Genomic DNA, 141,329 nt, shown 5'->3' on the forward strand with positions numbered 1-141,329 from the left:
AATTAGAAATTACCCGTCCTTAGGATTAGGTCATTTTGGTTAATTTAGATCGCATATTTAATTATAGCATTACCTTACTCATGTCATATATAGTTTAGGTGATCACTTCATGTTAAATTAGTAGCATGCATTGCATGATCCTCATTAAATAAAGTGAAAACAAAAATTGAATGATTGCGTGTTAACTAGAAATCATATCTAGGATTGTCGATGTGAATTCTAATTTAACATTGTAGATGCTTCCATTACTATGAAGTAAGTTTTGCAATTTATTCATCAATTGGTGGTTTGTGCACCCGCATGATCGCATCACATATTAGGAAAATAGATTTAAAATTAATTCAAGTCGCCGCAAAACATTTTTCGAAATAAAAGAAAATGTACCGAAGGGCGTTAGAGAAATCTAGCGTAACCAAGTCCCCAAACTCATAAATCTCTAGTTCGTAGGAGTAAAGTATTACTTTACTTAGGTTTTTAATCGACCCACCAAAAATAAATTAGTGACGACTCCTAGTTAAAAAATCCATTTGCATGTTAAAAAACTTGAACCTAAGTCGTGAATTGGTATGGGCTCGGGAGAGCTCGAGTTAAATTTAGACTTAACAATCTATGAGCCAAACCTTAGGTGGTGCACCCGAAAAATTTGGTCGCGACACACAAGATAAAAAGTTCTAATCAAACACATGAACCTAGAAGAGGCAGAGGGGCTGAACAAATTCAAAAACAAACCGATCATGATAGTAAATAAGAATTATTAGATCTAGTGAAAAGAAGTCATTAAGGATGTAATCAAACGCATGAAATCTAGACATTGGGTCATGTCTTTTTAGACAAGGGGGTCCAAGTCCTTGTCCCAGTCCATGTAATCAAACCTTTTTGAGTCCCTTTTTCATGCATTTGCAAACCCACGCTTTCCACGAAGGTTCTTCGGTGGTGCCGACGTTGACCACCGGAGGTTGAAGAATAGGTAGGGCCAAAGTCTACGAATAGATCCAAACTTGGTTGGGCCTTTACAAAAGCCTGTTGGACCTTTCTCATCCATATTTTGGAAAATCTTACCTTTCGTACACTGAGATGACATCACAAGGGCTTTCAATAAAAATAAGGAAAGTAAAGAGCGTGAGTCACGAGATTTTTCATCTAAGAACTGTTTGGATCGAGGGTTCACCCCGTAAGTCTTATCTATTGTTAGAATATTTTTTATCCTCGCATAAAAAAGACGGTATTGAATATCAGATTGAAAACTTCCAGTAACTTGCCAGCTAAAAACTAAAAGAAAAAAGAACAGGTGTATCACTATCATAAAAATCTTTGGTCGAATTCAAAAGAGCATAAGCCTTAGGCAATTTGGCGGCTCCAGACCACCCTCCTGAAAATCTTATTATATTCGTTGAGGAAGGTTCTACCCCATGAAAACAATCTTTAATGGAACTTTAACTTTAACTAGTATGGATCAAGAAACCACTGGCTTCGCTTGGTGGGTTGGTGAATGGAGAATGCATGTCTCATAAATTATTGGAGGCATATGTAGCCCACGTTGATTAATTGTATTCTTTGCTAGAGCAATAAACCTATTTAAAGTAGCTCATTTTGTACCAAAAAAGTATATTTGTTAACGAGGATTAATATTACTTCTCCACCTAGCTACTGTAGGTTGGGAGTAGGTTCGGGAGGGAGTGTCATAAATACCTTCGCATATTTTGTATTTGGACCACTTCACTTAATTTCCTCTACATATTAGGTTTTGGTAGTACTTATCATGCACCTTTGGGCCTTTTGACTCTTAAGTATTTTTTTGATTCTTTGGTTACGTATTAAAATGCAAAAATAATATGACTATAATTTTAATTATTCACTTAATCTTGTTGGGAATGAATACTTCTCTTCTAGTATTTAAGGCTCTTTATTTTGGAGGCATACATGATACCTAAGCTTTGGAAGATGTAAGAAAAATTACCCCAAAAGAATTAGAGCTCCTTATTTTTCTTTTAAGTTTTCTTTGCTGTATGTATATATGTGTATCTTCAAAAATTCGTTTAAATGAATGGATTTGGGATGGGTCAGTGCCATCACCATGCTTTCTTAGCTGTCGCTTTGGTAATTAAATTAGCGTCACCCTAACTAAATAGTCAAGATGTGGGTGAAATCTAGGCAGAACTCAAAGTAAAGACACAAAATGTTATGTCCTCATTATATTGTAAAATTAAATTAGATGTTAGATATTTTGAGTATCATCACTACATACGTCAATTGTCACACAAGCTACGTATGTGCTTCGTCATTTAACACTAAGAGAATGGTTAAAAAGTTTATAAACTTTTTAATTTGGCTAATTTAATTCTAAGTTTTTTGACAATAAGTGGTATATGAGTTAGAAGTAAATTGATTGCGTCCACCACTTTTATCAGCAAAAAGAAAATAAATAAAAATACTAAAGCCAATCTTCTCGTCTAACCAATGGCCCATTGCAGTAAGGATACGAATTTAGTAGTTGCTAAGGCCCAGGTTATCTAGCCATCAAGCCCTTGGATCCCCCTCTTGCTCTTTTTGTTTGCTCTGAGGCTAGGGACTTTTACTCACTAAACTCTTCTATCAACCCCCCACTTCGTTCACGTCTCGAGTCGAGCCTGAGGAAATCTCTCAATCTAATCCGCCAATGCCAATCAGATTCGTTCGATTCATGGGCCTTATAAAGACTCGATAGTAATGCTCACGTTTTTCATGCGTGAGTTGGAAATATATGATCGAGATTTTGTGTTTCAAGAAGCGTGAAGTCTCTATCTTTAATTTTAATTTCCTTGTGCAAGTGGCTCTCTTTTTTCTACTTTTTTTCGGAAGAAAAACATCATTCACTTAGAAGAGTTATAGTGAGTACAAGTCCCTAGCCTCATAGCAAACAAAAAGAGCAAGAGGGGGATACAAGACTTTGTTTGCTAGATAACCTGGGCCTTAGCAACAAGTAAATCCGCACCCTTGCTGCAATGGGCCATTGATTGGACTAAAAGATTGGCTTTAGTATTTTTTTTTTCTTTTTTTTTGCCGGAAAAAAAAGTTGAATGCAATTGATTTACTTCTAACCCATACACCACTTATCATCAAAAAGCTTAGAATTAAACTAGCAAAATTGAAAAGTTTATGAATTTGTTAACCGTTCTCTCACTGATAAATGAAGAAGCGCATATGTAAATTGTATGACTATTGACATTTGCAGTGGTGATACTCGAGATATCTAATATCTAATTTAATTTTAGAATATAATGATGAGATAACATTTTGCATCTATACTTTGAGTTTTGCCTAGGTTTCACCCACGTCTTGACTATTTAATTAGGGTGACACTAATTTAATTACTGAAGCGACAGCTAGGAAAGCATGGCGATGACTCCAACCCATCCCAAATCCATTCATTTAAACGAACTTTAAAAGATATACATATACACATACAGCAAAGAAAACTTAAATAAGGATCTCTAATTCTTTTGGGGAAATTTTTCTTACATCTCCCCATCCCAGAGCTCAGGTATAGTATATGCCTCCAATATAAAGAGTCTTAAATACTAGAAGAGAAGCATCCATTCCTACTCAAAATTATAGTCATACTATTTTTGCATTTTAAAGCATAACCAAAGAATTGAAAAAATACTTTAAGAGTCGAAGGGCCCAAATATGCACAATAACTACTGCCAAAGCCTAATCCGCAAAGAAAGTTAAGTGAAGCGGTCCAATACAAAATATGCAAAGGTATCTATGACTTCCCCACCTGGAACTACCCCCAACCTAGAGTAGCTAGGTGGGGAAGTAATATTAACCCTCGTTCATAAATATGTTTTTTTGCTATAGAATGAGTTACTTCAAAATAGGTTCATTCCTCTGGCAAAGAATACAATTAACGAAAGTGGGCTACATATGCCCCTAATAGTTTATTAGACATCAATTCTCCATTCACCAACCCATCAAGCGAAACTAGTGGTTTCTTGATGTGGACTAGCTAAAGTTAAAGTTCCATTAAAGACTGTCGGTAGAACCTTTCTCAACCAATATAACAAGGTTTTCAGGAGGCTGGTCTTAAGCCATCAAATTGCCCAATGCGTATGCTCTTTTGAATTCAATCTAAGATTCTAATAGTAGTAATACTCCTGTTCTTTTTAATTTTAGTTTTTAATTGGCAAGTTGCTGGAAGTTTTCAATATGATTTTAAATACCATCCTTTTATTCAGAAATAAAAAGTATTCTAACGATGGATAAGACTTATAGCGTGAATCCTCGATCCAAATAATTCTTAGACAACCACGAGAAATCCGATGACTCGCCCTCTCTACTTTCCTTATTTTGATTGAAAGCCCCTATTCATGTCATCTCAGTCTACGGACAGTAAGATTTTTCCAAAATATGGACAAGAAAGGTCCAACGGGCTTTTGTAAAGGCCCAACTAAGTTTGGACCCATTGGTAGACTTTGGTCCTACCTATTCTTCACCTTCGGTGGTCAACGTCGGCACCGCCTAAGAACCTTCATGGAAAGTGTCCGTTTGCGAATGCATGAAAAAGGGCCTTAAAAGGGTTCATTTCATGGGGACTAGGACTAGGACTCAGACCCCCTTGTCTAAAAAGACATGACCCAATGTCTAGATTTCATGCATTTGATTACACCTTTATGACTTCTTTTCACTAGATTTAATCATTCTTATTTACTATCATGATCGGCTTGTTTTTGAATTTGTTCACCGCCCTTTGCCTTTTCTAGATTCATGTGTTTCTTTAGAGCTTTTTATCTCATGCTTGTGACGTCTTGCATGATTGCTAAGGAAGCCGTAACAAATGAATTAATATTTAATGATGGTATGTATGTGTGTAGTGCATTGTAAGGCACGAGCTACACACAGTCAAAATTTAACCATAATAAGCTACGGTATAGTTGGAATGGAAGTAAGATTCAAGTGCGTAAAGCTAGAGCTAATATCAAAAGCTATAACTTGCATAAATTTGGTTTCCACCAAAAAACTAAAAACACAAGTACCTACTTAATCAAGACTAAGCTGGATTTTGCACTCGATTTGTATTCAACATTCGTCTATCCTTCTATTGTTAGAGCTAGAATAATGTGATGTCTCCATCTCTACATGTCTTTTAGTGCTTGGAGATGGCTATTAAAATACTGACATGGTATCTGTCGCTTTTGGCTTGGGATTGGCAAAATCATTCTTAGTTGGCATTAAACAACAACTCTTTTTCTACAACTTGCAGGTTGATTCGACCCTTTATTAAAGATTGAGGGTAAGTGGGGTCTGATTGACGTGAACACTTTTGTTCTCCCTGGCCATCGGACTGATGTTTACACTTTGACTCTAGCAAAGGGGAATGAAACGACCGGACGTGAAGCGCACTGAGTATTTTCACGTTTTTACGTTTTTCTTGCTATGCTGTCATCCTAGCTGGGGTTTGAAAAGGTTTTGGGTACTTAAACTTTCAATGATTATGACTGTTTTAATCAGCTATGAGAGTTGAATTCTAACCCCAGCCTCCCGTGAATATGATTCGGTTACCTTCACATTAATTATTTCCATCATAAAATTTACTAATTCAATGTATCATTACTTTGATGCTGCAGTATTTCCCACTATGCTGAATTTTCTAAGAGCTGATAGAGTAAAAAACAAACTCGCAACGAATTTTTCATTACTTCCTATGTATGCAAAATCGTCATTTTAATCAACGTGAAAGCTTCAAAGAAAGAGGCCAAATTCAATTCTCAAATAAAATGAGTTGATTGCACATAAATTTTGAAAGAAAATCCTTTGGAAAAATGTAAGGATGTGAATGTTTAGTTGTTTGCACTAATATACGTATATATATTTATGCTTGTCTTAACATGATCTACCTCATCATTGAACTTTCTATGGAATTTATAGATCTTTTTTTTATTATTATTTTCATTTTGATATCTTCAACGCACGTCCTTTGAAAAAACCTAGATCTTAGTTTATTTATATATGGATGACAATTTGAGAGCAAAAAGGTCGAAGGTTAGAGTTAATTGATTGGACTAAAGTGAGACTCGTGGCAATAATTAGGACTAAAAAATTAGTGGAGCTTTTCTATGGTTATAGCAATGAAAATGGTCGGCGGTTGGTTGTTTCATAGTCCCATTCTTCTCTTTCTGGCCCATCATCGATGATCGGCTGCACAGCAGAGGCAGATGCGGCTCCGTCCTCTCCGATTGAGCTGCAATGTGGTTCGATCGAGGGAGGAAAAGGGAGCAAAGCGGACAGACAACATGCGAAGAAGAAGATGACGAAGAAGAAAGAGGAGGAGGTGGGAGAGAGATGACGCTACTGTTGTGTGAGAAGGGGCCATAACGGTTATATATAGTGTTCTGAATTTGCCCCTCGCAGAAAAGGAAAGTGGGTTAAGCGTGCGAGGTCAAAACGATAAATTGGTGATCGCTTATTTCCGCAAGTAATCAATGTGGCGGATTTGTTTAAATTTATTTGATTTGATTTTATTTGTATGCAGTGGTAATTGTATCAACGGCTACAGTAACTTACTTTGGAGGAAATAATTCGAAGAAATAGAAGTAATAATTTTCCTTGTAATTGGGAAAATGAGCGAGCCTTGATCCTTGACATTCTTTTTAATTATACTTATTCTTTTGACCAGAAAATTTTTTATACTTAATAAATAGCTGATAAAGTCTCATGGTAGTAATATAACTTATTGTATCACAGATACAAACTGATGTTTTTAATTTGTATTTTGTGTACGTAAAATTAGCTTCAACTTCCTCGAATTACATTTGCGTTTGTAAGCATTTATAAATGCAAAAAAATTATCTTGCAGCTCATAAATTAACTTTTGACTCCATAAATGGCCCACAAAAATAATGAACTACAAATAAATGTCTGTAATCAGTCAATTTTGCACAAAAATAAACTCCAATAAGGATGTGTTTCTTTCACAAACGTTTTGAAAAACATTTTTCAAAAATTGATCACTTTCTTATAAAAATGATAAATGAAATTTTTTTCCAATATCTACAAATATATTTTGAAATAAAGTATTATCACTAATAAAAAAATTCTTTATTAACTAATGATTTTAAATGATACAAGTAATTATTTTAAAAAAATATTTTTCAAATCATTCATTTTTTTGTGAAACAAACAGATCATAAATATCTATAAATATTTAATCGGTAAATAGTCATAGTTGAAAGGCGCTTTGAAAGCATAATCTAGTGAGAATAGCAAGAACCACATCTCCACCTAAACTAGAGTTATCTTAGATGGCAATATGAAGATGTAAAACGAGATTTCTTTCACCCAACAACAATGGTGACATCAGGGCAAGGTATGTTTTTAAATTGTATATTTAGGTGCGTTTGGTAACTATTCTATTTTTGAAAATAATTTATGCTCAAAAGTAATTTTTTTATTCTCTTCCTGGATGGATGAGTTTTTGAATATTGAAGGCGTTTGATAATCGTCCAAATTTTCTATTTCCAAAGTAGAAATGCGTTTGATAGTTATCTTAAATTCTTTTGCAATTTAAAATTCTTTAAATTTTGTTAATAATCTTATTACATTTTTCTTTTTTTTTATTTTCTTTTTTTCCTCTTCTTCTTCTCTTTTCTCTAGCCGCCGCCGACCTCGATGATGGCTGGTGACTTAGCAATGTCACGATCAATTTTTCAGGTGTGAACCACCTAGGGTTTGGCTAATGGATTGTTAATCCTAAACTTAACTCGGGCTCTCCCAAGCCCATACCAATTCGCGACTTTCGGTTCAAGTTCTTAACATGCAAATTTTTTTAATTAGGAGTCGCCACTAATCTATTTTTGGTGGGTTGATTAGAAACCCAAGTAAAGTAACGAGGGATTTACTTTACTCCTACGAACCAGAGATTTATGAATTCGGGGACTTGGTTACGCTAGAATTCTTTAACGCCCTTTCGGTACCATTTCTTTTTATTTTAAAAAATGTTTGGCAAGCAGTTTGGATTGATTTTAAATCCATTTCCTAACATGTGAGGTGATCATACGGTAGAGCCGTTAAACGGGTGGGTTGGGTCGGGTTTGGGTCGGGTCATTAATGGTCCGACCCAAATTGACCCATTAACCTATTTATGACCCATTTATGTTTAATGTAAATTTTTCGACCCAAACCCGACCCGACCCATACCCAACCCATACCCGACCCGACTCAACTCATATTAATAAAATATTTTCATATTTAACAAATTTAGAAAAACTTATTCCTATGTTTTTTTTAAAGATTATATTATTAAAATACTTCCAAGCTTTTATATATATTACTTTTTTAAAAATTGTATTGCTAAAATAGTTTTATACAATATAAATTTAATGGACAATTTTTATAAATTTTAAAATAATTATTTAAAAAATTGAAATTTAATTTTTTTAAATTAAATTTTTAATTATTTTTATTTTATTTTTAAAATATAATTTTCTTTTTCTTTTTCTCTTTCTTTTTCTTTTTCTTTTCTTTTTTCTTCTCCTTCTTCTTCTTCTTTGGCCGGCCGCCGGCCACGACGACGACCGGCGACCGGCCACAGGCGAGCCTCGAGCTCACCGGCCAGGCGTCGGCAAGCTCGAGTCTCGCCCAGATTTAGCGAGCCTCGAGCTCACCGATGCCGGCGAGGCCTCTCCGCTCGCTAGATTCGGCGAGCTTGAGGCTCGCCGTGAGCGAGCTCGAGCTCGCCCCTCATCGAAACTAGCGAGGCTCGAGCCTCGCTCGACGCCGTGAGCTCGCCCCGCCGACGCCGGCGGCTCGAGGCTCGCCGACGGGCGAGGCTCGAGCCTCGCCGAGCGCCGACGAGGCCTCCACCTCGCCGGATCCGGCGAGCTCAAGGCTCGCCCGGTTGGTCGCCGGCCGCGCCGTGCCGGCGACCGGAAGGAGGAAAAGGAGAAAGAAAAAAAAAAAAAAGATAAAAAAGGAAGAAAATAAAAGAGAAAATAAAAATAAAAAAATTATAATTTCGATTTTTATAAAGTTAAAGAGAGAAGGGAGGAATTATAATGTTTTTGTAAAGATGAGTTTTCAACCCAACCCATTTAAAAACCCACTTAAGACCCACCTATCTTAAACCTTTAATTGTGAAACCCATTTAACTATCTTTTGTTATAAACAAGTGACCCATTTATGACCCATTTAAGATTTAAATGGGTCATAAATGGGTTTATGACCCATTTTAACACCTCTATATACGGGTACACAAACCACCAATTTAACACCCAAATAAACAATAAATAAATTGCAAAAACTTACCTCCAAGCAACGAAAGCATATGCAATGTTAAATTAAAATCCACATCAACAATCCTAGATATGATTTCTAATTAACACGCAATTTATTTTTATTTTTCTTTTTTTGTTTTCACTTAATTAATAAAAATCATGCAATATGCAATGCAATGTTAACTAAATGACCTAATTCCAATGACATGTAATTTATAATTAAATGCGCCTAGTAAAAATACTAAATGACATGCATCTCAATGAATCTAATCCTAATGATGTGCATATGACATTTTTTGTATTTTTCATGAAATTCGAAATTTGGTGAAATGTGAAAATTACCTAACTAGATTAAGATCCTATTTAATTTATATTAGGAATTATGTTGAGCCATATCCTAATTTAAACTAAAATATTATCTTAACCTAAATAATCCTAAAATGCAATATATCTAAAAATGCCTAAACCTATAATAAATTAAAAAAATTATCTAAATTAACTAAGTGCAATTTAACCCTAATATGCAATGACATGCAAAATATGCCATAATTCTACATGACAAGTGTATGGTGATTTTTTTTTATTGTTTTATTAATTTTCAAAATTTATAATTGCAAATGATTAAACATGCAACTCAATTTAAAATCTAGCAACCTAAATTGATTTTTTTGATTTTTTTTTAAATTTGAAATAAAATTCCTATTCTAAAGATGTAAACCCTAAAACATGCAATATTCTAACTCAAATATATCTCAAGATAAACAAATCGATTAAGACAAGACAACTCATTCAAAATCATCAAAATATCACACATCATTCAAATCGAGGGATAATATTTCACTAGTAAAATCGATAAATTAATCTTAAGCCTTAAAGATCAAAATATCAATTTTATTCCCACTTGATTAATTATTTCATCTAAAGCCTTATAGATGAAATAAAAATTACTACGCGGTTGCAAATCAAGTGATATATTGAGATTTCCAATTATACATGAGAAATAGGGAAAATTCCAAAATGGGACCCGGTGTCATATTTTTCTCAAATAAGGACCAAGTGGATATTGTTTCAAATAGGGACCTAAAGTGCCATCACTTTCAAATAAAAGATAGAGTTGATGTTGTTTCAAATGATGACATAAAGTGGTTATGTTTGTTTCAAATAAAGACTGACTTTTCGACGATCAAGGTATTCTCGTCATTTGCCATTTTTCGACTATTTTTCCTTCCCTTTTTCTTTCCTCTTTTTTTTTTGGTTCTTCTTCTTCCTCTTCGCAAGTGGCCTACCGACCATCTAGTGCCCACAGAGGGCTTGGCGAGGGCCACCCACGTCGGCCACAGGCGAGGGATGGCCTCGTCAGCCCTTTATAGTATCTAGCAAGGGCCGACCTCATAGATGGCACCTGGGTGAGGGTCACCATGCCCAAGCAACGCCATCCCTCACTTGTGGCTGGTGTGGGTGGCCCTCGCTGGCGAAGGCGACCCTTGCCCAGCCTTTTGTGGGCATCACTGATGGCCAACAGCCATCGACAAAGAGGAAGAAGAAGAACTAGAAAAAAAAAAAAAATGCTAAATGACAAAAATACCCTTGACTGGTCGAAAAACTTAGTTGGTTGGCAACCGGCAAGGTCGGGTCATTATTCTGAAACAACCAAAGCCACTTGAGGCCCTTATTTAAAACAATCAAAACCACTTTAGGTCCTTATTTGAAATAAAGTTCACTTCTGATCCTTATTTGAGAAAATAAAGCGCACTTGAGTCCTTTTTTGAAATTTTTCCTAGAGAAATATTTCAAACAAAGAAACCAAGATATAAAAATAAAATAAGATAAAATAAACTAGCCTAATAAAATAAAGCAAATCTACCTAATTCGATTTTTTTTCTTTTTTTAATAAAAGAAAATCTTGACCACCGGTTTGGGGCTCCGACGAAGGGTTCCGGCAAGGGCACGACGAGCAGCACGTCCGACGCGGGGCAGCGAGGGTTGACGGAGCTGGAGCGCGGATCGTGGATCGCGGGTCGTCGGGTCACAGGCTTCGAACGGTGGGGCGCTGCAGGGACGGCAGGAGGCCTCGGGCGGTTGCGGCGCGGCGTCGGGTGCTGGCAGAAGGAGGCGGAAGCGCGGGCGAGCGTCACAGCGGCGGCTATCGTCGGGAGTTTGCTGTCAGACGGACTGAGGGCTTTGCAGCAGGCGCCAAAAAGCGGTGGGGGCGCGGTGGCCTGCGGCTTCGCGGCTTCTGGGAACGGTCCGGCGTTGGGTTGCAGATCTGGCTCGGGTCCGCTGCAGAGGGCTGCGGCGAAGGCGCGGCGAGATCGGGCGGCGGCAGAAGTTCAGCGAGGGGGTCGCGGGCATCGTGGACGATGGAGGTGCGGTGGAGCGACAGCTCGAGCAGCAGGGGCGGCGTCAGGTCGTCGGAGCAGAGGCGGTGTCGCGCAGGCTTGGCCGCAGGACGCGGCGGTGGTCGTCGGGCAGGAGTGTCGCCGGCAGAAGGTTGAAGAAGAAGAACAGTAATTCTTCTTTTTTTCTCTCCCTGTTGCACGTCACTTCTTCCCCTTTTACTGTTGCTGCAGTATCTTTTCTGCTTTCTGCACTGCACCCCCACCTTTTCGTCCCATCTTTCTCTTTCGCTTGAATTTTCTCACGAAAAGTTCTCTCTCAATTTTGCTCTCAATTTTTTCGACAAAATCTCCCCTACGTACAGCCGTGTGTATCGATGTGTGGCCTCCCCCACAATTTACCGTACGTGACCCTTTTTATAAGCCCAAAAATTGTATCTTGGGGTATATTTTATTTCTAATTTTGCTTGAGCACAATACCCTAAATATATCGATAAAATATTTTTCGCATATTCCATCAAGAAAATTCCCCCTTTGTGCAAAAGTGCATCTCCCAGTGTATATTATCTATATATGTGAAAAATCTTAACAAAATATAACAAAAAATAAAATTTTCCTAAACTATATGCCATGTAATTATGATTTTTTTTATTTTTTATTTAGCAAAAATTAACCCCAAAAATTTAGGTGTCAACAAGCAAATAAGGGCCAGCAACCTCATCGGAGCGTTGCTAAGCCCCGGTGAGGTCGAGCCTCGTCAGTCGAGCTCATTGGTGACTATGTGAAGCTCAGCTCGACTTGGCTAGGCAAGGTTAGCTGCCCGAGCCTCACCCAGCCACCGGTGAGGCTTGCCCTCATTAGGCCACTACGAGGGCATCATCACCTAGCCATGACGAGGCCGAGGTCATTGGCCATCATCGAGACTAGTGATCGGCCTAAGGAAGAGGGAGAAGAAAATAAGGAAAAGAAGAAAAGAAAAGAGGAAAGGAAAAAAAAAAAAAAGAAGAGAAAATGGGCTTGATTTAAGATTGTTCTCTGGAATAAAGAAGTAATTTTTTTTATATCTTGGGGTGCATTTATTTTGCGGAATACATTTTCGGGAAAAACATTTTCCTCATTTTCTAGCATTTGGGTTACTTAGGAAAATGAGTCAACGGAAAACGTTTTCCTAGTCAACAAATGTTTTCCTAATAGAGCTTAAATTCAGGAAAATAATTTCCCCTTTGAAAGGACCAAAAATGTTTTCGTAATCTACCAAAACTTAGATTTGATGCTTTGATTACAAACAATTATTCTTATAAAAATATATTTTTTAAAAGTTTGAATTTGAATTTTTTATTTATTTAAAAAAATTAAAATTTGGAAAACATTTTTAAAATAAAAATTAAAAATTAGAATTTGCTTCCTTTTCTTTTTCTTTTCTTCCTTTTTCTTTTTGCTTCTTCTTTTCACTCGTCACCTGGTCACAAGGATGACCAGTGAGTTTTTGCTTCTTCATTTTTTTTTTTTTTTTCCTGTGATGAAGTATGATTATTTTTTAATGGGATCCAAACGGCAGAAAACATTTTCAATTATACATCGCCAAACAAAGGAAAACAAACCGTATTCTTGGAAAATGCTTTCTCGGAAAGCATTTTCCTTTATTATTGAGTTTTTCGCGAAACAAACGCACCCTTGATTCTGTTTCAAATCTATTTCTGATTATACTCAATTTTTTTCATTGGATTTGGGTTCTTTCCTTGCTTGAGTAAGAACGAAGGTTGCTAAAAATAAAAATTTGCAAGAGAGGCTACTTGAATCAGAGAGGAACTAGTACACATAACGAGAAAACGATTCAGATTCAACATCTTTATAAGTTATCGACTCATCACTAACGGTTCCCTAAAACATGCACCGGTTTTCTTTCTTTTCAAAGTCAATCCGTCCATGAGCAAACCCCATCACGGGAGACGTCGTCGATGATGCATGAAACTAGGTGGGCCCCTCCTCTTCCACTAGTCCCTGGAATCAACCGACGTTCCATTGTGGCACGCCCAATTGGTCCATTCCTATGAAGCAGGAGCAGCACTAGCACGACAAACCTTTTCCATGGAACTAAGATTGAAGCGTGTCTTGAAAAATCACCCGCAAATCATGTCACCACTGTTTCTTCAAGATCCCATTGCACAACCGCATATTGAAGTCGAAGGGCATATTCCAGTTTCCAAAGCACATCTCCCAAAATCAGATTTAACTCCCTCGGTCGGCCAAGCATTTCTGAGCTACCCTAAAAAAGATTAATCAGGACTTGATTTTCCACATGGAACTAAGATTGAACCGTGTCTTGAGGAATCACCCACCAATCATGTTTCCACTATTTCTTCAGGGTCCCATTGCACAACCGCATATTAAAGTTGAAGGGCATATTCTAGTCTCCAAAACACATCTCCCATAGAAATCCATTCAACCCCACCGTCGGCCAAACATTTCTCAACCGTTGCCCCCAAACTCCCAAAGAGAATCGGGTCTGATTTTACCCACAAGAGTAGGGTCTATGTCTTGAGGAATCACCCACCAATGATGTTACCATTGTTTCTTCAGGGTCCCATTGCACAACCGCATATTGAAGTCAAAGGGTATATTCCAGTCTCCAAAGCACATCTCCCATAGAAATCCAATCAACCCCAGGTCGGCCAACCATTTCTTAGCCATGCCCCAAACTCCCGAAGAGAATCGGGTATGATTTTACCCACAAGAGTAGGGTTTATGTGTTGATGAATCACCCACCAATCATGTTACCACTATTTCTTCAGGGTCCCATTGCACAACCGCATATTGAAGTCGAAGGGCATATTCCAGTCTCCAAAGCACATCTCCCATAGAAATCCGATCAACCCCACGGTCGGCCAAGCATTTCTCAGCCGTTGCCACAAACTCCCGAAGAGAATCGAGGTCTGATTTTACCCACAAGAGTAGGGTCTATGATCTGATCCAACTGCCCTTTCTTTTGCATCTTCATTGCCCATGCCGCCAGGTTCTTCTTCTCCTCGGGGAGTGACGGATCAACAGGGGGTCTTGCGCAAAGGACTTCAAGTAAAACCACCCCAAATGCATACACATCAGATTTTTGTGTTACTTGAGACGTAAGGAAGTAATTCGGATCGAGGTATCCAAAAGTCCCTCTCACTGATGTAGTGAAATGGGTCTGATCAATTCCCGGCCCTCCCTTGCAAATCCCTAAATCAGCAATCTTTGCCATGAGGTTCTCATCAAGCAAAATATTTGTAGACTTCACATCGCGATGGATGACAGTTATTTCATTGCCAGCGTGAAGGCATTGGAGCCCTCTAGCAGCACCAATGCATATCTCAAGCCTCTGCTTCCAGCTCAGGCTCCGACGGCGAGAGCCATAAAGATGGCTACTAAGCGTGCCATTCGCCATGTAGTCATAAATCAAAATCATCTCACCCTTTTCATCACAATACCCGATCAAAGAAACCAGATGGCGGTGACGGAACAGTGAAAGGATCTGGATTTCAGTTTGGAACTCTGCAAATCCCTGTTGGGACTGAGGACTACCCCTCTTAACAGCTACTCTTGTTCCATCATTTAATTCTCCCCAGTACACTTTTCCAAAACCACCTGTACCAATGACCTGGCTCTCATCAAAGTCGTTCGTGGCCTTCCGAACAGCCACCAACGGAAAGCGGTATTGATCACCACCACCGTTCCTGCTTACTGGGATTTCTCTTTTTCCATTTTGTAAGGGCTTAACAGAAGTCTTTTGATCCTTCCTACTCTTCTTAAATGAAGCGGCGGGGCCCTTGGGGAGAGACTCCGTCCATGCTCTGTCTAAGATCAGGCGTGGCGTACCTTTAGTTCTCTTACCTTTTGCTGTCATTCCTACATCGGCCAAGCCTTTGCCCTTCTGCTCAGATGACTCCCCGAGCTTTATAATTCCATGCCTCACCCCTTGCGGGTTATCAATTTCGGTGGGAGCCAAGTCCTCCAAAATGCCGGCCTGTGCTGGTGTCTCGGGAATAAGTACTTCCTCCTCTGGCATCGGACATTCCTTCCCATAAAAAAGTTTCCAAAAGGGGCTTGTCTTGTGCTCTTCGGCTTTCAACCAATCGCCAAAATTTCCATCACCAATCTCCTCCAACCCGGCTTCTTTGTAGGGCACTTCCTCACAGCTAGTCATGTAGTGGCCAATCTCCCACATGAGTAGCAATAATGAGGAGTCGTTCATACTTAAAATCGACCCAAAATTGATCATCTTCGAAGTTCACCACAGCCCCTGATTTTAAAGGGCATGATAATTCCATAAGCACTCGAGCCCTTCCAACTTTGCACACGCTGCCCCCTTTCGGTTCTATCTTCACCTCCAGAATTTTACCCATTATTGATGCCACTTCAAGCAGCGCGTTCTCAGTAATTCGAATTAGAGGCAAGCCAAGCACTTGCATCCAAAAGGCACAATGAGTGAATTCATGACAGTGGATTGGCAGCTTAGGGTTTAGTTGTTGGAGGATAAGCAAGTTATTTGAAAAAGACCACGGGCTAGCTTCCAGTACTTTTCTCTTCTCCAAATCCGAGCTAAATGTGAACGAGAATAAGCCTGGTTCCATTTGGTCACAAACCACGTTCTCTGTTTTCCATTCCCTTTTCATGGTCAGTAGGAATGCTTGGAAGTTAACATTAGGTCTTGAGTGTAGTTTCCCCAACGAGGTAAGGTTGAATTCTCGCAATTTCTCCTCAGGAATTTTCTCGTGCACTCTGACTATAACATCTTCAGACCACATTCTTCCCATTCTTCTACGAAGTGCAGCAAGCCTAAGTTCCTTTTCCGACTCTCTGTCCATGGTTGACTCTGTCTTACCACTATAGGACACGCCCGAGCAATGAATCAGAATTGGAAGGCTGAGCAAGAAATAGACATGAAGAACAGCGTGAGAGAAGCTAACCAACAAGTCAAGACACCACGGAGCTTGCAGAATTGCAGAACAGTAGGAAAAAAAAGGACGACGAGAACTTTATTTTCAGCTTGCAAAGGACACGTAAGGGTTATGGCTCGTGCATTAAGGGAGCTCCATGAACGGCTTCAGCGACCAGAAGAGGTAGGGTCCGTAACATTAGGTTTAGTTTGGAATTTTGGGGCTAGGGATTAAACTGTGTCGGGTATTAGGCATGAATTATGGTGCGACTGAGCATAAATGAATTTCTTCATGGTACAGGATTGGAGGAGAAAGGAGGATGTCGGAACATGAATGATATACGGATATGGTGTTCCAAGATGAAACAGAATGATAAGGGGGATTGATTTTGGAAGAGGCTCCATGAGTAGGGTGTCAAGGAAGAACTATCACCATGGATAGGGAATACTCCACCAAGGGAGAGACGAAACTCTTATCGAAGAAGAGAGAAACCCGACCTCCATATTCACACTCAGTTTGAATGGAGTAATTAGGGGGGTAAAGAAGAGATTTAATTAATTATGAGTAAAAAGGAAGAAATGATTTGAAATGATTGAGTTATAATTTTGTTTGCATGCTAGGAGGGAAAAGAAATGAAAAAGAACGTATTATGATATATATAGGATTTCTAGATGGATGTAAAATAAAAGAACTAGTGAGATTGAATAATAAATTTATCAATTTATATACAAATACCTCAAATATTTAAAATGAACATAGAATTTACTAGACCACTTCCTTCTAGTCTCTCTTAGGACCATTTCCCTCCCTTCATAATCCCTCCTAATCCTGTAGTGTTAGAGCATATATTGAAGACCAAAGGACCACACATGAGACATAGATACTGAGCTCCCTCCTTTCTTGCTTCACTTAGCAAGATAATTGCAGCTTAGTTGACCATATAAACGTTCACATGTAGCCATGAGCAGGATCCAAAACACCATGTAAAAGGCAAAGCGACATGGTTTTAATCACTTTATGGGAGTACAAAGAAAATGGCAAGTGCATTTGAGGTCATCATATAGAGTGGTTATACTGCATATGCATACACGGCAAAACAGAACTTTGCTCAAAATTCTTGAGCAGTGGAGAGAAACAATAAAGGCCACAAACCCCATATTTATCGTCATGATCATTGATAAGAACAAATTAACAAGAGTGAGCACTAGTTAGATATGACACTTACCTTGACAACTTGCAACCTTTCCCTCAATCAAAGGCAATCAAAGAGGAAGAAAAAGAATGTCGCACAGAGTGGGATCTATCATAAAAGGAAGAAAACAAAGATGGGTTCCGAAAAGCAACGGCAGCAACTCTCCATGCTAGGAACCTTCAAGCTGATATATAGAGGAGAAAAGAGTAAACCACCAGTGTAGAATTCTTGTCGTTTTCATACTAATTGCCGCGTGCAAGAAACTTCCCCGATGTTAACAAGAGTCAACGCTGGTCTTCGTCCGCGTTTGTCGTTGCTTTTGATGGCATTGTCAAAGCAGGTGCAAACTATTAAAGTATTTGCGATCCGACCTTATTTCCTATTATCATTATTTTTCCTTTTATTTTGTATTCTATTTTTTGAAACTTTGACAGTTTGTTGAGGAAGATATAATGTGCGACTTATGATACTGTCATATTAGTTAAAGACTCGATGCTACAAACCGCGTCTCTAAGTCAAGACGCAACATCATCCATTGCATATAGATGCTAAAATAACATCCTACGGTTAGTAAGCTAATGAGAACTCTGTGCCTCAAGAACCTAAGGTCTCTTGATGTTGGATGCAGATTTAGAATTGTATGCGGAAAACTACAATACTTCATTACCACAGTCAGAAATTTCAAAAGGAATGATAACATTTGTACACATCAGAGAAAAATTATATCCTTTCGGACTGGACAGTCATCCTAAAAAATTGAATTGGCATAATTTTCTGACTAAGCTAAACATGAAATACATGTACAATACTCTTCGTGCCTTGTCTCCATAGATTGTGGGGTTTTGACCCTATTTGTAGTTTCCAATAGTTCCCAAAAAATGTTGCTGAACACGCGGGCCAAGGGGACCGACACTCATATTCCTTGACTCCTAAAACTGCGTCCTGTATAAGAATCCGGCCTTGAATGCATAAGCTAGAACTGTGCGTCCTACGACTAAACTTGCCCAAAACCCTTGGTCTTACGTTGCTAGAAAACATGTGGGCTTCAGAATCTACAAAGAGCCTAAAATGGGGAAACAGATTAATCATTTATAACGTTAGATAGCATGCATGCAACCATATATTGAGATTCAGTTCAAGTATATGGAAAAGACTACATGAATGGTGGGGGCTGTCAAACTGCTAACTGTTTGACAGAACACCTACACCAAATCAAGTTCCTTTTTTAACTGCTAGCATTCATTGGACAGCCTTTTCAAGTCCATATCACAAGTCCTAGTTTGGTTGTGCTATCAAGACTGACGTTTGGGGTCTGCTGGCAATGGCATGGTGAGTTCAAGATCACATTTCAAAACCTTTTTAGGCCAGGAATAAACCATCAGTCACTGGTGGATACCTATGGAGAAGATGCATTCAGGTAAGTAAACTCAGGGAAGGTTATCTTTTATGGTAAAATATGTCTAACTTGTTTCCAGTATCTTTAACTATTCTGCATTTATGAATTAAGAGTTTGCTGCCTGTAAGAGAACTCCATGCACAAGATATTAGTTCAATGTTCTATGGTTCTTACATCATGTAATGCTTGAGGTTAAAATAAGCGAAGTATTCACTAGGGCCTTTACCAGGAAAACATGGAAAAGATCCAAAGTGGCTCACACAAAATGGTCATAATTTTGGGGTAATATAACATTTTAACGATATCAAGCGTGCATTTCTTGCAAGTCCTTTCCAGTTCATATGTCTGTTTGTAATGTCGTATCTGTTTCAAGTCTAGAACATCTTGAAAAGTTTTAAAAGGTTTGTTGAATGGTATAATTATGCAGGAATGCTGAATTATGCCATATACAGAGTTCCTCTGAAACTTTAAAAATGAGTTAATCACTTATTTGTACAACCTTGGCCAGAGGAAAGGTTGCTCATGATGTACAATGATGCCTGAAATTGGAAAAATCACTATGCTGCACAAAATTGGTCCAGAGAGCACCTTGTAGGTGCTCATGCAAATCAACTTCTAATCAGTCGATGAAATTATCAACAAAGGGAAGGATAAGCACAATCAAGGTCGATACAATGAGGTCTCTATAAATGCTGTAGTGCTCAAATTACTTCTCAGTACTGAAGGTTACAATCTTTGATTGTCCAACAAATTCAACAGTTGAATGTTCCTCCTCATAACCTATTTGATGTATCTCTTCCTATTGAGTTGGCTGCTGATGCATTTCTTTCTGGAAAGAACCTTTTCATACTAATGAAAAGCTTTTCAATATACTAAAAATTATTTACCCACATCTGTATTCGATCTCCTCATCTCATGAAGGAAGACGGAAGTGTGAAGCGGTGTCGTTTAAGGTAGAGACAGATAAGGTGCATAAGGATACATGAAGGGGGTCACCACCAACTTCCTCTAGCAGAACTAGTAGGTTACCAGAGGCTTGTAGAAAGGATCGAGGCACATGATACCTAAAAGAAGAGGAAAAAAAGTAAAACGAAATCAATGCTTGAGAGTGACATATAATTCAAATCTATATAAACAGGAGAGAAGTATGCAACTTTTTGATGCCTAGCTACTTGCTCATCAAAAACTTTTGCGTTGACTTATCTATGATGGACTCTAAATTATCTTGTGTTTGTGTTCTGCCTGAAGAAGATGATGTGAAAGTTGCATAAAGATTTTATCAGGCTTTGGATAAGGGATGTTAATCCTCTCTATGCATGTATACTATCGTATTATTTTGGCGATTAAATGTTTCTGGAATTCCAGTTGCTTCTGTACTCATCCATGTAGTTAATAGACTAGCTTTGACTTTTAGGGTTCATTCCATCTAATATTGGCTGAACGATAGTTGTGTTGCATTGTGCTTTAGTTGTGATATGAAGTGCTCTAACTTGTGTTTTTGCTACTAAAAATTTTAAATTCCTAAAAGCAATTGTAAGTATTTGCAGTTGTGAGGATGCTGCAATTGTGAAGTTTAGAAAAGCTGCAACATCTCTTTTCACTGATTTAGCTGTTGGCAAGAAGCTATACCAAATGCCCTCTCTAACTTTTTTTCCTGCTTCACATTTGATTTTGATCTTATAGATAAAGTAAATGGCAGGATTGGTGTAACATGAATATGTTTCTTTGTGCTCCCAATGCACGTATAAAGATAAAGGTGAGAAATGTGTCCAGACTGTGCAATAGACTGAGAGTGGTGTATTAGTAAACAAGGGGCCTCAAGCATGGACAAATTTGAAGGTATGTCTCTTGTTTCCAAGGTGTCTAATGTTCAGCCTACTGTTTCACTATCCTTCTATGCTTTCATTGGGTAAATCCTTTCAGTTAATCTTCTTCTGTCCTCTCCTGGCAATAAGAGAATAATGCAGAAATTGAAAGTAATGTAACTTCGTGATTAAGTGGATTACTCTAACGTACAAAGTTTGCGATGGATTTCCATTAGCTGTAAGAAATGAAACCCAGTATCGACCAATACTTTGTCCATTCACCCAAGCTTCTCCTTTAGACATGGTTGTAAGATTAAATGCAAGCGGTTCACTGCCCTCTGGTGCATCAAAATAAGTCTGCAAAGCAGTATGATATTAGCTTATAATGATGAACAAACAACTTCATATGGTTTAAGCATTGTTTTGCTCACTTGTTTATTGATTAGATCTCAGTTTTCATGCCAACTGCAGATTTTTATTACAAAAACTTACAGGATTTATAACCAAAGTTTGAATTAGTTTTCTCCACCATCAATGATAGTACCTCATTTTCTTTTTTAGTGAAGGAAAATTAATCAAGTTGTAGGAGAAAATGTCAGAGCAAGTTAATCCCTGCCCCATTATTTTGTGATTACATTACTTGACCTCTCTTATTGATGATTCAAATATATTGCTACCTCTTGCTTGACACAGGCATCAATAGACCTGCAAGATATTATCCCATTTATTGGCATTGCTTTGACCTTCATATAAGAAGGGATCACGTAATTTACCTTGTACCAAGTAAGTGGCTGGTTCACCGTTGTTACATTGCTCCACTCAACATTGCCCAGGTTTTGTTCATTGTATATTTCTAACTCCTGACCAAGTAGTCCCACCTTACATAAGCAATAATAACATTATTAGCTATCAGTTGTTACCTTTTACATTATAAGAAGAGATACATTACTTTCCCCTTTTGCTCTGCTGTTGTATACTTGCTTATATAAGAGCTTACCTGGTATCCCCATGAATAGTGTGTGAAATTGTATGACTCATCTTGAGTGCACCGGATCTCCACCTCAGCCAATCCAGCATATCTTTTCTCTAGAAATGCTCCTGAGTCCTTGGTGATGGATCGTGTCAGTTGCCACATAAATTTTGCAAAATGACTGGATCTGAAAAGTTTAAGCAAATACTCACTGGTAGTCCAACCATTACGCTGAGTAAGGAAATGTTATTCATCTGATTATCCAACACAATTTTGGTCTCCATGGTGAAGTTTTTGACATCATGGCTTCCATGGGCCGATCCTAAATCAGCAATAGCAAGCTTAGTCATTTCATTTCGCAAATCTAGACTGCAAATTCTTTTTATTAACTATTCGAACTCTGTATTGGAATTTTTTATAGGTCTCAATATGACTATAATTTGGTCAAATGGTCTCAGTATGTCTACTTGCAAATTTTGGACCTACAGGTTGCGAATGAGTCATTTCTCTGTAAGATCACACTCCAGCAACTCATTAAGCGGTTCTTGGAACTTACCCATGTACTCATTATTGACAAAAGCATGTGTAACATGTCCAAGAGACTTGAGGTGAAGCACTGGTTCAGCACAAGTTGAGTCTGGCTGAAAACTGACATTTTAAGAAGTATGAAAATGGATGAGCTAAAGCATATTATCTACAAGATAAATGTTGCAATCACTTTTTGAGCGAGATGATCCTACCTGAATGCATACCAAAGGTAGTCGGATTCATCTTTTGTTGTATTCATGTGTTCTAGCAATGTATCTGCTCTTAATGATGTATCTAAGTAGCTGGGAATTACATCAAGAAATTCTTCCCACTTATCTGCACCTTCAAATGTCTGGCTGGATGTTGTGACTCTCGTACTGCTCTCACTTGTTACCTGTAAATAAAAGGTGAGAGAAAAATGACTGTCTTCCTGAAGGATGGCATTACATGCTCATTGCTGCTACTCATTCATCAAACATGGAAGGATTTACTGTGGATCATGTTTGTTAAGCAGATCAATATACTGGGGATCATGTTTGTTCTACAGTGACTTTTCTGTTGGTCAAAACTGGTTTATTTTCAAGGATTAACCTTCTTGTTCTTCTCATGCTTTAACAGTATACCTATGACAATCAATGGAACAATAATTTACAATAGCAATTGCCCTTCCATCTTAAGAATTCTAGACAAAGGAAACAAAGGAATATCAGAGAGTTCAATCACAAAGAAATAAAGAATGAAAGGTTGATGTGATATATTAGCACACTCCGTAGATTCCGTAGTAGCTTGATTTCTGTAAAGATGGCATATAAATACTGCATCCTTAGTGATAACAAATGTTCGAAGCTTAATTTGACTTTGCATGTCTTACCCTAAATACCAATGTGAGTGGTTGTGACTTTTGAGTATACATTACGACGATCTAAATTTTTGTCTGACTTACCTTTGCTGTGTTGAAAATCATGTTTTCACAATCTTGAAGAATACTAATGGACTTCGGCAGCAATTCAAATGATTTATTGCCAAACTGTACAGTAGCACTACTTTTTGCATCATTGTTTACAAGGAAAGCAACACATCCTCCCGTTTCTTCCTGGAAAACATAAGCCTACATCAAGAGAAAAACAGACCATAAGTCCATAACCATAATTGTGCATCTAGTTGCTCTTAATAAATTGAATGTTGATGAAGAATGGTGACCACCTCTTGGTACTGGCCTAAAGAAAAATTAGATTTGACTCCCTCCAGCAAAGTACTAGAGGAATTCTTGATTGCCCCATGCAATTCTTTAAGATGACCCCATTTTGGCTGCCTGAGGAGACCTGGATCGGTAAATTCATTAAAACGGTTTGCCTATCCATGAACTACATCGAATCAGATCATCTGCTGCTCACCGTATTCGTCGAGCGGAGCTTGATCATAATAACCTGTTATGAAATATGCAGCAGCTGTTCTGCCAAAATTCGTTCCACCATGGTACTGCATCGGAAAAGCAATACACATGTCATCTTTAGTTTTAGCACACACACAGACACACAGAGAGGCAGTGTCAAAACAAATCAGATGATAAGAATACATTAGTATAATAGGTGTACCATATAGTAATTGATATAACATCCATTCAGTTTTGCAATGAAGAGGGTGGCATGGAACGCAATGTCTTCAGCTGACCTTAAGTATGGTTCACCACCGTAGACTTGATAGCTTCACAAAAAAAAGAAGAAGAAGAAGAAGAAGATATAAATAAAAGCTGGTCTAAACTATAAAATCAACTTTTCTCTTCATTAATATTTCTGGGACTTTTGTCATTCTGTTGTTTCTCTTTGCTAAATCTGCTCAATAATCTTCTGAAAATAATGTAGATTGCTGAGGGGAAGACGTACAAGGACGTCCAGTCCTCTGTCCAGATAGCTGGCTTGTTTGGTGAGTTTGGCCCTGGAAAAGTTTCTCCGCATCTCATGCCATTGCACACATTTATCTGCCAGTCAAAGCAATGGTTGATGATTGATGGTTGTTCACTGAAAGTGCATAATTCTCGGTTTAAACCTAATAAGGTTCACTTACCACTGGATCCGGGGCATCATTCTGCTTACACATCACCCAGGGCACTCCTGTCTCAAGTGCAACGGCCATATTTGCTGCCCATTGGACATACAAGGGTCCTTGCTCGCCAAAAGCCGCTTCGATGTTCTGATACTCATTTTCTATCTGCACAAAAGGGTGCTTTGAGTTTACTATATTGGATTCTTGCAAGTTTTTCAATAATATAAGCAAAACCGCCTTTCGGGCTTTTTTCTACCTGGGACAGTATAATCGGGCCTCCCTGGGAAGCATATAGACCCTCTGATTTCATCAAGTTGACGACCTTCGTTGCGAAGTTTTGCATGTAGAACTACAACTCAAGATTCAGGACAGGAATAATGTCAATGACAGCTTAGTTTTTCTTATCTAGAAATTAACAGATTAGGGGTCAATGTTTTGGAATTTCTTTTATTTTATTTTTTTCCCGGAAGTTGAAGGCAAGAAAGAAGCACAGAGATCTTGGACATGACCACTATATCAATTCAGCTGCTTAAGCAAGTGGATTTTCACTTTTTGTTCACATACAACAGCAATAGTTGTTATATTGATTTGGGTCATCGTTTTACAATCGCAGGACACCATACCTTGAAGTTCAAAAGGTAGTCATATGCAGAACATCCTGACTCTTGTTAAAATTAAACATTTTACTTTCTACAGAACAGACTAATCATCAACTGTTTTGGCCTAACAAGGGCCTTGTAAATCAACAAAATAAAAATCAGAGTTGTTTTTAGTGTGAGCAGTGAATGCTTGGACAGCTAGTCATTGACTATTCAATTGTTGTCTTCCAATGAGTGGTCTCCCCCCTTGGTCGGAGTCACATGCACTAAAACGAAAGGAGGTACTGTTATGAACAGCGCACACCTAAAATCTAGAAAAATGGAAGACAACCAACTGATATTTTCACTTAGAATAAGAAAAAACCGAAATTTCATGGTGTCATATTGACTTTACACCATAATCCTACAAATTTAAAGTGGGGCACCAAGGATGTGGCATCTACAGAGAGATTCGAAGATTAAAAGTTTGCTGAACATTCCATGAAGAAACGAACAAAATGAAATTATGAGTTTGATGAGCATAGCCAACCATTTCCAATTTCGATTTTTTCTGTTGCGGAATACACTGTAATTTAGACAAATATAATTGATTTCACAACACATTTTTCTTTTTTATTATGACTATCTTTGTTGCGGAATACACTGTAGTGGCTAGAGAGCGAGAGAATTATAAGCGAAAGAGATTTTTTCAATGTCTTTTCTCCAGTGTTAATATTTAATTCTTTTTCCACTATTTTGTGGGGTCAAAGTTATAAGAAAAATGGCATACCTTGAAAGGTTCATTATTTGTTCGAAATGTGATTCCCGGAACATCATGTAACCAAAAGGGGAAACCCCTGCAACCCAGATAACACTAGTGATTTCGTTGATTATTGACAAATTTCTGCCGGAAATGACTTTTTTTGGTATAAAAAAAGGTTTTGTCTGGTTTGTAAAATGGCCGGAAATATGAATTGGCATATTACAGCACATACCCGTAGGTCCACTCTGCCTCAACGAAGGGTCCAATCCTGAGGCAAGCATAGAGCCCCTGTGCTTGGATTTCCTTGATGAATCTCACAAGATCATACCTTCCACTGAAGTCATACTGTGCAAAACGCAATTAAAAAAAAAAAAAAACGCTTAGAATAAATGAATCATGTGTTTCGACTAATTATGAATTAAACCATACTCTAACAGTGTGGTGTTAATGTGCTTTTAGTACCTGGCCTGGTCGCGGTTCATGCAAGTTCCAGAACACGTAGGTTTGGATCACATCAACTCCTCCTTCTTTGGCTTTAGCTATCAGGTCGGGCCACATCTGCACCATGGGTGAATGCATTGTAAAGCTCACAGAACGCCATGAACTCGTGGTGTGTATTAAATTGTGATTGGCCGAGTCTATCATGGTAGACTACAAAATTAGTCTGTCTGGTCCAGTGCTAAAGTGCTGTGCATGTGGCGCTTCTTCTGATATCAACGTGAAAAGAAAACAACAAGTCGATGCACGAGTCTCTTTCATTACTCCTTCTTGACAACCTGGGATTAAGTACTTCTTCAAGCATAACTTTTTTCTGTCAATCACTTGGTTCACATGCTTTTGTTCTGTTTCTGCAGTAGATAGATTACATGTGCACCGCCCTTTTATTTTCTTCCTGAGCAAGACGAAAGACAACATAAGGGGCATCAAATGCCGACCAACCTTTGAATTCTAGGCTCTCTTAGAGGGACAGGTGTCGAACTTCTATTGGCTAAGCTGAGCTGCAACATTTGTCACCCGTGATTCATTCATTCTCAACTAATTCCAGCTACAGCAACGGACGTTCTCCTTTTTCCTTCTTTCACTCTGAGATTAAAATATATTTTGTTCTCATCTCATTACAGATTACACCTGATGAGTAAATACTATGTTTGATTGAAAAATGATGGATACTTTACTAATGAGTGAGAAAAAATCACTTGCATTGGCTGCATTATCTATTGGAAGTTCTCAACTCAAAAGAGAAGGAAATCAACTGAGGCAGCGGAGTGTGAAAGCAGCACTGATTAGTAATGATTTGCTGCTACCAAAGCAGCTGTAACACAAAGTTGGCAGGATTTAATGGAAATAAACGTGCAAACAGGTCAAGAGTTGGTTGTTGTTGCTCTCTTGACGAAGGCCATGGCAGTCGAGTTCGAATAAAGAGTCGTTTCATCAACAATAAGATAGACAAGATCAACCGATTTCTTTCGAGTGTGGTTGGACGTGAGCAGTGGCAGAACTAAGGGCCGGTGGTGGCCCACATCTCCTACGTCCAATGTCCTTCATTATTATACAAGGACTATTTAGCCAGATGTGTCGGTCCCAATCTCAACCTAACATTTCCGGTCCACCATTAATATTGAGTTAAGCAGGAATGAGAAAATCATTAAGTGGACCTGATACGAAAAACCCAGATAAGAGCAGCAAGACATGGAGTGCCCAGGCGAAAAGGAATGCAGGACTACACAAGAATTTGGTGGTGCATAGAAGATTGTTTCAGCAACATTCATGGGTATCAGTTGCACAGAGAGAGAGAGAGAGAGAGAGAGAGAGAGAGACCTGAGGAGTGCTTCTAGGATAGTGGATAGAACCAGAGAAAAGGAGCTTCCTCTGGCCATCAATAAGGAGTGATCTTCCATCATATGTCACCTCTCCTCCTCTCACCCCTTCCCTCCACAATCTCGTCACCACCAACATCACCGCAACCAAATGCACCTTCCACCCCACCATCCTCTCTCTGCTCTCTCTCTCTCTCTCTCTCTCTCTCTCTCTCTCTCTCTCTGTGACTGACACAAATGGTTCTTGAGACTCGGTTGGAATAGAGGCCATTCCTTTCAAGTCTTTATAGTGTTTTATATGGGAAGTAGCTCTCTTTTTGTCCTGGCGTGTTGTGGGCTTCACATGTGACGAAGAGGTTGCTCAAGCCATAAAAAGAAGCCAGAAGTGATTATAGGTGGCGAATCCCTAATTTACAAGCAAGAACTTCCCAAATTTAGATTCTAAAGATAAAGCTGACCCAGAGCACCATCCCATCTTAGTTTTTCCCATGGACCTTCCAATTAAAGCCCTTGTCACTATTATAAGACTATTGATAACAATATAGGACTAAACTATGAACAAAAAAGTAGTTTTAAACTTAGTCTACTTTACTCTATGTACCATCCCTTAAATCTCTCATAATTTCTAGATTAACAATAAATAAACTTTATCCGACATAGTTCCAATTCTTTTCCAAAAATTGCACTAACTACACACAAAAATTTCCTCTTTATATCCATGTATAAATATTCTCTATGTTGGAAATATAGCTATTTGATTCTTGCCTAGATGAGGATGATTACCAAAAAAAGCCCTAAACCTATACGGGTGCCAATTCAATTCCAAAATTTTTTAGTTTTGCTAATTAATTCATAAAATTTATGATATTTTGTCAATGCAATCATCCCGATTACTTTTTAAAAAAAGGAAAAAAATCAAAAATAAAATATAAAATAAAAAAAATTGTAAATTTAAAAGGAATGCACAAATTATCTATATCAACATCGACAGCACCACGAAGGACAACTGATGTCTATGTCAATAATTGTAGGATAAAATTTCACCTGAAAGACTACATTAATAAATCGTCAAAAGGTAGTTCAAAGCCCCTGCAACCACAAATTACAGGAAACTGGCAGGCCATTAGGAGATTTATGCGTGGCGCTCTGGTGGTGGGTCCTGGGCTAGCATCACTTTTGGGGTTTATGTGGCGGCTATCGGCCAAAGCAGTTCCTCCAAAGACCGAAAAAAAATTTAAATAAATAAATAAATCGTCAAAAGGCTTGGACTAAGTTGGCCAAATAAGAAGGTTTATAATTAACTCGTTATCCATACAATATGTTTATAACTTTTTTGGTAATTCTCTTGCCCAGACACCTAAGAGAGGCACTGCAAGGAAACTTAGTACCTGCATTTGCTAAGTTCTTGTTCCAAACATAGCCTCTTTTAGGTGTGACTATCAAGGTTTGGTGGTCTGCTCCATGCAGAATATCATCTATGCTTCTTAGGATTATCTTGCACGGCTTCGTGGCTTGCCTGGAATTCTAAGCTATGTAATGCTCATGCGTGACCAAATTACCAATATCTTACACATGTCACATTGCGACGTCTTTTTCTTCCTTTTTTTCACGTAGACGTTAAGTCAACCCCCCACTTCGTTCACTTGTCTCGAGTCGAGCCTTGGGAAATCTCTCGATCCAATCCGCCAATGCCAGTCAGATCCGTTCGATTCATGGGCCTTAGAGACTAGATAGTAATGCTCACGTTCTTTATGCATGAGTTGGAAAAATATGATAGATACTTTATGCCAAACGGCTCTCTCTCTTTTTTTCTTTTTCTTTTTCTTTTTTTGGCTCGGAAGAAAAACATCATTCACTTCGAAGAGTTTTTTTTTTTTTTTTTCTTTTGTCGAATCACTTAGAAGAGTTTAGTGAGTAAAAAGTCCCTAGCCTCAGAGCAAACAAAAAGAGCAAGAGGGGGATCCAAGGCCTTGATTGCCAGATAACCTGGGCCTTAGCAACAACTAAATTCGTATCCTTACTGCAATGGGCCATTGGTTAGACTAGAAGATTGACTTTAGTATTTTTATTTTTTCTTTTTGCCGATAAAAATGGTGGATGCAATTGATATATTTCTAACTCATCTACCACTTATCGTCAAAAAAACGTAGAATTAAACTAGCCAAATTAAAAAGTTTATAAACTTTTTAACCATTCTCTTTGTGATAAATGACGAAGCACATACATAGCTTGTGTGACAATTGACGTATGTAGTGATGATACTTGAGATATCTAACATCTAATTTAATTTTAGAATATAATGAGGACATAACATTTTGCGTCTTTACTTTGAGTTCTGCCTAGATTTCACCCACATCTTAATTATTTAGTTAGGGTGACACTAATTTAATTAGTGAAGCGACAACTAAGAAAGCATGATGATGGCACCGACCCATCCCAAATCCATTCATTAAATGAATTCTTGAAGATATACATATATACATACAGCAAAGAAAACTAAAAAGAAAAATAAGGACCTCTAATTCTTTTGGGGTAATTTTTCTTACATCTTCCAAAGCTGAGGTATCATGTATGCCTCCAAGATAAAGAGCCTTAAATACTAGAAGAGAAGCATTCATTCCTAACAAGATTAAGTGAATAATCAAAATTATAGTCATATTACTTTTGCATTTTAATACATAACCAAAGAATTGAAAAAATACTTAAGAGTCCAAGGGCCCAAAAGTGCATGATAAGTACTACCAAAGCTAATTTGCAGAGGAAATTAAGTGAAGTGGTCCAAATACAAAATATGCGAAGGTATTTATGACTTCCCCTCCTGAACGTCCCAACCTACAGTAGCTAAGTGGAGAAGTAATATTAATCCTCATTAACAAATATACTTTTTTGGTACAAAATGAGCTACTTCAAATAGGTTCATTGCTCTAGCAAAGAACACAATTAACCAACGTGGGCTACGTATGCCCCCAATAATTTATGAGACATGCATTCTCCATTCACCAACCCACCAAGCGAAGCTAGTGGTTTCTTGATCCAGGCTAGTTAAAGTTAAAGTTCCAGTAAAGACCGTTTTCATGGGGGTAGAACCTTCCTCAACGAATATAATAAGATTTTCAGGAGGGTGGTCTTGAGCCGCCAAATTGCCTGAGGCTTATACTCTTTTGAATTCGATCAAAGATATTTATGATAGTGATACTCCTGTTCTTTTTTCTTTTAGTTTTTAGCTGGCAAGTTACTGGAAGTTTTCAATCTGATATTCAATATCGTCCTTTTTATGCAAGAATACAAATATTCTAACAATGGATAAGACTTACGGTGTGAACCCTCGATCCAAACAGTTCTTAGATAACTACGAAGAATCTCGTGACTCACCCTCTTTGCTTTCCTTATTTTTAGTGAAAGCCTTTTTGATGTCATCTCAGTGTACGAAAGGTAAGATTTTCCAAAATATGGACGAGAAAGGTCCAACAGGCTTTTGTAAAGGCCCAACCAAGTTTGGATCTATTCGTAGACTTTGGCCCTACCTATTCTTCAACCTCCGGTGGTCAACGTCGGCACCGCCGAAGAACCTTCGTGGAAAGCGTGCGTTTGCAAATGCATGAAAAAGGGACTCAAAAATGTTCATTTCACGGGGACTAGGACAAGGACTTGGACCCCCTTGTCTAAAAAGACATGACCCAATGTCTAGATTTCATGCGTTTGATTACATCCTTTCTGACTTCTTTTCACCAGATGTAATAATTCTTATTTTCTATCATGATAGGTTCATGTGTTTGATTAGAACTTTTTATCTCGTGCCCATGACGTCTTGCGTGAGGGCCAAGGAAGCCATAACAAATGAATGTAACAAATGAATTGATATTTAATGATGGTATGCATGTGTACAGGGCGTTGTAGGGCACGAGCTGCACAAAGTCAAAATTAACTCATAATAAGCTACGGTGTAGTTGGAATGGAAGTAGGATTCAAGTGCCTAAAGCTAGAGCTAATATTCAAAGCTAAAGTCAAGATTATGTGAAATTGACAAAACTTGCATGAATTTGGTTTGCACAAAAAAAAATAAACCTACTTAATCAAGACAAAGCTCAATTTTACACTCGATTTGTATTCGAATATGTCTATCCTTCTATTATTAGAGTTAGAATAAGGTGATGGCACTTGAGAAATGATTGTACGCAAGTTCTAGAGACGAAAACTAAATGATTATAACCTAAATACATCAACATAAAATGTTATGTAGGTTCTCTTGTGGCCATAGCCACTTGAAATTTACGAAAGCTTTTTGACAAAATGGTGGGAATATATGGAAATATTCATACCATGCTAAGCTAAAAATGACAAAACAGATGGTCTTTTTTATTTTGGCGAAAGCAATAGCTAGGCAGCTTAGAAAAATGCTTAATAAATCATTCCGGACGAGAAAGTTTCAAGAACAAGATGGCCATGCTTCCACGTCGGTATTGATATGACATAGTCACATGAATCCAAGTTGCCACATTTCACGGCCATAAACTTCGTGGCCGCGAGCGAAAGTTCAATTTGCAGAGAAAAATATACGAAGCGAAAGCTACTTTTCAAGGGAGAGAAAGCTCCCAGTAGCTTCCAGTTCCACGTCCATCACGTACGTGCGTTTTTAAGTCATGCGACACGTCACACATCTCCATCTCCACATGTCTTTTAGTGCGTGGAGCTGGCCATTAAAATACTGACATGGTATCTGTCGTTTTCGGCTCGGGGATTGGCAAAATCTTTCTTAAATGGCATTAGACGACAACCCTTTTTCTACAACTTGCAGGTTGATTCGACCCACTATTAAAGATTGGAGGGCAAGTGGGGTCTGATTGAACACTTCGGTCCTCTCTGGCCATCGGATTGAAGTTTACACTTTGACTCTAGCAAAGGGGAATGAAACGACCAGGCGTGAAGCCCCCCCGAGTGTTTTCACGTTTTTCTTGCTACGCTGTCCTACTAGCTAGGGTTTGAAAAGGTTTTGGGTATTTGAATTTTCAATAATTATGACTGACTTAAATCAGCTATAGGGGTTGAATTCTAATTCCGCCCTTCAATGAATATGTTTCAATTACATTCACATCAATCATTTTCGTTATCGAATTCACTAATTTAATATATCATACTTTGATACTATCATATTCCTCATTATGCTGAATTTTCCAAGAGCCCATTGATTAAAAAAAAAAATCACTATGAATTTTTCATTACTTCCTATATACCTCTCAGAAAAGGTAAGGACGTGAATATTTAGTTATTTGTGCTAATACAAATATAAATATACATATGAATTTATACTTGTCTTAGCATAATCTACCTCATAATTGAACTTTCTATGGAATTTATAGACCTTTTTATTACTATTATTTTAATTTTGATGTCTTCAACCCACGTCCTGTGAAAAACCTAGATCTTAGTTTATTTATATATGGATGACAATTTGAGAGTAAAAACGTCGAAGGTTAGAGTTAATTGATTGGACCAAAGTGAGAGTCATGTCAATACTTAGGAATAAAAAATTAGTGGAGCCTTTTCTGTGGTTATAGTAATGAAAATGGTCGGCGGTTGGTTGTTTCAAGTCCCTGTCTAAGCAGACAGTAGCCGTAAAGAAAAAATCATTTATTCGCTTTTAATTAAGTTAATCATGATTTCTATATTTAGTGATGGTAGTGACATTCTAATGACTTGTATGGTCCAAATGCGTTGGATTCGAACGCGCATGCGCATGCGCATTAATTAATCAGATAACACAAAAAGTTCTCAAAAGGAAAAGGCCAATATGATCTATTATTTCTTAAAGCCATTCGGTCATAACATCATTCCGTCCTATTAATTTCGGTATTAATATCTGTCATAGACTGATAGATACCTATACCTTATTTACTCACACCATTTATGGTGATTGAATTTTATATTTTTCAATGGATTCATTTATGTACATTTTCTTCTGGGGGAGAAGAAAAGGATGGAAGGAAAAATGGGTTTGTCAAACTTAGACAGTCGATGCATTTAATTGTGATTTCACTGTTATCTGATATGGTGCAATGAACAATTTGTTCCTAAAGGTACAATGTTTAAAACATTGTGTTCCAAAAGGAGTGGTGCACCAAGGATGCACGACTTGCGACCTTTTGGGGAGATGTGACATTTGAAGTTATGTTTGAAGAGCTACAAAAAAGGCCAAAGGATGGCTAAAAAAATGATCGATTCAATTTGTGACTTTATTCTTCTTCTTCTTCTCACCTTACTATCTTTCTTGTATCGAATTCAAGTTCGAGTTCATAATTGAAAGAACACTTTAAAGTATATCCGTATATTCCAAAGCAACATTCTAAAGTTAGTATTCCCATCAAAATCTTTTGCACCATAAAAGCAAAATAACTATCTTAAAAAAAATTTACTAAAAGTGCTTGTCTCATGATATCTCAATATTTTATTCAATTGATCAAGGAGTTTCAAGTGTTATTAATATAATTTTTCCAGAAAAAAAAAAAGAAAGTTAATAACAATTGATGAAAATACTCTTGATTCAATAATTTTCATGAGGATGTTTTTCGTTTTCATCTCCAATCATATATTTTTGTTGGGTGGATTCTAAGTTAGGCACAGCATCTATATTGTTCACCTCATAGTTAGTTAGCCTTAATGATACCCAGGACAATAAATTGCCAAATGCAATTTAAGTAGTCCTTATCGGAGAGATTGAACCTCTAAATCAATGCCAATTTGAGTCGCCTAAGGTAAGTTGTTGCGTCCATTCGCTTTCAAGAATCCTTCCAGTGCATCTTCATCGTCTTATCATAAAACTAAGCCACTCATCAGTCGAGTCAACCGATTCAGGATCGATCTTAAAGCATCTCTAATTTCTTACAAGATTGAACTTCTAAATCCATGCTCTACTCCTAATGTGCTCTCAACTTGGAGAAGTATTTGCATGGCCCAAGAAATAATGCCTGAGGTACGTCTCAACATAGACAGCATTTAAGCCAACGTCGTACCTCGGGCCTTCGGCATCATCTGACGGCCATGTCAGTTAGACTTTGACGGGGCTTTTGTACTGGGACTTAATTTGATAATTTGTATAAGTAGAAGGACTTAATTAATATTGAAGTACAAGGATTCGATCAGAAAAGTAGGAAGTACAGAGATGGAAAGTAGAAATTTCCCAAATACTTCCCTCTCACTTCCTCTTAACTAAAACACTTTGTAAAACAACAATGGCACTTTTTATATTTGGGGTTAAGTATAGATTTAGCACTCTAAATTTTAGCGTTTGTGCAATTCGGCCATCTAATTTTTAATTTTGCAAGAAGTTCGAATTGCAATCGAAGAAGTCACTTAACAAACATATCATGATACATCAAACGTCTAGACAATTTTCCCATGATGACGTTCGGTCAAATATTAAACTCGTCAAGCTTGATCTCATGATTGTTAAATATTAAACTCGTCAAGCTTGATCTCATGATTGTTCATCATTTCTACGAGCTGAATCAGGAAGTCCATATAATAATTCGCCAATGTCATGTATTTTTGGGTTTGTAAAATCAGTGCGCATGCAGACTCGAAGTTCGTTAACATAAAACAGCAAATTCTGTGACTTTTCCTTGTCCCATCTCCAAACATCATACTGCCACTTCCTTATTATTTAGTTAACCTTCTCAACTTGGCGCAGCATTAGCCGTTTTCATCATTACTCTAAGTTCCCTCGACTCGAGCGATGCTTCATTTTCTCAACTCGAATGAGCATTTTCTCTCCTGATTTAATTTGAAAGTATTTTACAATTTTTATCTATTTTTTTTTCCTTTGCCTGTTGCTCATGCTCTTCTCTGCTTGTTGGGTTGTTAGGAATCAACTCACTACTTCAAATCTTACAAACCAAGAAGTCCAACTGGATCGATGAGTAATACAATGAGTTCATACTATATTGAAACTGGTTATACAACTTTCCCAAGTTTTAAGAGCTCTCATCTCCCAATCTAGATCTATATTTGGGAGCTCTTCTCTCTTGATTTAGATTTAAAGCCAAGAGTTCCTTAGAGGCATTCCAATACATATTTAATTGCTCCCAATCTAGATTTAAATTTGGAAGCCTCTTCAGTCTATTTTTGGTATCTCTATATGGTACTGGTATTGAAAACACTAAATCTAAGCATGCACCCCGCACTAAGAAAGTCGTAGCCATTGAAGAAGGAGATTATGGTATGTGCTCATGACTTGTGATAATGTGAGATTCTATGATCACCTGTTTGATTTGGTGTTAAGATTGATCTGTTCTTTTGGGATGAGAGTATTTATCAAGGCAATTTGTGTTTTATTGTTCTGTTTTGTTGTTTGGAATTTGTTTTTTTTAAAAGAACCTCTCATATATCATCTTGAGATCTTGAGATATGAAAGAAATATTTACTTTCGACCAAAAAAAAAAAAAAAAAAATCTTGGTGTGACATTTACAAGCAGCTTTTAGCCAAAATTTTAGTATCTGATGACACAATCTCAAAAATCTTTGGTGCAAAGCTAAGCTTTGGAAATGCTCAAATCTCAAGATAAGTTTCCAATATCTTTGGGCTATAACTTTTTCTTAATGCCACTTCAGGGCTTAATGAATTTTCTTCCTTTCAATATCGCCCTCACTAATGTATTGGAATTGCATTTTTACTCCTGCTGCTTCGACACACACAAAGTAGATTACAGTTGGGAAAGTCTACGGAGGAGGTTGAGGGATTGTACGCCGGCAACGCTTCGCTAAAGGTCACCAGCGCGATGCCCACCATTTTCGCCTAGGGTCACTCAACATCGGCAAGCTTGCCTAAGCAAGAGTTGTCTCATCTTGGGTCAAGCGACCTCGTTGCCACCTTGGCTAGGGTCATGCAATTGCAACCCTGATGAGCCATGACAAGTATCGCGGCCTATAGTCGATGCTCACTGAGGGTCACACGACAGCGGCGAGCTTCATCCAGGCGAGATCTGTCTCACACTGTGTCGAGCGACCTCGGCGCCGCCTTGACTGGGATTACAACCACCACGACAAGCCTTGCTGAGGTTTCATGGCCTCACGCTCATCGGGCTCCAGCTTGTTGAAGGTCGCTTGACGCTACCAAGCTTCGCTCGGGCGAGATCCGTCTTACTTTGGGTCAAGCAACCTCAGCGATGACTTGGCTGGGTTCGCCGGGCTCCAATTATTCAACATAGAACATTTTGTCAACGTAGATCATTTTTTTTTTAACTTCACTAATCGGCACATTGGACGGGGCAGGCCGAGCTCCCCACCAGGACGATTAAACAAATCTGGGTGACGCCAAATGAAATCAAACCCAAGTGTGAACATGTTCTGTTTTTCCAATTCAATATTGATATTGTTGAAAGATATGGTGGAGGTTCAGTATATAAAAATGGAACCACTTTATGTCATTCATTTGGATATGTATGAAACAAAATTAAAAAGTATTCTCTGGTGTAACTAGCTCTTTAGGCTGCAAAAATTAAAAAGAGTGTCCTCAGAGCGAGCATTGGTTAAGCCATATTAAATAGTATTTTGGAAATGTAAATTTTTCCATTTGGATTAAGTAACGTTTATTTTGCAAAGTCTCCCAAGAAATGTCATTAAAATTATTCAATTAGTCCTAAACTCATTGTATCGATATCAATTTAGTACTTAACTTTTCAATTTTGTTAATCTAGTCATAGAAATTTTGCATAAAATTCCAATGTTGTCTTTCCAATTAATTTTCATTGAAAAATTACTAACGTGGTGGCCTAGACATCATTAGTCCTTCTACCTAACACACCGCCACATTACTCATTCCTGATGAAAAATTGGCCGAAAGGACTACAACGGAATTTCAGGCAGAAGTCTAAGCCTAAATTGACAAAATAGACATCCGCATAATAAGTTTAGGATTAAACAGATAATTTCTCCTGTATTTTTAGTTAATGTAACCAGTACCTTCGGGGGTATTTGTTAATGCATGAGTGGAGCTTATAATGCCAAGCAACAATCTCTTGCAATCGAAAATCCCAAGAAATTGCACGCACGCGTGATTCACCCCTCGGCAACATGCACGAATTTCTAGGAAAAATCATGCCGTGTGGTCCTCCCTCCAAAAATGCATATATCCCTAATGGAATGCACGAGAGGTCACGAAGCATTTTTTTTTTTTTTTGTGGGTAAAATAGAGATAATTGAGGTGGGATAACTAGTCAATTGAGTGTCATGCCGATCAATTTAGGGCTTGTTAGGGGAAAACATGTAGGTAAATTAGAGCTTGTTTGACCGATGCGAGGGGACCAAATTTGATAGATGAAAAATGGAGTTGGTCAAGGCCGCCGATGAGTCATTAGACTTAGCTAATCGATCAATTCAGGTTGTCATTTAATTCATTGTAAGCCAACCCATCAATTGATGGCGATGTTTTCGCATTCACATGTTAAAATTTGGAAAAGGGAAAACTCACAATCCACACATGGTTCGCGTCCTAATCTTCCATCCGTATTCCGCGTGGAGTTTCCATCCTGTCTTGTCTAAAGTGGGGAAAAATTTCCCTTTTTTGAGAGTTGTTATTATCCACACATCCCTCTTCGCAAAAAGCATGTCCAGATCTTTCGATTTGTGAAATCTCGATTTTGGTTTCTTTAATTTTCTTTAATCACAACTTCTGCCACTCATACTAATCTTCAAGGATTAGTACCTCAGACGGAATTTGCAATGGATAGTTTATATAGAGTTTTTTTATTTGGTATAACATTCGAATAATTTTTTTGCACGTCTAAAATATTCATACCGTCTCTCAATTGAAAAGCCATCTCCTTATAAAATATAGTTGTCGGGACAAGGACTGTTACATGTAGTTGTTGTTATCATGATATTTTAGACTAAATAGACGTCCTCAATTGATCGAAATATATTTACAAATTATTTATAAATAAATAAAAAAAGAAGAAAAAGATCGGCTGCACGTGATATCTCAGCGGCCATAACAGTAGCCGATGAAGATTCGACGCAGACATTTTTTAATGGAAGCTAATGATGCGACGATGTTATTCAATGTCTTTAGGTTTGCGCTATTTTCTATGTTCCCATCTTCGTGGCCCCACGCGCAAGTGGGACAAGACAATCTGGTCGCACCCCACTTTTTTTCTCCTAACTTTTTCGGGAAATTAAGATTTTTCTTTTATTTTTGTCCCGCCAAACACGACTTGCAAATACATATAAATAAATAAATAAATAATTAATTAATTAATTATGAAATATATACTTACATAATCTTATGCACCGTCGAGCTTAAGATAATTTTTTAATAAAGTGCCACTTTTGAAGTCTCTTAACGAAGAAAGAGAAAAAGTATTATTAAAATGATGTAATATGTTGGGATTGAAATGTTATTTAATTTGTCATTAAAAAAAGAGATGATTTTGATTGGACCCTTTTAGGGACCATTTCTGACACGACGATTTTAGGACCAAGATCTGTCCCCACCCGGATGTTGAATTTGTCCTCGTTAGATGATTCTTGAATTTGGGCGGAGGAAGGAAGGAACCATCTAAGTAGCTTCCTCGCCCCGATCTTGAGCTTATCCATGCACGATGCGCGATTTAGGTCATGCAACACGTCACGCAACCAATGGCAACAGCGTCTTTTCTCTATTTTTTTTTTCTTCCAGTGCTAAAAAACAATTATTATTAATATATGGAATCTCGAATTAGCCAAAAAAGTCCAAAAAATATGAGTAGAGTTTTCCACAATGGTTATCGTGGTCAAATGCGCGGGATCTACAGCCATGCGGCAACAGTGACAATTCATTGACCATTGACACTAGAAAAGAAAATTGCCAAAATCTTCCATTTATATGAATAATCTCAAACGCTTTGGGGGGGGGGTTTCTTCTTTTTCTTCTTTATTTTTTAGAAAATTTAATTATGAAATTTTCCCGAAGATCAAGTTGCTGGAATACCTAAGTAGACCAGATGCACCACCTAATTGAATTAATTAATGATAATTTCGTGAAAAGTGGAGCTGACTGTATTTTGAACAAAGGAAAAAAAGGTCAAAATCCGCTGAATTCAAGCTAATGGGAAAAATCACGTGTTGTTTGCATCAATTAAAGTGGTCATGGGAAATCTTGAGCCTCTTTGATAAGCCTGCTCTTGAAGCCTCCCGTTTCCTAAAATTATTGGTTCAGCTTTTTCTTTCTTCTTTTCGGCAAGAAAACATACTTTGGATAGGTGAATCTTGGACCTGTAAAACACTCCGGACAAACCAAGGTGTTAAGCAAGCTAAAGTGCAGACGAGTGCTAGATATGAAACGATTTATGCTCGATGGTGTCGGGATTTGGGAATTAAACATGTGTCGATTTTCGACCACATCCTCCATAGCGCTTTCTATCCCGAATCCACACTGAGATATTGACGGTGCTTATGTCTATCCAAGGAATTTGTGTCGAACAATACTTCTATTCCTTTAGCTATTTTGGGCAGTGACACTTAACAAGACAATACTAGAAGTGGAAAAGATGCTATAGTCACAACCAGCTAGTTTAATCAGGTATAAGCCATCCTCATATAGAGCTTCCACCGGATATCCCTCCCATATTCTTTTGTATATCCATCTTAAGGTAGTTCATAGAACATTCTCAAAATATTTTAAGCTTCTTATAGTGCTTCCCGGTATGCACATATTTGGTGAGGTAAATATCATAATGTTTCAAATGAGACGTTTACAGACTGCATACACTGTATGATGTTGAGTTGGGTTACCTATCATTTCAAATAATCGAAACAACTTTATCGCTTTCATTATGAGTAGAGTCGTTTTAAAGTTGAACTATGCACATCATGTTACATTAATTTAATATTGCGTCGTCTCGAATAAGATTTCCGTGGTCCAATCACCAGGCTCGATGGATTTATTCATGGCTTTTGAGACATTTATCACTCTCGTTCAAATGTTCTAACTAGATAGGAAATTATAAATGTTAATTAAAAGAAAAGGGTGACAATATAAGAAAAAGAAAAGGGGAAAAGAGAGCGGGCAAGGAGGCGACAAAATGGTCAATGTGGGGTCCACATTTGTCAACGTAGAGAGAGAGAGAGAGAGAGAGAGAGGGAGGGGGTTGGTTGGAGAGGAAAACGGTGAACGAGGACAATGTCAAAACCCGAGCAAAGCGCGAGCGATGACGTTCGTGGGTTTTGCCTGCGTATGCAGACATCGCTGACGTGGGCTTCCCCCGAACATGGGTTGCCGCGGGATTTCAGCCATGACGCTCATGTGCACGATTGGTCCACGTCAGAATTGAGAAGCTGTAAAGGGGCGCTTTCCCAACTCCATAAGTGATCAGTTCCAAAGTGAGTCGATTTCTAATCTTGAATCAGGACCGAATCAGAAGAGTCGATTCCCAATTTATGGAATCGGATCGGAATTGAATTGGAATCGACTGTTCGACTCTCGAGCCGATCCTGAAACTAGCATGATTTATTTCCCTTTTAATTTTTTCCTATTCCCCTTTAGGGAATGGAACACTTTAATAAAAACAAGGGATTGGAAAGAATGTTGTTTTTAAACTCTTGTGGGTAATGGAGTGCCTTTGTAGAGTGCAAGTGCGTCTATAAAGTTGTTTTTGTTCTCATCTTCAGCCTTTTGGCAATTAAAAATAATATATTAATTTGATTCAAGTGGTCGAGTGGTTCAGTCCACCCTTGAACTGAAAACCTAATCGATTATCATCGATTTCAAATCTTAGGGATTGGGATTCGGCCAATATCACCCAATTTTGGTCCTATTTCCATGCACACCCTTACCTAGCTCACATATGAGATAGGTCCCACATGGGGACACACGTAATCAAATGATAGCATGTGAGTTGGACCCTCTCATACATCGAGTGTAGGCAATGATTACTCTTCGTTTAATGTTTATGCGATCTTACTCGATAGGTTTGGGAAAGTCGTAACAATTAAAAATATTTGATTGAACACAACACCCATGCTAATTATTCTTGCCATACAATTATCATACAAAAACACTTTAGTAAGTGGTTATGCATAAAAATTAAATAGCTGATAAAAATTCTATTACCTTCATGCCGAATTTAAGCTTCAATAAGATCAATTAGTGATTGCAATTTGCAACCCGATGATATAAGAAGATATTTTACCTTCACGGGAGGGGCAAGGCAGCCCTTGCCCAAATCAAATAAGGACCTGGGTGAGGGGCATGACACTTGCCCACTCAAAAAACAAAAAAAGGAAAAAAATTAATTTTTTTTAAAAAATTTGTAATGAATAATGTCAACATTAATTGCGTTATGTAAAATAGCCAACGTTCACATTAACAATTTAGATTTAGAAGATTCAAATGATTAATTGTAAATATATCATTGAATTAACACCATTATAATAGACATACTTTTTCCATCAAATTAAGAAATAGTGCATCAAATAATTAAAAGATTCATAACTTGTCATGGAATCATTCTTTGAATTTAAATAGGATCGACGGCAGAAGTCATTTTATAATATAGCATGCACTTGTAAATTACAATCCATGAAACTACTCAAATACAAATGCGTCGTGATCAACAGATGGATCAATAGAAACCATTTTAACATTTGGTCGATGCTACCTTATATTGTATCATCGCATGATATTTTCTAGGAGCATCTACAAAGGTTGCGCAGGAAGAGCAGAGAAAGAGAACGAAAAAGAAGGGGGGTGAACAGACCAGATCATCGGAAACCAGTCAATGATGTCCAAGGGGCAAGTTGAGCCGACTTTGAGAACTGGCCAGTTTAGCTGATGTATGCAATGACGTAACCGTCCTCCCAGAAACCCCGCCCCACTCTCACACGTGCTGGCGCTCGCACGACCGCTCAACGTCGGACACGTGTCGGCCGTCAAAAGGCTGCGCCCGGTTTCTCTCTCTCTCTCTCCTTCCTTCCTTGGATACCGCCTTCAACGCTGCTCGCATACGGTCCTTCCCCCCGTGTGACAAACGAGCCCGCCCCGGTTGGCTCGATATATAAAGGCCCCCTCGCCCCCGTCTTTCATCTCGCTTCATTCATTCGTTCGTTCGAAGGCTTCAGAGGCTTCAGGGTTGGGAGAGCTCTTCTGGGTTTTGGCTCTTTTCCACTCAAGAGCTGCAAGAAAGGGAGGTCGCAGAGGAGATAGAGAGAGAGAGAGAAGGTGAATGAAGGCTGAGTTGAACTTACCAGCTGGGTTCAGGTTCCACCCAACTGACGACGAGCTGGTGAACCACTACCTTCTCCCGAAATGCGCTTCTCAGGCCATCGGCGTCCCCATCATCGCCGAGATTGATCTCTACAAGTTCGATCCATGGCAGCTCCCAGGTGCTTACAAAGTTCCGAGCTTTTCTTGTTCGAAAGTCGTGATTTTTTTTCTTGGTGCATGATCGTTAAGAGCTGGTTGTTTGGATGGTTCGTTTCTTTTTTACAAGTGATTGATTCTTGATGTTGGGTCGGTGCTGTTATGAATGTTTTGTGGGTCTTTATGCAAATCGAAGCATTTTCTCTGTTTATGTTTCCTCTGCTTTATTTGGGTTTTCTGTCATGTGCCGAGCAGTCGCAGATACGAGATTTTGGTCCGTTCTTTGGATCGGTTTCGTTGCTGTTCGCCTGGACTGTGTTTAATTGATAGAATGTAAAAAGAAGAATGGATTTTTTTTTTTCCAAAGATTTATTTTTGTGAGATCTAGGCAAATAAAAAAAAGAAAGAGAGGAAGAGAATATGAGTTCGTGCTGAAGCAAACTCCTCTGAACCACTCATTCCCATGCTTATCTGATATAATTTCCGTGTTGAATGGTTGATGTGAATTTTTTTTTTCCAGAAAAAACGTGAGTCATAAGAAAAATGTGAATTTTTCGACACTTTTGGTTGGAATCTGAGACGATTTTTCCCCAGTCACTCGCCTAATTCCACTGCTGATATGTTTTCGACTTTTTCTTTTTGTGTGCAGACATGGCTTTGTATGGTGAAAAGGAGTGGTACTTCTTTTCTCCGAGGGACCGGAAATATCCTAACGGTTCACGGCCCAACAGGGCTGCTGGAACCGGGTACTGGAAAGCTACCGGAGCTGACAAGCCGATCGGACGGCCCAAGCCGCTCGGCATCAAGAAGGCATTGGTGTTTTATGCTGGAAAAGCTCCTAAGGGAGTGAAAACCAATTGGATCATGCATGAGTACCGTCTGGCAAATGTTGACCGATCAGCCAGCAAGAAGAACAAGAACTTGAGGGTAATTGTTTCTTCCCCTGTGTTATTGCTAAGTTTTTGGTTGTAGGTTGAAGGAAAATTAAATTTTTGGATTGAATTTGAGCGGATCTTAACAACTATCACCGGCCAAAAGACCGTAACAGCTGACGATGTACAGTGATCTGGCAATGATTTCTTTAATTTTAAGGAAAACAGTTACCATAATTGAAACAATAAATTTAGGCAAGTTAGCCAATTTTGGATTACAGAAAAGATTTTGCTGTGGATTGTGTTTATGACCATTAAATAGACAACAGAAATTAGTCCTGAAAATCTTGGTTAATAACAGCTTGAATATGCCATTTTTGCAGCTTGATGATTGGGTCTTATGTCGAATATACAACAAGAAAGGTCAGATAGAGAAACACTACGTGTCGGACCAAAAGCCTGTGCCGTTCCCAGAAATGGAAGATAAGAAGCCAGAGCCGTGGATGCTCAACCAGAGTGCATGCTCGCCACTGTCACAACTCGTGCAGTCACCAATGACCAACGATCTTCTACACATGGACACCTCGGAGTCAGTTCCAAGGTTGCACACAGAGTCGAGCTGCTCAGAGCATACTTTGTCACCTGATTTCATGTACGAGAAGGAGGTCCAGAGCAGTCCTAGATGGAATGAGCTCGACAAGTCGTTCGAGTTCATCAATAGCTACTTCTTAGACGAACCCTTTGCAGCTCAAGTGCAGTATCAGCCAGTTCAGGTCTCGCCATTGCAGGACATGTTCATGAAACCATTCTGATCCAAAACCCAAAACAAAAAAAAAGGATAGAAGGAAGGCCAGAAATATATTAGGTTCTTGGATGCATCTCGCCCCATTCTTGTTAGGCTAGTATTAGATTCTTGTTAGGTCAGCAGTCGAAACTTGTTATCATTACAGTCTTCAAATTCAATGGGTTGGGTTGGCTATGATGGATGTGCTGGACTTCGAACAAAAGATGGTAACTATTCAAGAGGCACGGATGGGTGTCGTTGCAGCAGCCTTGATTCGTTGAACTTTGCTCAATCCCGTGGCCGATGTTCCATCGGGTTGTTGGCTCGTCGTGGAGGCCTAGGATCATGTTTGATCTAGTTCATGTAGAGAACATTCTTCTATATGTCCTAGGATTGTATTAAATTCTTTCATATATCTCCTATTTTGGACTTGTTCCAGTTCATTATAGCTGTCAGAAATCAGAATGGTATAAAGACTGTTCATTTATTAAGGGATGGGGTTGGGGTTTGGCTTAGGTTTGGTGTAATTAATGTCCATTGGCTTGGACAAAACTGATGATATGTATATACAGATGATTCAACGGTGTATCCCTTATCAAGTTTTGACCATTCGTTTTGAGTTTTAAAGCTTGTCAGGTGAAGGATAAAGATCGACATTTTTCCCCGTGATTTGGGGTTGGGTTGAAAGGGAAAAGTGTGACATCCCGTGGAATAAGATGGGCTCTGACTTGAAATTTTTCGGTGGGTTGGCGTAGAATTTTTCACATGGGCTGCCGGATCACTATCACAATATTAGTAGTCAACTACGAGAAGAATGTGAAATCGACTTAACAAGAAAACGTTGCGGCAAGAAGTGCAGATTTTCCAATTTAGTACGCCTATGCCTTTTTTATAGGGGCCCTTAGAAGTGGAGATCCTCAAGTAACAGGACCGTAGTAAATATTGCAACAGCAAGCCCAGCTGCAGTTTTCGAGTTTATCAGCGTGAATTAGCTATTAAGGAAGACGAGAGCAATCTTAACTCCGATTTCTACCAAAGAACAATTCATCTTCTTGTCGTGGAACATGCCTTGAGTTTTGCTTAACTGCAAGTAAATAAAATCTGGAATAGTGGGCTGAACAAGAAGGTGAGGTATGAACAAGGATCAGTTTCTACTGATCCTCAACATGGCAATACTTATTAAGCATGGCTGTAATTGAGTTCACTTGGGGTAATACCCGTAAGCAATTTTGTAACATCCAGTACAGTAAGACAAAGGAAAACATTAATCAGGGCTTATTTACAAGTGACTTGGCAATGATAAGCTTCCTAGGTGAAGGCTTGGTTTGAAGCACGGCGCATTCATGATTCTGATCTGGAAGTACAGAGACATGGCAAGGAGCTTCCTGTCAATTAGGCTGCAAATGCTCTGGACTTTGGAGGTCTACTGCAATCTTTAGATTCCCATCCCAGCAATTGCCTCTCGTTGTCGTAGATCACCATCTTGTCCTGCATCGATATGTCTGCAAAACCAACAAACGAGGGTAGATATGAAATTTAAATGAAATAAATCTGCTTTGCGCAATAGTGCAGTACATCTGAATGGATATGTTCTCTGAGGACATTTTATGTTGTCTAATCATATATCTTTGATGATTTCCTTCCTCTTCAAATTTTTCATGACAATGTCTCGGTTGCAAAACTAACTCCGCAATAAAAATGCCACCATATGGAATACTCTTACCTCCAATCACATTCATATTTTGGAGCCCTGCTTGAGTTCCATTTAAAACTCCCATGCAGACATTTCCCTTGGACTGTCAAAACAATTACGGTTATCAAAAAACGTAACATATCTAGTTTGCCAGAGTTTCAATGGATGAAGGGATTCACTCACCGATATAATCAAATATGATTCGGGGAGAACTTCAAATTGGGTTTTGGTTCTTCCGCCGCTATTAAAGCTGAGTGCAAAGGGTTTGAAGTGCTTCGTGACATCGCGGATGTTTTTGAAAGGCTTCTTGCCTCTCCAGCAGAGTGGGAGCGTGGGGTCGTCTAATGCTTCAGTGAAGGGCTTTCTGCTTAGTTCTTTCTTGACCTGAAAGAAGAAAGAAGTTTTTACGGTGTTATCTCTCAATTTTAATTTTAATTTTTATTTTTTATGAAAGGTGTTACTTCTCAAACTTAACAGGGGTTAGTACTCAAGAAAACTCGAGCACAACTGAAAATCCTGAAAAGATGGTTATATGTTTGGACGTAAATAGTGACACACTAAGTGTGATGTTGCATTTTGTCCCTCATTTTCGCATACTAGTTCACAATTGCCTTTTTACTCACATCAGAAGATAAGGCTTGATATGCCTGAGAACTGAAGTAAGTATAAGAGCTCCCACTGTCAAAAACTAGGAACATATTTTTCTGTCCAGTAGGTTTCCCTGCATAAAGGAGCTCTGCGGTCCCAGGAGAATAGTGCTTTCTGAGATACATATAACAAAATTCAATTTTAGTAAATGAGAGATGAGAGATATCTAGATGGTGAGAAAATGGAGGAACAGAGAATTTACGAGTAATCACGAGACATAGGCGTCCATGTGATGCGGGAGGAGTCATAAAGATCATCACCGAAGAAAAGAAATCCACCACCATGCGTACTCAAGCAGTGGCCTAGTACGTTCGCCACCAAACCTTGACTACTTAGCTGTGATACAATGCTGGACCTTCCCTTACCGAGCCCGAGCACTCCGTCTAAGAAAGGATTGGACGGACCGGGTATCTGGTCATATCCACATCTGTAAAGGAACTATCACCACATAAGAAATGGTTACAAAGGTAAAATTCTGTGACATTAATGAAGAATTTCCAGTCTGGAAAGTATGGTATCATGAAATGCTGAGTTGGTATAGTCAGTAAGCCTGGCCAAACATAATTGGGAGAGCATGTGAATATACCCACCCAAGGGCGACACGAGGACTCAGAACCCTGCCCTTGCGGTAGGACTTGAAAGAAACGACATCCTTTACGAGTACACCAAGAGAAGAGCCGCCATCTGCATACTCCACCTCGTAGTCACATTGCTCTGGGTGGTCACATCTGTAGTCGCCTGAATGCAGGGACGCGCAAATTGGGTCCCTACAGATTACTAGGTCGGTGGTGGGTCGATAAAGCGGATGTGGCGTCTGCAATAAGAAAATGATGGGAAGTTATTAGCACTTATCACCCTGCATAACATCACGAGACCATTCGAAACAAACATCTGAGCAAAGTTTTAGGATTATCAACAAGAATTCTAGATTTGAGAAACAAATCACATGACAAAACTATTACAATCTACCTGGGTGCATTGTACACAAGGGGCATCACATTGGAGCCATGTGAGGTCACTACCAGTGTCAGGATCAAGAAAGTAAGGCTTTGGTGGCTGCCCAATGAAGAGAGTTGTGTTATATGACCTGAAATAGGCAGTTCACTTGATCATCAGTCCTGGTAAATCCACAAGCTTTTATAATATTCAGATCTGATTATTGGATCAAGGGAGGAGCATTATGCTTCAAAAGATTGAACAGTCAATTAGCGATGTGTGACAGAAAAGGGACACAAAATGAATGACAAGCAAAGTGAGAATGAAGGTAACAATTGAGAAACACCCAGCGATCAAGAAAGAGTAGAAAAGCACTGCATCGTTATGACATATAGAATAAAAATGTATGGAAACTGAAGAAACACAACTTTCTCTTGAGAAAGATAAGCTTTAATGTCATGAAAACCGTATAGAATCTTCCCAGCAATTTTCCCTTGGCATGAAAGATTTAATCTGATGATCAACATACTGAAACTTCAGGAATTCCTAAATGGGGTGATAATAGTATCTATGGTTACCACTTAGGGAGACATAAGTCACTATGACATTGGATTGGATGAATCTTCAGGTCATCAAACAGCAATCCAACGATGTAACTAGTCAAACTGTAGAACTTTTTGAACTTTTGGAGGAAAAAAGACCTTTTCATATCACCAAAGACAGTTAGACGTGAGAGATGACCCATGCTTTCTAAACGCGAACGGCACAGAAGAGAGTCACCCAGGCATTCAAGAATTCATTGAGGAGCAAAAATGCAGGTGCATCACCTCTCTCTCTCTCTCTCTCTCTCTCTCTCTCTCTGACTAATAAATGATTCGCCGAACTGAACTGAAGACAGGTCAAGAAGTGTACCCAGTTGGGAAAACATTGCCGTGGAGTGGAAAGACAACGGATGACCCGACCCGATTGAGAACTAGCGACGAGGACGCCGACCCGAAAGTCAAAGGGCGCCTTGCCTCTGCTCAGATCACCTCCGAAAGAAGAAGAAGAAGAGTGGTAGGAGGACGACGATACACACCAGCTCGACACAATTATCAGCAACGCGACCAAACCCACTTTCTCTTTCCCCATTCTTCCTGCCTCTCTCTCCCTCTCTTTGTGTTACAACTGACAAATGGACAAGAACGATATGTCCTTGGCGAAACTCGAACCCGTCCCTGTTCTTGTCCGATTGTTCAGACACGGCAGCAGAAAGACCAGGTCGAGGGCAATTATAGGGCCGGTTTCTTGCATGATGGAGCGAATGATTGGCGAGGATTTATGCTGATGTCTAGCTTGGGAGCCACGGATTTCGAATTGGAATAGCTTGGGAGATGGGGGTCTGCAGGTCGGGGGAGGAATTTAAATGACGTCTCTTGTGTTCCCTGTCGTTTTGGTAATTCGAAGGGGTTAGAAATGGTATTCCTTCTAATGGGTGGAAATCTTCGAGCAGGTTCTTTTCTTTAATTTCTGGGTTATGCTTATTCCTTGCGTTGGCAAACTGGGGTCGTTAGTCTCGTTATCTGCCCCAGAAAGGATTCTTGTCTTCTTGGTGATCGAGGTACGATGATGATCAAAAAGATGAGGAAGGTTTTGCCCCTTTTTTCTTTTTTCCTTTTTCGTTTTATTTATTTTTGTCAAGGTGGACGAAAGAAATCTGAAGTGGGACCCCGCAATGAGTCAATCTGGGAATTTCCAGGAACTTTCCTCAAAAAGGACAACCCATTTTTTGGGTTGGAAAAAGGGCAAAAGCGAAAACTTATGAGGAAATAAAGGTTCATATTTTATGAGCCTGATAAAATTTAGTTTAGTGATGTGAATAGCTCTACATAGGCATCGATTCAGAATAATGAGAGATTTGCTGTAAAATCTGGACAGCTATCGTACATAAATACAAATATTTCAAATATTTGATGCATGCGAACACTAATTCTAATTGACTATTTCTATCACTCATAAGGTGTAGAAGGTGTGTTGAGACTATCTTCCGAGATTTACTAGACCTTCAAAACAGCGCGCATCTTGTTATTTAGGTAGAGTAGGAATAGCATGAAATTTGATATCAATAATTGATGAAAGATAGGTTGTGTGATGCTCAGAATAAAATTCAGGATATGATAAAATTTATTATATTTTGCATATGATGTCTCCTAAAGATAGAATAAAATCAGATATAAAAAAATATAGATCAGATAAAATTATCTTATGAGGAAAGTGAGATAAAGGCGAATAGAATTTTTAATATTCATAATAGGAGAGTTTTTTTTTTTTTTTCTCAAATAACAAATTTCTTAAATTAACAAATTAAATTATATTTCAATGTAAATACTATTTGAATTCTAATATAAGAAATTCAAAATAACAAAAAATAAAACTCTAGTTTTAAATTTAATCTTATTTGTATTTATATATTCGGATTTAATTATGTCTTATTATATACATTTAATATATAAATATATATTTATTACATATTTTACGTATTTCATTATTTTAGGTATATTAGTACAATTTTCTATTTAATAAAATTTTATTAGAGAATGAAAGAAATAGAAGAAATAAATTAAAATAAATTAATTAAAAATAGAGGAAAATAAAATAAAAAAGGAAATAAAAATAAATTAGACAAGAGTGTCCCGAAATATTTTTACCATATTTTTTGTAAAATTTGTGATTCATATAGACGTTTATACCAAACGATATATATAATATGATGTAAATATATCCAACTTTATTATTACAATCACCAAACAGTGAATAAAATATAGCAAAATTCTCTAGATTTCATATCATATCATACTTAGTTATGTTCTAGTTAGAAATCTAAACAACCAAACGTAACGATAGTGTTTTTGCGTGAAGATATTGAAGTGCATAGAATTGAACACATCAAAGAAGGAACAAAGTGTTCAATATTTATAAAAGAATGAGTAAGCATAGACAACAATTGGTGCATTAAGAAACAACTGCTAGTAAAAAGCGAAGAATGTATCTCATTTCCTATGACGAATATCCAACTCGTCTCTTGTTTTTGACAAGCGTTGGTGTCCTTTCCAATTTTTCGATTCAACTTGAAAACTCTTCGGCTCTTGTGGTGGAATATGCCTCTAGGCTTGAGTTTCACTCAACTAAACGTATGTCGCGACCTACCCTTGGGGGGAGGGAATAGGCTTTGGGCTATTGCCTAAAGAACGGGCCTAAAGTTCTATAATTAGACGCGAGCTCTCCCAAATCCATACTCCGTGTGATATTGGGATATTTTTAAAGATTTTCACAAAAATGATTCTATTAACCTATTAGGGTCGGTTAAAAAACCAAGTGAGGCATTGGAGTATATCTCACTTCCTACGCAATCAAAAAATTTAGGGTCGGGGACTTAGTTACACTAATTGACCAATTAGTGCCCTTTCAGTACATAATTTTGTTCATTTTAACAAAATGATTTTTGCAAGCAGTTTATATTGATTTTATAACTGTCCACTAACATGTGAGTTAATTATGCATGTGCGCAATCATTAAACCCAATAATCATAGCTAACAATGACCTAATTACCATAAGACTACACACATACCATTAAACATAACAAGATATGCAATTTAAATATGCGATATAATCAAAATAAATGCATAATTACGCTTAAAATGGAAATACAAAGCAATTTCCAACCAACCCAAACAATTTTGTATTTTTCGAAATTTTTTTTTTTTTTTTAATTTTTAATATTTAAAAAAATTTAAAATTTTTAAAAAAAATAAAAAATTTAATTTGTTTAACATTATTTTTTGGATTTTCGAAATTTTTTTAATAATAAATTTTTGGGATCGAACCGGGTCGGACCCGGTCTAATCCGACCCGGTTCAGCCCGGTCAGCAGAGTCCGGACCCGGGTTTGGTCCGGCTGGGGGACGGGCTGATTGGCCCGCTCGGAAAAGAGCAAGGCTCAATCAGGCCTTCAATTAAATTCTAATTGGGCCTAACCAGCAGGCCCAACCTAGTCTAAGTTTTTTTTTTGTTTAAAAACGAAGCCCACAAGCCCTATGCACTAAAACGGCCCAAAACGAAGCCCATTCCTCTTTTCCTGTTTTTTAATCTTTTTGTGTTTTTTTTTTTAACTCCCTTTTCATCGTCTTCTTCGGGGTCTCCCCTCTCGCAGCCGCGACACGCCGAAGCTTCTGCAGCTCCTCCGCCGGTCCGACGTCGACAACACCATGAGTTCTGACCTCCCTAAGGAAGTCGCCGGACCACTGCCGCTCACCGGTCGTCCCCCTCGACCGGCGACGATTACCTATTACGGCAACCCCTAATCTATTTCCGACGAAACGAGTCCTCGGTCCAACTACATGCCAATATCTCGCGCAAACCGTCCGAAAACACAACAAATCAGGGCAAAGCAACAAGGATTCAGTAAGCATGAGGGGGAAAATGAATGGGTCCGGCGTTAAAACACGAGCTACTCCTCGGTTTTCTTTGAGGAATTTTGTCGAACACATGGTTTGCACTACCGAACTCGAAGGATTTCGGCTCAACCGAACGCCGAACACGCTTTAGGGGTCTCAAAATATAACGTAGGAGGACATGGGAGCAAAGTGCAAAGGCGACGTGGACTGGAGCTCACGCGAACCGGTCGACCGTGAGCTCCGGCCCAGCGTTTTCCGGGAACGAGACCGCGGGGTTCAGGAGACCTACCTCGTCCGGTGATGGGCTACGGCGGATAACGGCTGGCGAACGAACTTCTGGCGACGACGGGCTGCTCCCTCGAGCTTCCTGCCTCTGGTTCAGCCTCTCTTTCCCTCCGTGTTCCTCTCTCGCTCGCTCTCAGCCTCCTCCCTTTTTTTTTGGTTCCGATCCCCTCCGGTTTTTATACTCGGCCAGCAAGCGCGCATGGCCTCTGCAAATGCCAGCTTGCCGGCCGGACTGCACCCCCCGACCCGCGGATCACGCCGCTCGCCTGCCACCGATCCTCTGCTGCCCCTGTTTTCACTGCTCTCCTGCTGCTCGGTCTCCTGCAAGTCTTCGAGCGAAGAGTCGAAGACCAGCAGAAGGGAAGGAGGGGCTGGGCCGAGGTCGAAAGAGAAAGGAGATTGGGCCAGGCCCAGTGCGAGGGGAAGAAAAGAGAGGGGCGGGTCGGGCCAAGGTCGAATCCGGCCCGACCCGACCATTTTCGTTTGTTTTTTTTTTTTTTTTCGAAATTTTTTAACTCTTTTTTTTTTTTTTTTAATAATAACCCTTTTTATGACTAATTCCTAACCTTTAACACTACTTTAAATTAACTAATTTATGTGAAATTTAGATGTCAACAAGGTAAATAAAATCTGGAATACTGAAAACAAGATCTTTGGAGTGTGTGGTTTCTACTGATCCTCAACATGGCAATACTTATTAAGCGTGGCTGTAATTGAATTGGCTTCGGGTGTACCCGTAAGCAATTTTATTGTACACATAACATCCAGTCCAGTAAGACAAAGGAAAAAACATTAGTCATGGCTTATTTTACAAGTGACTTGGCTATGATAAGCTTCTTAGGAGAAGGCTTGATTTGAAGCCCAGCATTTCCATGATTCTAGTCTGGAAGTACAGAGATACGATGAGGAGCTTCTTGTCAATTAGGCTGCAAATGCTCTGGACTTTGGAAGCTGACTGCAATCTTCAGAAGCCCATCCCAGAAAATGGTTAGCGTTGTCGTAGATCACCATCTTGTCCTGCATCGATATGTCTGCAAAACCGACAAACAAGGGCAGATACAAAATTAAATTAAATAAATCTGCTTCGCCGCAATAGTGCAGTACATCTGAATGGATATGATCTCCAAGGACATTTTATTGTTGTCTAATCATATCTTTGATGATTTCCTTCCTTTTCAAATTTTCAATGACAATGTCTCAGGTGCGAAACTAATTCCGTGATAAAAATGCCACCATATGGAAGACTCTTACCTCCAATCAAATTCCTATCTTTGAGCCCTTCATGAGTTCCATTTAAAACTCCCATGCAGACATTTCCCCTTTTCTGTCAAAACCATTGCAGTTAACAAAAAAGTACATATCTAACTTGCCAGAGTTTCGATAGAAGAAGGCATTCACTCACCGATTTAATCAGATATGATTCGGGGGGAACTTCAAATTGGCTTTCAGTACTTTCACCTCTATTAAAGGTGAGCGCAAAGGGTTTGAAGTACTTCGTGACATCGCGAATGTTTTGAAAGACATCAGGCATTTCCAGCAGAGTGGGAGCGTGCGGTCGTCTAATGCTCTGGTGAAGGGCTTTCCGATTAGTTCTTCTTCACCTGAAAGAAGAGAGTAGTTTTGATGGTGACATCTCTCAATTTTTTTTTTGTTTTTTTTTTTTTCGACGAAAGGTGTTACTCCTCAAACTTAATAGGCATTAGTACTCAAGAAAACTCGAGCACAACTAAAAATCCTGGAAAGATGGTGATATGTTCGGATGTAAATTGTGACACACTAAGTGTGATGTTGCTTTTTGTCCCAGATTTTCACATACTAGTTCACAATTGCCTCTAACTCACCCTTGAAGATAAGGCTTGATATGCCTTAGAACTGAAGTAAGTATAAGTGCTCCCGCTATCGAAAAGAAGCTTCAGATTTTTCTGTCCAGTAGGTTTCCCCGCAAAAAAGAGCTCCGCGGTCCCAACAGGAGAATAGCGCTTTCTGAGACAAATATAACAAAGTTCAATTTTAGTAAATGAGAGATGAGAGATATTGAGATGGTGAAAAAGTGGAAGAACAGAGAATTTACGATTTATAAGACAGAGGCCTCCACGTGATGCGGGAGAAGTTATAAAGACCATCACCGAAGAAGAGAAATCCACCACCACGCGTACTCAAGCAGTGGCCTACTACGTTCGCCACCAAACCTTGACTACTTAGCTGTGATACGATGCTAGACCTTCCCTTACCGAGCCCGAGCACGCCGTCTAAGAAAGGAATGTACCGACCGGGTATCTGATGACATCCACATCTGTAGAGGAACTATCAGCACATGATAAATGGTTAAATAAGCAAAATTGATATGAGTGGGCTCTGACGTAAATGAAGAATTTCCTGTTCGGCCAAAGAAAGTATGGTATCATAAAATGCTGAGTTGGTAAAATCAGCAGGCGTGGCCAAACATAATTGGGAGAGCATGTGAAATCACCTACCCGAGGGCAACACGAGGACTAAGAACCCCACCGCGGTTGGACTTGAAATCGAAATCAATGACATCCTTTACAAGGAAACCACGAGTAGAGCCACCATCTGCATACTGAATCCCATAGCTACATCGCTTGAGGCGGTCACTTTTGTTATTGCTCGGTTGCAGGGACCTACAAATTTGGTCACTGCTATCTACTAGGTCGTCGCTGGGTGGATAAAGCGGATGCGGCGTCTGCAATTAAGAAAATGGTGGAAAGTTATCAAGACTTATCATCCCGCATAACATCATGAGACCGTTCAAAACAAACATCCGAGTAAAGTTTTAGGATTATCAACTAGAATTCATAGGTTTGAGAAACAAGTCAATATGACACCTAAAAGCTATTAAAATTTACCGGGGTACATTGGGCACAAGGGACATCACATTGGAGCCAGGTTAGTTCACTACCAGTGTCAGGATCAAGAAAGTAAGGCTTTGGTGGTTGCCCAATGTAGACAGTTACATTATATGACCTGAAATGGGCAGTTCACTTGATAATCTTGCTAATGTACAAGCTTTTATAATCTTCAGATCTAATTATTGCATAAAGCGAAGAGCATTGTGCATTGAAAGATTGAACAGCCGATTAGCAAAGTGTGACAGAAAAGGGAAACAAGAAAACGAATGACAGGCAAAGTGAGAATAAAGTTAACAATTGAGAAACACTGGGGATTGAGAAAGTTAAGAAAAGCACTGTATCTCTATGACATATAGAAAGGAAATGTATGGAAACTGAAAAGATAAAAAACAACTTTGCCTTGCGAAAGATCCGCTTCAATGTGATGAACCATATAGAATCTCCCGGGCAATTATCCTTGGCATAAAAGATTTAGTTTGATGATCAACATATTGAAACTTCAGGAATTCCTAAATGGGGTGATAATAGTATCTATGGTTACCACTTAGGGAGACATAAGTCACCATGACATTGGATTGGATGAATCTTCAGGTCATCATACCAACGAAATAGCAATCCAACACAGTAACTAGCCGAACTGTAGGAATTTTTTAACTTTAGAGGAAAAAAGACATTTTCATATCACCAAAGACATTTAGATAGTGAGAGATGACCCACGCTTTCCAAACGTCAACAGCACAAGAGAATCACACGGTTATTCAAGAATTCATTGAAGAAGCCAAAATGCAGGTCCATCACCACTCTCTCTCTCTCTCTCTCTCTCTCTTTCTCTCTGACTGATAAATGAAACGCTGAACTGAAGTGAAGACAGGTCAAGAAGTGTACCCAGTTGGGTAAACATTGCCGTGGAGTGGAAGGACAACGGATGACCCGACCCAATTGAGAACCAGCGACGACGATACCGACCCGAAAGTTGAAGGCGCTTTGCCTCTGCTCAGATCACCTCTGAAAGAAGAAGAAGAGGAGTAGGAGGAGGAGGTAACACACCAGCTCGATACAATTATCACTAACGCCACCAGACCCACTTTCTCTTTCCCCATTCTCCCCGCCTCTCTCTTTGAATTAGGACTGACGAATGAGCAAGAATGATATGTTCTTGGCGAAACTCAAACCCGTCCTTGTTCTTGTCCGATTATTCAGACCCAGCAGCAGGGAGACCAGGTCGAGGGCAATTAAAGGGCGGGTTTGTTGCATGATGGAGCGAATGATCAGCGAGGATTTATGCTGATGTCTAGCTTGGGAGCCACGGATTTCGAATTGGAATAGCTTGCGAGATGGGGGTCTGCACACCGGGGGGAGGAATTTTAATGACGTTTCTTGTTTTCCCTGTCGTTCGGTAATTCGAAGGAGTTAGAAATGGCATTCCTTCTGATGGGTGGAAATCTGTCCGAGCAGGTTCTTTACTTTAATTTCTGCGTTATGCTTATTCCTTGCGTTGGCTGTGGTTTACAAGTGCACATTTTGATGATTTGTTAGACCGTCTCTGTACTTGATAGTTATAGTTTGTTCACATACGAAAGTACATGCATATGCAATATAGAATCTATCCTTTTGTTATATATAGATATATAAGATTGATGTCTTATGTGATCTAATCATAACATTACATTAAAATCTTCGGTTGGGGTTATAACTGAGAAAATGGTTCATGTTGAATGGTTCATGTTTCGAAGAAATACATGTTAATTAGATTAGTGCATATGATTGAATTGGTGGTTTGATTAATAATTCTATGGCCTTTGTTCAATTTGAAAACTCTTCAGCTCTTGTGGTGGAATATGCCTCTAGGCTTGAGTTTCACTCAATGGAAGGTAAATAAATCTGGAATATTGGGCTGAACAATAAGCTGGAGTGTGAATAAGGATCGGTTTCTACTAATTCTCAACATGGTAGTACTTATTATGCGTGGCTGTAATTGAATTGGCTTGGGATATACCCGTAAGCAATTTTGTTGTACACATAACATCCAGTACAGTAAGACGAAGGAAAGCATTATTCATGGCTTATTTTCAAGTGACTTGGCAATAATAAGCTTCTTAGGCGAAGGCTTAGTTTGAAGCGCAGGGCTTCCATGATTCTGATTTGGAAGTACAAAGACACGATGAGGAGCTTCTTGTCAATTAGGCTGCGAATGCTCTGGACTTTGGAAATCGACTGCAACCTTTAGAATCCCATCCCAGCGATTGCCTCTCGTTGTCGTAGATCACCATCTTGTCCTGCATCGATGTGTCTGCAAAACCGACAAACAAGGGTAGAGAAAAAATTAAATGAAATAAATCTGCTTCGCCTCGATGGTGCAGTGCATCTGAATGGATATGATCTCCGACGACATTTTATTGTTGTCTAATCATATATTTGATGATTTCCTTCCTTTTCAAATTTTCCATGACAATGTCTCAGGTGCAAAACTAATTCCGTGATAAAAATGCCACCATATGGAAGATTCTTACTTCCAATCACATTCACATTTTCGAACCCTACTTCAGTTCCGTTTAAAACTCCCATGCAGACATTTCCCTTGTCCTGTCAAAACCATTGCAGTTAGCAAAAAACGTACATATCTAACTTGCCAGAGTTTTGATGGATGACGACATTGACGCACCGATATAATCAAATATGATTCGGGGGGAACTTCAAATTGGTTTTGGGCTTTTCCACCGCTATTAAAGCTGAGTGCAAAGCTGAGTGCAAAGGGTTTGAAGTACTTCGTGACGTCGCCGATGTTTTTGAAAGGCTTCCGGCCTTTCCAGCAAAGTGGGAGCGTGCGGTCGTCTACTGCTTCGGTGAAGTGCTTTCTGCATAGTTCTTCGTCCACCTGAAAGAAGAGAGTTAAGTTTTTTACGGTTTTATCTCTCAATTTTTATTTTTATTTTTAATGAAAGGTGTTACTTCTCAAACTTAATAGGCATTAGTACTCAAGAAAACTTAAGCACAACTGAAAATACTGGAAAGATGGTGATTTGTTTGGATGTGAATAGTGGCGCGCTAAGTGTGATGTTGCATTTTTCCCAGATTTTCACATACTAGTTCACAATTGCCTCTAACTCACACTCAAAGATAAGGCTTGATATGCCTCAGAACTGAAGTAAGTATAAGTGCTCCCGCTATCGAAAACAAGCAACAGATTTTTCTGTCCAGTAGGTTTCCTCGCAAAAAGGAGGTCCGCGGTCCCGGGAGAATAGTGCTTTCTGAGATAAATATAACAAAGTTCAATTTTAGTAAATGAGAGATGAGAGATATTGAGATGGTGAAAAAGTGGAAGAACAGAGAATTTATGGGTCACGAGACATAGGCGTCCACGAGATGCGAGAGGAGTCATAAAGATCATCACCGAAGAAGAGAAATCCACCACCACGAGTACTCAAGTAGTGACCTAGTACGTTCGCCACCAAATCTTGACTACTTAGCTGTGAAACGAGGCTGGACCTTCCCTTACCGAACCCGAGCACTCCGTCTAAGTAAGTAAGGTACTGACCGGGTATCTGATTATATCCACTTCTGTAGAGGAACTATCAACACATGATAAATGGTTAAATAGGCAAAATTGATATGAGCAGGCTCTTGACATAGATGAAGAATTTCCTGTCTGGCCAAAAGAAAGTATGGTATCATAAAATGCTGAGTTGGTAAAATCAGTAGGCGTGGCCAAGCATAATTGGGAGAGCATGTGAAGTCACCTACCCGAGGGCGACATGAGGACTAAGAACCCTGTCGCGGTTGGACTCGAAATGAACGTCATCCTTTACAAGGAAACCATGAGAAGAGCCACCATCTGCATACTGAACCCCGTAGCCACATCGCTCCAGGCGGTCTTTTTTGTAGTCGTCGGATTGTAGGGACGTGCAAATTGGGTCACTGCTATCTACTAGGTCACCGCTGGGTGGATAAAGCGGATTTGGTGTCTGCAATAATAAAATGGTGGAAAGTCATAAGGACTTATCACCCCACATAACATCATGAGACCATTCAAAACAAACATAGCAAAGTCTTAGGATTACCATCCAGAATTCATAGGTTTGAGAAACAAGTCAATACGACACCTACAAACTATTAAAATTTACCCGGGTACATTGTACACAAGGGGCATCACATTGGAGTCAAGTGAGGTCACTACCAGTGTCGAGATCAAGAAAGTAAGGCTTTGACGGCTGCCCGATGTAGACAGTTGCATTATATGACCTGAAATGGGCAATTCACTTGATAATCAATCTTGGAAATACACAAACTTTTATAATCTTCAGATCTAATTATTGCATGAAGAGAGGAGCATTGTGCTCCGAAAGTTTGAACAACCAATTAGCAAAGTGTGATAGAAAAGGGAAACAAAACAAATGACAGGCAAAATGAGAATAAAGTTAACAATTGGAAAACACCGGGGATCGAGAAAGTTAAGAAAAGAACTGCATCTTTATGACATTTAGAAAGGAAATGTACAGAAACTGAAAAAAAAAAAAAAAAACACATCTTTCCCTTGCTAAAGATCCCCTTCAATGTGATGATAACCATATAGAATCTCCCGAGCAATTATCCCTTGCCATGAAAGATTTAGTTTGATGATCAACATATTGAAACTTCGGGAATTCCTAGATGGGAGTCATAATAGTATCTATGGTTACCACTTAGGGAGACATAAGTCACCATAACATTGGATTGGATGAATCTTCATGTCATCATACCAACGAAACAGCAATTCAAGGCAGTAACTAGCCGAACTGTAGGAACTTTTTTTAACTTTTAAAGGAAAAAAGACCTTTTTATATCATCAAAGACATTTAGGCCCTGTTTCATAACATTTATGTTTCTCCAAATTTCTATTCTTTTATTCATTGAAACAAAAGAAAAATAGAAATCTATTTGGTAACGTTAATTAATTTTTTTATTTGTTGGAATAAAAGTGGACGAGGAATAGATTTAGAACAGAAACAATAAGTAGGAAAAAAGTATCTTGTTCCTGAAAACAATTTTCATAAATAATTTTTTTTCTTTTTCCTTTTTTTCTTCTTCTTTGCTGGCTACCACCCCAATCTACCACTTGCCCTTGACCACCAATCGTTGCCGTTGCCCACTATTGTGGCCGCCGTCGACCGCCACCTTTGGTTGTCGCCGCCCGCCGCTCGCTGACTATGTTGCCTATTGCTCATCGCCATTGATCACCACAGCTCGCCGCTCATCGTTGTTGCCCACCGCCATCACCGAGTGCCACCGCCGCCACCATCAACCCCAGGCGTCATTGGCAATCATCCGTGGCGGGGATTGGCGGTGGCTGGTGACGGTAGACAATGGTGATGGTAAGGAAGAATAAGAAAAAAAAATTAAAAGAAATTCTACATTATATAAAATTTCGTGAATTATATCAAAAGCATTTCTATTCTTTTTTTTTTGAAAATAAATTTTTTTATGTAATTACTGAACGCGTTTCAGTTAGAAATTGTTTCCAGGAAATATAAATAAAAAAAATTATCTCTGAAAAAAATTATTTTTTGAAATAGAAGCGTTATTAAATAGATCCTTAAATAGTGAGAGATGACCCACGCTTTCTAAACGTCAACAGCACAACGGTGTCACATAGGTAGGTATTCACGAATTCATTGAACAAGCCAAACTGCAGGTACATCACCTCTCTCTCTCTGACTAATAAATGAAACGCTGAACTGAAGTGAAGACAGGTCAAGAAGTGTACCCAATTGGGAAAACATTCCCGTGGAGTGGCAGGACAACGGATGACCTGACCCGATTGAGAACCAGCGACGACGCCGACGCCGACCCAAAAGTCAAAGGTGCTTTGCGTCTGCTCAGATCACCTCTGAAAGAAGAAGAAGAGGAATAGGAGGACGACGATACACACCAGCTCGACACAATTATCAGCAACGCCACCCAACCCACTTTCTCTTTCCACATCCTCTCTCTCTCTCTCTCTCTGTATTACAACGGACGAATGAGCAAGAACGATACGTTCTTGGTGAAACTCAAACCCCTCCCAGTTCTTGTCCGATTATTCAGACACAGCCGCAGAAAGACCAGGTCAAGGGCAATAATAGGGCGGGTTTCTTGCATGTGGAGCCAAAGATTGGCGAGGATTTATGCTGATGTCTAGCTTGTGAGCCACGGATTTCGAATTGGAATAGCTTGGGAGATGGGGTCTCCCTGTCGTTTTGGGGGGGGGGTGGGTGGAAATCTTCGGGGGATTCCTTGGAATTTTAATGACGTCTCGCGTTCCCTGTCGTTTTGGTAATTCGAAGGGGTTAGAAATGGTATTCCTTCTAATTGGTAGAAATCTTCGAGCAGGTTCTTTACTTTAATTTCTGGGTTATGCTTATTCCTTGCGTTGGCAAATTGGGGTCGTTAGTCTCGTTATCTGCCCCAGAAAGGATTCTGTCTTCTTGATGATTGAGGTACGATGATGATAAAAAAGATGAGGAAGGTTTACCCTTTTTTCTTTTTTCCTTTTTCGTTTTATTTATTTTTGTCAAGGTGGACGAAAGAAATCTGAAGTGGGACCCAGCAATGAGTCAATCTGGGAATTTCGAGGAACTTTCCTAAAAAGGACAACCCATGTTATGGGGTTGGAAAAAGGGGAAAAGCGAAAACTTATGTGGGAATAAATGTTCATTTTTTATGAGCCTGATAAAATTTAGTTTAGTGACGTAAATAGCTCTAAATAGAAACGCTGAAAGAGAAAGGAGATTGGGCCAGGCCCAGTGCGAGGGGAAGAAAAAGAGAGGGGCGGGTCGGGCCAAGGTCGAATCCGGCCCAACCCGACCATTTTCGTTTGGTTTTTTTTTTTCGAAATTTTTTTAACTCTTTTTTTTTAATAATAATCCTTTTTTTGTGACTAGTTCCTAACCTTTAACACTACTTTAAATTAATTAATTTATGTGAAATTTAGGTGTCAATAAAGTAAATAAAATCTGAAATACTAGGCTGAACAAGAAGCTGGAGTGTGAATAAGGATCGGTTTCTACTGATCTCAGCATTGCAATACTTATTAAGCGTGGCTGTAATTGAATTGGCTTTGGGTGTACCCGTAAGCAATTTTATTGTACACATAACATCCAGTCCAGTAAGACAAAGGAAAAAACATTAGTCATGGCTTATTTTACAAGTGACTTGGCTATGATAAGCTTGTTAGGAGAAGGCTTGATTTGAAGCCCAGCATTTCCATGATTCTAATCTGGAAGTACAGAGATACGATGAGGAGCTTCTTGTCAATTAGGCTGCAAATGCTCTGGACTTTGGAAGCTGACTGCAATCTTCAGAAGCCCATCCCAGACAATGGTTAGCATTGTCGTAGATCACCATCTTGTCCTGCATCGATATGTCTGCAAACCGACAAACAAGGGCAGATACAAAATTAAATTAAATAAATCTGCTTCACCGCAATAGTGCAGTACATTTGAATGGATATCTCCAAGGACATTTTATTGTTGTCTAACCATATTTTTGATGATTTCCTTCCTTTTCAAATTTTCAATGACAATGTCTCAGGCACGAAACTAATTCCGTGATGAAAATGCCACCATATGGAAGACTCTTACCTCCAATCACATTCGTATCTCCGAGTTTTTCTTGAGTTCCATTTAAAACTCCCATGCAGACATTTCCCATTTTCTGTCAAAACCATTGCAGTTAACAAAAAACGTACATATCTAACTTGCCAGAGTTTCGATAGATGAAGGCATTCACTCACCGATATAATCAAATATGATTCAGGGGGAACTTCAAATTGGGTTTTGGTTCTTTTACCGCTATTAAAGGTGAGTGCAAAGGGTTTGAAGTACTTCCTGACTTCACGGATGTTTTTGAAAGACTGCCAGCCTTTCCAGCAGAGTGGGAGCTCGGGGTCGCGTATTTCGGTGAAGGGCTTTCCACTTAGTTTTTCCAGTTCATTTGTCACCTGAAAGGAGAGAAGTTTTTATGCTGTCATCTCTCAATTTTCCTTTTTTTTTTTTTTTTTTATGAAAGGTGTTACTTCTCAAACTTAATAGGCATTAGAACTCAAGAAAACTCGGGCACAACTGAAAATACTGGAAAGTTGGTAAATATGTTTGGATGTAAATAGTGACACAGTAAGTGTGATGTTGCTTTTTGTCCCAAATTTTCACATACTAGTTCACAATCGCCTCTAACTCACCCTCAAAGATAAGGCTCGATATGCCTCAGAACTGAAGTAAGTATAAGTGCTCGCGCTATCAAAAACTAGCAACAAATTTTTCTGTCCAGTAGGTTTCCCCGCAAAAAGGAGCTCCGCGGTCTCAGGAGAATAGTGCTTTCTGAGATAAATATAACAAAGTTCAATTTTAGTAGATGAGAGATGAGAGACATTGAGATGGTGAAAAAGTGGAAGAACAGAGAACATACGGGTAATCACGAGACATAGGCGTCCACGAGATGCGGGAGGAGTCATAAAGATCATCACCGAAGAAGAGAAATCCACCACCACGCGTACTCAAGCAGTGGCCTAGTACGTTCGCCACCAAACCTCGACTACTTAGCTGTGATACAATGCTGGACCTTCCCTTACCGAGCCCGAGCACTCCGTCTAAGAAAGGAACGTTGTACGGACTTGGTTTCTGATCATATCCACATCTGTAGAGGAACCATCAGCACATGATAAATGGTTAAATAGGCAAAATTGATCTGAGCAGGCTCTTGACATAAATGAAGAATTTCCTGTCTGGCCAAAAGAAAGTATGGTATCATAAAATGCTGAGTTGGTATAGTCAGTAAGCTTGGCCAAACATAATTGGGAGAGCATGTGAATTCACCTACCCAAGGGCGACACGAGCACTAAGAACCCTGCCGCTGCTGTAGGACCTGAAAGAAACGACATCCTTTACAAGTGCACCAAGAGAAGAGCCGCCATCTGCATACTCCACCTCGTAGTCACATTGCTCTGGGTGGTCACATCTGTAGTCGCCTGAATGCAGGGACGCGCAAATTGGGTCACTGCAATCTACTATGTCACGGGCTGGGTGGATAACGCGGATGTGGTGTCTGCAATAAGAAAATGGTGGAAAGTTATCAGGACTTATCGCCCCGCATAACATCACGAGACCGTCCAAAACAAACATCCGAGCGAAGTTTTAGGATTACCGTCCAAAATTCATAGGTTTGAGAAACAAGTCAATACGACACCTAAAAAGTATTAAAATTTACCGGGGTACAATGTGCACCAGGGACATCACATTGGAGCCAAGTCAGGTCACTACCAGTGTCGGGATCAAGAAAGTAAGGCTTTGGCGGCTGCCCGACGTAGACAGTTGCGTTATATGACCTAAAATGGGCAGTTTACTTGATCATCAATCTTGGAAATACACAAGCTTTTATAATCTTCAGATCTAATTATTGCATGAAGAGAGGAGCATCATGCTTCGAAAGATTGAATAGCCAATTAGCAAAGTGTGACAGAAAAGGGAAACAAAACGAATGAGAGGCAAGGTGAGAATAAAGTTAACAATTAAGAAACACCGGGGGATCGAGAAAGTCAAGAAAAGCACTGCATCTCTATGACATATAGAAAGGAATTGTATGGAAACATATTAAAAAAACAAAAAACAACTTTCCCTTGCGAAAGGTCCGCTTCAATGTGATGGTAACCATATGGAATCTCCCGACAATTATCCCTTGGCATGAAATATTTAGTTTGATGATCAACATATCGAAACTTCAAGAATTCCTAAATGGGGGTGATAATAGCATCTACGGTTACCACTTAGGGAGACATAAGTCACCATTACATTGGATTGGATGAATCTTCAGGTCATCATACCAATGAAATAGCAATCCAACACAGTAAAAAAATAATAAAAATCCATTTGGTAAATGTTTGTTCTCAAAAACAAAAATTCATTTTTTTTGTTCCTAAGAATAGATTTGGAACATAATTAAGAAGTAGAAAAAAGTTGCTACGGTTCTTAGGAACAATTCCTAGAATCAAGTCTAATTTTCAGTCTTTTCTCTTCTCCTCTCGGTCCTTTTCTCTTTCTTCTTCCTTTTGGCTAGTCGCCGGCCCTCTTATGACACCAAGCCATGGCGAGGCTCAGCCTCACTTAGCCATCAGCAAGGTTGACCTCGCCCAGCCATGGCTAGGCTTAGCCTTGCTAGCTAACGCGAGGTTGGGCCGATCTTGTGTTGCATGGGCAAGGTTGAGCCTTGCCCAGATTTGTGAGTTCGAGGCTCGCGGTGGCCAAATGAGCCTCCGACAAGCTCACTAAATCTCGCCCTGGTCTATTGAGGCTCTAGCAAGCTCGCCAAACCGGTCGCTAGCCACGGAGGATAGATGTATTAAAAAATTAAAAGAAATAAAAAAAAAATTAAGAGTCATATTAAACGCATGTTCATTACGGAAATAAAAATTGTGGGTATTTACCAAGGGCCTTTAAAAATTCAAAAATTATTCTCAGGAGTAAAGATAAAAAAAAATTATTTCTAACCCACCCCGTGGTGGATGTATTGGTTTGCGCCCTACCCTCTCATCCGGGAGAGGAGGGGTTCAAAACTCCGCGCCCCCATTTGCGTGACTAAAGTGGAGTGCCATGGGAGGTGGACCCCGCGCTAGTGCTCCCCTGGTTTGTGCCGCCGGCTGTACGTAGTTCTAAGGTCATAAAAAATTATTTGTAAACAAAAATTATTTTTAAAAATAAAATGATTACTAAATGCCCACTTGGATAGTGAGAGATGACCCATACTTTCTAGACGTCAACAGCACTACAGAGCGTTACATAGGTATTAAAGAATTCATTGAAGGAGCAAAAGTGTAGGTGCATCACCTATCTCTCTCTCTCTCCGACTAATAAATGAAACGCTGAACTGAAGTGAAGACAAATCAAGAAGTGTACCCAATTGGATGAACATTGCCGTCGAGTGGAAGGACAACGGATGACCCGACCCGATTGAGAACCAGCGACGACGACGCCGACCCGAAAGTCAAAGACGCTTTCCCTCTGCTCAGATCACCTCTGAAAGAAGGAGAAGAGGGGGCGGATGAAACAGCCCAGCTCGACACAATTAACACCAACGCCACCAAACCCACTTTCTCTTTCCCCATTCTCTCTGCGTTTCTCTTTCTCTCTCTATATTATAACTGACGAATGAGTAAGAACGATATGTTCTTGGCGAAACTCAAACCCGTCCTGTTCTTGTCCGATTATTTAGACCCAGCAGCAGAAAGACCAGGTCGAGGGCAATTATAGGGCGGGTTTCTTGCATGATGGAGCGAATGATTGGCGAGGATTTATGCTGATGTCTAGCTTGGGAGCCACGGATTTCGAATTAGAATAGCTTGGGTGATGGGGGTCTGCAGATCGGGGGAGGAATTTTACTGACATTCTCTTGTGTTCCCTGTCGTTAGGTAATTCGAAGGAGTTAGAAATGGTATTCCTTCTAATGGGTGGAAATCTCGGAGCAGGTTCTTTACTTTAATTTCTGGGTTATTCTTATTCCTTGCGTTGGCAAATTGGGTTCGTTAATCTTGTTATCTGCTCCAGAAAGGATTCTGTCTTCTTGATGATTGAGGTACGATGATGATGAAAAAGATGAGGAAGGTTTACCCCTTTTTTTCTTTTTTCCTTTTTCCTTTTATTTACTTTGGCTATTGAATGTGGAAAATTGCCAAGGTAGACGAAAGAAATCTGAAGTGGGACCCAGCAATGAGTCCATCTGGGAATTTCGAGGAACTTTCCTCAAAAAGGACAACCCATGTTTTATGGGGTTGGAAAAAGGGGAAAAGCGAAAACTTATGTGGAAATAAATGTTCATTTTTTATGAGCCTGATAAAATTTAGTTTAGTGACGTGAATAGCTCTACATAGGCGTCAAATCATAATAATGAGGGATTTGCTGTAAAATCTGGACGACTATCGTATATAAATGCGAAATTTTCAAATATCTAATGCTTACGAATACTAATTCTAATTGACAGTTTCCATCATTCATAAGGTTTAGAAGACATGTCGAGGTTATCTTCCAGGATTTACTAAACCTTCAAAACAATGTGCATCTCGTTATTTAGATAGAGTAGGAATATCATGAAATGTGATACAATAGTTTGTAGACATTTAGTGCATGAAGATATTGGAGTCCATAAAATTGAACACATCAAAGAATGAACAAAATGTTAACCATATGCCCTAAAGTAATTATGTAATAGTTACACGTTAGGGATTATTTAATGATAAATAAATATTCATTCATCGTATTATTTATATGAATGAATCCATAAAATCGATTACAACTGAACCTATTCTTAATGTGTTAAGAATATGTGTGATTAGTTTACAGTCATGATGAATCTTTAAACAATTCATGATCGATAAATCATTGGAGATTGTGGTATCTAAGCTAGAATAAAGGTGTTTGTCTTGAACAAGTTCACTGAACGTGATATGTATATAATGATTGGTAATATTGAAGTTTTTAGTGATGTCAATGTTTGATTATTCACGCTTTGGTAGGATGTAAGATCCTTAGACCTAATGTTGACTTACATATTTGATGGCTGTGGTTTACAAGTACACATATTGATGCTGCGTTAGACCATCTCTATGCTTGATAGTCATAGTTTGTTCACATACGAAGGCATATGCATATGCATATGCAATATAGAATCTATCCTTTTGTTATATGTAGATATATAAGATTGATATCTTATGTGATCTAATTGTGACATTACATTGAAATCCTCAGTTGGGGTTATAACCAAGAATGAATGGTTCATGTTTCGAATAAATACATGTTAATTAGATTTGTGCATATGATTGAATTGGTGACTTGATTAATAATTCTATGGCCTTTTTTCAATTGGGACATGGTAAAATAGAATGATCGAATTACACGATCGCCAAAGCCGACAATTTCATTATATTCTTGAAACATTTCATATTGTCTAGATAGCCATGATATATTACTAGATGTCACTTATGATTTGTAGAAATAAGAGACTAATCTAGACAATTAGTTCTCCTGATTGTACTAATGTGTTAGTACAAGTCTTACTGTTGACGTAGTGATGAATCTAGGAATATCACATACCCTAACCAATCAGAATGGCATTTGAATAAGAGAGACAATATTGCAAATGTATTTGCAGTTGATGAGTCTAGCTTTTCGATTCAACTTGGAAACTCTTCGGCTCTTGTGGTGGAATATGCCTCTAGGCTTGAGTTTCACTCAATGGAAGGTAAATAAAATCTGGAATAATGGGATGAACAAGAAGCTGGAGTGTGAATAAGGATCGGTTTCTACTGATTCTCAACATGGCAGTACTTATTAAGCGTGGCTGTAATTGAATTGGCTTGGGACATACCCGTAAGCAATTTTGCTGTACACATAACATCCAGTACAGTAGGACGAAGGAAAGCATGAGTCATGGCTTATTTACAAGTGATTTGGCAATAATAAGCTTCTTAGGCGAAGGCTTAGTTTGAAGCGCAGGGCTTCCATGATTCTGATATGGAAGTACAGAGATACGGTGACGAGCTTCTTGTCAATTAGGCTGCGAATGCTCTGGAATTTGGAAGTTGACTGCAATCTTTAGATTCCCATCCCAGCAATTGTCTCCCGTTGTCGTAGATCACCATCTTGTCCTGCATCGATGTGTCTGCAAAACCGACAAACGAGGGTAGATACAAAATTAAATGAAATAAATCTGCTTCGCCGCAATAGTGCAGCACATCTGAATGGATATGATCTCCGAGGACATTTTATTGTTGTCTAATCATATATTTAATGATTTCCTTCCTCTTCAAATTTTCCATGAGAATGTCTCAGGTGCGAAACTAATTCCGCGATAAAAATGCCACCATATGGAAGATTCTTACCTCCAATCACATTCACATTTTGGAACCCTACTTCAGTTCCGTTTAAAACTCCCATGCAGACATTTCCCTTGTCCTATCAAAACCATTGCAGTTATCAAAAAACGTACATATCTAACTTGCCAGAGTTTTGATGGATGAAGGTATTGACGCACCGATATAATAAAATATGATTCGGGGGGAACTTCAAATTGGTTTTTGGCTCTTCCACCACTATTAAAGCTAAGTGCAAAGCTGAGGGCAAAGGGTTTGAAGTACTTCGTGACGTCGCCGATGTTTTTGAAAGGCTTCTGGCCTTTCCAGCAGAGTGGGAGCGTGTCGTCGTCTACTGCTTCGGTGAAGTCCTTTCTGCGTAGTTCTTCCTTTACCTGAAAGAAGAGAGTAAGTTTTTTACGGTTTTATCTCTCAAATTTTTTATTTTTTTTATGAAAGGTATTACTTCTCAAACTTAATAGGCATTAGTATTCAAGAAAACTCGAGCACAACTGAAAATCCTGGAAAGATGCTGATATGTTTGGATGTGAATAGTGTGACACGCTAAGTGTGATGTTGCATATTGTCCCAGATTTTCACATACTAGTTCACAGTTGCCTCTAACTCACCCTAGAAGATAAGGCTTGATATGCCTTAGAACTGAAGTAAGTAAAAGTGCTCCCGCTATCGAAAAGAAGCAACAGATTTTCCTGTCCAGTAGGTTTCCCCGCAAAAAGGAGCTCCGCGGTCCCAGGAGAATAGTGCTCTATGAGATAACTATAACAAAGTTCCATTTTAGTAGATGGAGATGAGAGATATTGAGATGGTGAAAAAGTGGAAGAACAGAGAATTTACGGGTCACGAGACATAGGCGTCCACGAGATGCGGGAGGAGTCATAAAGATCATCACCGAAGAAGAGAAATCCACCACCACGCGTACTCAAGCAGTGGCCTAGTACGTTCGCCACCAAACCTTGACTACTTAGCTGTGATACGATGCTGGAACTTCCCTTACCGAGCCCGAGCACTCCGTCTAAGCAAGGATTATACGGACCGGGTATCTGATTATATCCACATCTATAGAGGAGCTATCAGCACATAATAAATGGTTAAAAAGGCAAAATTGATATGAGCAGGCTTTGACATAAATGAAGAATTTCCTGTCCGGCCAAAGAAAGTATGGTATCATAAAATGATGAGTTGGTAAAATCGGCATAATTGGGAGCGCATGTAAAGTCACCTACCCGAGGGCAACACGAGGCTAAGAACCCTGCCGCGATTGGACTCGAAATGAACGTCATCCTTTACGAGGAAACCACGAGAAGAGCCACCATCTGCATACTGAACCTCGTAGCCACATCGCTCCACGCAGTCACTTTTGTAGTCACCCGAATGTAGGGACCCGCAAATTGGGTCACTGCTATCTACTAGCTCATCGCTGGGTGGATAAAGCGGATGTGGTGTCTACAATAAGAAAATAGTGGAAAGTTATTAGGACTTATCCCCGCATAACATCATGAGACCTTCAAAACAAACATCCGAGCGAAGTTTTAGGGTTATCATCTATAATTCATAGGTTTGAGAAACAAGTCAATACAACACCTAAAAACTATTAAAATTTACCCGGGTGCATCGTACACAAGGGGCATCACATTGGAGCCAAGTGAGGTCACTATCAGTGTCAGGATCAAGATAGTAAGGCTTTGGCGGCTGCCCGATGTAGATAGTTGTGTTATATGACCTGAAATGGGCAGTTCACTTGATCATCAATCTTGGAAATACGCAAGCTTTTATAATCTTCAGATCTAATTATTGCATGAAGAGAGGAGCATTGTGCTTCGAAAGATTGAACAGCCAATTAGCAAAGTGCGACAGAAAAAGGTAACAAAATAAATGACAAGCAAAATGAGAATAAAGTCATTGCATCTCTATGACATATAGAAAGGAAATGTACGGAAACTGAAAAAAACACAACTTTCCCTTGCGAAAGATCTGCTTCAATGTGATGATAACCACATAGGATTTCCCGAGCAATTATCCCTTGGCATGAAAGATTTTGTTTGATGATCAACATATTCAAACTTCAGGAATTCCTAGATGGGGGTGATAATAGTATCTATAGTTACCACTTAGGGAGATATAAGTCACCATGACATTGGATTGGATGAATCTTCATGTTATTGTACCAACGAAATAGCAATTCAATGCAGTAACTAGCCGAACTGTAGGAACTTTTTTAACTTTTAGAGGAAAAAGACCTTTTCATATCACTAAAGACATTTAAGCCATGTTTGGTAATATTTATGTTTCTCTTAATTTTTGTTTTATTTATTCCTTGAAACAAAAAAAGAACAAAAATCCATTTGGTAATGTCAATTAATTTTTTATTCCTATGAATAAAAGTGGCCGAGAAATAGATTTGGAATAAAAACAAAAGTAAAAAAAAGTAACTTATTGGTCCCAAAACAATTTTTTAAGTTTTTTCTTTTTCGGCCATCGTCCCTCCTCCCTCACCACCACCTGCCACTACCACGTTGCTCTGCAGCCACCCCACCGCCATCGCCATCGGTCACCGTTGATCGCCATTGTCGCCTGCCACGGCTCGCCCACAATGCTGCTTGTTGCTTGCCACCACCAATTGTCGCAGCTTGTCGCTCGTTGTTGCTGCCCACCACCATCGCCAATAGCCACCGCCGACCAATGCTAGTTGCCTCCAACCCTAGGCATCGTTGGCGGTCATCCATGACGGTTGACGATGGACGGAGTGGTGGTGGTAAGGAAGAATAAGAAAAAAAATTAAAATAAATTCTACATTATAAAAATTTTGTGAATCGTAGCATTCTTATTGTTTTTCTATTTCGAAAATAAAAATTGAATAATTACTAAACGCGTTCTTTCATTGAGAAATTGTTCTGGAAAATAGAAATAGACAAAAATCATTTCTGAAAAAAAAAATTTGTTTTTCAGAATATAAGCATTACTAAACGGATCCTTAAATAGTGAAGAATGACCCACGCTTTCTTAACGTCAACAGCACAACAAGAGTCACGCAGGTATTCAAGGATTCAGTGAAGAAGCCAAAATGCAGGTACATTACCTCTCTCTCTTTCTCTGACTAATAAATGAAACGCTGAACTGAAGTGAAGATAGGTCAAGAAGTGGTACCCAATTGGGAAAACATTCCCGTCGAGTGGCAGGACAACGGATGACCCGACCCGATTGAGAACCAGCGACGACGACGACGCCGACCCAAACGTCAAAGGTGCTTTGCCTCTGCTCAGATCACCTCTGAAAGAAGAAGAATAGGAGTGGGAGGACGACGATACACACCAGCTCGACACAATTATCATTAACGCCACCCAACCCACTTTCTCTTTCCCCATTCTCCCTCCTTCCCTCTCTCTCTCTCTCTCTCTCTCTCGGTGAAACTCAAACCCCTCCCTGTTCTTGTCCGATTATTCAGACACAGCAAAAGAAAGACCAGGTCAAGGGCAATTATAGGGCGGGTTTCTTGCATGATGGAGCCAAAGATTGGTAAGGATTTATGCTGATGTCTAGCTTGGGAGCCACGGATTTCCGAATTGGAATAGCTTGCGAGATGGGGGTCTGCAGATCGGGGGGAGGAATTTTAATGACGTTTCTTGTTTTCCCTGTCATTCGGTAATTCGAAGGAGTTAGAAATGGTATTCCTTCTGATGGATGGAAATCTCTCCGAGCAGGTTCTTTACTTTAATTTCTGGGTTATGCTTATTCCTTGCGTTGGCAAATTGGGGTCGTTAATCTCGTTAACTGCCCCAGAAAGGATTCTGTCTTCTTGATGATCGAAGCGATTTGAGGAAATTTACCTGTCTTTTCTTTTCTTTCCTTTTTCGTTTTATGCATTTTGACTATGGTTGTGGAAGATTGCTAAGGTGGACGAAAGACATCTGAAGTGGGACCCGGCGGTTTGAGTCACCAATGGAGTCAATTTGGGAACTTCTAGGAACTTCCTCCAAAAAGGACAACCCATTTTATGGGGTTGGAAAAAAGGGTAAAAAGCAAAGACTTACGCGGAAATAAAGGTCCATTCTTTATGAGCCAATTATAATTTAGTTTAGTGATGTGAATAGCTTAGGCATGTCAAATCATAATGATGAGAAATTTGCTGTAAAATCCGGACAGCTATCATCTATAAATGCGAAATTTTCAAATATTTGATGTGTGTGAGCACTAATTCTAATTAATGATTTTTGCTGTTCATAGAGTGCAAAAGGTGTGTCGAGGCTATCCTACAAAATTTACTAAATCTTCAATATAGTGTGCACCTCATTATTTAGATAGAGTAGGAAAATATTAAATGCGATACCAATAGTTTGTAGAAATAAAGTTTCATGCATGAAAAATATGGAGGCGGATATAATTAAACAAATCAAAGAATGAGCAAAGTGAGTCAATATTTATAAAAGAATAAGTATGGACAATGGTCAATGCATTAAGAAGTGATTGATAGTAAATAATGAATAATATATCTCATTTTCTATGACGAATATTCAACCTTTCCCTAGCTTTTAACAAGCGATGATGTTCTTTTTATAGCATTTTCGGTTCAACTTGGAAACTCTTTGACTCTACACGGTCAAGTACACAGAGATTGACGTGTCTTTTAGTTCCAGTTAATCCGGGCTCGGGGGCAATAATTCCTCTGCAAGAGGGTTCCTCAGCAGGGCAATCAATTTGCGCGAATATCCCATCAATTTGGAGAAAGAAGAGGATTGGGGGCAAAAAGGAGAGGCTGACAAGACCCACATCACTAGACAACTTGGGACTGACTGAGGAAGCATCCGATGAATTGGACACTAGATACACTGCCACTGCCAACAGGAGAAGAAGAACCCCCAGAGTCTTCACCCACTCGACCAGGGGCCCTGCCAAAGAAAACAAGATGAAAAGAGAGGAAAAGGGCGAGGAAAGAAAACCCACTTAGACGAAAAGGACCCTACACTCCACACCCAAAAAAAAGAAGAATTTTGGAAGTAGATGAAATTAAGACAGCGGTGAAAAGAATGGCACGATCAAGACAGAGTTATATTGGAAAGTGAAATCTGGAGCAACAGGGTATTTTCTTTTCAAGCCGAATTACTATTTGAACGATGAAATACGCTTGCTATGCTGATATTCTCTAAAAGAGAAAAATAAAGAAGCACGAAAATGAAACAAAGGCAAAAAAAGAAAATATGCAAAAGCTACAAAAGATACTAAGCTATATTAGTTGTGATATATCTATCTCAACACCAAAAGTTCTAAACTTTTATCATGTACAACACATTCACTTTTCATTAAAGTTCATTCATTAAAAAATGTTCGAGATCCCACCCCGCCGTAACCAAGCTAGTTCGAGGTCTACCCCTCATCCAAAAGGGGAGGGGTTCGAAACTCTTTGTCTCCATTGCGCGACTCACCTACGGCCGAGTCAGGTGGGTGAGCTCGATTCATTTTGGGTTTACGCCGCCGATTGTCACTGTACGATGATTTTAGGACCATAAAAAAAAAAAAAAAATTATTCAAGATCTTAAGTTATATTAGATATATCTATCTCAACATCAAGAATTTCAAATTTTTATAATATATAACACATTCACATTTCATTAAAGTTTATTTATTGAAAACTGTTCAAAATCTACATAGACACTAGAAAAGTATGTTGATATGGAAGAATCATTTAATAGAATCTTGATGGAAGGTAAAAAGATAAGGTAAACTTGGGTGAGTATAATTTTTTTTTTTTTATCCTCCCCCCACCCCTCCAAAAAAAAAAAAAAAAAAAAAAGAGGAGGAAAAAGAGAAGACTTGATATTCACTTTGGGGGTGTGGGGTAGATGAAAGAAAAAGGAGAAGAGTGAAAGGAGAGGGATTCTGGGTGTTGGCTCTACTCTCTGCAAATGCCATCCCCCTTCCCCTCCTCCCTGCCTTAAAACCCAGCAGCAGATGCTGATCGATCCCATCCTCGCCTACCCACCACCACAGACCTCCAGAAACAGAGGGAGAGAAGGTACGTTCCTCTTCCATCTCCCGTGCAAGCTCCATTTGGGTGCGATTTCTTTCGTATCTATCTTGCAGTTTCGTTTCAGCTTGTGGGTGGTTCCGAATTTTGCTGGAATTCGCTTCTTCAGTTCGTTTATAACCATGTCTATCCTGGGTCTCGACGATACGAGGTTAGCCCCCCCTGGATTGGATTCTGTGTTTGATGTTTACCCGGGGTACTTTTGTTTGTTTGATCGAATGCGGAAGCATTAGGGAATTGTCGGTGGGAATCCTTGTTTTGTTGCGTAATTGGGGCGTAGTTGTCCTGTAAAGGAAGCTGATTTCCTCCTCTGGACTGCATCGGCTTCTCCTGTTATGGAGATTCTGCCTATTTGGTATTGTCCGCTTCTTCTTCTTCTTTTGTTTTTGTTTCTTTTTGGTGTGACGGTCAGGGTGGTTGGTCTCCTTGCCAATTCCGCCTAACTCTTTTAAACATTGGTTGGTCCTGCCCTTTTGCGAAAATCCTCTGATTCATGTGGTGATTTGTTTTGTGACTCCAGATCTAGATCCGATTTGTGCAAAAGGGAACTCTTTTGATTTGAGAATCAGAGTTTGGTGCATAAAAAACAGGTCTTTTTCTTGGTAGGAAGGAGGTGTAGCAAATATGTTGTGGATGGGATGGGAGTGGGAGAGATGTAAACTGGCCTTAGGATTACTGGGCAATTCGAATGGAAGCCTTAGGAATCTAGTAAGGCATTTTGAGTGGCAATATACAGTGCATCCTGTTTCGGCATTTACAGTTGGCAATTCTTGCGACCCATTCATCCGGAAAATATTTTCGTGATGTTGTTACTTCTGCTGACATCTTTTTCTCATGTGTGTAGGCCATTGTGTTGGTTCGGCATGGAATCTGGAGTGCGATCAAATATTTATTTATTTATAATCTGAATACACAGCTCCTAGCTTGTAGAATAAATCAAAGCCGTGGATTGTGCTGAAAGCTTTGAGCTCTTGCAGTTAGTGCTCTGGCATTTCTGGTCTGCCTATCTTTCACTGGATAGGGTGTTCTATTTTCTTTATCGGCTTGCATACACGGGAAGTTTTCATTGCGCGCCTGACTGAACTACGGGATTTAACCCCAGTATCATATTAGTTGCAAGCATGGTCTAAAACATCAGAAGGAACTGATTTGCCTTATACCATGGGTAAAGAAAATCTCCCACCGACCGCCCACAGTGCTGAAGTTAACCACTGCTCATCTAATGACAGTGATGTTTCAGAAACTCCCTCCCGTCATAGTTGGGAGAAGGACGGGGGCATGCCAATTTGTCGTGTGTGCCAGTGTGTTGAATCTGACCGACGAGGAGATGCAGCATTAGGGTTTTTGGGTATTACTCCGCGTTCTCCTGAAAGAAGTGATGGTGACATGAACAATCTCAATCTCCAGAGTGATCTTTCTCATGCAAAAAATCCTGGAAGAGATCCTAAATTTATTGAGATTATCAGTCCTGATGGGGAGGTTTATGTTTGTGCTACTGATCTGGAAATAGGCCACCATCAAGACTCATTGCTGGAGCTTGGGTGTTCCTGCAAAAACGATCTTGCACTAGTACATTATGCTTGTGCACTGAAATGGTTTGTTAACCATGGATCTACTGTTTGCGAAATCTGCGGACAGGTTGCCAAAAACATAAGCACCACTGACTTCAAAAGGGTCATCAATTCTTTAAAGTATTATGAAAGGTTAAGGGAAAGAACAGCTAGCGGGGAACCCAACTCTGTACCATTACATATGGGTATGACTGTTGATCCTGATGCTCTTGCTGCTATTCGTAGGCAACGTCTCAGCGAGATTTCACTGTGGTTTAACCCACACCACAATAGCATAATCAACAACAACCAGAATAACATTGCTCCGCAAGTTGTTTCTGAGCAGCCTTCAACTATTGTCAATCAAGACAATGGCAGTGGCCCATCTGAAAATCCTGCAACAAAATGGGCTGTTGAAGGTACTGGGATTTTGCTTGCTACAGGATTACTAACTGTTACTCTTGCATGGCTTATAGCTCCACGAGTTGGAAAGGTAGGCTACTTGTCATGCTAGCTTCGAGCATCTTTTTGCCTGCTTACTGTTATGCTTAAACTGCCTTTGTATCATATGGTTCTGATTAATGCATTGTCTAGTGCTTGGTGATTTCGAAATATATGCCTCTAGACTGTTGGAACCTGGGCATGTTTGGAATGAATTCAACTGTCCTATAAATAACCCAGCCGTGATCTTCATGTAGGGAAAGAAGAAAAGAAAAAAATTAACTAGTCTGGTACGATGCTGCAGTAATCTGAGAGGGATAGATGTGATTGCTAAACGGACAAGAACAAATCTGAAAAAAGTTTATTGTCCTGTGATTGATCAATCTAGCACTGTTTTCCATAGCATGTCATATTGCAATCGTTTAACAATGTTTAATTCAGTGAGAATCAGGTAAAAGCGTTGCAAAATTGGAGAAAGTGGCCTGCTTATCTTTCTATCTTATTGTGTATGACTTTGCTTTGTATTTGTATAGTTATTCTTTCAGGCTCCGAGCCAATGTTTTTGCAGTTAGTTCCTTTACTTAAATCACGTAATGCAATTCATCCAGCTCCATAGGCCACCGGTTTTGCTCCATATATCCTCTTCTGAGGATTGGTTCGGTCAAAAATCTTGATATGCACCTAATTTCACGATTGCTTTACAACTTCTCTACATTCAAGTTCTTTTTTCTATCGATGCACATTTGACCAGCAGATGTTTCCTGAACTTAATTTCTAAAACTGACAAATCAAAACTTGGACCATAACTTCTTAAAAGTTCCATCCAGACAAAAAAGGGGGAAAAAAGCTAGGAATTTCGATTTTTATATGTTAAGTCAATAGCATTGGGAGATAAACTTATAGATTAACATCTTAGCAAACCTGATGAAATCATATGGGAGCTGCTACCATTGCTGGTAGCCTATGTGGGTTGTGGTGTTGGCTAGGCCAATGGAGTAGTATTTCGGTTTACTGGGGTGTAGGAAATTTGGAAGGTAAATGGTCCCATGAGGTTGGTTAGTCTATGCAGTTATATTTGAGTGCAAGGACATGTTGTCTCTCTAAATGTAACATGCTTGATTGTACAATTGTTTAATGCAGGATTTGCTTTTATTTGAAGCTTTTAAGGAATTCTGAGATATCTAACCTTGTCGACATTGTATCTAGCTTTTCTTTTGCATTAAGTATCCTTGTGACATGATTCCGTGAACTTACAGAACAGATTCAACTCTTATTTGCAGAAAACTGCAAAAAGTGGTCTTCATATACTTCTGGGTGGTGTTTGCGCCTTGACAGTCGTGGTCTTCTTCCGCTTTGTAAGTGGATTAGATTCTGTTAATCTTTGCATATTTATGCACATTGATTGTGTTTGTCTTTGAGATGACAGAAGTACAGGTTCATTACTTTTTTAATAGGGATAGAGCTGAATAGAAAACTTCTTCAGGTTTCTCCTGACGATAACAAACACAAGATTCATATTTGTTTAGCAGTTGTAGTTCATAAGTCTTGATTTAACGATAGAGTCATATATTAATGCAACCGCAGAAAATTTAAGCCAGTCATTAACAAGGGTCTGTGGATTCATTTGGTTAGAAATATCCTCTACTTCATAGTCTCCTACTGTTCAATTATCTGCGCCAGTCGCAAAAGAGCCACCTCACTCTCTGTCCATGTCTTTTGGTGGCTTAATTGGGCTGCCATCTGAGCCAAACGTTAATGAAGGACGCCAGTTCCCTGGGTTCACAGAATGCTTAATTCTGGAACCTGAATCTATGATTGCACCAGTGATGGTTGAAATGTTTTTGTCCAATGAAATGTGATCAAGTCTGGGCAGTGACCACGGTCCTTGGCTCATATCCATAGTCAATGCATATTCATAACGCTTTTGATAAAAAAATTCCTGTGGTCAATGTCTTTACACTTGTAAACTTTTTAGGACTTATTTAAATGTGAAAAGTACAAATCTCTATGGGTGAGCCTCAACTGGCATCTTTTTTTAACTGCAAAAATTTGTCTGAAGAAATGCATCCATCGTTGGCAGAACCGTCCAAGCTTGATAGTGGCTTCTAATACCTTGCTTTATCCAAAACCGTTTGCTTATTCTGGGTTTTCTGCCTTCTCTTTTGAATGAATTCTGCAGTTTGTACTAACCAGAATCAAGTACGGACCGGCACGATATTGGGCCATCCTCTTTGTTTTCTGGTTTCTGGTATTTGGGATCTGGGCATCAAGGACACACGGTGCACACACAACATGAAGTCGTTCAGAAGATATTGCAGCTGCCTAGCAAATGTAGATGCGCACACACAACATGAAGTCATTCGGAAGATATTGCAGCTGCCTAGCCAATGTAGATGCGCACACACAACGTGAAGTCATTCGGAAGATATTGCAAATGTAGATTTGCAGAACCTTGTAATTAGATATCCGAGCTCGGAGATCATCTGTTGTCTTTGTTCTTGATTTGGAATGATCAGTTGTATCAATGTATCGTCTTGTAAGTCCAATATGAGCAATTTCTCGTGGTAGATCGTTAGGTTGGGTGCGAGTATTCGGATAAGTCTTCTGTATCTGGATTGATGATACAGAGGGGACTATAATTCATGGTCAGGAGCATTAATAACTGCTGATCCTTCGACCAAATATATTTGAGTGTTCACCCGAGACCTATCTTGCAATGAAACTTTGTGGCTCTTCCTGCGTTGCTTGCAGTAAGCGGCAATAGTTTTCTTGTTTTGTGGAGTTGGGAGTTTTCGAAAGATAGAGGTGATTTAATAGATTTATTACCAAACCTTGAAGAGACATTTCACCTTTTTGTTGTCAACAATATAGGAGTTTACTATTCTTTGTCAACATTGTTGCTGTTGGGCAAAGTGGAATGACTTTTAAGGTCGCTCTCATGCTCAGCACCGTCCAGGCCCCACCCATTAATTATGTCTACCCAACTTTTTAACTGCCTTAGCGGGTCATGTTTGACTACGGGTCTTATGATTACAAATTTTACTTGCACTTCGTTTGGATCAAAAAGTCTTTCCCCAATTAGTGTAACGGAGCACTAAAATGGTAGTCATCATTCGCTCCATTTACAAGAGAGCTGTCGTATCTAACATATCACATTCTGTCTTTGGATAGTGCCATTTAATATTACCAGAATATTAGATTTTTAGACGTCGAAAAAACATAACGAATACATAATCTGAACGTATAGACGATTCTCGACACATTACCTTATCAATCGACTTCAGAAGTAGCTTGAAATAAGCTAAAAATTGAAGCAGTTTTACCTAATTTAAACTTTCTTTTTGGTCGAAAGTTTTAAATCATTTAAATAGGAAGCGTGCTTCATGCGTGCACCATAACATTTCCTCCAAATGAACTGAAGACGTGTAACGGAAGTTTACTGAAGACGCAAGTATTAGGATGAACAAAGATCATGAAGAGATAAATCCTTCCGATTTTTTATTCAGAGAATAATATTTGCAGTCACAGAAAAACCTGTCCCTACAAACTTACGAGCTTCCAGCCACCAACCTAAACAAGAAAAAACTAGCATGTCCCGTATGAATAACCAAGCCCCGAAAAGTGCTGCAAGCATCAAAGTACAAATTCTCCTGTAGATGTACAAATAAAAGGTATAAGACATCCATGAAAAGGCATGTAAAAATCTCTTAGGTGACCACTGCCAATGTCTTGAGAAAGAAGCCTTTGACGTATCGACATCAACAGATGGAGCTGTATATTAACTAGAAGACCAGCAGATATACTGCAACCCCTTAACAACACTACTCAAGTTAAGGCAACTGGTCTCATGGTCTCAGACATCCAAGGAAGGATTAAAGCAGCACTAGCTCTCAAGCCCGGCGAAGGCAAAAGCTCTCAGGCAGCCACTGCGAATGTTTTGAGAAACAAGCCTTCAAGTTTGTCATCACCAATGAAATACTCATCACTAACACAACATTCGTGCACAACACATTATCCTCAACACGCCACACATTGTTAAAAATCATTACTACAGGACAACATCAAATGGAAATTTGACTGCTACAAAACTAACAAAATCCAAGAGCATATCCGACCGTCAAACAATGGTAATAGTCTCAGACATCCAAGGAAGGAAATATAGCAGCACTAGCTCTCAAGCCTGGCGAAGGCGAAAGCTCTTAGGCGGCCACTGCGAATGTTTCTGAGAAACAAGCCTTCAAGTTTGTCATCATCGATGAAGTGATCACTCTCAACATGACATTCACATAACACATTTAAAAAAAAAAAAAAAACCCACCCATCATAAAAAATCACACCCGCACAAGAATACGAATACGAAATGAGAAGCACCACATGCTGACCAAATATAAAATCCTATACAACTGTCAAACAATTGAAAATGAAGCTCCGCGGTAATAGTCTCAGACATCCAAGGAAGGAGATGTAGCAGCATTAGCTCTCAAGCCTGGCGAAGGCGAAAGCTCTTAGGCGGCCACTGCGAATGTTTCTGAGAAACAAGCCTTTGGACGTATCATCATCGACGCAATAGACCCGTCACAGTGCAATATCATGCCAACCAAAGCATTAATCCTCAAGCTAATCCGCACACATACAAGCAAGCAAATCAATCGCACACGCCGTACCACAAGGATCGGGATCGACGCTAGAAAACATGAGGAAAAAATGGAACTTGAGGGAAGATTTTCCATCCTAAAATGATCAGCAGCTGGCTGAAAGAACACGACTTGCTGACAAAGTGAAGCAGATGGACGAATATCAATGTGAGGGACTCGTTCATCCCTAAAGCAATCGAAAGAATCTCCCTGCTAGAGGGGCAGACGTTTAGTCCCTAGAAAACCGAGTCCCCACCAAACAAAATTCCTTTCAAACATCTACTATCGAACTCACAAAACCCACGATAGTTCCAAACCGAAGAACACGAAAAGCACGCAGCTTGCTCAAAAAAATCCTCTCTTTAGGCAATGAAGCGCCACGAAAACGAGTACTGCCGAACACTACACTACAGATGGAAGACCGACATAACCCAAAACGAATTGCGGAAGCTCGAAGGAACCCAGAACGAAAACGGTAGCAGAAGAGGTCACGGCGAGTCGGCCGAGTTGCAGAGAGGGATGTGGAGAGAAGACTTTATAGAAGAAGGAGGAAGAAGGTTGCTAGGGTTTTTCTGGAGGCAGGGGGGAGAAGGAGAAAGTCTGGATGAATCCTGGACCGTCTTTTGGGCTGAATTTTTGCTCAGTTGTGGGCCTCTTCCCAACTCACTTATCTTCTTGAAGAAGTTGAAGAAATTATTTAATTATTTGTATACTTTATGTGAGAATTTTAGGATGCTTCTTCTTCTTCTTTTAATCATTTTTTCGAGTTTTGAATAAAAGTTGGATTTTATTGTCTGAAAAATGGTAAAAGTTCATTTAATGTCTTCTTTTTAGGAAAGAATTAGGAATAGCAAAAGAGACATGATTATGTCCGGTCTTGATTTTCTTTTTCTCCATAGTACTAAAGTTGCGAATTATATTAGTAATTTATATCTGTTGCATAAAGAATCAAAGCTAAATACGAGGGTGCATCAAAACTAATTAGTATATACGTGAAGATATACGGAAGTTTCTCAATACATGCTTTTGCGAATTGATTTATAATGTGAAGGTCACGTTAATATTTTGTTTTTTTCAAAAAAGATTCGTAAAGCAACTTATTGGGAGATAGTTTGCCTCCTAACAGAGCCATTGCGCGTTCGATACATTGCAAGTTGCGGACTTTCCAATTTCTGTCACTCGACAAAGAGGTGTCTTGAGGAAAATTCGGCTGTCTTTGAGGAAAATCAAATAGTGAGAGGCGATGTGTCTTGAGATGAAAAGACCCATTCTTCATATCAATCTCGCCGACGCATTGAAAAAATTAACGAGTCTCTCCACAAGATATGGTAAGATCTACCGATCCCATAGGCCATAGATTACGTAGAGATTTGTTAAAGACTTTCAAATTGGTGATCTCGAGAAGAGAGTCAAAGGCAGGAGCCGACCGCCGCGAGCTATGAAGGGTAGGCGGAGAGAGAGAACTGGTTGTAAAGCGTGAATCAGTAAGAGCATTGAGCAACATAATTTCCACACTTAACTGGTGAAAACCTCTTTAGCAAAAGAGAGAGAGAGAGAGACAGTGCCTTCGTTGGTGCTGGCGACAAGCGAAACTGGACGGTCAAAGTTCTTGTTTGGCCTCCGAATCACTCCATTTCCTTTTGTCCAAGCAAAAGCCAGGATGACGACCCAATGTCAAAAGCGACACTCCTCCTCCTAAAAACGCATCTTCCGGACAAGGACAAGAGAGCTGCATTTCCCATTTTAACAAAGCAGACAAGAAGCCCCCTAAAGATGCTTCCTTTGAAGCTCGTCCGCTCCCTCGTCCTCGGCGAATCCATCAGCAGCACCCTGTCCCGTTCCCACAGCCGCCGCGAAAGCTCCCTCTCCGACGGCTGCAGCGACGAGGAAGGGGACGGCGACGGCGACGGCGACGGCGACGGCGAGGTGCGAGAAAGACCCCCCGGATCAAGATCGAGGAGGAGGAGGAGGAGAGCCAGAGCAAGAGCCGTGGCCGGATCAAGAACGCCGCTCCTCCTCTTCCTCCCCACCCGAGAGCTCATCACCGACACCTACACGCTGGCCCACATCGCCCGCGACATGGGCATGGACCTTCACCCCACCCCCTCGCTCTCCCACCTCGTCTTCACCTTCCCCTCGCCGTCCCCGTCCCCGTCGCCGTCGCCGTCGTCCTCCTCCACGTCCCCGCTGTCGTCATTCCCGTCCTCGTGGTCGTCCACGTCCCTCACCCCCTCCGCGTTCCTGTTCCCCAACGACGCCGTCTCCCTCCCCTTCCCGGCCCTCTCCTCCGCCTCCGTCTCCGCCCTCCGCTCCTTCGTCGCCCTCTCCAAGGGCCTCTTCAAGCTCGTGTTCGTGAGGCTGGGCCTCGCCGGCGGCGAGCCGGCGCACGACGGCGCTGTGAACTGGGACTGCTGCTCGGCCGCCCTGTTCTCGCGGGTCGGCGGCGAGCGGATCGACACGATGGATGGGTTCTCGAGGACGCTGGCTGGGCACGGGTGGACCCTCTTCAAGACCCGGAAGAACCCGGATCCGGGCGGGGCCAACGGTAAGTGGAACAGCAATAGCTCTGTGTACTTGTTTAGGAAGGTGGATTTGAACCGGGTCCGGATGCGGCGGGCGGGTCGGGCCCCGGATGAGAGGAATGCGGGTGGGGATTGTAGAGTCAGAGAGTTGAGATTGCCACCTCTGGATTTTGGGAATGCGCCGCTCAGGATTCTGCAGTATGTTCTTCTCATGACTGACGATATCTTCTACCTCGCTTAGAACAGGCAAGTTTTCTTCTTTTTGACTTCCACTGTTTTATGATGTGTTCAAACGTGTTTTTTTATTTACTTGGTAATAGAGGCAATTTTGATTGGTGAGGGTTAATCTCAGTGGGAATGTTTTCTTCTGCCCTTTTGTATGATTTTGGGAGGTCAGTGCAAGAATGCAAGATACAACATTAGTTGTAGGCCTTGTGTTTCGTTATCTAGTATAGGTAATTTGTGTGATGGCTTTTAAGGAAGCTAAACTATTGCGTTTGAGTAGAGGATTGGCAGCTGCATTGGTCCTCATGTGCTTCTAGCAGTTGTTAGACTAGAACCGATTAACCATGAGCAACGGATTATCGTCCCGCTTTTTGGGTGGTTTATTTGTTCGATCCAATTACCTCTTACCTCTCATGCAATTGTGAGGTATCGTACAATTGTATCTAAAGATTTTGCCTTCTCCTTATTATGTTGGGGATCAAATATTCTGGACTTGCTTCCCTGTCATGATCTTAGGTAAAATTATGAAATGTTAGCCTTATGAGATTCATTGGTGGAGGTGACAGGAAAGTTGGTGGGTGACCTTTCTAGTGTAGTTATTGCAGTGGTGGTGAAGCCACTGTTCCACGGGAATCATTCAAAACCATGTAGAAGAGCCACGGATGCCTTTTTTCAGAAGTCAGTCTTTTTGACCACTCATTGTTGGATGGTACTGATTGATATGTTGACATTTTACACATTAAATGTGAATAGTCTGGGGTATTAGATGGAGAGAAATTTCTAGAGATAATAAGTTGTCATGATAGAAGCAGGACTTCTTGGTGAACCTCCTCTGCAATGTGTCTGGCTCTCTGGGCGAATCAGGCAGCTGTGGTTGTTCCAGCATAACACCAGGCACTCATTTAAGTTTAGCATCACAGTCTTGTGGTAATTTAATTTGCATGAAAAGTATAAGGTCTTTACATAAAAATTCTTTGGTTAAAGTTCCGGTTGTTCTATATTTGTCTGCCCTGCTTGGTCCACTGGTTGCTTTAGTTACAAGAAAGAGCTACTTTGCAGGTCCATGTCCATCCTCCAAATCCTGTGTTCAGCAAACAAATTCTCTAGCAGGAGTCGGCCACATGTCACTCATGAGAAGTGAATGGCATGCATGGCCTATGGTGCGACCTATTTTGCCTGCCATCTTTTACATAGTCGAGGTGCTGTCTCTCGTAACATGAAGATGCCTTCCTTCAGCGTCTCCTCTTCTCTCCTCTCTTCCTCATACAAGATCTTGTCAATGTCTATGCCCTCCAATATCTGCAAGAATGCATCGGAGTTTCGAGCAAGCATCTTTACTCGGTGATGGCTACAACTGCGTGCAAGGTTCTCACTCATGTGTACTTTTGACGATGCAAGAAGCACTAACCCTTTCTCTTTTGGACACTGAACTCAATGGCTAGGCGATCGGCAATTTTGATAGTATCTTACCAAGTAGAGAGGATAGAGCCATTTCTAAGATTATACGAACCTTATGCTACTTTCAGGCCATGCTGGACTTTGCTAACATATTCCCCCAGTTGTAAATACCAACGTTTTGAAGCTTTTCTTTGTGCAACGCCACCATGCTGAATCGCTGATAGCTTGTTCTTACTCTGAAGTGAGCAAAACTGTACAGTCTCTCTCTGTCTGTGTCTCTGCTCTCTCTCTCTCTCTCTCTCTCTCTCTGGGGGGCAATTTTATGGTTGGCCTTTAATTCAATGGAAATTTTATTATACACGCTATGTCCCTTTCTGCTGCTGAAATGTTGACTATGATTAGTGATGCGCACGAGAAATATCTTACCTGTTTTTAAGCTTAGTGAATGCTTGAACAACAAGACGTGCATTATGATCCATATAACCTATTAATATGGGCAGTGACGTGTGAAACACACTGACACATGCAATTACGCGGGTCCATCATTTCGAAAGCAGTTTTAATCTACGATACTTCAAACTTGACCCCATCTTACCGAAGAGTTGGGAATGGCGCGAGCCATTTTACCGAATCATAAAGTTTACTGGGAGATGATTCCTTACAGAAGGATGACTCTTGACCATTCGGTGAATGCTGTGCTGCGAAACATATTACAACCTAAAAAGATGAGACTAGTCGAGCAATCGCCATCATCCCAGGTCACGGTCCCACGAACGAAAGGTAGTTCTGAGCGTTACGAAAGTCTTGGGAGGAGCATTATTATCCTCACCTTTCCGAGGGCCAGGAATGAATGCTTCAAACTTTTCTGAGTCTCTCTCTGGCTTCACGAGAGGAAAAGAAGAGAGAGAGAGAGAGAGAGAGAGGAGTCTGTCTCTCCGAGCTTGTATTCAATTACAGATGAATAGTCAAGTTGCTTAGACTATTGAGCGTGCAATTTGGGAGAAGATGGCCATCATGAAGAGCCCTTCCTCCGTTATTCCCTCCCAAGATTTCGGGTAAACTGCTCTTGCTGTCTTTTCTTATCAGGCATGGTCACTCACTCGATTGCTTCAAGCTTTAAATGGGTCATGGATACACAACTTCCCCCTTCTCTCTCTAAACACGTTTGGAATCTGTATGTTTTACTGTGTCCATCATATGTCGGTGGGAAGAAGGAACTGGGCAGCTACTGAACTTCTGGGCCATGGTTAGATTCCACCAGCACGAACAACGAGCGTGCGGGCTCTTGAGTCTTGACATTTGAGCGGACGGAATCGATCCTGATATGGATAACGTCTTGACTGAGTGCAGTTCCCATGTCCTTTCATAATGCAATGAAGCTACTTTCTTTTTCAGTGAAGTAGTGGGAGATCGCCACACCACTTTCTTCGATTGCTTTTTTTGAACACCACCAATTCCTAGTCATCACTAGCCGAGAGTTTGCAGAGGGTTGGAAGATGAGAATACGAATTATTGAGCAGCAATCCTTCAAGTAATGATCTACAACTGCATGTTGGCACTTATGGTTGAGATTGAAGCCCCAGTTCTTGATGACTCGATTCTTAGCAAGTGATCCTAAAACGTTAAAAGTTGCTAATAGCCCCTTTTTCTTTTTTTTATCTTCTTCACTTTAGTGATTAGATTTTACCTACCATAAAATTAATAAAACTGCTTGTATAGAAATGTGTATATATATAATATATCTTACCATATAATTCATATGAAGTGGGAATGTATATGTCATCAACAAAACAACCCGATAAAGATATATATATTTCCCTAGTGTTAATGATGCTCAAAATCAAAATGGGGCCTCCACTTAACCCATGCAAGTGTCACTGAACTTGACTTCTATAGTTGGGTCACTCATCAATACATAAATAGGAAAGAATCTTAGTGTCCCTTCCTTTTGTGTTGTGCTGCTCGAAGACTAGGCCGGGCCTCTTTTTTGTCTAGGTGCACATGTTTTCTTTTTTCACTATTTTTCATAATTATTAATAAATTTCTTGCTTGAACTTTCAGAGATTGATTGACAAAACTAATTTACTAAGTGACGTGACAAGATGCAAGTGACTTTACACGATCAATTCATATTCATCAAGATGCAAGTGACTTACACGATCAATTCATATTCATCAATCAATTAAAATCCGTCACGTCAAGTAACTACACCGATCTTAATCTTAGTGTACCTGGCATTATTCTATGTGTTTTTCCGACGGAAAAGTCTTTCATGCAAAGAGAGAAAAGGCCAAAATGACCCGTTTAACCATTTGTCTCGTCTGTGTTTGTGATTCCTATGAAACAGTGCACTTGGTGGAATCTGCCAAACAATCCGACCCTTCGCATACTGTCCAATGCGTCGCGCCAAGCCATCACCGATCTCCTTCACTCACTCTTTTCTTAGAATCTCCCGGTACTCAACTCTCTCTCTCTCTCTCTCTCTCTCTGGCTCTAGTTTTCTCTCCGTTTTTTGGCATTGTAATCAGCGTTACTCTCCCTCTGGAAGCTGTTCGGCGAGTGTCTTGACGGTCACAACAGAGGAAGAGATGGAGCAAGCGTTTGACGCCAGAAAAGCCGCCTTGCTGGTCCAGGAGCTGAGGAAGAGCTTCAACTCAGGCAAGACGAAGAGCTACGAATGGCGGGCTGCTCAGCTGCAGAGCATAAGCAAGATGATTGATGAGAGGGAGAAAGAGATCATCCAAGCTCTTCAGCTCGACCTCTCCAAGCCCGAGCTGGAAGCGTTCGTCTCCGAGGTCTTCTTCACATGTTAATGCAGCATCATTTACTCTTTCTTTGCTTTGAGCTCTCGTCTCTTTTTATATGTATGTATTCTTTTGTGGTTTCTACATTGACAATTCAACCACTCTGTTTCATTCTCTTATCTTTCTTTCTGGTTTCTTTCTACTTTGCTTTTACTATGAAGAATTTTGCTGATCATATTGCTACTCGTCCAGTAAAAATATTCTGATGTGATCAGTCGAATTAATAGTTCCATTGCCTTCCGATTGAAAAATGGATGTATGGAAACTCCGTGATGAATAGTAGACTGCTGAAGTCTGAGTTGATGATGATACAAAGTTTATGTGAACAATTTACTGAATGTGACCACTTTCACACGTTGCTGTTCACAGATTAGTATGATATATCCTTAACGCTGATTAAGGGGTATTTTGGTTCTTTTTGTGTCAAATATCAACAGATTTCAAATTACTTTTCATGCAAGCAATATGCTCTATGGTGCTTCCCTCTTTTCTCACATACTGACTGCATCCTGCCAAATACGAGATACCATGCAGATCTCCATGACACAATCATCGTGTCAGAAGGCCCTCAAGGATTTGAAGCGTTGGATGGCACCAGAAAAGGTGATCAACCAGCAAGTACAATTATCTCAAGCAACAAGATAAGAACTGCTACTCTGGCCATCATTGAATTGTTGAGCTCATCGAGATTTTTACTTTCAGGTCAGCACTTCGATAACAACCTACCCATCATCGGCAGAAATAGTATCGGAACCATTTGGGGTCGTGTTAATCATATCCACATGGAACTATCCATTCCGTAAGTAAGGAGGGAAAAAAGATTAATTAGCCTTCAGATAACTTAGCACTCTGGCATCTTTCATACTTAGAGCCATTCTTTTTATTCCACCATTGTGTGAGAGATTTAACCTCATAAGTATGTTTTTCCTTTTCTTCTTGGTCCATTTTCTTGGTTATGAATCCTATGATGTAATATAAAGCATCAGCCTGTATCATTTACGCTCTGATGCATGGTTGTTCATGTCTTGGGTTTCGTAATCACAATATGGTACTGGTTTTTTGCTTAAAATGACCTAAATTCTCTTTTGTCCAGTGCTATCTCTTGATCCAGTAATTGGTGCCATAGCAGCTGGTAATGCCATTGTCCTGAAGCCATCAGAGATCGCTCCTGCAACATCTTCTTTACTTGCTGGATTACTTAGTGAGTATGTGGATAGAAGCACAATAAAAGTAGTTGAGGGAGCGGTTCCTGAAACATCTGCTCTATTGGACCAGAAGTGGGATAAGATATTCTACACAGGTACTATATCTTGTAATTGCGGTTTTCACTCTGACATACTTATGTTATTTAGGTGATGCGATTCATCAATCACTGAATTACCCATTACATCTTTTGAAAACTTCATCTTATGTTTCTGCAAAATCTGAGGCAACAGGTTTTATTCATGAAACCTAATTCAATTTTTTCGAATGGTTTATCCAGGTAGCACAAGAGTAGGGCATATTGTCATGGCCGCTGCAGCAAAGCACCTTACTCCTGTAGTTCTGGAACTTGGAGGAAAATGTCCTGCTATTGTTGATTCAAACATTAATTTAGAGGTAAAAAAACAAATCGCATATTGCCTACTTTGCTGCCTGAACTGATCTTCCAAGAACGTGATTTCTGAGCTCTCTTATGATGAAGGTTGCTGCAAGAAGAATGATAGCAGGGAAGTGGGCTTGCAACAACGGGCAAGCATGCATAGCTATTGATTACATAGTGACAACAAAGTCATTTGCTCCGAAATTGGTAAGCTTGTTCCTTTTCAAACGAAGTAGCAAATCTCTATATGTGCATAAAGTCGATAAATCTGTGTTGACAGGTGGCTGCTCTACAACTTACACTAGAGGAATTTTTCGGGAAGAACCCTTTGGAGTCACAAGACATGTCCCGTATAGTGAACTTATATCACTTCAAACGTTTGGCTAAACTCCTCGATGAGGATGGAACCTCCGATAAGATTGTCCTGGGAGGGCAAAGAGATGAGAACAACTTGTGAGACCTATAAATATGTTCTCTGTTTCACACTTTAGCTGGTCCGAGGCCATTGGATGAACCAATCACATAGCAATTACTTCCTACTTTTTGCAGAAGAATAGCTCCAACCATCTTGCTTGATGTTCCTGAAGACTCTCTGATCATGCAAGAGGAAATATTCGGACCGCTACTGCCCATTCTCACTGTGCGTATTTCAGTCTACCCTCCTCCATGCATTTGCCATCTGCATGGCATTCTTTCAATAGATGTAACTGAGATTTATATTGCTGAGAAGATTTTGTTTTTTTCTTTTTCGTTTCTTTGTTATCCAAAAGGTCGACAACATAGAAGATGGTTTTCATATGATCAACTCAAAGCCGAAGCCTCTGGCAGCATATCTCTTCTCCGACGATAATGGTTTGCAGAAGCAATTTGTCCAGAACATATCTGCTGGAGGAATGCTCATCAATGACGCTGTCCTGCATGTAATCTTTCTCTGCCTTTGTCATCAACGGCTTGAATGATCTCCTAAGTGGCATTATTTTATGCATGACTGCATTTAACAAGTAAATGTCATTTGCCACACCAATTTTGTATTTTGATGGCTTTCAAGTAATCTATTGGTGGCCACATCACGATGATGTCTTGGCCATTCTTGTTGATTACTGAGACTAATTGCCTCAGAAAATGTGATCACACTCTAAGGGAAGTTCGAAACTCGCGTGTATCTTTTGCAGGACCAATTTAGTCGAGTGACATATTGTATGGTGTGTTTAACTAGCCATTTCTTTTATACCCTGTTGCAGCTCACAGTTCCAACTCTACCTTTTGGCGGGGTTGGAGACAGCGGGATGGGTGCATACCATGGGAAATTTTCTTTCGATGCTTTCAGCCACAAGAAGGGAGTACTGTACAGAAGTTTCAAAGGAGACGCCTCCACAAGGTATCCGCCGTACACGCCAGAGAAGCAAAGGTTGTTGAAGGCATTGATAAGCTTCAACATCATTGGCATCATCCTTGCGTTACTTAGATGGTCTGAAAAATGAAGTGCCTCAAACATCTGTGGCGATGGATGGGATAGCACATTATCAAGATTCAGAGTGAAGTGAATGACACAATAAATACGCCAAGTCGAACTATTAATGTGGAATGACTCGGGACAAGTGATTTTCGAACCCTGTTTCAGTGTACCCTTGTTGAATCTTGATCATATATAGCTTCACCTCAGAAAACAGAGTTGCCGGTAGCAGCCCGTGGAGAGCAAGTCAATAATAGACCGAGAAGTTTTTAGACTTGAAATCCGAAGTCGATTGATATTCACATCACGCACGGCTAAACAGCCGCTGTTTCTCTTTCATTCATCCGCAAGTAAGAGGAGAGGAAGCTTCGATTTCATTAGAAGGGATCATCATGTAATTGGAGTATTACACGACTTTTGCCCCCAAAAAGAAGGTATTAATTATAGGACACCGCTTCTTCCAAGTAAAATCCAACCTAACACATCCTAATTCCACAGTAACGCTTGATTAGTTTAAGAGAAAACCAGCAAATCCCAAAATGACTAAGACTACTACTCGTTGTGCAAGAGGAACCTGAAGCAGAACGAGTGTTATTGCGCGGTCGCATGAGCTTCTAGATGATGAGTTTGAGCTTGAGCTTCGTCTTTCTTCTTCCCCCACTCGTGAATCCTCAGGTGCAACTCCGCAGCTGCTATCAGGAAATGCACCGCTTGCATCGAGGTCAGGATGTTGAGAATCTCCTTGAGCGTGCTCAGTCTGAGATCGTCCGCCATCTGCAGCATCTCCTCCAGCCCCTCTTCCTTCGCTGCCAGAGCGCTCTCCACCTCCTCCTCCATCGCAGCTTCGTTCTCCACTGCTGCATCCCCGCCGCCAGCGCGCATCATCTCCGTGATGGTGTGCGAGAGCTCCACCATGGACGCGTCGGCAACCGTCTCCTGGTGCTTGGCGAACTTCTCGGTGATAGCCTTCTCCTGATGGATCGTGGTCCTCTGCCGGTCATCGATGAGGGCGAGCTGGCTCGGGGAGAGGTCAGCGAGGTCACTGGTGGCGAGGCCCCGGATGAGCTCGGCAAGCTGGGCCTCGAGCTGGAGGCCGGACTTTGAGTAGAGGAGGTGGAAGGCCATGCTGGGGCGCCATCCCCCGATCCAGAGGAAGGCATCCTCGAACGAGCTCCTCCACGTCGGCGAGAACATGGCGAGCACGTTCTGCTTGGCAGACCGCGATTTGGCCTTGTAGTATTGCTCGTAGTGGAGCATCACTCGGTCGATGAGGGGGCGGAGGGCTTGGTCATCGCCGTCCCGCGCAGGGGAGGAGGCGGAGATGAGGTCGTGGAGGTGCTGGTTCTGCTCCACCAGCCAGCACTCGAAGAACTTGTGGAAGCTCTCGCGCTCGGGAGCGAAGCTGCCGTTCCTCCGGATGGGGTTGGGGGAGGTGGTTGCGGCCGCCATTAGGAGAGGAACTGGAGAGCAGGAAGAGCGTGAAAACGTCCTATTAATAAAGAGAGAGGTTGACAGACGTGACGGGGATCAAAACCAGAGAGATGGGTATCAGTTCAATGCACCCCGAACCAGTCGCCGACGCCAAAACTGGTCAGCTGACAGCTATTCCAGAGCCAGTCCAGTTGAACCAAAGCTGGCTGGCTGGCTGGCTGGGGGAAATTTATCCTGTATTGACGACGCAGATAAAGTTACGCTTGGAAAGAAAGATAACGTTTTTTGAACAATAAAGTGCAGATTGCAATATCTCGAATGATCCATCACCACATTACACCAACTAAGAATCCTAACGACGCCTTTGAGATTTAAACTTCTCCTCTTCGTGAGAGGAAGAGAGCCCGAATCAGCTACACCGCTGAAGGCGGTAGGTTAAAGAAAGAAAAAAGATATTGATAAAAAAGAAAGTTATCAAAACATAACTATAAAATCTGCAAAACGTATCTGAAATTCGTGACATCTCGGAAATCACGAAAAACACGTGAATCAAATATTATAACTTATTTGTAATCTTAAAAATGACGCAATTCTCGAGATTATGAAGCTCCAATATTTTCATAAGGCATTTGTATGTTGTTCTACGTCGCTTATCCAAACTTTCATAAAGCTGGCTTTGATTCTAATATTATTTTCTTGTCGTCGGTAGACCTATAGTTGTGAAGAGATCCGTGCATTTGTCCGCTTTCTGCATGTGCAGCGGCATGCGCGGACTCAGTGCGGATAACGCCAACTTCCGCCCTACAATATGATAAGGTTTGAATTGAGCTTGTGATGAATTTCACGTCCTCCGTTCCAAGCATGTTACAGCCTGCCCATCACCCCTTTATTGCGTCTTCTGCTGCTTTTGGGAAGGGTTCAAGTTTCAACTTTGGCGTCCATATATGACCTATTTGTGACTCGGATATTGAAGAGAGCGGCCCTCGGATTTTCATTTTGCAATACGAAGCTTCTAGGTTGCTGCTACATCCGAATTTGCACTTGTACCTTTTAACATAATCTTGTTTTTTGGAATCGATTGAGATTTCAATTATTTGACGAGATTATACTAACAAGTTATCCAGACAAAAATCACGATGCTAATAGTTGACTTTTTTTTTTTTTTTTTTTGGTATGAGAGAAGTGCCACCATGTGATGTATATGGCATTTTGCTGTGGAACGGGACCGAACAGAACAACTGGATGAAGTCAGCAACCATCAAACGGCATGTCTTGTTAACCTTTTATAGCGCCTACCCAACTCACGTCCTTGGCTGTACTATAATAATTAAAAAAAGATGGCTCCTTTTTCCTCCTTTCCTTCCTGTGTGTTCTATAACGTTCTTTTTCATTTTTCTTTTCGTTTGGGTAATGGAAGTACTGAATCTTTGAAATCGTGGGCAGGTTTCGGTAGGTGGTTTCGAAATTAATAAGGACAAGAGTGGTCACATTTTTTTTCCCTTGAAAATAGATTGTGTTCACACTTTTACATTAAACAAGTACAGAAGTGGCAAGTGGCAAATTTTTCCTTTGAGGACCAGGGTGGATTGCGGCCCTTGGACATCTGTCTTATTTTGTCTGATAGTTCCTGAGTTGAGATAGGTCCTTTCTTTTGCTCTTGTTGGCCCCTTCTCGTCCGCTCATATAAAAAAAATATTTTTATGTAGCTACAAAAAGAACGCGTTTGGTAACGATTGCTTCGATAGAAATTCTCACGTAACCGATTCTTTTTTTTCTTTCCTTTAACCGATTCTAAACATTTTAAACCGTTTGGTAACTATCCAAAATTTCTGATTTTGAAATGAATCAAGCGTTTGATACCGTGTTCATTAATTATGTTCCAAATCAATTTCTTTTAATTTTTAAATATTTTTTACTTTTTCTTTTCTTTTTTTCATTTTTTTCTTTTCTTTTTCTTTTTTTCCTTTTTTTTCTTTTCTTTTTCTCATCTTCTTCTTCTTCTTCGGCCGGTCGTCGGCTCGAGGGCCGCGACCACCGGAGCGTCGCGCCCCTCGGCAAGGCCGGCCCTCGGCAAGGCCGACCCTCGTCGGCCGAGCCTCGCCGGCAACTGGGCGAGGCTTGCCTAGCCTCGCCGGTGGCCAGGCCAACCTCGTCGGGGTTGGGCGAGGCCTGCAGCCACCGACGGCCGGGCGAGCCTCGCCTGGCCACCGGTGGGGCTGGGCGTCACGAGGCTTGCCCAGCCTCTACCCAGCCCCGGCGAGGCCCGCCTGGCCACCGGCGAGGCTCAGCCTCGCCAGATTTGGGGAGGCCGAGCCTCACCAGTGGTTGGGCTTGCCTCCGGCGAGCTCGCCCGGACCGACGGACGGCAAGAATCGCGACGACAGACGGTGGTGGATCGCGATCGCGAGATGGCCGAAGGAAAAGAAAATTTCTTGATTTTGATTCTCAAATTCGTTCTCGGAACAAGAATCAATTTTTTTTTTTTTTTTTTTTTTGTTCTTGATTCTATTCCCAATCTGTTCCCGGAAACAAAAATTTTACCAAACGCAATTCTAGGCCGAAACTGATTCCGAGAACAAAGAATCAGAATTTGGCCCTGTTTGGATGGTTACCAAACAGGGCCAAAGATTACAAAAACAAGCTTTTCAAATTATAAATTTTTCACAAATCAAAACGAAGGGGAAGGATGGAGCCTAAGAAAAGCCGCGGCTAGCCCCTTTGATCCCTCACCGTGTGATATGTGATAAAAAATAGCCCAGTAACCGAATAGAGAAAAAAATTGCCCGACTGGATCGGATCATGCTTTTTCCATTCCCATTATACGTGCTTGCCCCAAGAAATCTAGGAAATGAAAGGTTTCAGTACAAGAGAGGGGCGGTCCAGCTTGCTGTGTAAGTCATGATTTGGTTAGCAATGGTAGGAATGGAGTGAAGAGTAGGCAAGTGCAGCAAGATGGGAGAATTAAAAAAGGAGCGAGCTCGGTCGATAGATCTCATCATTAGCCTTGTTGACCGGCTCATCACGTTTGGCGAATCTTCTTCGGATTTAACTAGGATGAGTTCTGTGTGCCGATTGCCGCCTGCCCATTTTGTTCTTAAAAGAGCAGGAGAGATATTCATAACTATTCCTACTCCTGAAGTCCAAATTTATCATCTAAGCAAGACAGAAATAGAGAGGGAAAGGCAGAATTGATGTACATTAGGGAAACGTGTCGGATTGATGGACATGCCCATCAATAATCGATGACATTTCTGAAAGAGCGAGTTATAACCTCAGCAAAAAATTGAGGCAGATCCCTAAAGATTGCGAGTGCTATGATGCTGGAATCCAATTCTCCATTGATATCTATCACTGTGAATCTGCAGCAACTTCCAATGCATTTAGCAGAACGGCCGTTGATTATTCCATCCTGCCATAGTCGGCACCAATGCCGATGAAGCCTCTACGCCCCCAGAGGATGAGCCCATTAATGAAGTCGATAGTTGCCTTTCCTTCCTTAAGATGCAGTCTAGTTCTTTGCATCGTGTCACCAAAGCAAGCATGATGCTGCAGCCAGTATCACTAGAGCAAACATAATTTCTGAAAGGTCTCGAAATTTCTCGCAGTAAATTAGATCCCTAGTTCAATAAAAGAAAATGAGTGACAAAAGACTTTTGTGATAAGGGATTAAAGGCCAAGTAAAAAATCGACTAACCCCAGCAGAACAAAGTTAAACAGAAGTGATCAGCTATTTCTTCACAACATTTACGGTGCAAGCAAACAGAGCAAAATTATTCTCCAAAAAATCTCGAAATTTCTTGCAGTAAATTAGATCCCTAGTTTAATAAAAGAAAATGAGTGACTAAAGACTTTTGTGATAAGGGATTAAAGACCAAGTAAAAATTGACTAACCCTAGCAGAACAAAGTTAAACAGAAGTGATCAGCTATTTCTTCACAACATTTACAATGCAAGCAAAAGAAAGAGTGCAGCTTCCCCCTCCTTCTCTCTCTCTTCCCCAGCTATTCGAGCAACAAGAGGATGATTGTGGCTCATGAAAGTGCCAAAATAATCCCTGGTTTGAAGTCCAATCTCTCAAACAAAAGCAAGAATACTTTCTAGCATTAGGAAAGAATGCATAAAAATGGGCCAACCTTAGAAGCGCCTTTGTTTCTGTTGCGGAGGGTATCCACCCATTCCCATTCCTGGGTCCTTCCTTCGAGACTGCTTTCAAAAGTAACCACATGAATCAGATAAAACTTAACAAGCAACTCCTGAGCAACCATCTAAGATCAACTCGAAAAAATGAACCTGTTGGGCCTGGTTCGCAACTCCCCGCTGCATGGGGATGCCACTAGGATTCATTCCACCACCCATGCCACTAGGATTTAGATTGTAACCGGCCATTCCTGAAGGTGGCACCCTTTGCATACCGACCATATGCATAGGACGAGGCATGGGTCTATTTGTCACAACATGAGGACCGGGCATATTTCCAGGAACAGCATTTCCAGATGATGCCTAGTGGACAAAATCAGAGTATGAGGTCACTTGCGCAGTTCCATATCAGTTGAACAGACATGCACACATACATCCAGCGAATTTGGAAATCACAAGAATTCTTTATCTTGCTTTTCCTTACCATGAAGGAGAACACTGGATACAGCCGCTACTGGTTAAAACTCAAATACATGTGGAATGATATTGCTTTGACCGAACAGCAAAGTATCTCCCAAAAGTGCCAAAATCAAGTTTGCCATTCAATGGGGAGAAAGACTCATGTAGTCACAAAAAGTGCAAGACTAACTCCAAAACAAGTCTGCCGAGAGGTATGAATAAGTGATGAACAGGGATGGCCCATGACCATCTGAAGGTCACTGGATCCAGAAAAGACCAGCACTTTGTTTGATATACTTTGTAATCATAGTCAAACCATTACAACCTAAGAGAAGCGGATCACATTAATCTCAAAAACAAACTATTACATCCTTGATATTTTGTTTTTGTTCTTAAAAGGATGATAGCACTAATCAATCCTTATATTACAACAATGAATTTTTGGTATTCTCAGCTCTTTAATAATGCAGAACCACATATGAGTACAGAGTGATTCTGTTTGTTAGAAGTATTAAAGGTAAAGTGTTCTTTAGGACCTTGAGGGCTTATTTTGATGTATATATATTAATTTTTTTTTATAACACTAAGGAGTACTTTTCCGCGCCTTTTTTGATTTTTATGACTCAACACAGTATGATCTATGAATCTTCCTGTCCTAATACGCCACGATAGAATGGTGTTGCTAAAAAGAAGAATAGACATTTGTTGAAAGTTACTAGATCCATGTTATTTGAGATGAAGGTCCCCAAAATCTTTGTTCTGATGTTGTTTTAACTGCGTGCTATCTCATTAATCGCATGCCTTCTTCTATTTTGCAAGGTGGTATTCCATTTTCTACTTTGTTTCCTAATGATTCACTATTTGTCCTACCACCTTGTAATTTTGGTTGTATATTTTATTCATGATCATCGACCTAGAGTATCAAAACTTGATCCCAAGGCTATCAGCTTTATGTTTATGGGTTATTCCCATACTCAAAAGGGATATCGTTTCTCCATTTGAGAACATATTTCATGACAGCTGATATGTCATTTTTTTTTAATCCACTCCTTATCATATGTTTCAATTACTATGTCTGAATTGGATGAAGACTTGTACACCATCATTCGATCAACTATTCCAACTGTTTCACCAATATGTACATAGAAACCACCTCCCCTCCAAGTTTATACTAGACATCCTTGAGTAGCTACTGCTCCCCTTGCTCCTCTCATCACTACTATGTCATCTTTTGCTCCAAATCCACCATTAGCTAACCCTCCTCTTGTATCTGATTTTGATCTTCCTATTGCTCATCACAAAGGTACACATACTTGTACTCAACATTCTATTGCAAAGTTTGTTTCACATTCTCCTATGTCTCCTACTTTTTGGGCTTTTTTAACGTTTGTTGAACAATATCATGTCCCTAAGTCTGTAGTTAAGGCATTACAAAGTTCTGGCTGGAAGACAGAAATGTAATAAGAATTAACTGTCGAGATTATTCAAACTTGGGATCTAGTATTACTTCCTATAGGCAAAACTAATATTGGTTGTCAATGGGTACATGCTGTAAAAATCAATCCCAACAGTTCTCTTGCTCATTTATAAACAAGATTTGTTGTTGAAAGATATGCTTAGGTGTTGGGGTTGACTATCTAGACATTTTTTCTCCTGTTGCCAAACTTGCTTTTGTTTGTAATTTGATCTCTCTTACTGCCACATATAATTGGGCTTTGTTTCAACTTAATGTCAAGAATGCTTTCTCGCATAGTACTCTTCATAAAAAAGTTTACATGGGGCAACCTCCGAGGTTTGTTGCTTAGGGAAGTTTGGCGGACTGATTTGCAAATTAAAAAAATCTTTATATGGTTTGAAGCAATCCCCACGGGCATGGTTTTGAAGATTTTCTGAGTTTCTATTTTCTTTTAGGTTGTCCAGATGTGGAAATGATCATTCTTTCTTTTATAAACAATCATAGGGAAGCAAACTATTCTTCATTGTGTATGTTGATGATATTATCATCACAGGAGATGACTTAATTGGTATGGCTAAACTTAAGACCTATTTTCAACAACACTTTCATACTAAGGACTTAGGAAAAGTGAAATATTTCCTAGGAATTGAGGTGGTGCAGTCACAAATAGGTATTGTTTTGTCGCAACAAAAATGTCATGGATTTGCTCACTGAGACAGGTGTGCTGAGACAGGTGTGCTGGGAACAAAGTCCTTCGATTTACCTATGGAACAAGGGGTTAAACTAGTTACTGAGGGAGGAGAGATTCTTAATAATCTTGAGAGTTATAGAAGACTAGTAGATAAGCTGAATTATCTCAAAGTTACTCGACCGGACATTGCTTTTCCAGTTAGTGTGGTAAGCCAGTTGTTGTCTTCCCCTCGTACATCAATTATTCACATATCGAGGTACTTGAAGAAGGCTTCAAGGAAAAGGAATTGTCTAACCAAACCATGGTCATAAGAGGGTTGAAGGATTCTCTGATGGGAGGAAATTCGGTATCATGAAAGAGTAAGAAACAGAGTGTTGTTGCTCACTCCAGTGCTAAGTCAGAATATAGAGCCATGGCAGCCATGTGAATTAGTGTAGATTCGACAATTATTGACTAAGTTAGGCTTTAACGATTCAATACCCATAACTCTATGGTGCGATAATAAAGCTGTGGTGTGTATAACTTCCAACATGTTTCATGAGAGAACAAAACACATTGAAGTCGACCGTCATTTTATTTAAGAGAAGTTGCAGAATGGAGTGATCCTTCCTAGTCATATTCAAATAGGCAAACAACTTGCCAACATTTTAAACAAAATTTTTGGGTAATGGGAGGATAGGACATATCCGTAACAAGCTAGGCATGATTAATATCTATGTTCCAGCTTAAAGGGGAGTGCTAGAAATATGAAGGGTCAAGTGGTCTTTAGGACCTTTAGGGCTTATTTTGATGTATATATATTAAACTTTATTGAATAAAACAAATTAGTTTTTCCTCACACTATTAAACTTATTTAGTTCTAAGAATAGTGATACTAGAAAAAATTGTGTCAATCATAACAAAAAGAGGAGGAATTAAGCATTGAATGATTAACTATAACTACTTAAGACTGAATAACCATCAATAGTTGATAGCTCTAATATTGCAAAAGTCAGATGTTAAAAGAGTTCAATGAAGACAAGGAGGAGAACTACTAAGATGAATTAGTATCCATATAGACAGTTCACAGGAAGAAATCAAAAGAATTATGCAGAATTATAGGTCAACTAGTAAAATTTAGATTATCATAGCCATACCGATTGTGAAGGTTGAAGACTAGTTGTCCCCTCAATATCTGTAGTTGTATCTACAGGACGAGTAGGATAATTCACTTTATCTCCAGGTGAGCTGGGTACAAGTGCACTGAGCAAGGACAAAAAGCACGAGGTGCCTTGGTGAGGAAGTATAAGCATAATCACATTTCATCAGTTAATAAGATGAAAGGCATTAAAAGTTAAAGAAGACGAAGGAACAGATATATGATGGCGAGGAAGAAAGCCTTACTTGCGCCCAGGAAGAGGTTCCATACGAAAATATCTGCAAGACAACCGATGTTAATCTTAGAAACTGATGAAGGAATATAAACTGCTGACTACAACGCACATTACATGGAGAACCTTGTTCTTTATAGAGATCTTTGTTTTTTTGTTTTTTCTTTTTTTGGCCACAATAGAGATCTTAGTTTTGTTCCTCATAGGCAGAGGTTGAACAGAACGAATGAGGTACTACCACCACATGACCATTCCTGTTCTTAATAGACATGTTTGTGGAAGCTAAAGAATTGCTTTGGTTAAAGCATCAATAATAACCAGATTAAATCCCTTTAATTCTCGTGCTGCACTGTCTATAAAAACAAAAGCAAGAAGAAATAATATGATGAGAAAAGTCATACTCATGTTCCAAGGCTTGAGCTGCTGTTATACGCTTTTGAGGATCATACCTGCACATAGAAAAAAGCTAAGTAGCAATAGGCAATATGCAAACCAGAGAAATCCACTATGACAATATTAAGTCAACATACTATATCGAGACAACAGCAAATTAGTTAACTGCAGGCAGTGAATTATAGAAGACCAACATTAGTTTGCAAACCAAGCTAAGTTACAGGTAAATGGTGCTTTAAGCTCCATGATACCCAATACGTAAAGTGACTGCACCAATAAAAATCTCAAGAGTTTCTGCCCCTCTTAACTGCTTGAGAGACCAAATGATACTTGAGCACTTCACATGCACACGCATGCATGCAGGCAGGCAAGCATGTGGCCAATGTCTTGTTCATACATATGCATACCCACAAACATGTGGGTGTGCTCATGCAGACACACGCATTATGGGTGCATATACACACAGAGGCATAAAAAATCTGAACGCAGGCAATGTTGCAAATATCAAAGGCAACTCCCGGGGATGAGGCAGCCAATATTCAGACTTCTAGGTTTTCTCAACCTTTTTTTCTGTGATTGACACGGTATTTATAGAGTTATTGCAAATAGAGTGAAATTTCTTGTGTATCTACAACTCACAGATATGTGACCGGAGAAACAGATTCCAATCAAATTTGAGCGACGACATCAAACAACCAAGATGTAATGTCAATAAGTACAAATAGACATCATAAAATAGTAAAGAAATAACAAATTGCACGATTTCAAAAGTTCTGAACGGAAGCACATACTCTAGCATCTTTGACAGGAGGTCAAATGTAGGGTTTTTGCTAGAGAGACGTACAACATTACCAAGCGCATTGTCATCACTGTCAGTAGCACAATATTTCACGTGTCATTTCTTCGAAAAACAGAACTAACTCAATTTTGGATGCAGATACAAATGGAAAAGGTACTTACTACTTGTGTCTCTGAATATGTTGCACATCTGATTGCCAATGAGGCAGATTCACAAGCATAGGCCATTTCTCCTGCGTCGGATGACCTGGCACAATCAAATTACCCATTTAAAGCACATGAACAGATTGAAGATGGCAGAAAAGAGAGAACACTGCCACATTACCCAAGACCTTGAAAATCTTGTCAAGTTGATCAAGCTGCAAAATAGAGAACCTGAGTTAGAGTCGAGTACAGTGATCAATTGCACCCACAATCTATATTGCCTCAAGAAAGAAAAGAAAGCTACAGTATTGCACACATCAACAACTTACTTGGAAAGGATTAGGATTGGCTTTCACTTCTTGACCTTGAAACAATGGCTTCAATGTCAAAAGCTCAGCAAAAATGCATCCGACGGCCCACATATCTGGTGGCAGCATTAAGGAGGGGGAAACATTTCCAGTCGCATTAAGTAACATAAAACAACCGCACAGTCCACAATTATCTATTCTAGATGCTGTACATGAATCAAATAAGTATAACTGGCTGAAATTACACAAGCTGTTATAAAGACAGGGCAGAGATCATTGGTTATCTAAGGCTAGTCTTAAGAACTAACAGAAGCCTTCATTAACATCAATGTTGGTAGTGATGCAATTTTTCTGAAAGCACTTCATTTCTCAACCTCGATTGCTGGCATCAGTCAGTCAAGATGTACTTTTCTGATTTTCAGTGCATTAATCAGTGTCAGAACCATGCAAGCCCAGGCTTCAGTATAGTTTGTCATAGAAGGCGTTCAAAGGTTAAGGAAAGTACCAGTTCAAGAAAAGTAGAAATATCTCAATTCTCAGGCTCACTAAGGAGCCCGACCTACTATTGTGACAGTTTTTTTCCCTAATTATTGCTGCAGAATTTTATTAAATGGGGCTCTTTCAAACTCTAAAAATTGCATTGTCGCAGTCACCAACTCCAAATTCACTGCCACATTATTTATTCTCCATTAAATTCTCACTTGTCATGCCACAGTTAATTAGCACAGCTAAATAACTCATCACGCAGAACAAATAAATGAAATATACTATTTGAGACACAGGAAACCAAGTTTCTTTGTCAGTGTCAAAGGATACCAACAGCGCTTGTATAATGCTTTGCACCAAGCAGCAATTCTGGTGCCCGATACCAGATAGTTACCACAACCTGAAAGGAAAAAGGAGTTTATCTCAACTAAAGAAAGCATAACCTCAAGAGAGAAAAGGCCAGTGAGACACGAAGATACCCACAACAAAAAGGTTATTCAATGAGAAAAGGGGAAAATGTCATTAAATTTAGGTAAGCAAAAAAAAAGAAAAAATCAATGAAATAATGAGAAGTCAGTAGAACCCAGGACACAAAAAAAGTACCAAACAGAATTGCAAAGTAGTCAATAATAAACCAATCCCCTGCATAATGCATGACCAGAAAATTTGTACAACTACTACCAACTTTTCCTCTATAGACCCAACATACAGGTGAAATCTCATGAATCGTTCTTATCTACACAAACAAGAGCAAGGGACCAAATATACTTGATCCATTAGACGACTAACAGGATTGACCGTGTATATAGTTGAGAAAACTTTGTTATTCATGCTTGGTCACATTTTGCCTGCATTTATATTCCAAAAGGAGGGGTGATTTTAATATATACTCAAATCATGATAGTTGCTGAAGGTGATAATGGTTTTTATCTACATTATTATGTAATCCAAAAGAAGAACCAAAAAAAAAAATGAAAAAGGAAAAGATAGCCTCAAACTTGACCATAAATGCACGGTTCTAATGTAATGTGATCGAGAGTCAGGGAGTAGACCAATCCAATGTTTTAACATGATCAAGAGTCGTGCTGTAGACTAATTCGATTATTCCGTATCCCTTGTTTGTGTAGACGCCTAATGTCACTGCACCAGAAGTTCTGCAATTCACGTATTCTCTAACAACTATTGCCCATATACTAAGTGTCACTGATATACAAAGAAACATGTATCATCTACTGATATCCTGTACCAAGTGATCACAGACAAAGCCAAAGGAGACATTCAAGGTTTACACTTGATAAATTAGTAGGCCAGGAAACCAATAGCAGGCATGTTATAAATTAATCTCACTTCCAAATCTTCCTATAAGCATAAAATTTGGTAAATATATATACCTAGACATGTTTACAAGAAGTGTTTTCAAGATGTGCCCTTGAGAAAATGAGAAAATTTGAAACAGTGACGTAACTTGTTGACTTACCCTACCTTTTCTTAATGAAAGAATCAGCAATAACAGTTTCATCCAGCAGAAGATACTAGCTTAGGATAGTTCTTAAGCCAAGTCAACATATTAACAGGGGATCAGGTGGCTGTGTCACTGCCGGCTCATTACCAACCGTGCCTTCCAGGTCAAAGGCAATATGAACAAGAAGGAAAAGAAAAAAGCAGCACAAGAATGGGCTCGTCTCCCGTTATTTGTGTAATGAGAGCAGAATAGACAAAGCATGATATTACAGCTCCTTAGAAGGTAGAGACTTTAAAATAGATGGCTGATTCTTTACTCAGTCATAGTCCAACTTCAGCTATTCCTAGTTCTTAAGACTATGCAGAATGAAGAAGGTAGAAGAATTAACTAACCCCATTATCAGATAGTGGCTTCAAAGGAGCTTGGTAGACCCTGGCAAGTCCAAAGTCTGCAATTTTCACGACGCCTTGCTCCTCTCCTTCACCCATGACCTTTGGTCAAATAGACATATTTAGGTGTCGTACACGAACGGAATTAACTTTACATTCTACGATCGCATGATCCCATAATGCTGTCGAAGAATAATAGAATCAATAATGAACATACCAGAATATTTGATGGCTTCAGATCTCGATGTATGATCCAATTACTAGAGCAAAGATCCATTCATGCAACCGTCAATATTCAGCATATCCCAAGAAAATACTGGTTGCACAAGCACTGTTCACATAAACTCACATACCTGTGGAGATAATTCAGTCCATTAAGCAGCTGCCAAAGCAATGACTTAACTGTGTAGGGATTGATGGCCTGGTTAACCTTGTCTCTGTGATGTCTGATAATTTCCTACCAAATCGATATCAACATATAAAATTGTTCAACAAAAGACTTGATACATCGAAGCCAAATCAATATTTTGAAGCATCAGATGCAAGCTATGGCATACAGAAGGGGACCATTACTTACATAAAGATCATGATCTGCGTAATCAAAAGCCAGATACAACGACATGTCCACGGGATTAATGTGAACGTTCACGAGCTTCACAACATTCTCATGCGAGATTTCGCGAAGCAGCTGCGCCATTTTAAATGGAAATTGCCATGAGTTACTAACAAGATCATCATGATTAAAGGCCAACCGAATGCGGCAGCTCTGATTAACTATATTAACTTTCCAACTCCCCCAAACATTCCAAGCAACATACACCCATAATTTCAGCTAATCACTCCCAAATAATCTACACAGGTGGGGAAAATCAATCTCTCCTGAACAAGCATGCGCTTCAAATGGAAGCGAAAAAGGGTGAAAAGGGTCGACCATGATTTCGCGGATGGCGGTGGGCGAGACGCCGTCGCCGTCTTTGGACTGCTTGAACTTCTTGATGGCGATGTACTTGCCGCGATTGGTGGATGGAGGCTTGATTCGCGCGAGGAAAACGAGGCCGTAGGTGCCCTCGCCGATCTTGCCGATCAGATCGTACTGCTGCAGCCACTCCGGCCGGCTGCCGCCGCCGCCGCCGCCGCCGCCGCCGCTGTTGCCCCTGCCGCCGGAGCCGAGGCTCCCGTCTCCCATCCTCGCCACTGGAGAGATTTTCCCCAATACAGTGCGACTGCCCCTTCGAAGAAGACCGAAATTCCTAGAGAGAGAGAGAGAGGGAAAGGGAGTAATTAGGCGGTGGGAAGGTGGTGGTTCGCGCTCTGCGTCATCAAAATTGAATCTTGGCAGGAATCCGCCATGGAAATGTTCATCTCCAGCCTCCAGCTGAGTTGGGCTTTCTTGCAAGGTTTGCAGACCCGAAAAGGTCGAAGATTTGGCTGACTTCTTGGAATTTTCCTAAACCAGGTCAAAAAGCTCTGATAAAAGGGGTAATAATAATGGTTTAATGTTGGAACTGCTAATTGAGTTACTTAAAATCTCAGGAGTTGAAATCCTTGTTTCCCTTTCGGATAGAAACTATGGTTGTTATTATTATATGGCAACGTTAATTTTGCCTGTAATGTTGGATTTGTGGGAAGTAGATATGAGTCTAAGTAAAGGTGACTGCTACTACCCTAATTAGCTATTAGGCTCTAATGAAATTGTTGTTATAGCTCCTCAATTTGAGCTATTTTATCAATGCACATCGATATATCTATTCAATCCGAGATATTTCTTTGAATTACTCATTGAATAAGTATTCTCATTATTATCCCTTGCATTACTCATGATGATAATGCTTATGGTTGCTTTGATAGGTTCTTGGAGTATGGCAAAAGCTATCAATAGTCATTGACTTTTGTGAAAAGATAGGAGAATGAGACAGGACATGCTACGCATTACAAATATATAATGATAAAGAAAGAGAACTCTTAGTTTAGCTTCCACCTTAGTGACATACTCATAATGATTAGTTATCAAAGAAAAAAAATACTTATTTAGACAAATAAATCTATTGATGCATATATCTCAATCTATAAAGAATTAATGGAAAAAGAAAAAAAATCAAAATTGAATAATATAAAATTACTAAAATTTTATGCATTAATTCTTGAATACCATATGGTCTTGTGTTCTTTTTCCCAATATGGGTGCTTTACTTTTACTTCATTCATGAAACACCAAGCCTTTACAATAGGAATTTTTGCAAGCATCACCCGATGATTCCATCACTAATTCATAACTTGAAAATTTCTTTTGGCCTTTCGCTAACCAAGACTCTCTGGTGAAGCAGTAAGAGAGATTGAAAAATATCACCAATAGTGAAAAGCATTATATTAGGTCGATAATGACACTAATACATGGAAAAAAAACTAGAAGAGTGATTGGATTAGATACCCCAATATTCTTAGTAGTAAATAATAGATACTAAGTGATGTTCTCGTCGAAATGGCATCTTCTTCGAAAATCCTAATTGGATTTTACCATGTTATACATCCGACTCCCTTTCTCATTCTTAAATAAGATTAAAGAGGGTTCGATGGATTTCCATCGTATTAAGGATTTTAAAAGACTAATCATATCATGAATTTAAAATACCTGTCAAGTTTCATTCACTTAAACCTATCAGATTGGACTTGCCTTATTAAAGGGCCAAATGGCTGCGGTGGATTGATCCACTTCCCCTTCCCACTTACTCAGGTGGAGTTGAATTTAATATTAATTTGATTGTCCCATTCCCAAACCCAATCCCAATCGAGAAGGTAGACGGATCCGAGAACTATCCGAATTTGAACCGACCCGACCCGACCCATTTGCCACTGTACGATTTCCGAATACACACGATAGAGCGCCGGCCACGTCTCTTTCTCTCTCAGCTTTCATCTTTTTCCGGAAGAGTCTCGGCCATTTTCCTGGGCATCATCAGCTCGCCGAGAGTGCACGGCTCTCTTCCCCCTCCTCGAATGGCGCAAGCCGCGCTCGCTTCTTCGGTGGCGCTTCTCCCTTTCAACCGTACGCGCTCTCTCTCATTCTCTTTGCATCCGCATGGCCTCCGCCTTTCTTGCATTACTAGTTCGGTCGGGAATGGAAATGCCGAGCGTGAAAGATTGCGGTTTTCGGGCATCATCAGTGTCTGTTCATTCGACATGTGGTGAAAAGCGAAATGTCGTTTCTGGGTGGTACGCGGAATACGGTAATTTTGTCTTGCGACTCGCCTCTGCAGGGGTGTCTGGTGGGGGGAGTAGATGGGCGAAGCTAATTCCTGGCTTTTCTCGAAAACCCGGGACCGGGTTGTGGTTTTCGAGAAGTTCGAGAGGGAAAGGGTGTAGATTTGTTGCTTCTGGTGCTGTGGGGATCGGTGGAGGTGTCGCGGAGGTGTTGGAAGGCGAGAAGGCACCGGCTACGTACTCCTGGCCTGATAAGAAGGTTGGTTTTTTTTTTTTCTCCTCGATTGGTATTTAGCTGTCTTTCGGCGTACTGGCCTTGGCATTATTGGCTGCTCTTTGCTCTTTTATCCTAGAGTTCGTGGAGCGGGAGAAAAAAGTGATCTTTGAAATTGGATATTCAGGTTGAGTTGAGTTCATAGTTGCAGGTCACTGTTGGTGCGGCCCTGCACATCGTAACACATTGTCTTTGTTTGGCAAATTGGATATAGTTTATGCCTATGAAGGAGCGGCTGAGTGTTGAAAGTAAAGACAATTTATCCTCTTTAATTTGTAACGAGCATTTTTTTTTTTTTTTGTGGGTCTGTGCATTGATGCCAGGTGAAAAAAGAAGGGAAAATTGTCTTTTCAAATAGCTTTTATTGGAGCTGAAAACAACAAAAAATTTCATCTTCACATGAATTACAGATGGTGCAAATACATGGCATCTTTAGACATTCCTACGCTATTGAATTGTTAGTATCAGTGACCATCCATCTTGAGCAGCATCTCTCGAAAGAGAATGTTGCGGGTACTTAGCTAATGCATTCAAGGTATAAGCATACCTCATGAAGCTGAAAAACTAGGGTCAAATCCTCAGTTTGGGTGTGGGTTTCTGTGAATGGATCAGTCCACTCCAAAACCTCCCACCCGTTCCATGTGCCACTTGGGCTCTGCCCCAAAGTCAGTCTCGTTCTAGCTCAGTGTCTAAGGTTGGGCTTTGCCTTTGATATAATTTATAACTTTGAGCCTTGTGGCTTGGGAATGAGGTTAATCATGGATTGGTTAGAAGCAGAAGAAATGATGAAACTGAGAAGAGTTTAGTTGAACCTAATCACTATGGTTTTTTGGGTGGAGGTGTTTGCTTTATTCTCTGTCGTCACTCCTGAATATGTTTATTGTTGCTCGTATTCTTTTGAAATTATTGGACATGAATCCCAAGGTAGTTATTGTTAAGTTTTACAGAAGAAACCTTTCTTTGCAGAGACCAAGGGTGTGTATATTAGGTGGTGGATTTGGGGGTTTATACACTGCTTTGAGACTGGAATCACTTATCTGGCCTGACAGCAAGAAACCTCAGGTAATTCCTTTGATCCTTGTATAGTTAGTACGCATTCTTCATTGGTACATCCCTGTTGCTGGAATGGAAGCGTAAGCAGAACTTGCATATTTGAACAAAGATCACTCCTCTAGACTATACCAAACCGTCTTATAGAAGTCTGTATATTTTGTTGAAACCAGTATGTTGTCATTTGATGCCACGTATAATGTTCAAATTACTTATACAGCTTGAGCCCTCTTATTAAATTGGGTCATTTTGATAATGCGGTAGGTGCTTCTTGTTGACCAATCTGAGCGGTTTGTTTTCAAGCCAATGCTATACGAACTTTTATCTGGAGGTATGAAGATATGACACTACAGAGTTTGCAATAGTTTTTTGCTGTTTATAATGATAGTTCCAGTGATATGTTTATTTGAAGGAGGGTGAGGGAGATTCTCTCTGAGGACTTATGTCTTGATGCAGAAGTAGAAGAATGGGAAATAGCTCCTCGATTTACTGATCTTCTTGCGAGCACTGGTGTCCAGTTTTTCCAAGATAGGGTAAAACTCTTGCGTCCAATGGATCATCTGGGAATCAATGCTCCTCCGGGATCTGGTTCTGGAGGGACTGTGCAACTTGAAAGTGGCCTCCTTGTTGAATATGACTGGTATCGTTTTCTCTTTGAATATCGTCTAGTACATCCTTAATTTTTCATATAGGAATATAGATTTGTCGGGCACCGGGGTATATATAGCCTTTACCAGGTTTGTACTTCATAACTTCAGACACTTGCTAGATTTTTTCTGTCAACTTTCCTGATTAATCAGGAAACAGTTTTATGTGGATAGTGTTGATCGTCTTTTCTTAGGTGTTGCTCTAGGATTGTCCCTTGCCTTTGTGAACTAAATGAGCTTTCTTTCAATATGCTGGGGGATAGCATCGGATTAGTTCAAGCCTCCTTGGGATTTGTTAAAGTTGAACTTGGATTTGATGAATCGTCAGTTGATAGATAGATCCTCATTTGGTTTTTATGTGTAGAACTTGGATTTGATGAATCATCAGTTGATAGATAGATCCTCATTTGGTTTTTATGTGTATAAGGATATGCTAATTCTCTCTTTTTGTCATGGGCAGTCAGGTTGGTTCTTGCTTTGGGGGCTGAAGCGAAGCTTGATGTTGTACCTGGTGCAGCTGAGTCTGCATTGCCATTCTCAACCCTTGAGGATGCACTTGTAAGGCAACTTTTAGGGGGGTCTGTAATGCTATAAATTACATCTTTAAGTTGACTGACTCTGATCTGGTACATTTATTATTCTCTCACCTCTACATTCCTGTTGCAGAAGGTTGATAACAAATTAAAAGCTTTGGAGAGAAGGAACTTTGGGAAGGGGTCTGAAATTCGCGTAGCTGTTGTAGGGTGTGGCTACTCAGGAGTTGAATTAGCTGCCACTATATCGGAGCGATTACAGGAGAGGGGAATAGTGAAAGCAATAAATGTGGATACTACAATCTGTCCAACTGCCCCACCTGGCAACAGGGAAGCTGCGACGAAAGTAATCTCCTGGACATTTTATAGATATAGTTTATTAAAGTAAATGATTTTGCATAACTAATTTCCTTTATTTGGAAGAAAGAGGATGGATGATGATGTGCAGCTTTTGCTATTCATACCAGGTTCTTTCATCAAGGAAAGTCGAGTTGCTTCTGGGTTACTTTGTACGCAATATAAGGAAGTCCAGCGATGCTGAAGATTCTTTCCATTTGAGTGGAAACTCTGAAGATCCTGAAATGCAGAAAAAGAGTGGACCCGCTAAGGGCTTTGCAGCAGAAGATGATGTTGAGAAATTTATATTGGAACTTCAACCTGCTCAAAGGGGATTACAAAGTCAAATTCTGGAGGCGGATTTGGTCCTATGGACTGTGGGCTCTAAGCCTTCACTTCCTGAATTAGAACCTTGGGATAAGCCGCATGAGCTTCCTTTGACTGCCCGTGGTCAAGCAGAAACTGATGAAACTCTACGTGTCAAGGGCCACCCACGCATTTTTGCCCTTGGTGATTCTTCTGCATTAAGAGATTCAGATGGAAAGATTCTTCCAGCCACCGCTCAGGTAAACAAGGAAGAAATGCATTTCATCTATTGAAGTATGATGTTATAGTGCAACTTTAACATCTGCACCTTTCTTAGTTTTGCTATCTCCTCGCCAATTTTAGTCATTTCTTTCGTGGCCTACCAGGTTGCTTTTCAGCAAGCGGATTTCACTGGTTGGAATCTGTGGGCAGCAATCAATGACCGTCCTCTTCTGCCTTTTAGGTCTTTCATTTCACTTGTGCCTTTTGTGCCAGACATTTTTTATGGTTCAATCTGCTCTATTCACAATGCAGTGCCCTTGCTTGTGATCAGCATGCATCTTGTAGCTTTATCTCACCTTCCTTCCCCCAATTGTTATGGTTCTATTAAATTTGGGTGGAGGTAACAAGTTAGCTTCAGTTGCATGTTGACATCCCCCAGTGACAAGGAAGCACTTCAATGTTATTCATCACAAACACCATTAAGTATCCTTCTGTGGTACCTCTACTAGTGTGTGGCAACTTTTATTTTTTTTGTAGATCATACTGGTAGAAGCTTTGGATATGTGACTGGTGCATGTTTCTGTTAATATAATTTTCAGGTTTCAAAACTTGGGCGAGATGATGACACTGGGAAGAAATGATGCTGCAATTTCACCAAGTTTCATTGATGGATTAACTCTGGAAGGTCCAGTTGGACATGCAGGTTCTTTTCTTTACTTCTGTCACACTGGTCCTTTGAAAAAAAAATAATGTTAATCCATATATTTCTGCATTTGCAGCGAGAAAATTTGCATATCTGATAAGATTGCCCACGGATGAGCATCGAATTAAAGTGGGAATGAGTTGGCTTGCTAAATCTGCCATAGATTCAGTCGCATCACTTCAGAGCACCCTTACGAGAGTTCTTTCGGGCTAACAAATCATTTTTTCATCCAAGCTCTACTTTTCTTTTTTTTTTTTTTTTTTTTTTTTAATTAAATCATTGGCAGTTTTTACCTTGCTTTGTGGCCATTTTGGAGGAAAAGGAATTTGACAATGGTAACTCACCAGTTGTGCAGGTCTACAGCCTGATTGTCCACTTCTAGATAACATGTAATTAGAAGTTCCTATGGAAGATGAATTATCACTGTTATAGTTTTCAAGACCTCATAATCATATGAAACATCATGTTATATATTTCACGACACTCTATGCGTGTACTGTTTTGTTTGTTTGGATGGACTATAATTTGTTGATATTTTGTCGGCTGCATAGAAACACATAGAAACGAATCATATGAAGAGGGTAGAGAGGAATGAGTGGGCCATCGAATCTACGAACACTTCCTGCTTCAACCTGGTACTAGAATCGGCTGGGGCAATTTAATATGAAGCGAGGACTAAGATTTCTATTTCTTGTATTGGTTCAAAACTTGTAGCAGTATGATTAAGAATGGTACTTTGGTTATGAAAGATGCGTACGCCATGCGATGATCTTCATGGAGAACGTTCTTTGACAATACAAAAAAAGGTAGCCTTTGGTTTTGCGCAACTGAATGAAATTGCTGCCACGAGTCAGGCATTAGGGATTGATGTATCGATGCTCAAGTTTCCTGAATGATACGATTGAGCAAGCCAATAGCTGGGTTGTGTTGATGGCATATCATACGACTGGTGAAGATAGAAGGAAATTCAGACCTACTCATTTTTAGGATTAGATTGGGTCATATATTGTCCGACCCAAACAGTACTCCATTTAACCCATTTTGATCAATTTCCATACAATAATCTAGTGATTCATACTTAACTTGATTTATACGCAACCCAATCCATATTGCTAAACAATTCCATATCTAATCCAAGCATTCGAAAACTCATAGCAAAATTGAGATAAGAGCGAGCACAAGAACAAGTGAAGGATGAGAGTGAAGAGGAGAGTCATATTATAGATTGGGCTATGATACATTTATAATCTATTTATGACCTATTTAACTAAACTATTTATGACCTATTTAACACTCATATTGTATTTAAACCCATTTATGACCTATTTTGTCAATATAATTAACTCATTTAACACTCATATGAATTAATAAATGAATTTATCACTCATTTTGATGGGTTTAGGCCCGCAATAACGGGTTTATGCTAGGTCATTTAGGGTCGTGGTTCAAGAGCGGAACGGGCCCAAACGGAATCGCGATTCCCCATGCTTTGCCGAAAATTTTCGGCTGAAAAACAGAAAATTGCCAAAACCATTTTTCGAACGATAAAAAATTGCACTTGCCTTTTTCCCAATTCCACACGATACCGTATAAACATAAACATCAGCTGCGCAAGTTCTGTAGCTTCCTTGAGCGAACTTCCCACCTCTGTCCGACTTCATCACATAAAACAAGAGCTCGTTCCACGTATCGATCGGGCCGGGCAAGCACCAGTGCACACAATCGGCCTGGCCCACGTTGCCTTGGGCCAGTTGCACTGTCGGTTCGGATGCCCGTTGGGCCAGGAGCACGCGTTTTCGCGTCGTGTCGAGCAGCCGGATTCGACCCATCCGCCCTCGCTTGCCTCTCCGCTTCCAGGAACTCCTTACCTGCGCCACGTAGAACTCCAGGTCGTAGCCCTCCAGCTTCTTCTTGTCGCTCCCGAACGGCCGCGTCCTTGGGCAGCCCCCGTCGGTCCAGTCCCCATGCTCGAAGTGTGCCGGCGAGAACGTCCTGAGGAACGTGGTGCCGCCGTTGCCACCGCCACTCGCCCTTGCAGCCCTTCCTTCCCGTGATGGCTTTCAGCGTGGTGCGTAGCACTGTTCGATATGCTTGGAACCTCGACACCTCGGTCACGTTATCCTGCCCGCATGCTGAACAGCCCAGGAGCCGCCCGTTCCGGTAGTAGACCAGCGGGCGGAAGAACCACTGGCCCGTTGAGACGATGACATAGTCGAAGGCGCCAATCTCGGCAGACCAAGAAGGGTGGGCCTGTCCAGGTGGAGGGTGAGGACGCCGTTGAGGGTCTGGCCACCGGGCGTCGGTGGTGCGGACCAGGAAAGGGGCCCAGAAGGTGCCTAGGTTAGGTTGTGCTTGGGGAGGTACCACCTTGCCAGTTGTAGTCCGTCGTACCGAGAGATATGCTTCCTCCGGTTGGTCTACCTAATGATTTTACACATATGAAACGCGGTAAGATCAAAGATGAAATTACAACATAACTTAAAAGTCAACCTTACTACAGAATTTCGTATATATAAGTTATGATCGATATGAATACACTCATCACCATCTAGGCAAGTATTTTCAAGCTGGTGTGTGGTAGAATGAAAATTCATTATGACATTCCCGAAAATATAATAAGTCCTTGTTCTGTCTGGCTTTGCGTCGTTTTAGAGCAATAATTAGAGAAAGGGAGTCGTGGGCATAAGATTTTCTGCTCTTAAATTTCCATTAAAAGTAAGAAAAGGTCATTCTAACAGCTCATATTGACTTAGCAGTTCTCTGCCCACGACTCAAACACTGCAAGCAATCGGTCAAATCGACGTAGTTTGAGTATAGCCGCATGATAAACAAGGTCGATCAAGTAGTTTCTCATGTTTTGAATAGAGGAAGTGATTAGCTCGTGCTGATTAGAATAATCTAGTCAACCGTAACTGGATCGAGCACTTACGCTGGACAAGAGGCACAGCAGGGACTGCATGTGGTTCCTCCCGAGAGTCGCTGACGAAAGATCGACTTCCCCGTGCCATCTCCAGCGAACTCGGCAGCGTTGAACGGTGGGAGCTCGCACCCGTCCGGCTCCCACCGCCACTTCAGGAACTCCATGTCGGGCCTCCCAAACTTCATGCAGTTCTGCTGGTCGCTTATTGCATAGCAAGTCTCGTTGGTGTAGTATGTCGGCACGTCCGGGCGGTACACCCATTTCCCATGAACACGTCGCATTTCTTCTCCCTCACCACCGGCACTGCCACCGCTGCCACTGCCGCCCCCAATACTGTGTCCTCGGGGCTGTCGTTCTCGTCCTCCATCAACTGTGCCGGAGGATAATCTTGAGGCTGGACGGGCGAGCTCACAACGAGGAGCTTCAGAGGGATCGCGGCAAGAAGAATCACGGCTGGAACGATCACTGCCGCCCTCCTGAAGTTGACACCTGTGCTGTGCTGCGGCGCGTTCCTATCATCGTGATGCTCTGAGAGCGGACCTTCATGGCGGATAAGGGGTGTGTGTACGGTGTTCGTGCGTGCGAGCGAGCGAGAGAGAGAGAGAGAGAGAGAGACTCTTCTAGGCGTGCATGAAAGGTACGTCGAAAAATATGAGGTCGGCGTTTAGGACTTCGTATTTGGAATCAAAGCATTTAAAAATATTTTTAGTCGTTTCGAAGCCACTGCTTCTTTTTGTCGTTTGTGTCGTGTTCTTTTTCCGTGTCTTTCTTTAAGCCCGCAGTTGAAGCACCAACGGCAATGGTGAGAGCGCATGACATACGTCTCAAGAAGCGAAGTTCACAGGGATTATATTACAAAGATATAGAGAAAATAACACAAATAATTCTTAAACTTTGATTAAATGTGTAATGTGATATCTAACTTTTAGTTTAATATGTAATGTAGTTTCGAACTTTTTATTTGTTCAAGATAGCTCCTAAATTTTTGTTACATATTCAATGTAGTGTTTGAACTATGTAAAAATATTCATTATGAAATTTCAGTACAACACCTAGAGGAAATAATAATAACAGTAAAATAGATTCTGCAAAATACAAAGAAAACCTTTTACTTCAAACTCCGAGTCCGACATAATGAACTTTGAAACGAAATAAAGAAAGAAAGCAGCATTGAAAGATCGACTTTAACACAGCTAAACAGAACTACGAACAAAATAAAGAGATTCTTTTAATGTTTATAGCTGTCTTGCCACTAGTCTACATCCACTCTCCCACGCTAACACCTTCTTGGCTGGATTCCACTATCCAATCAACAAGAGATTAAAACTTTGAGTGCAAATACTTAGTAGTAGATCACACTATCTCACTAAGTCACTTCTTTTGGTATTTTTCACAATCACAAACGTTAAGCTCATAAGAGACAAGTGTACATCGTGTCGCCTACTTTTGAATTATAAATTTACACTGCCTCTTACTTGTTCATCGGTCTCGATCTCCTTAAATACTTATCCACTTCCAAACTAGCCGTTGGATAGTATCTTGAAGATCGTCTTCCAATCTACTCATGGATGATTTGTATCTAGAAGATTTGCAATCGTTGAGTGACAAAAAGTAGAATCCCAAATTGATTCCGATCGCCCATACAAACAAAATCTTGGCCATAAGTAGAGCTTCTTCGATAGAAAATTCTTGTCTTCAAAATCCAATTGTTAATCAATTAGATTGAGTCAATCAAATCAATTTTGACGTGGAATCTAAACCGTATCACTAGCCATTATATGATTGGGGCTTGTGTTACGTTCTGTCAACTGGATGTAAAGTCTAATGCATAGACTAATCGGGAATGTCCGAGCGCAATAACTTTATAATCTGTCCAACATACATGCTTCGAACTGAGCTACTTTAATGCTCGAACACAAGATGGACAGCTCATTTTCAGATGTAGTCTATCTTCCTTTAGTCAAAGATGTAGTCTGTCTTCCTGTCACCAAGATATACCGTCTTTCCTATTTCTTCATTCACGTTCATTCTAATTTGTCAGTGAGCAAACTTCCTGTGTAACATACTCTTGACACTCAAAGTCCGGCAAAATTTCGACTTTAACACGTGTTTGGAAATCTTCAAAATATACTTTACACGTGTTACGTTTAGTCTTCTAGCCGTCTTCAGACTTTAACAATATCCTTTACATGTTCTATCATCTCGCATATTCATTACTTAACCATTAAACATGTTATTAGTCTTTGATTTATTTTGTCATCTTCAAAGCATTATAAGGGATTTCCCTAACAATCTCCCCTTTTGATAATGACAAAACAATCTCTGAATATGCAGATTTGTAAACACACTTTTAAAAATATTAATTTAAATCAAAGAATATTAGAATATAGCAAATAGAAAGATAATAATATATGAAAAATAATCGCAGCTCAATAGTATACAATAAATAATATCAACCAATCAATACATATGCATATTCATATCTTCTCCCCCTTTTGTCATAATCAAAATATAATAATGGAAAAAGTATCAACGTAGAGAATGATAACAAATATCTTGCATGAAACACAATTTCAAAAATCAGCTTTTATAAAGTAAATATAATATTAAAAATATGCAATATAGCTCACTTCGATAATATATATCAGCAAATATCCAATAAAAATTACGGATGCATTATAAAATTCACTTGATCTTTTGTCATAATAAAATGATAATATCAATAAAAGATTTGTTAATGACAAAAGGAAATAAAAGATGCACTCAACCGGATTTTGTAGAACTAATTCTGACATATTTACCTTTCTTTCCATCTATAATAAGATCACGATCAATCCAAAAAATTTTTCCATAATTGATCAATGCTCCTCAATTTGTTGCATTTTGAGATGATTACGATTCTTTCCTTTCTCTTGGATTCGCTTTCTCCCTTATCATCATGACAATATTTGCAAATAGCACTAATTGTGACTTGCACGTTGAACAAAATATTTTTTCTTGTAGCAACAACATCCGCCATGATCATTTGCTTTTTGAAATTTGAGGCAGAAATTTATTTTCTTCTAGCTCATCTCGAATTCAACTCGCATTAACTTAACAAACTTTTTGCACAAATAAGCTGTAATAATATTAACATAATATATAATGCACTTTCTTTAATTAAAAAATTGAATAGCATATATAAAATTATCAATTATTAAAATTCAGAACTACTCAACCTTTTGTACGACGCATAAGGGATTTCCTCAATAAGCAAAAATTTTGCACAAGGAATATAATTTTTGAACCTCCAGAAGATAGTATAGAATCTTCAATTTTCTCGATCAAGCTTTCCAAAATCCATATGGAAGATTCTATTGTCACCTGCAACTTCTTGTATAATAGATAATAATCTTTTGCAAAAAGTCACGAATGCGACATCCGAAATTCCGACCCGTTCGATAAAGCTGAAACGCATTTCGTCGACGCGCCTGGCCTCTTTTTCTCTGCAAGTTCGATCACTACGAGTTAACTAACTTATTTGAAAAAGCTGGGGCTTTAATGTATCAATGTAAAACCTAAAAGCTACCTAATTGTTGGATTTGGCTAAAATCACGTTCGATCGATTTTTAACCACGAAATCAACTTGATTTAATCGAATTTGGGCGCGTCATAATTCTTATTTTTAGATCCTGTCTCATTGGCCAATTTATCGAATAACCAAATTTCAAGAAAGAATTATCTAGAAAAATCAAGATCTGAAAGGGATTAAAAAGGGAAGAGAAAGAAAATAAAATAAGAATAAGTGTTATTTTTATTTTATAATCTCTCTCTCCCTCTCTTCTTTCCTCTCTTTTTTTTCTCTCTTTTCTTTCTCTCTCCTCTCTCCTCTCCTCCTCGTGTGGAATTCCCACCGCCCACCTTCTCTCTCTTTTTCTTTTGACTAGTCAATGTCTATCCTCTCTCTCTCTCTCTCTCTTTTCTCTTCTTCTTCCTTCTTCCGCACGCTCGAGCAAGCAAAACCAGAAAGCAAAAGCTCGAGCGGAAGTCGCGAGCGCACGAAGTCAGCAGCTCGTCGCCCGCACCGCACGCCCGCACCGCACGCCCGCGCACGCCCATGCGCCCGCAGCTCACCCCCGTGCGCCGCCTACCTTCTCCTCCGTCCAGACGCCCCTTCTCCCGAGCGAAATCGCCTCTGCCAGCCCCGTTCCGCCCCTGTCCGGCCGCCGATTGAAGCCGCCGGACCTCCACCGGTCCTCCCCGGAGCACCACCCGCTCTCCCGAAGCCTCTCCGCCCCTAACCATCTCTGTTTTCCCTGTTTCGCAGCCAACCAGCAACCCACGAAATGGGTTTCCAGCTGGTTCGGGCCCTTTGGGCCGTTTCCGGGCCCCGGATCCGCGAGTCGCTTTGGGAAGTTTCGTTCCTCGCGTCGCTGTCGTCGGATTGATCCAATTTGCGTGCGATTTGGTGAGTAATCTCACTAATCCAGGATTAGTTGGCTAATCATGCTTAAGGTTGGTTTAGTTTTAATTAATTATGTTTAGGTTGTTAGATTAGAATAAATTAGCAATTATTAGTCAATTGTGATGTGATTTAGATAAATTGATTGGCGCAATAAAGTAGATACATGGTCTACTATTTATGAAGTATCTCTAAATTTTCCGACCCCTAATTGGGCTTCAATTTGGCGATTCGGGCCTGTGTGATTTTTGGCATTTAAATATTATTTTTCGGAATTAAATTAATTAATTAATTATTTTCCGAAAATTCAACTGATATGGTCCGGAACCCATTTTATGCTGATGACTGAGGAAGTCCGTTTATTTAATTGGGCTTTATTTTGTGCTAAATTGAATTTTTAATATTAATTATTTAATTTTCGAAATTAATAAATTAAATAATTATTTTCGAAATTAAGATTTTGATGGCCGACGACCGAAATCTCGTGCTGATCGTCATGGCGCAGTCCGTTTATTTATTTGAGCTCCACGTTGTATGGAATTAAATAAATTGTGATATTTTAGAGATTTACTCTAAATTGATTGGTAATTGAGACTGAATTATGGATTGGTAAATGGCGTGGTTAAATTCTGCAATTGAGTGTTAAATTATGCAAATTAAGTGCTGATTGGATTCTTGGTATTTAATTCCAAAATTTGTGGATTTTGATATTTATTCGTAAATCCTGCGTGCCTAAGTTTAACACCGAAAATGGATATTTAGTACTATATCAAATAGTGGGGTTTGAAAAAGACAGTATCAGTGTTCGAATCGACCGTGCACCCACAAACGACTATTTTCGTAATATTTTTAATATGAAGGAAATAGGCTAGGATCACTATTTTAATGGAGGCATTTGAGTGCAATGCATGGGTCCCGCCGAGATTGAGTGGTCGTGTGTTGGTTAAGAGAACCGTCTCGAGCAATTATGCCGGACGTTACTAAATCCCTTTCGGGTTACCCATGCATTAGGTAGCGGGCCCAGAGATTGGACCTACGCGCCTTCGGGAAGCCGTCTAATTGAGAGACGTGCCGTGCTCACGGGGAGACGACGCCGGCAATGCGTTTAAGACCGCCCAATAGAGTTGGCCGACTCGAGGGGTGTAATTACCAATTGAACGACGATAACTTGAGTTTGATGCACCTGACATGAGGACAAAATCACAAAGGATATACTGCATTTTATCATGTCATAACGGAGCTCGCTTTTCTTATAATCCTGACCCTTGTGATTTATTGAGTTGAGTGATGCGTTCTAATTGTCGGATGTATCGATTCTATACATAATAGACGCAATCATCGACTGCAGCAATCGGCGCGCAGCCATCCGCCCCTAATGCAGTGTTTAGCAGCCTATAGTATAATGGTTTACTAATGTCCCGGGCTTAGTGAGGTAGAATCACGACGTAGTCTCATCCCGGTTGGGAAAACATTTCTGGACTCCGTTGAGGAGGGCGAGGAGGAAGAGTTTGAGAAGGAGAACTCGAAGGCAAACTTGAGGAAAATGATTTTTGGAGAAGAAGATAATTCCGAAGGGGTTTGAGTACGACCGGATTTTTATGAGATCCCATCTTCTTTTGTGAACTTCAATTGATGTGAATAGAGTTTAGAGTAAAAGTTGTGAAGTTCTTTAATTTGTGTTTTGTATAAAAGTTTGGTTATAAGTTTCAATATGAGAAATATGTCCGCTTTCTATCCAATTTTTTATCGGTTCAGTTTAGCTATTCCGTGACGTGCTTAAATAATGAAAGGAATGGGCCATACATAGTCTGGGATATCGCATTATAAAATCGACCAAGAGTAGAAGGATGTGTGCGTGTCCGAGGATCGGGCGTGACACGAATATCTTCATTTGATTTGCGGATCAAACATAAATATAATATATCTTCTAAGAATATAGCAAGAATATCCATGAATATGCAGTAATATCTTTCGAGATCGAAAGAGATTTCGCGAGTACAAATCTCGGATATATATTATTGATGCATTTTGCAAAGAAAACAGATATTTCTATCACGTGCTCAAAATTGCAAACCTTATATTTATGAAAAAAGATATTTGCAATATAATAAATAATCATCCAAAATCATGATAAATGCACGTAAAATTTGCAAGGCGGGATGATAAAAAATATTCTCATACCATGGTATATGTTTGAAATATACCATTAAAAATCATTACCAATCTTCGTATGAGATATTTTCAGATCGTATCCAAAATCTCTGCGTAGATTCACGATACGTTCTTCCTTATAAAATTTCCTGCAATCAACTCATTTCCTTTTGGTATCCATCAATTTGGATCCTTCCATTACGTTAGAGTAAATTGTGAAATCTCCTTAATCAAATATTCTTTCTTAATTCATCATAACAAAGTATTCAAAGAAAAAGAATATTATGCACAATGATATTTTAAAAAATAAATTCTCACTTAGTCATAGTACGATAAAAACATAGAGAATAAAAATCCTTGAGTATCTAGGAATATTTTATAATTGATATCACGTAGAATCAGATTTTTACTTTAAAAATACACAATTTGAGAACATAAAATCAAACCAAATAAACTCAATTGTCTCTAAGCAAGATATCAAAAATAATTACATGATTCTTTTTCAAATCATCATAGAATACGGTCATAATAAAATCTCAGTCAACCAAGGATATACGAATATCAAGTATAATGAGAAATTTTAAATTGTGTACTCAAACCAAATTGAGAATAAAAAATTATACATTCCTTACCAAACTCTCATTCTTTATTCTTTTATTACCTGCAAAATAAATCATCCTTTCTTGGTACCTATGTTTTCTTGGGTCCATGAGAGTTAGTAGAGTATGTTGTTTTTATCAATTTTTCTTGATAGGTCTCCAGACTTTAGGACATTTTTTTTCAAAGTGTTCTGAATCTCCACAATTTGAACACTTGACGTCATTTCCACTAACAGGTTTTACAAACACTTTTGAAAATGATTTTTATAAAATGCCTTTTGAGGTCTTTGTCTAAGTCTTTCCTTGACTTTAGGAAAATCAATTAGAGAATCACTTTCCTTATTGAAACCAAGTCTTGACTTATTATAGTAAGGAATTTGTATGGAAAGGATATGCTCTAATGTTTTTGATCCATTTGAAAATCTTGTCGAAATATTTAAAAATTATTTCTTTAAAGAATCATTTTCTTTGACAAGTAAATCTCGACTCTTTTGTTTGTATAAAATATTTTTGCAAAATTTCAAATTTTTCATTTTGAGAAAGATCCTGTTGCCTAAGCCGATAATTCTCCTTTTAAGTTCAAAGATCCTTTTTAAGAAAGATTTGAGATTTAAGCAAAGCTCATTTATATATTTTGAAACTTTGATAAGAATTGCTGGAATGACTTACCTCGATTTCCTCATCAAATTCTAAGTAAATTCTGAAGTGCACTGATTTTTGAACTGTGTCGAGTCAAACTCAGATTCGAATGTGCCATCAAGTATATATTTCCTTGTTCATCATCTTCTTTATTCTTCTTTTTGGCCATTCTGCTTGTATTGTCTTCTTTCACTAAATTTCATTCCTTCTCTACTCAGCTTTTTGAATTTCTTGATCATAAAAGCAAGTTCTTTTGTCGTCCATATCATTTTCTGAGTCTGTTTCATCAAAAACAATGTTAGATACTAAAGCAATGGACTTCTTACCTGGGATCTTCATCGTTTGTTCCACTTCATAGGATTGAAGAGTGCCAATCAATTCATCAACGGAGAGTGGCATAATCCTCGAGTCTCCCGGATTGAAGTCTTGACATGGTTCCAATCTTTGAGAGACCTCACAAGAGTTTGTTTGACCTTTAATGGGAAGAAATTAGCTGACCTTGATCACGTCAAACCATTTACAATTTCTGTAAAACGCTAACCATATCTCCAATTGACTCTCCTTGCTTCATCTTGAAGGATTCATATTGGCCGAGCATGAAGTTTACTTTTGTCTCTTTTACACGATCGGTCCCTTCATATGTAACATGAAGTCTATCCCAAACTTCTTTTGCTGTTTCACATGAAGAGATTCTATTATATTCAGTAGGAGATACAGACAATATAAAGAATAAATAGCAGCATCAAGCGCTTCTCTTCGATATCTCCATTCGAGACATAGGAGCGGGGATTTGGTTTCTTTTCTTTTGTCATTCTTATTTGAGAGATGTAGACACAGCAGTGGATTGATTCCTTTTTCCTAACATCCCATTGCAAGGATCTCTGGATTTTAGATACTTCATTTTGTTCTTCCACACGTATTATTTTCCATCAAAATATGGTGGCTTTGTGTTGCTTTGTCCCTCCATAAGTTCTGTGCCCAAGATACTAGCAATAGAAGATCTTTAGCTCAAAAGTAAAAATACTTTTATAAAATGAACACTTGGCTCGATACCAGTGAAAATGCTAGTATGAACACCTAGAGGGGGGTGAATAGGTGTAAAACAGAGTCTATAAAAATGTAATGAAAACCTTTACTTTTAACATGAGTTCCGAATAACAACGAGACTTTTGAAACTAAAGTCCGAAGAGCAATAGATTTTGAGTGAGATCAAACTTTGTGCAGTTAAATAGAACTACGAACAAAATAAAGAGATTCAGAGAAGAGAATAAGAACACAAGGTTTATACGGTTCGGCTTAGATCAATCTCGTACACTCTCCCACGCTAACAACTTTCTTGGCTGGATTCCACTATGCAATCAACAAGAGATTACAACTTTGAGTGCAAACACTTAGTAGCAGATCACACTATCTCACTAAGTCACTTTTTGGTATTTCTCCACGATCACAAACGTTTAAGCTCACAAAAGACAAGTGTATGATTGAAGGTCGCTCAGACTTTGGAATTATAAATTTTAGGCTCCGTCTCTTACTTGCTCATCGGTCCTTGATCTCCTTAAATACTCCTCCACTTCTAAACTAGCAGTTGGACAGCATCTTGAGGATTGTCTTTTAATCTACCACGGGTGGACGATCTACATCTAGAAGATTTGGTAGCCGTTGAGTGACAAAAAGAGAATCCCAAATTGATTCCGATCGTCCATACAAATGTAATCTTTGGTTTCCATAAGAGCTTCTTCGTATAGAAAGTTATTGTCTTCAAGATCCAATTGTCAATCAATTAGATTAAGTCAATCAAATCAATCTTTGATGTGGAATCAAACCAGATTACTAGCCGTTATATGATTGGGCTTGTGTTACATTCTCGTCGAATCTAGATGTAAAGTCTGAATGCATGACTTTACAATTTGAGTCTGAAAGTGCAATAGACTTTATAATCTGTAACCGAACATATTCTCGCTTCGAACGGATTTAGCTTTAAGGTCTGAACACAGTCTGAATAAGTTCAGCTTTGAGAAACTTTCTCCTGCCTCTTCAGCATAGAGTATGTCTTGGTTTAAATTCTTCAAGATAAAGTCTGTCTTGAAGCTCATTCACGTTCTGCGAATTTGTCAGTGGCTTGAGACTTCTAACGTAAAATATACTTTGACACTAAAGTCAAGTAAGTCTTCGAGATTTTGACACGAAGTTTGGAAATCTTCAAAATATACTTTGGACATATGTTACGTTTCAGTCTTCTAGCCGTCTTCAGACTTTAACAATATCATTTACATGTTCTATTATCTCGCATGGTCTATTACTTAACCATTAAACATGTCAGTAGCATTTGATTTATTTTGTCATCTTCAAAACATCATAAGGGATTTCCTAACACATTATAGCCCTTTTATCAATTCAAGATTATGGACAAAATTAACATTATCATATACTCTAAGAAATAAATCAATATGCACCAAAAGTTCGAATTACATTGAACAAATTCAAAATTTAGAGATCACATAGCACATTAAGCTAAAATTCATTGACAACATTACACATTAAGCCAAAATTTAAAGATTATTTGTGTCATTTTCCAAAGATATAAGATTTGTATCACAAAAGATATGCAAAAGAATACATTAGAAAACAATACGTTAGCATACTTCAATCACTCGCCAAAGTTCGACGTGGGCTGATTAGAATAAGAGATTTCCTTTTATATATCATGAAAATTGACTTAGCCATAAAATGTGATGTAACAGCTCGATGCGTCTAGACATAAACTCCAGCGTTGTGCACGAATTAAATAGGAGAATGAGAGGAGGCTAAGACAAAAGCCAATAATTCATGAATAAATTAAAGGCAAGTGGAGTAATGCCAATATGCCATTTTCTCTTCTGGTGAGACATCGCTGCACACCAATTGAATAGCAAGAATGGCAACGTCCAGGGGCTTATCGTTTCTTGTTAGAGAAAGAGATTAGTAGCTCGTCGTTGTTCGCGTGGGGAATATAAAGTTAGGTTAGAACGGTACGTCATTGTCTTTATTGCATTCTTTTATGGGTTCCAAATCTACTTTCATAAATAGTAAGTTGCGTTGATCGATCCTTTTTTTTTTTTTTTTGTGTATTTGATCTCAATGTGTTTAGCTTTATATATGGAAAATTATGTCATCATGTTTTGTTTTATATTTTTTTCTAATGGTCTAATTTCCCAAAACACCCAAAACTTTAGATGTAACTCCAATTCTATCATGAACTTTTTTGTCTCATAAAAATACTCAACTTTCACTGCCTAAAAACTGCCAAAAATTTACTCAAAATTATTGATATCAAAATCAGGTAGAGGTTCATTATCGGAGCCGGTGTTTTCACCAAACAACCTCACCTTGAAAGGAACAACAGCAACCTCCTAATGTTGATGATATCAAAAAAATCAGTGGTGATATTTGGATACTTGATCAGATTTAAGACTAAAGTGAAAATTAGGAATTCTTTATGGGACAAAAAAATTCAGGATAAAAACCTAAAGTTGAGCGTTTTTCAAAGGAATGAGCCCTTTTCCTAATTGATTTCCCATGTCAACCGCTACATATGTACGACTAAAAATAAAGTTGATTTTACTTCTCCTAAACGTTAACGTTTTTGTCAAAGTTCTCTCGTTAATGAAATGCATCGATTGGTGGATCCAAGTTTAGATTAATGTGTATGGATTAAAGAAATGTTGTTCACACTAACCACCATCCTTTCTTGAATTGGAAGGTAGACTTTTCGAGCACGTGGGGAAAAATAAGGGGAAACAATGATGATGATTACAACCTCTCGTTCGTCGCTGCGTGCTTGCTTCCTTAACTGGCATTTCTACTAATACGACAAAAAAGATAATTATATGAGGAAGGTGTTAACTTAAAATTTAATCTTATTAAATATGCTTTGTAAACTTAAAATTTACTATTTGAGGTAAATGGTTTTATTAAAATGCGTAGTTTTTTTTTTTTTTTTTTTTTGTTTACTACTAGTCGAGCCTTGTGATCGATCGTGGTAGAGAGCCTTGGACGTTTGGATCGATCCATGCACCATGCGAATGTTGATCCATGCATCATCCGGATCGATCTCGGTCGACCCATGCACCGTGTTGATTGATCATGCATCGATCCTTGCATCGCGCGGATCGATCGTGGATCGATCCCGGTCGAGCAAGGATCAATCATGGTCGAGGGCCTCGGTCGTGGGGATCGATCCTTGGATCGTGCGGATCGATCATGGATCGAGGGCTCGACGGATCGATCCATGCATTGTGCGATCGATCCCGATCAAGTGGGATCGGTCCGCACCGTGCGGATCGATTGTGGATCGATCCACGGTCGGGTGGGATCGCCTGCACCGTGGAATGACCTTGCATCGTGCGGATTGATCCATGCATCGTCTAGATGGATCCCGGTCGACCCATGCACCGTGAGATCGATCGTGGATCGATCCGGTCGATCCATATCAATCGTGGTTGAGGGCCTTGGCCATGTGGATGGCTTAATCTTTGAGACAAGCATATAACTATCGTGTGTCGGGCACGATCGATCGTGGATCGATCCCTCGAGTAATGATCGATCATGGCCGGGGCCTTGGCTGCGAGGATCGATCGTGGATCAACCCTTGCACCGTGTGCATCGATCTTGGGTTGATCCCGGTCAGGCGGGATCGATCCCCGCACCGTGCGAATTGACCTTGCATCGGCGGATCAATCCATGCACCGTGCGGATTGATCGTGGATCGATCCCCGGTCGATCCCTCAAGCGGGATCAATCCGCACCATGCGAATTGATCGCGACCGCGGGTCGATCACTCCACCGTGCGGATCGACCTTGCATCGTGCGGATCGATCATGGATCGATCCATGCACCATGCGGATCGATCCTGGTCGAGCGAGATCGATCGTGGTCGAGGGCCTCGGGCGTGTGGATCGATCCATGCACCGTCCGGATCAATCATGGATCGATCGTGGTCGAGGCCTCAACCATGTGGATCGATCCATGCACCGTCCGGATCGATCATGGATCGAACCCGGTCGAGTGAGATCAATCGTGGTCGAGGGCCTCGGTCATGTGGATCGATCCATGCACCGTCCGGATCGATCATGGATCAATGCACCATGCGGATCGATTCCGGTTGAGCGGGATCGATCGTGGTCAAGGGCCTCAACTATGTGGATCGATCCATGCACTATGCGGATTGATCCCGGTCAAGTGGGATCGGTCCCTGCACGTGCGGATCGATCATGGATTGATCTCGGCCGAGCGGGATCGATCTGGTCAAGGGCCTCGGCGGTGCATGGTCCTGGTGGAGGGCCTCGGCCGTGTGGATCGATCCATGCACCGTGCGGATCGATCCCGATCGAGGGATCGATCGTGGTCGAGGCCTTGGTCGTGTGGATCGATCCATGCACCGTGCGGATCGATCCCGATCGAGGCTCGGCCGTGTGGATCGATCCATGCACCGTTCGGATCGATCATGGATCGGTCCCGATCGAGTGGGATCAATCACTCGCACCATGCGGATCGATCATGGATGGATCCCGCTCGACGGATCGATCGTGGTCGAGCCTCGGCCGTGTGGATCGATCCATGCACCGTGCGGATCGATCGGTGCATGGATTGGTCCTGGAGCGAGATCGATCTCGCTCGATCGGGATCAATCGTGGTCGAGGGCCTCGGCCGTGTGGATTGATCCATGCACCGTGCGGATCGATTATGGATCGGTCCGGTCGAGTGAGATCGATCTTGCACCATACGGATCGATCGTGGATCGATCTTGCTTGATCGTGGATCGATCCCGCTCGACGGGATCGATCGTGGTCGAGGGCCTCGGGTGTGGATCGATCCATGCACCGTGTGGATCGATTGGTGCATGGATCGATCATGGATCGGTCCCGGTCGAGGGATCTATCCTCGCACCATGATCGATCCGAGATCGACGGGCCGACCGACCATGGTCGGTTGCAACTTCACCGATCATTTCTTGTCCAATTGAATCCATTCTTCTTCCTAAATTTTGTTTGTGTCATAAAATAGCCTCCCAATGGTTTTCCCACGTCCCAACTTTTTTTTTCTAATTTTCCGAATTTTCTCAATTTTTAAATACCAAAACTTTCTAAGGTTTCGATGCTCTCTACCGTGCACGATCAAATCTTCAGGAAGTGATTTATCTCAAGTTTTTGACGGGTCTATTTTTTATGGGATTAAAAGGGAATGCGGCATTTACCTCGGAGAAAATCGACGACTTAGGATGAGGACAAGGACGTGAATGTGAATGGAGTTGGCGAGTTGGTATCGATTTTTTTTTTTTTGTCTTCTCGAGTGGGGGGTGGGGTTGGGAAGGGATTGGATTGGAAGTGAAGTTGGGGAAGGCAAAATTTAAAGTGCGGTTTGGGGAATGTGGATGTGAGAGGCAAGGATCAAGGCGGGCAGAGGGGACACAACTCCTAGAATTCTTCAAAGGCAAGGAAAGGGAGAGAGAATGGGGTTCGTTTTTGGAAGGTCTTAGCGAACGTGATGCCATGGAAGCTGGTGAGGAAAATTGATAAAAAAATTAGGGTAGGATAGGATATACGGACAAGAGAGGAAAGAGCCTTGAAGGACCTGCTGAAACTTGATGCCTAGGATAAAGGAAAAATCGTTGAGGATGTCCAGACTCCTATCCTTAGTATATTCTTTCACTTCCCTTTAAGAGGAAAAGGGGCGAATCGTGCAATTCAGCTCAGCAAGGAAACAGTCGACTGAAGAGCAAAACTTGAGTAACTAGTGTTGCCAAATTTGAGGATCACATGGGTCATAGAATTATGGTGGTGAGTTATCTATGTACATCTTACTAATATATACAAATGTATTTATCGCGTGAAATTCTGTTGCACGTGAAATGTTGTGTGCTTTACTAGTGTACGAGTGAAAGGGAAAAGGGTTTGATTTTCCCCATCATCCTTACCAGGCACTCTTCTTTTGACCCGAAGGAAACTCTGACTTTTACTTCATAACACGAGACAAGAACTTCCAACTGTTGATAGGACTAGGTCGGCCACCATCATGTTCCGATCCAATAGCCGCCAGTGTCGGCTGGGGCGTCCATTGGTTTAAGGATCCTGGCGTCAGCGGTATTCAGCAGTCTGAATGTCTAAACCCCCTCTCAATTCCCTCCCTCTCGGCCGCCCTGAACTCCTCTACTTGGATCAAGTAGAACTCGGATTCGTGTCCCTTGAGCTTTGTTCTGTTAAACTGATAATCATTAGTCTCTCTGCAAATGAGTGTGCTAGCCAGAAAGAGCATTTACACCAGTCAGGAAGGCATGGCAATGACTGCATTTGACTCCTCCCTACCGGATCCCCGACAAACACTGATCGATTTCCCTCAAACCATCTCCAAGAACTGGCCCGCATTAAACTGAGGCAGCTCGCACCCTTCGGGATTCCCACTTCCCTTTAAGAAGTCGGTGTCGGGCTGATCAATGATCAAAGGGCGAGTCACATCAGCGCAGCACGTGCCGTTGGTATTATCGAGCCATTTTCCTCTAAACACATCACATCTCTTTTGTGCTTGCTCTCTTCTTTTCAACTCCAGAGATCGTTGGATATGAGGAAGCGAGCTGATGACGACAGAGGGATGGCGGCAAGGAGAACCAGTGTGAGATGAGCAACAGCGCCTTCTCGGTGCTGACGTTGGTGCTCTGTGGTGGGATTTTCACCCAATGAAGCTCAGAGATTGGGAACTTCACGTTCACCACTGAGCGAGGCAAACGTTTAGTACTAGAAATTAACTACTCCTGCATAGGGACGCTGCCATTACTACAATCAGTTGTTAGGACTAGATTTTGCATCGCATAGGGTAGAATTCGGTCGGTACCTTCAAAGTCTCTCTTGCAGTTATGATTAAGACGTCGATCATATACCACATGCGCAACCACAGCATCCATTACCAGGCTCATTCAATTTAGCCATGGCGAGGCAGCGTTTGTTGAAAAAAGTCAGTTAGCACGCAACTTAATCTTCAGATTGATTCAGTCGAATGCACGTACCAAGGCTCCTCGTCAAGTATCACACGACAGACCGTGCGGTTTGTTCTATTTCAAGCAATGGCTTTTCCATGAACCAAACTGTTTAATTCAAATAAGATGAATGCAGAACAATAGGTTTGGATAAATTCTGCTACGTCTAGAATGACCAATCTGCGGCGCTCGTCGCGCACTCTTCTGCGTCTGCCCATGAAGAGATCCTTGACTCTCCGACCACATAATGTGAAACAAGAACTCGTTCCACAAGTCGATAGGACCCGGCATGCACCAGTGCACGCAATCGGCCATCGTCTCGTTCCTCAGCGCCAAATGCCCAAAACGGTTGGGGTGCCCGTCGGGTCTCTGGATCATCGCCTCGGTGGTGTCCAGCAACCTAAACGTCAGGCCCCTCTTGATTCCCTCCCTCTGGGCCGCCCTGAACTCCTCCACTTGGGTCAAGTAGAACTCCAGATCTTCCCCCTCGAGCTTCTCCACTTGCAAACGGCCTCGTCCTTGCGCAGCTCCCTCCGGTGTTCCACCTGCCGTTCTCAAAGTGCGCAGGAGAGAACGTCCTCAAAAATGTCATGCCCTTATAGGCCTTTCGATTCAGGAGTTCTCTAAAGGCAGCTCGAAAGGCCATCCGGTAACCGTAGAATCTGGTGAGGTCGGTGACGTTGTTCACCTCGCAAGAGCCGCAACCGATGACCTCGCTTTTCATAGTACATCAGAGGCCGGAAGAACCACTGGCCTGCCGAGATGACAACGGAGTCGAAGTCTGTGATCTCGGAAGCCCAAGACAGATCGGGCTCGTCCAAGTAGAGGCTCATGATGTTGTTGAAGGAGTGACCATCTGGCTCTGCATCTCTGGACTTCACCAGGAATGGAGCCCAGAAGGTGGCTAGCGTGAACTTGTGAACTGAGAAGTACCACCTCTTGAAGTATGTTGTGTCTATTGAGTATCTGTGAGATATTTCTCAGGAACTTCCACCTGAAAGATCATCTTTTGAAGCTGAGAACCAACTTCTTTGATGCTGATTTCGGTTTTATAAGCTACTGATTTGTACTTAATTTGCCTCAGCCAATAATTCAAGGCATGATTCTCTCTATGCAGATGAATCCTACAGCCATAAGAGGCCTCAAATGCAGATGCTGCATAAGCTGAGTAATTAAAGACACTGGGACAGCACTTACTTTGGCCAGGAGGCACAGCAGCGACTGCATTTGATTCCTCCCTACTGAATCCCCCACGAACGCGAGCGATTTCCCTCGAGCCATCTCCAAGAACCGGCCCGCATGGAACTGGGGCAGCTCGCACTCGGGCTTCCACCACCACTTCAGGAACTCGGTGTTGGGTCTCCCAAACTTCAGGCAGTTGTGCTGATCGATGATCAGAGGGCAAGTCACGTTGGTGTAGTACGCGGCATTCGGGTGATGAACCCATTGCCCTTTAAATACATCACACCTCCTCCTGTCCACTAGCTCTATTCCTTTCGAAATGCCATTGCCAATCTCCAGCTCCTGAAATGACGGGGCACCAAGATGCGTGCCGGTGATGAACAAATAAAGGGGATTGCAGCGAGAAGAACAGTCGTCGAGGCAAGCACCAGCACCTTCTTGGTGCTGCTGGTGTTGCTCTGTGGTGGGATTTTCCTGAGTGAAGTTCAGAAACTGTGAACTTCATGGTTTTGTGAGGCAAAAGTAAAGCACAAGAAAATCATCCTGCATCTGGATCAGTATATAAATACATGGGGACACTGGCTTTATTACTATTTGTTCAGTCAGGACATCAACTTTGCATTACATGGTCTGTAACATTTCGTCAGTACCTTTGTCCTCATTTCTTGAATGAATAACAGTTAGTGCCTGCATAAATGGTTGGTTGATTCGGTGGTTGTCGACTATGACCTGATTTGATCTTGGCTTCTTTAACTTCCAGCCACACATCTTCATGGACCGACAGCTTATGATAGGCAATAGGATAATCTGAAAGAAGTCGCTCTCCAAATTTAATTGGCCATCATGCGTGGCCCTCGAGCTCATTATTGATAGTCCTTCACGATGTGCTCGCCCAACCGTCTTATTTCAGTCGTGAGCCACCATTAATGGTCGTTTCGATTCAGTTCATTTGGAAAGAATCCACTGGAAACATCAAAGCTCCCAAAAATAGCAAGTAAGAGGGGAATCGGTTGTTGTTACTGACAATGAAAACCTTAGAAAATGCTTAAAAATTAGAAAAACATTTTCCAAATTGTTGATTTTTCTATACAGTCCCGGATGGATAGACTCTACATTCTTCCTCAACTACTTGAGGCCACTGATTTAGCAGGCTGGTTGGGGTGAGGATGCATAAGGCCCAAAAGGGGCTTTGCAAACGATTGGGTTGATGAGCGAGTGAAAAGTCTGTGGAGTGGCTTCGGAGCAAAGGAATGATTCAACTGATTCCGTGAAGAGAAAAAGGGGAAAAAACCATATGCCCGCCGGACCGAGAGGAAAAAAGGTGTTAATAGCACCACAATTACCCGGCTTTCGCTCGTTATCAAGAATTCTTTCGTTCGATTGAGTGGACAAGTGTCGAGATCCGAGGCAAACCGAGGGGCCATTGGTCTCCATCCGAAACAAAAGGAGAGAGGAAGCTCCTCTCTCTTTGCAATTTACAAAGGTTACCGCAAGTGGACAATTTCGTGGACGACATAAAACAGAGTACGTTCCTTCTCGAGATGTGAAGTAAAGGTGTCGGGTCCCGAGTGCCGATGGGACCAGGCGCAGCTGGCAAAAGCGTCAACACCGACCCCATCGGTTGGATCCTGCTATTCACGTATCGTCCCCCTTTATCGTCCACACGAGGCGAACAATGTAGATCCAGTGTGCATCCGTGCTCGACGCCACCACATCAAGCAATCGAAACTTCATCCAGAATCTTTGCGCGGGTACGTTCCGAAGCACGCAAGCCTCCTCTTTTTCGCGACAGCACCCCTCCCGTGATGAGTAGGTGAGCATATATAGACGGTTCTAGGACGCTTGTTTGGGAGTCAGTCCCATCAAATTAAAATGGGGATTTTCGGTCTAATTCCTGCTTCCAAGTGGAAATCGGACCGCTGAGAATTGCTTTATATATATATTTTATTTCTTAAACAAGTAAAGCATAGACGTAAACTCTAAGTAATTTTGATCAATATTTTTCGGATAGAAAATCTGATGGGATGTGACTTATCAATCGAACCGGTTATGACTTAATTATTTCCTTCCATATATATTCTGTCAAATGGTTAGGAATGAGTCAATATACTCGTGCAGGTTAGTGGCAATTGATTGGATTTCTTAGCATTTATAAGGAGTTCCAAAGGAAAGTTTTCCAAAATATCTCTTGAAGATTTGGATTTCCTAGAACGTTGGACTTAAGATGAAGCATTTTTTTTCAAATTGAAGTACTTGACTTGTGAATTCCCAAACTGCTATATGAGTAGCAGAATTGATGAGAAGCTTTATCCTTGACAACCTCAAAGCGATCAAATCTTCTAAGCAAGATCTGGGCCAACAAGTAGATTGGTTGGATAATCCTCCTAGAGATATATCTAATGGTCAACTTAAACAAGGAGGAGCATCAAATGAGGTATTGAAGCTAAAAGGAAAAACACAACATAAGAGAATCAAAGCTTATAATTTGAAAGTTTGAAGAGTGTTTCCGATCAAATACATTCGTCTTTGTGCGCAATATTATGTAATCATTTAGAGATTGAGAGTGTGTGAGGAGTTATTCACACGAACTTGAGTAATCATTACTCAGATTTTCTAACATCTCGATTGATTTTTATAGTAGAATCCAGCCACTGTTGTTAGCATGCAGAGCATGTTTTGACGTAAGCTTGTTAACGTTAAAACCATTATAATCGCTTTGTGCGCAATTTTCATCCCTTACTCTCTTATTTTATTTGTGATGGAGTTAATTGCACACTAATAAGATATGCCAATAGGTTGTTAGCGTTGGAAGACGAAGCAAATGATGCCGCTAATGCCACCGCCTCCACCGGGCGCCACCTATCACCGCCGCTTGCCGCCGCCGCCTCCGCCGCCACGTCCACGCTCGCCGCCCACCACCGCCCCGCCTCCGCCGCGCCGCTCCTTCGCCGATGCTACCTTTGCTACCTCCGCCACCTTGCCGACACCGCCTTTGACGCCGCCTACCGTCGCTCACCGCCGCCTTCACCGCCGCCTCACCCGCCCCCGCCGCCGCGCCCCCTTCGCGGCCGCCTCGCCTCCGCCACCTCTAACGCCACCTCGCAAGCCGCTGCCTTCGCTCGCCACCTCCGCTCCGCCACCTTCACCAACGCCACCTCCGCCGTCGCTACTCGCCGCCGCCTTTGCCTCCACCGTCGCTCCACCCCGCCGCCGCGAAGGAGGAGGAAAGGAGGGGAATCAAAAAACTAAAGGAGATCCCCATAATTGAATTTTCTATTTGTTTGCTGGTTGGCAGGTTGTTATGGGTGCACGTTTAGCAAATATTCTCTCTTTTTTTGATTGAAGATGACTCGCCAGAGAAAGAGGAGAAAAAGAAGGAAATGGATTATTACAGTGAACTAGGAAAAGTCGAACCTGAGGATTGAAAAAAACTCTTGTAAGGTATGATTGGGTTGCTATCAAAACACCAAAAACTGATTGCTCGGGAGTTTCTTTCTCGATCCCGATTCAAAGGGTCTACTATTGATGGGATCTCAAAGGGAACGAGATTTTTATGGGGATGAATTTAATGAAGACTTAGGATGAGGACAAGGACGATTGGAATGGAGCTAGTGAGTCGATATCGATGTTTTTTGTCTTTTCGAGTGGAAAGAGAGTTGGAAAGAGATAGGGTTGGAAGTGAAGTTGGGGAAGGGAATGGGAAGGCAATTTAAATTGCATTTGGGAATGTGAATTTAGAAAGTAGAGGATCAATGCAAGGGAACTCATGGAATTCTTCCAAGGCAAGGAAGGGAGAGAGAGAGAGCTAGTGAATGTGAAGTCATGAATATGGTGCGGAAGATTGAAAAAGATAGGACATACAAACAAAAGAGGAAAGAGTCTTGAAGGACCTGCAAACTCAGTTCTTAGGATAAAGGCATGCTAAACTTGATTCCTAGGATAAAGGCAAAGTGATTCAAAAACAAAAGATAATGGAATGACTTTGGATGACATTTGAGAATATCCAAACTTCGAGAAAATATTTAATGGTATGAGCGCATCATTTCATCCACTGACGTAAGCGCGCATGCGCCACTCAAATTTTGACACGTGTCCTATGAGTGGACCTGCTGGAAAATATAAAGGTTTTGTTTCTGATTGGGTGGCTTGGCTTGGCTCAGCTTGGTGGCAAAAAAAAGGGGCAAGGTAGTAAATACTAAACTCTTGCTTGGAAAGTTTCTTTCTTCTCTCACTTCAATTTTCAAGTCTTTTTCTTTTCTCTCAAAGAAGAACAACGCTGAACCCAAATGATGCTTCCTTTGTTTTTATTCAAAGCTTTTTCTTTCTTTTCTTAGAGAAGAAGGACATCAAAACCAAATGACGCTTCCTCTATTTTTCTCCCCGCCCCACCTTCTCGGAGCCTTGGTCATTGGCATACTTCGTTCTCCTTTGATCGGGAGGTTGAAGAACACCTCCCCACCCTTCTTGACACACTCGATTAGGTCATTTGGGATCCCGTGGTTGACAAGGTGCATGATGCCCGAGTCGCTCAAAACAAGACCTCAAAAACCAACATATCGACCTATGAAATCACCATTGCTTGAACACGTCAATTTTGACTTAGAAATAAATTGGTGAAGGTGTTCTTGGATTGATTTTAATATTATTTGAGGAACCATAAATTAGGTCATCATACATAGTGAATTTTTTGTTGTATTAAAAAGATAACTAGATCTCGAATTCATATGAGACAAAATCCACTATAAGATATGTGTTTTCCTTGGTAGATGATAACTTTGAAATCAGCCAAACAAAATTATAGAAGAAATGACAATCCTACTAAACCAAAATTTGACTTGATTGAAACAGATGATCTAATGATGTAATTATAATAGTCATTTTCCAATAAGCTAATATTTTGGCAAATGCAAAAAGAATTGAAATTAGACTCAAGTGCTACTAGGCATATATGCTAAAAACATAATGCTTTATCCTCCTAACCTCTAGTAAGGAAGGAGAAGAAAATATTTATATTGGTGACTGAGTAACTACTCAAGTTCTGGGAAGAAGAAAATTTCTCAAACTCATTAAAATTAAGGCTGAGAAGTTGAGAAATTTCATATCGTATGTTTCCTATGGAAATGAAATGACACCTATGTCTAGACACTGGTGATTGCCAAAGGCAATAGCCATTGCAAAGAATGGAACTTTCAATGGTAAAAAGAGATGTTAGGCTAAGACATGATGTTGTAAAAATAATTCCTTAAAAAAAAAGGATTTATATTGATCGATTATGTTAAGTCAGAATTAATTTTGGCCAACTTTCCGACTATACATCGAGGGGAATGGAATCAAGCCAATTGAAGAAAATCAACAGTGATGGTAACCCAACCTATGTGATTGGCAATCCCATGAATTATGTTCATATGGGTAATAACAAATCATTTGTTGATCTAGTGCACTATTAAAATTTTGTGTTTATACTTTACCAAAAAAAAATTGTGTTTTCTCATAAGATGAAAATAGCGCAAAACTATAAAGAAAAAGAGGTTGAACTAAGCTCTTAATAAAATTCCATAATCATTGCTAGTGGTGTATTAAGCTACGTAATAGACGTGATGGAATCGAGGCTGCTCCTATGAGAATTATTGACGATAATCTCTAAAGTACTTAGGAATAAAACTAAGCATGCACATGGCATATTAGCGCAAAACTGCATTTGAACAACAAAGTTTGTGAGAGTGTAATGTGATTGATGAAAATTATAATTCACAAAAAGAAAGTCTTGGTTCATAGAAGTTTCAAACTTCTGCCAATGATTTTCGTGAATTATATTTCATTTTTCCTATGGCCGTCCATAGCCTAACAAGCATCAGTTTTGATGAAATAGTCTCCAATAACCCAACATTATTCTATTTTTTTCTTTTCAAAAATTTTTGAAATATGTGGAGGGATTGTTAGATATTTCAATAGTTTTGAAATATTTATTAGAAATTACGACTATAATATTTATAAAAAATTAGATTGTCATTAAAGTCACCAATTTGTAATGGTTTAACAACGGCCCTAACAGCCATATAACGGTCGTCTAATGACTTTATAACTTTTGATTTATTACTTCATAAACTCTTCATAATTTAATAATGGTCATCATTTTAATTACCAATTGATTCATGACGGTCTCCCTAATGGCTCTCTTTCTCTTGTTTAAATATTTTCAAACTACAATCTTTGAAGATGCACTATGTTGTCATATCTTTCTTTTTTCTTTTTGCTGGGTTATACACATAACATTGTTCCGTTCTTTCTAATATTCAGTATGGAATATAGAAGAAAGTATGTTACATCTTAAGAGGATAGCTGTTGAAGTCTTATGTACCAAGTTTTGTACTACGAGAGACAAAATTATCCTTTAAGGACAATGCTTGCATGTCTTCTAATCTTTTGTAATGTATTTACAATAGTTATTACTATTTTTATGTATTCTAATATTTGGATTTCCTAGAACGTTGGACTTAAGATGAAGCATTTTTTTTCAAATTGAAGTACTTGACTTGTGAATTCCCAACCGTTATATGAGTAAACTAGAATCAATGAGAAGCTTTTATCCTTACAACCTCAAAGCGATCAAATCTTCTTAAGCAAGATCTGGGCCAACAAGTAGATTGGATGGATAATCCTCCTAGAGATATATCTAATGGCCAGCTTAAACAAGGAGGAGCATCAAATGAGGTATTGAAGCTAAAGGAAAAACACAACATAAGAGAATCAAAGCTTATAATTTGAAAGTTTGAAGAGGTTTCCGATCAAATACATTCGTCTTTGTGCGCAATATTATGTAATCACTTAGAGGTTGAGAGTGTGTGAGGAGTTATTCACGAACTTCGAGTAATCATTACTCAGATTTTCTAACCTCCGATTGATTTTTATAGTAGAATCCAGCCAAGAGCTGTTAGCGTGGGAAAGCGAACGTAAGCTTGTCAACGCCAAACCACTATAATCGTTTGTGTGCAATTTTCTATCCCTTACTCTCTTATTTTATTTGTGATAGAGTTAATTGCACACCGATAAGATATGCCCATAACATTTTCTATCACCGGACGTTGTACCTTTGCAATATTAGTTTTAAATTCTTTTAATTTCCGCAATATCACCTATTCACCTCTCTCTAGGTGATAGATCTAGCCATAACACCTTCAACTATGTAAAATGTTTAAGGCAATCCTCTTATTAATTCAAGATTATGGACAACATTGAACATTTTCATATACTCTAAGGACTAAAATGAACATGTATCAAAAGGCTAGGAAACTACATTGAACAAATTATAAGTTCATGGACCACATTGCATATTAAGCCAAATATTCATAGACTCTATGTGTCATTTTCCCAAAATATATATTTCATATTACAAAAGACGTATGCATGAATATATTATAAAAACCATACGTTGGCATATCTCTAATCACTTACCAAATTTCCCTCGTGGACTGATTAGAATAAGAGAGATTTTCTTTTTATATATCGTGAAAAATTGATTTTTAGCTATATAGAATATGATGCAACAGCTCGATGCGCCTAGATATTAAATAGAGAATGAGAGGAGGCTAAGACAAAAGCCAACACCATGAATAAATCAAGCAAAGTGAAGTAATGCCAATATGCCATTCTCCTCTTTCTGGTGAGACATCGCTGTCCACCAACTGAATAGCAAGAATAGCAAAGTCCACGGGGCTTGTCGTTTTTGCTAGAGATTATTAGCTCGTCGAGGTTGTTCGCGTGGGGAATAAAGAATTTGTTTAGAACGGTACGTCATTGTCTCTATTGAATTCTGTTGTGTGTTCGAATTCTACTTTCATAACTAGTAATTATGTTGATCGATCCCTTATATATATATACTCAATGTGTGTTGAGCTTTACATATGGAATTTTATTTTAAATTTTTTTTCCTAATGGTCCAATTACCCAAAACACCTAAAAACTTTAGGTTCAATCCCAATTTTACCTAGAACTTTTTCTTTTCTTGTAAAAATCCCTAACTTTCACTCTAGTATCTAATTTGCCCACATGTCAAAAAAATCGCCACTAGTTTGCTCAAAATTATCAACATCAAAATCAATTAGAAGTTTATAATCAAAACCTACTTTCATCAAAAACCTCACCTTTTAATTAACAATAGCAACCTTTCATGTTAATATTGAAGAAATTGGTGACAATTTTCGGGAATGGGAGCAGATTTTGACTAGAGTAAAGTTAGAGAATTTTTTAGAGACAAAAAAAATTTTAAAGCAAAATTAAGACTAAAACCTAAGATTAAGAATTTTTTAAAGGGAATGAGCCCTTTTCCTTAAATTGATTTCTCTCATCAATCAAGTACATGTACGATCAAAAACAAAGTTGACTTGGCATTTTACTCTTTCTCAACGTGAAGTTTAATTTTCAAAGTTCTCCCGTTAATGAAGTCCATTGATTGGGTGGATATAAGTTTAGATTAATGTGTATAGATAAAGAAATGTTGTTCACTTAACTACTACTCTTTCTTGAATTAATGGCATTCAAGATTAGAAGGTAGACTTTTCTAGCATGTGGGAAAAATAATAATAATGAGACAACGTCTCATTCATTGTAGCTTCATTGCTTCCTCAGCCGGCATTTTCACTAATACGACAAAAATGATAATTATATAAG

The 141,329-nt window shown here is 40.0% G+C and overlaps 12 protein-coding genes, 1 long non-coding RNA gene, 5 other non-coding genes and 2 pseudogenes across 25 annotated transcripts; 7 read left to right on the plus strand and 13 right to left on the minus strand.

The window, feature by feature from the left end:
* Window positions 1-7,326: 7,326 nt before the first annotated feature.
* On the plus strand, window positions 7,327-11,762 carry LOC120287531 (dirigent protein 10-like). The gene is made up of 2 exons (XM_039300344.1): window positions 7,327-7,345; window positions 11,149-11,762. Exons 1-2 carry the CDS (start codon window positions 7,327-7,329, stop codon window positions 11,760-11,762), a joined length of 633 nt encoding a protein of 210 aa, XP_039156278.1.
* Window positions 11,763-14,335: 2,573 nt separating this feature from the next.
* LOC108954335 (probable receptor-like protein kinase At5g59700) lies at window positions 14,336-16,555 on the minus strand. The gene has a single exon (XM_018860139.2). It carries the CDS (start codon window positions 15,840-15,842, stop codon window positions 14,484-14,486), a length of 1,359 nt encoding a protein of 452 aa, XP_018715684.2. The 5' UTR covers window positions 15,843-16,555; the 3' UTR covers window positions 14,336-14,483.
* Window positions 16,556-19,704: 3,149 nt separating this feature from the next.
* Window positions 19,705-27,831, minus strand: LOC104415986 (beta-galactosidase 6). 2 transcript variants are annotated; one of them, XM_010027435.3, is made up of 18 exons: window positions 27,594-27,831; window positions 26,238-26,333; window positions 26,008-26,120; window positions 25,803-25,869; window positions 24,691-24,783; window positions 24,456-24,599; window positions 24,275-24,369; window positions 23,987-24,095; window positions 23,786-23,870; window positions 23,595-23,713; window positions 23,335-23,499; window positions 22,604-22,785; window positions 22,420-22,511; window positions 22,076-22,185; window positions 21,891-21,998; window positions 21,667-21,771; window positions 21,105-21,250; window positions 19,705-20,152 (listed from the first exon to the last, which is right to left on the minus strand). In XM_010027435.3, exons 1-18 carry the CDS (start codon window positions 27,762-27,764, stop codon window positions 20,002-20,004), a joined length of 2,151 nt encoding a protein of 716 aa, XP_010025737.1. In that variant the 5' UTR covers window positions 27,765-27,831; the 3' UTR covers window positions 19,705-20,001. The 2 variants fall into 2 exon arrangements, with proteins under 2 accessions (XP_010025737.1, XP_039154836.1); XM_039298902.1 differs by lacking the exon at window positions 27,594-27,831 and adding an exon at window positions 26,715-26,834.
* Window positions 27,832-42,635: 14,804 nt separating this feature from the next.
* LOC104415985 (NAC domain-containing protein 2) lies at window positions 42,636-45,175 on the plus strand. The gene is made up of 3 exons (XM_010027433.3): window positions 42,636-42,943; window positions 43,570-43,847; window positions 44,176-45,175. Exons 1-3 carry the CDS (start codon window positions 42,784-42,786, stop codon window positions 44,602-44,604), a joined length of 867 nt encoding a protein of 288 aa, XP_010025735.1. The 5' UTR covers window positions 42,636-42,783; the 3' UTR covers window positions 44,605-45,175.
* Window positions 45,176-45,703: 528 nt separating this feature from the next.
* Window positions 45,704-52,664, minus strand: LOC104415984 (aspartic proteinase Asp1; the record flags this gene model as incomplete). The annotated part of the gene is made up of 8 exons (XM_039300345.1): window positions 45,704-46,078; window positions 46,300-46,372; window positions 46,453-46,653; window positions 46,893-47,031; window positions 47,120-47,344; window positions 47,508-47,731; window positions 47,887-48,004; window positions 52,576-52,664. Coding segments are annotated over 8 exons (1,179 nt in total), but the record flags the coding sequence as incomplete, so codon positions are not given.
* Window positions 52,665-53,275: 611 nt separating this feature from the next.
* LOC104415983 lies at window positions 53,276-53,896 on the minus strand. Its single transcript, XR_005545188.1, has 2 exons — window positions 53,823-53,896; window positions 53,276-53,602 (listed from the first exon to the last, which is right to left on the minus strand). It is a non-coding gene; the product is annotated as an uncharacterized LOC104415983 (transcript).
* Window positions 53,897-56,169: 2,273 nt separating this feature from the next.
* Window positions 56,170-69,378, plus strand: LOC120286542. 2 transcript variants are annotated; one of them, XR_005545186.1, is made up of 3 exons: window positions 56,170-56,227; window positions 56,306-56,476; window positions 56,639-57,104. It is a non-coding gene; the product is annotated as an uncharacterized LOC120286542 (long non-coding RNA). The 2 variants fall into 2 exon arrangements; XR_005545187.1 differs by lacking the exon at window positions 56,170-56,227 and adding an exon at window positions 69,265-69,378 and having other exon boundaries at window positions 56,340-56,476; window positions 56,639-56,893.
* LOC104417917 lies at window positions 57,334-61,625 on the minus strand (annotated as a pseudogene).
* On the minus strand, window positions 62,440-66,813 carry LOC104415981 (aspartic proteinase Asp1). The gene is given in 9 exon segments (XM_010027429.3): window positions 62,440-62,817; window positions 63,034-63,106; window positions 63,186-63,392; window positions 63,630-63,768; window positions 63,857-64,084; window positions 64,268-64,464; window positions 64,466-64,492; window positions 64,655-64,772; window positions 66,337-66,813. Coding segments are annotated over 9 exon segments (1,308 nt in total). The 5' UTR covers window positions 66,546-66,813; the 3' UTR covers window positions 62,440-62,707.
* On the minus strand, window positions 68,719-73,050 carry LOC104417916 (annotated as a pseudogene).
* A 2,072-nt stretch (window positions 73,051-75,122) lies between these two features.
* On the plus strand, window positions 75,123-80,052 carry LOC104415979. Of its 2 annotated transcripts, XM_039299233.1 has the most exons (5): window positions 75,123-75,312; window positions 75,392-75,475; window positions 76,169-77,367; window positions 78,596-78,670; window positions 79,495-80,052. In XM_039299233.1, exons 3-5 carry the CDS (start codon window positions 76,486-76,488, stop codon window positions 79,609-79,611), a joined length of 1,074 nt encoding a protein of 357 aa, XP_039155167.1. In that variant the 5' UTR covers window positions 75,123-75,312; window positions 75,392-75,475; window positions 76,169-76,485; the 3' UTR covers window positions 79,612-80,052. The 2 variants fall into 2 exon arrangements, with proteins under 2 accessions (XP_039155167.1, XP_010025729.2); XM_010027427.2 differs by lacking the exon at window positions 75,392-75,475.
* Window positions 80,053-81,164: 1,112 nt separating this feature from the next.
* On the minus strand, window positions 81,165-81,288 carry LOC120287922. The gene has a single exon (XR_005546177.1). It is a non-coding gene; the product is annotated as a small nucleolar RNA SNORD14 (small nucleolar RNA).
* A 159-nt stretch (window positions 81,289-81,447) lies between these two features.
* Window positions 81,448-81,573, minus strand: LOC120287921. The gene has a single exon (XR_005546176.1). It is a non-coding gene; the product is annotated as a small nucleolar RNA SNORD14 (small nucleolar RNA).
* A 180-nt stretch (window positions 81,574-81,753) lies between these two features.
* On the minus strand, window positions 81,754-81,879 carry LOC120287920. Its single transcript, XR_005546175.1, has one exon. It is a non-coding gene; the product is annotated as a small nucleolar RNA SNORD14 (small nucleolar RNA).
* A 155-nt stretch (window positions 81,880-82,034) lies between these two features.
* On the minus strand, window positions 82,035-82,145 carry LOC120287962. The gene has a single exon (XR_005546215.1). It is a non-coding gene; the product is annotated as a small nucleolar RNA snoR99 (small nucleolar RNA).
* A 1,138-nt stretch (window positions 82,146-83,283) lies between these two features.
* LOC104415977 lies at window positions 83,284-86,365 on the plus strand. Its single transcript, XM_010027426.3, has 2 exons — window positions 83,284-84,717; window positions 85,756-86,365. The coding sequence occupies exon 1, from the start codon at window positions 83,621-83,623 to the stop codon at window positions 84,710-84,712; it is 1,092 nt and encodes a 363-aa protein (XP_010025728.2). The 5' UTR covers window positions 83,284-83,620; the 3' UTR covers window positions 84,713-84,717; window positions 85,756-86,365.
* A 556-nt stretch (window positions 86,366-86,921) lies between these two features.
* Window positions 86,922-92,214, plus strand: LOC104415976 (aldehyde dehydrogenase family 3 member H1). 2 transcript variants are annotated; one of them, XM_010027425.3, is made up of 13 exons: window positions 86,922-87,149; window positions 87,490-87,625; window positions 88,442-88,549; window positions 88,643-88,889; window positions 89,433-89,501; window positions 89,601-89,697; window positions 89,992-90,198; window positions 90,382-90,497; window positions 90,583-90,687; window positions 90,761-90,933; window positions 91,030-91,120; window positions 91,251-91,400; window positions 91,722-92,214. In XM_010027425.3, the coding sequence occupies exons 2-13, from the start codon at window positions 87,591-87,593 to the stop codon at window positions 91,959-91,961; spliced, it is 1,638 nt and encodes a 545-aa protein (XP_010025727.2). In that variant the 5' UTR covers window positions 86,922-87,149; window positions 87,490-87,590; the 3' UTR covers window positions 91,962-92,214. The 2 variants fall into 2 exon arrangements, with proteins under 2 accessions (XP_010025727.2, XP_010025726.2); XM_010027424.3 differs by lacking the exon at window positions 87,490-87,625 and having other exon boundaries at window positions 86,923-87,149.
* A 76-nt stretch (window positions 92,215-92,290) lies between these two features.
* On the minus strand, window positions 92,291-93,662 carry LOC104415975 (protein DOG1-like 3). The gene has a single exon (XM_010027423.3). It carries the CDS (start codon window positions 93,380-93,382, stop codon window positions 92,525-92,527), a length of 858 nt encoding a protein of 285 aa, XP_010025725.1. The 5' UTR covers window positions 93,383-93,662; the 3' UTR covers window positions 92,291-92,524.
* Window positions 93,663-96,533: 2,871 nt separating this feature from the next.
* LOC104415974 (cyclin-dependent kinase E-1) lies at window positions 96,534-107,081 on the minus strand. 2 transcript variants are annotated; one of them, XM_010027421.3, is made up of 16 exons: window positions 106,388-107,078; window positions 106,034-106,144; window positions 105,810-105,913; window positions 105,674-105,716; window positions 105,460-105,558; window positions 103,936-104,005; window positions 103,141-103,235; window positions 102,993-103,026; window positions 102,830-102,914; window positions 102,661-102,738; window positions 101,878-101,925; window positions 101,490-101,522; window positions 101,243-101,348; window positions 97,654-97,863; window positions 97,497-97,566; window positions 96,534-96,981 (listed from the first exon to the last, which is right to left on the minus strand). In XM_010027421.3, the coding sequence occupies exons 1-15, from the start codon at window positions 106,640-106,642 to the stop codon at window positions 97,498-97,500; spliced, it is 1,440 nt and encodes a 479-aa protein (XP_010025723.1). In that variant the 5' UTR covers window positions 106,643-107,078; the 3' UTR covers window positions 96,534-96,981; window position 97,497. The 2 variants fall into 2 exon arrangements, with proteins under 2 accessions (XP_010025723.1, XP_010025724.1); XM_010027422.3 differs by lacking the exon at window positions 96,534-96,981 and adding an exon at window positions 97,071-97,179 and having other exon boundaries at window positions 106,388-107,081.
* A 1,282-nt stretch (window positions 107,082-108,363) lies between these two features.
* Window positions 108,364-113,200, plus strand: LOC104415973 (alternative NAD(P)H-ubiquinone oxidoreductase C1, chloroplastic/mitochondrial). 3 transcript variants are annotated; one of them, XM_039298730.1, is made up of 11 exons: window positions 108,364-108,499; window positions 108,711-108,913; window positions 109,895-109,990; window positions 110,243-110,309; window positions 110,435-110,618; window positions 111,090-111,183; window positions 111,292-111,504; window positions 111,626-112,060; window positions 112,187-112,263; window positions 112,622-112,725; window positions 112,802-113,200. In XM_039298730.1, exons 1-11 carry the CDS (start codon window positions 108,451-108,453, stop codon window positions 112,936-112,938), a joined length of 1,659 nt encoding a protein of 552 aa, XP_039154664.1. In that variant the 5' UTR covers window positions 108,364-108,450; the 3' UTR covers window positions 112,939-113,200. The 3 variants fall into 3 exon arrangements, 1 of the variants encoding a protein (XP_039154664.1); XR_005545140.1 differs by lacking the exon at window positions 112,802-113,200 and having other exon boundaries at window positions 112,187-112,505; XR_005545139.1 differs by lacking the exon at window positions 112,802-113,200 and having other exon boundaries at window positions 112,187-112,518; window positions 112,622-112,706.
* The last annotated feature ends 28,129 nt before the right edge of the window (window positions 113,201-141,329 follow it).

Source organism: Eucalyptus grandis, chromosome 8 (genome assembly GCF_016545825.1).
Source record: "Eucalyptus grandis isolate ANBG69807.140 chromosome 8, ASM1654582v1, whole genome shotgun sequence".
In the NCBI taxonomy this organism is placed as follows: Eukaryota; Viridiplantae; Streptophyta; class Magnoliopsida; order Myrtales; family Myrtaceae; genus Eucalyptus; species Eucalyptus grandis.

Bases quoted from the DNA above. Each gene is read 5' to 3' on its own strand.
- LOC108954335 (XM_018860139.2), bottom strand. From the start codon at position 15,842: ATGATCAATTTTGGGTCGATTTTAAGTATGAACGACTCCTCATTATTG.
- LOC104415986 (XM_010027435.3), bottom strand. From the start codon at position 27,764: ATGGTGGGGTGGAAGGTGCATTTGGTTGCGGTGATGTTGGTGGTGACG. The intron at 24,370-24,455 runs GTAAGTGAACCT...TTTGACTGGCAG, and splicing joins ATGATGCCCCGGATCCAGTG to ATAAATGTGTGCAATGGCAT. The intron at 21,251-21,666 runs GTAAATTACGTG...ACTGCTTTGCAG, and splicing joins AGCCACTTACTTGGTACAAG to ACTTATTTTGATGCACCAGA.
- LOC104415985 (XM_010027433.3), top strand. From the start codon at position 42,784: ATGAAGGCTGAGTTGAACTTACCAGCTGGGTTCAGGTTCCACCCAACT. The intron at 42,944-43,569 runs GTGCTTACAAAG...TTTTGTGTGCAG, and splicing joins CGATCCATGGCAGCTCCCAG to ACATGGCTTTGTATGGTGAA. The intron at 43,848-44,175 runs GTAATTGTTTCT...CCATTTTTGCAG, and splicing joins AGAAGAACAAGAACTTGAGG to CTTGATGATTGGGTCTTATG.
- LOC104415979 (XM_039299233.1), top strand. From the start codon at position 76,486: ATGGGTAAAGAAAATCTCCCACCGACCGCCCACAGTGCTGAAGTTAAC. The intron at 77,368-78,595 runs GTAGGCTACTTG...TCTTATTTGCAG, and splicing joins TAGCTCCACGAGTTGGAAAG to AAAACTGCAAAAAGTGGTCT. The intron at 78,671-79,494 runs GTAAGTGGATTA...TGAATTCTGCAG, and splicing joins TCGTGGTCTTCTTCCGCTTT to TTTGTACTAACCAGAATCAA.
- LOC104415977 (XM_010027426.3), top strand. From the start codon at position 83,621: ATGTCAAAAGCGACACTCCTCCTCCTAAAAACGCATCTTCCGGACAAG.
- LOC104415976 (XM_010027424.3), top strand. From the start codon at position 87,100: ATGGCCATCATGAAGAGCCCTTCCTCCGTTATTCCCTCCCAAGATTTC. The intron at 88,550-88,642 runs GTACTCAACTCT...TCCCTCTGGAAG, and splicing joins TCTTTTCTTAGAATCTCCCG to CTGTTCGGCGAGTGTCTTGA. The intron at 90,199-90,381 runs GTACTATATCTT...TGGTTTATCCAG, and splicing joins GGATAAGATATTCTACACAG to GTAGCACAAGAGTAGGGCAT.
- LOC104415975 (XM_010027423.3), bottom strand. From the start codon at position 93,382: ATGGCGGCCGCAACCACCTCCCCCAACCCCATCCGGAGGAACGGCAGC.
- LOC104415974 (XM_010027421.3), bottom strand. From the start codon at position 106,642: ATGGGAGACGGGAGCCTCGGCTCCGGCGGCAGGGGCAACAGCGGCGGC. The intron at 105,559-105,673 runs GTATGTTCATTA...ATTTGACCAAAG, and splicing joins TGAAGCCATCAAATATTCTG to GTCATGGGTGAAGGAGAGGA. The intron at 101,523-101,877 runs GTATGACTTTTC...GTTGTCTTGCAG, and splicing joins GCTCAAGCCTTGGAACATGA to ATATTTTCGTATGGAACCTC.
- LOC104415973 (XM_039298730.1), top strand. From the start codon at position 108,451: ATGGCGCAAGCCGCGCTCGCTTCTTCGGTGGCGCTTCTCCCTTTCAAC. The intron at 110,310-110,434 runs GTATGAAGATAT...GTCTTGATGCAG, and splicing joins ATACGAACTTTTATCTGGAG to AAGTAGAAGAATGGGAAATA. The intron at 112,726-112,801 runs GTTCTTTTCTTT...CTGCATTTGCAG, and splicing joins AGGTCCAGTTGGACATGCAG to CGAGAAAATTTGCATATCTG.